Consider the following 143,379-nt stretch of genomic DNA (forward strand, 5'->3'; position numbering starts at 1 on the left):
CCCCAACTTACACATTTTTGGACACCATGGGGCAATTTAGCATGGCCAATTCCCCCTAACTTACACATCTTTGAACATGAAGGGACAATTTAGCATGGCTAATCCCTCTAACCTACACATCTTTGGACAATAAGAGGCAATTTAGCATGGCCAATCCACCTAACCTGCACATCTTTGGCGATTAAGGGGCAATTTAGCATGGCCAATCCCCCTAACCTGCACATCTTTGGCGATTAAGGGGCAATTTAGCATGGCCAATCCCCTTAACCACCCTTCTTTGGACACTAAGGTACAATTTAGCATGGCAATCCATCTAGCCGACACATCTTTGGACACTAAGGGACAATTTAGGTGGATTGGTCATACTAAACTGTCCCTTAGTGTCCAAAGATGGGTAGGTTAGGTGGATTGGCCATGATAAATTATTTTTAAATTCATTTGTGGGACATGGGCGTCGTTAGCTGACCAGCATTTATTGCCCATCCCTAGTTGCCCCTTGAGAAGGTGGTGGTGAGCTGCCTTCTTGAATCGCTGCAGTCCATGTGCTGTGGGTTGACCCACAGCGCCGTTAGGGAGGGAATTCCAGGATTTTGACCCAGCGACTGCGAAATAACAGCGATATATTTCCAAGTCAGGATGATGAGTGGCTTGGAGGGGAACTTGCAGGTGGTGGTGTTCCCCATGTATCTGCTGCCCTTGTCCTTCTAGATGGAAGTGGTCGTGGGTTTGGAAGGTGCTGTCTAAGGATCTTTGGTAAGTTGCTGCAGTGCATCTTGTAGATGGTACACACTGCTGCTACTGAGCGTCGGTGGTGGAGGGAGTGGATGTTTGTGGATGGGGTGCCAATCAAGCGGGGCTGCTTTCTCTTGGATGGTGTCGAGCTTCTTGAGTGTTGTTGGAGCTGCACCCATCCAGGCAAGTGGGGAGTATTCCATCACACTCCTGACTTGTGCCTTGTAGATGGTGGACAGGCTTTGGGGAGTCAGGAGGTGAGTTACTCGCTGCAGTATTCCCAGCCTCTGACCTGCTCTTGTAGCCACTGTGTTTATGTGGTGAGTCCAGTTGAGTTTCTGGTCAATGGTAACCCCAAGGATGTTGACAGTGGGGGATTCAGTGATGGTTACACCATTGAATGTTAAAGGATGGCAGTGGTTAGAACGTCCCTTATTGGTGATGGTCATTGCCTGCCATTTGTGAGGCGCGAATGTTACTTGTCACTTGTCAGCCCAAGCCTGGATATTGTCCAGATCTTGTTGCATTTGAACATGGATTGCTTCAGTATCTGAGGAGTCGCGAATGGTGCTGAACATTGTGCAATCATCGGCAAACATCGCCAATTCTGACCTTATAACGGAGGGAAGGTCATTGATGAAGCAGCTGAAGATGGTTGGGCCTAGGACACTACCCTGAGGGACTCCTGCAGAGATGTCCTGGAGCTGAGATGACTGACCCTCCACAACCACAACCATCTTCCTATGTACCAGGTATGACTCCAACCAGCGGAGAGTTTGCCCCCTGATACCCATTGATTCCAGTTTCACTAGGGCTCCTTGATGCCACACTTGGTGGAACGCAGCCTTGATGCCAAGGGCTGTCACTCTCACCTCACCCCTTGCCCATGCTAAATTGCCCCTTACTGTCCAAAGATCTGCATGTTAGGGAGATTGGCCACACATTCACAAAACACCTTCAACGTATTAACATGTCCCAAGCACTATCACAGTTAAATGGACATCCCAAAGTGTTCCAAAGGAGCATTGGAAAACAAAATTTGACATTGAACCGCACACGGACATATTTGGGGTAGGTCAGAGGTGATTCTTAAAGGGGGCAAACAAGGTATAGAAAAGCAATGGGTGCAGGCAAGGTATTTCAGAGCCTTTGGCCTAAATTTAAATTAAATGTATTTATTTATCAGTGTCACAAGTAGGTTTACATTAACACTGCAATGAAGTTACTGTGAAAATCCCCTTGTCGCCACACTCCGGCGCCTGTTCGGGTTACACTGAGGGAGAATTTAGCACGGCCAATGCACCCTAACCAGCACGTCTTCCGGACTGTGGGAGGGAGCCGGAGCACCCGGAGGAAACCCAGGCAGACACGGGGAGAACGTGCAGTCTCCGCACAGACAGTGACCCGAGCCGGGAATCAAACCCGGATCCCTGGCGCTGTGAGGCAGCAGCGCTAACCCACTGTGCCATCGTGTGGCCCCCAGTGGTGAAAGCAGCGGCGCTGTGGTATACCATATTCCGTTGAGAATCAGGCTCGGAATTCGGGATGTATTTGTGAGGCAGCAGTGCTAACCACTGTGCCGCCCCGTGGGCCAAGTCAACATTGGTGGAACAATTGGGGCGTTCTTCCCTGCAAACACTGACTCGAACTGGAGTCTGAGTCTCACTGTTTACCCGATGAGGTCTACTATCTTAGACGTCCTTCTCCTGTCCAATTAATGAAGGAGCCCCACCAAATCTTAACATTCAGACACTTGGCAGCAGGGTTTGACGGAGTTAATGTTGTCTCCACCCTAGCCCGGGGGTTACTGAGGCCAATCAATTAGTTGCCAGCTTTGCCACATGAAGGAGCTCAAATCTACACCTTAGCTGAATGTTGATGGACATGGCAGGGCTGCGAGGGAGGACGGTTAACCCAAGCGTGCCTGTTAAGATGCCCTGGGTAATTTGCGTATTCGATTTGCAAATTATGTATGGATTTGGGTTTCAGAGTTACAAGCGGCTGTTGTTCATTACAATGATTTAGTATGTGGTTCAGTGCCAATTGGTGTCAAGTTCTCCCCTAAGGCTTCCATTACTGGTAATGGCTCATTCCCCAGGTATGACACACCGTGGATGCGGTCACTTTCTCAGCTTATTTCCTTTAGGTGGAAACAAGTCACGCAGAAGTTCAAACTGCGTTCAATTTGCCCTTCCTCGTCATGTCAAAGACTTTGGAGACCTCATTGGAGGACCTCTGAGGATGATCAGGAAGGGGCTAAGTCCATGATTATGGGGTCAAGATGGGTAGGTTGGGGACCATCTCCAATATCAATGATCCCAGTCTGTAGACGAGGAAAAAAAGAATTTCCCCACCACTAATGGGGAAATGTGTAGGGTCCCCGCTGGCATCTAAAGTAAAGTTTATTTATTTATTAGTCACAAGTAAGGTTTACATTAACACTGCAATGAAGTTACTGTGAAATTCCCCTAGTCGCCACACTCCATCGCCTGTTCGGATCAATGCACCCTAACCAGCACGTCTTTCAGAATGTGGGAGGAAACCGAAGCACCCGGAGGAAACCCACGCAGACACGGGGAGAACATGCAAACTCCACACAGACAGTGACCCAAGCCGAGGATCGAACAGGGGTCTCTGTGCTATGAGGTAGCAGTGCTAACCACTGTGCCACCGTGCCGCCCCTCAACTGGTCTGTCCCCAAAACATGCCCATGCTCAGGTGATTTGGCATGCCCACTACGACTGTCACCAATCTTTGCAGATGCACCGTAGAAAGCAACCTTTCCGGATGTATCACAGCTTGGTATGGCTCTTGCTCTGCCCAAGACCGCAAAAAACTACAAAGGGTCGTGAATGTAGCCCAATCCATCACTCCCATCCATTGACTCTGTCTACACTTCCTGCTGTCTCTGGAGAACAGCCAGCATAATCAAGGACCCCCCGGACATTCTCTCTTCCACCTTCTTCCATTAGGAAAAAGATACAAAAGTCTGAGATCACGTACCAACCGACTCAAGAACAACTTCTTCCCTGCTGCCATCAGACTTTTGAATGGTCCTACCTTGCGTTAAGTTGATCTTTCTCTACACCCTAGCTATGACTGTAACACTACATCCTGCACTCTCTCCTTTCCTTCTCCCCTATGTATTCTATGAACGGTATGTTTTGTCTGCATAGCACGCAGGAAACAATACTTTTCACTGTATCCCAATACATGTGACCATAATAAGTCAAATCAAAACCACCTGCAAGGCACAAGTCAGGGATGTAAAGGAACATTCTCCACTTGTGTGGATGGGTGCAGTTCCAACACTTAAAAAGCTCGACACCATCCAGAACAATTGCTTGATTGGCAATTTAGCATGGCCAATCCACCTAACCTGCACATCTTTGGACACGAAGGGGCAATTTAGCATGACCAATCCACCTAACCTGCACATCTTTGGACACTAAGGGGCAATTTAGCATGTCAATCCACCTAACCTGCACATCTTGGGACACTAAGGGGCAATTTAGCATGGCCAATCCACCTAACCTGCACATCTTGGGACACTAAGGGGCAATTTAGCATGGCCAATCCACCTAACCTGCACATCTTTGGACACTAAGGAGCAATTTAGCCTGGCCAATCCACCCAACCTGCTCATCTTTGGACACTAAGGGGCATTTTAGCATGGCCAATCCACCTAACCTGCACATCTTTGGACACTAAGGGACAATTTAGCATGGCCAATCCACCTAACCTGCACATCTTGGGACACTAAGGGGCAATTTAGCATGGCCAATCCACCTAACTGACACATCTTTGGTCACTTAGGGGCAATTTAGCATGGCCAAGCCACCTAACCTGCACATCTTTGGACACTAAGGGGCAATTTAGCATGGCCAATCCACCTAATTTACACATCTTTGGACACTTAGGGACAATTTAGCATGGCCAATCCACCTAACCTGCACATCTTCGGAGTGTGGGAGGAAACCGGGGCACCCAGAGGAAACCCACGCAGACACGGGGAGAATGTGCAGACTCCGCACTGACACTGACCCAAGGACGGTAATCGAACCCGGGTCCTTGGCGCTGTGAGATAGCGGTGCTAACCACTGAGCCACCGTGCCGCCCATTAGTGAACCAGATGGATTTTTACAGCAGTCGACAATGGTCATCATTAAAGTTTAAATTCCAGATTTGTATTGAATTTAAATTTCACCAGCTGCTATGGTGGGATTCGAACCCGGGTCCCTGGAACATTACCCTGGGTCTACTGGATTGCTAGTCTGGTGATAACACCACTACGCCACTGATATAATGCTTTATCCAAGTCTCAGATATCATATTCCCTATTAATACCACACCCTCACAATGGAACTATCAGTTACAACATTCAGTTATATAAGTGCTGAATGTGGAGGCCTGATTTTCCATGTTGCATGTTATGGTGCGTGATGCAACATTCACTGCCGTTCACTTGTTAAAACATGTCACATTGTTGACTGTCACCGGGAGAATGAGGTGCGGATTGCATGTGAATGCCGGCAGCCTCATATCGACACAGAAACATAATTAAACCATCTCTATTAGCTTTCATACAATGTGCTCTCTGTCAAAACATGCTTTGCAACAAAGTTAGTATCAAATTCAAATCTAATCGACCTCGGACAGTCTCACGGTAAATTGCAACACTCCCAATCTACGCTGCCTTCATCTGCAGCGTCTCGGGTGGGATTTTCCAGCCCCAAAACTGGAAACCTTGCCCGAGGTCAACGGTGGTGTGCCCTCCTGTCCGCGACGATTCCCGTGGCGGGCGGGACGGGAAAATGGGGACAAAGTAGAAATGGTCAAGAGCTTCGTGTTTCTTGGTGCTCAAATCACCAGCACCCAGTCCTGGTCCCTCCACACCGACACAATATTTAAGAAAGCCCCACCAACGCCTCGACTTTCTCAGCAGACTAAGGAAATTTGGCATGTCAGCTACGAATGTCACCAATTTTTACAGATGCACCATAGAAAGCATTCTTTCTGGTTGTATCACAGCTTGGTATGGGCTCCTGCTCTGCCCAAGACCGCAGGAAACTACAAAGGGTCGTGAATGAAGCCCAATCCATCACGCAAACCAACCTCCCATCCATTGCCTCTGTCTACACTTCCCGTTGCCTCGGCAAAGCAGCCAGCATAATCAAGGACCCCACACACCCCGGACATTCTCTCTTCCACCTTCTTCCATTGGGAAAAAGATACAGAAGTCTGAGGTTATGCACATCTTTGGACAGGGCAGCACAGTGACACAGTGGTTAGCACTGCTGCCTCACAGCACCAGGGACCCGGGTTCGATTCCCAGCTTGGGTCACTGTCGGTGTGGAGTTTGCACATTCTCCCCGTGTCTACATGGGTTTCCTCCGGGTGCTCCGGTTTCCTCCCACAGTCCAAAGATGTGTGGACTAGGTGCATTGGCCATGCTAAATTCTCCCTCAGTGTACCTGAATAGGCGCCAGAGTGTGCCAACTCGGGGATTTTCACAGTAACTTCATTGCAGTGTTAATGTTAGCCTTACTTGTGATACTAATAAATAAACAAACTTTACTTTTACTTTACTAAGAGGCAATTTAATCAAAGATGTGCGGGTTAGGTGGATTGGCCATGCTAAATTTCCCCTTAGTGTCCAAAGATGTGCAGGTCAGGTGGACTGGCCATGCTAAATTGCCCCTTTGTGTCCAAAGATGTGTGGGTTAAGTTGATGCTAAATTGCCCCTAAATGTCAGGGGGACTAGCAGGGTAAATGCATGGATTTTCACAGTAACTTCATTGCAGTGTTAATGTAAGTCTATTTGTGACACTAATAAAACTTTTTAAAAAAAGATTAGGTGGATTTGCCATGCTAAATTGCCCCTTAATGTCAGATGCTGTCAAACCTGCTGAGATTTTCCAGGGTGGCATGGTGGCACAGTGGTTAGCACTGCTGCCTCACAGCACCAGGGCCCCGGGTTCAAGTCGCATCCACTGTCCTCTCCACCCTTTGCCTCTACCACCCAGCCTGGAGGCACTGAGGTCAACACTGGCCACAGTCTAGATCGCCGTGAAAATACTGGTGTTTAAGAAATGAATCCTCACCCAATCGAATAGACAAAGAACAAAGAACAAAGAACAGTACAGCACAGGAAACAGGCCCTTCGGCCCTCCAAGCCTGTGCCGCTCCTTGGTCCAACTAGACCAATCGTTTGTATCCCTCCATTCCCAGGCTGCTCATGTGACTATCCAGGTAAGTCTTAAACGATGTCAGCGTGCCTGCCTCCACCACCCTACTTGGCAGCGCATTCCAGGCCCCCACCACCCTCTGTGTAAAAAACATCCCTCTAATATCTGAGTTATACTTCGCCCCTCTCACCTTGAGCCCGTGACCCCTCGTGAACGTCACTTCTGATCTGGGAAAAAACTTCCCACCGTTCACCCTATCTATCCCCTTCATAATCTTGTACACCTCTATTAGATCTCCCCTCATTCTCCGTCTTTCCAGGGAGAACAACCCCAGTTTACCCAATCTCTCCTCATAGCTAAGACCCTCCATACCAGGCAACATCCTAGTAAACCTTCTCTGCACTCTCTCTAACGCCTCCACGTCCTTCTGGTAGTGCGGCGACCAGAACTGGACGCAGTACTCCAAATGTGGCCTAACCAGCTGCATCATCAGACTCCAGCTTTTATACTCTATACCCCGTCCTATAAAGGCAAGCATACCATATGCCTTCTTCACCACCTTCTCCACCTATGTTGCCACCTTCAAAGATTTGTGGACTTGCACACCTAGGTCCCTCTGTGTTACAAAGAACAAAGAACAAAGAACAGTACAGCACAGGAAACAGGCCCTTCGGCCCTCCAAGCCTGTGCCGCTCCTTGGTCCAACTAGACCAATCGTTTGTATCCCTCCATTCCCAGGCTGCTCATGTGACTATCCAGGTAAGTCTTAAACGATGTCAGCGTGCCTGTCTCCACCACCCTACTTGGCAGCGCATTCCAGGCCCCCACCACCCTCTGTGTAAAAAACGTCCCTCTGATATCCGAGTTATACTTCGCCCCTCTCAGCTTGAGCCCGTGACCCCTCGTGATCGTCACCTCCGACCTGGAAAAAAGCTTCCCACTGTTCACCCTATCTATCCCCTTCATAATCTTGTACACCTCTATTAGATCTCCCCTCATTCTCCGTCTTTCCAGGGAGAACAACCCCAGTTTACCCAATCTCTCCTCATAGCTAAGACCCTCCATACCAGGCAACATCCTAGTAAACCTTCTCTGCACTCTCTCTAACGCCTCCACGTCCTTCTGGTAGTGCGGCGACCAGAACTGGACGCAGTACTCCAAATGTGGCCTAACCAGCTGCATCATCAGACTCCAGCTTTTATACTCTATACCCCGTCCTATAAAGGCAAGCATACCATATGCCTTCTTCACCACCTTCTCCACCTATGTTGCCACCTTCAAAGATTTGTGGACTTGCACACCTAGGTCCCTCTGTGTTACAAAGAACAAAGAACAAAGAACAGTACAGCACAGGAAACAGGCCCTTCGGCCCTCCAAGCCTGTGCCGCTCCTTGGTCCAACTAGACCAATCGTTTGTATCCCTCCATTCCCAGGCTGCTCATGTGACTATCCAGGTAAGTCTTAAACGATGTCAGCGTGCCTGTCTCCACCACCCTACTTGGCAGCGCATTCCAGGCCCCCACCACCCTCTGTGTAAAAAACGTCCCTCTGATATCCGAGTTATACTTCGCCCCTCTCAGCTTGAGCCCGTGACCCCTCGTGATCGTCACCTCCGACCTGGAAAAAAGCTTCCCACTGTTCACCCTATCTATCCCCTTCATAATCTTGTACACCTCTATTAGATCTCCCCTCATTCTCCGTCTTTCCAAGGAGGACAACCCCAGTCTACCCAATCTCTCCTCATAGCTAAGACCCTCCATACCAGGCAACATCCTGGTAAACCTTCTCTGCACTCTCTCTAACGCCTCCACGTCCTTCTGGTAGTGCGGCGACCAGAACTGGACGCAGTACTCCAAATGTGGCCTAACCAGCGTTCTATACAGCTGCATCATCAGACTTCAGCTTTTATACTCTATACCCCGTCCTATAAAGGCAAGCATACCATATGCCTTCTTCACCACCTTCTCCACCTGTGTTGCCACCTTCAAGGATTTGTGGACTTGCACACCTAGGTCCCTCTGTGTTTCTATACTCCTGATGACTCTGCCATTTATTGTATAACTCCTCCCTACATTATTTCTTCCAAAATGCATCACTTCGCATTTATCCGGATTAAACTCCATCTGCCACCTCTCCGCCCAATTTTCCAGCCTATCTATATCCTGCTGTATTGCCCGACAAAGCTCTTCGCTATCCGCAAGTCCAGCCATCTTTGTGTCATCCGCAAACTTGCTGATTACACCAGTTACACCTTCTTCCAAATCATTTATATATATCACAAATAGCAGAGGTCCCAGTACAGAGCCCTGCGGAACACCACTGGTCACAGACCTCCAGCCGGAAAAAGACCCTTCGACCACTACCCTCTGTCTCCGATGGCCAAGCCAGTTCTCCACCCATCTAGCCACTTCTCCTTGTATCCCATGAGCCTTAACCTTCTTAACCAACCTGCCATGTGGGACTTTGTCAAATGCCTTACTGAAATCCATATAGACGACATCCACGGCCCTTCCTTCATCAACCGTTTTTGTCACTTCCTCAAAAAACTCCACCAAATTTGTAAGGCACGACCTCCCTCTTACAAAACCATGCTGTCAGTCACTAATGAGATTGTTCCGTTCTAAATGCACATACATCCTGTCTCTAAGAATCCTCTCCAACAACTTCCCTACCACGGACGTCAAGCTCACCGGCCTATAATTTCCTGGGTTATCCCTGCTACCCTTCTTAAACAACGGGACCACATTCGCTATCCTCCCAATCCTCAGGGACCTCACCCTGTCCAAAGAAGTGACAAAGATTTCTGTAATCTCTTTTAAGAAACTCTTCCAAGATACTTTAACTCCTTAATATGTTTAGTGAGCACTGGTGTCTCCTGGCCAACATTCATCCCGCAACCAAGGTCATCACAAACAGATTATCATGTTGGATCTTTGTGGGATCTTGCTGTGCGTAAATTGGTTACCGCCTTTCCTTCATTACCACGGTGAGGACACTTCAACCAGTACTTCATTTGTTGTGACGCTCATCTGGGGGTTGTCCAGGGGTGGTATAAGGGGCTACAAAAAATTGTAAAGCATTCTTCTTTCAAAGCTCTTACCCCGCGATGCAAGTTCCATCCGGCGAGTGACCCTGATGGACGTACTGACCTGCGGTCGCCCCCCCCCCTCCCTTCCCCCCACCCCCGGACCGTAGGACCGTGACATTAAAACTGAGACACGGGGCAGAAGATTCAGCAAGGCAGAGCCTAGGGAACGGGCATCTCCCCAGGAAGTGGGACAACCAGTGTGAGTCGCTCAGTTGGTGCTATCAGCGGCATCTGATCCTTCCCTCCCCCCTCCACCACCACCCCCATTGCCCCCAGCCCTGCTGCCCGATTAGACAGTGCAGTGTGTGGGCACAACCGTTCCAGCACAGGCAGAGGCCATTCGGCCCATCATGGCTCTCTGCAAGCTCTCTGCATGAAAAAATGTCCAATTAGCCCCGAAACCTACCCCTTTCCAGATCTGTATCCGATTCCTTCCTAGAAGCTACTGTTCATCGTGGAGTCATCGGGTGGGCTGTTCCATACAGCTGCCACATGTTTCGTGGAGGCTGCCCGCCATTGATCACAAGACCATAAGACATAGGAGCAGAATTAGGCCACTCGGCCCATCGAGTCTGCTCCGCCATTCAATCATGGTTGATATTTTTCTCATCCCCATTCTCCTGCCTTTTCCCCATAACCCCTGATCCCCTTATTAATCAAGAACCTATCTGTCTCTGTCTTAAAGACACTCAATAACCTGACCTCCACAGCCTTTGCGGCAAAGAGTTCCACTGATTCACCACTCTCTGGCTGAAGAAATTCCTCCTCATCTCTGTTTTAAAGGATCGTCCCTTTAGCCTGAGGTTGTGCCCTCTGGTTCTAGTTTTTCCTACTAGTGGAAACATCCTCTCCATGTCCACTCTATCCAGGCCTCGCAGCATCCTGTAAGTCTCAATAAGATCCCCCCCTCATCCTTCTAAACTCCAATGAGTACAGACCCAGAGTCCTCAACCGTTCCTCATACGACAAGCTCTTCATTCCAGGGATCATTCTTGTGAACCTCCTCTGGACCCTTTCCAAGGCCGGCACATCCTTCCTTAGATACGGGGTGCAAAACTGTTCATAATACTCCAAATGGGGTCTAACCAGAGTCTTATACAGCCTCAGAAGTACATCCCTGCTCTTGTATTCTAGCCCTCTCGACATGAACGCTAACATTCATTGGTTGGCAGTGAGGTCCTCTTGGTCCCGCCATTGCCAACAGGGTTTCCCATCGAATGCACCCTCGTTGCCAGAAAGCCAGTGATGGGGGATGGGGGAAGGGGGGGGGGGGTTATTCATTCAGGGGACATGGGCGTCGCCGGCTGGGCCAGCATTTATTGCCCATCCCTAGTTGCCCGAGGACAGTTGAGAGTCAACCACATCTGGAGTCACATGTAGACCAGACCAGGGCTGTGCCATTGGCAGGACCAGAAAAATCCACCGGCGTGAATGGTTGGCAAAGTGTGGCCATAGATTTTACAGCACAGAAAGAGGCCCTTCAGCCCATCATACCTGTGCTGGCCATCAAGCACCTATCTATTCTAATCCCATTTTTCCAGCACTTGGTCCGGTAGCTTTGTGTGCTAGGGCATTTCAAGTACTCATCTAAGTGCTTCTTCAATGTTGTGAGGGTTCCTGCCTCCGCTACCCTTTCAGGCAGCGAGCTCCTGATTCCCACCACCCTCTGGGTGAAAAGCTTTTTCCTCAAATCCTCTCTAAATCCCCTGCCCCTTACCTTAAATCTCTGCCCCCCCCCCCCCCCCCCGGTTATTGATCCCTCCACTAAGGGGAAAAGTTTCTTCCTATCTACTCTATCGATATCCCTCAGAATTTTGTACACCTCAATCAGCTCCCCCCCCACCGCCCAGCCTTTTCTGCTCTATGGAAAAAAACAGTGGTTAGCACTGCTGCCTCACAGTGCCAGGGACCCGGGTTCGATTCCCGGCTCGGGTCACTGTCTGTGTGGAGTTTGCACGTTCTCCCCGTGTCTGCGTGGGTTTCCTCCGGGTGCTCCGGTTTCCTCTCACAGTCCAAAAGATGTGCAGGTTAGGTAGATTGGCCATGCTAAATTGCCCCTTAGTGTCCAAAGATGTGCAGGTTAGGTGGATTGGCCATGCTAAATTGCCCCTTCGTGTCCAAAAATGTGCAGGTTAGGTGGATTGGCCATGCTAAATTGCCTCTTAGTGTCCAAAGATGTGCAGGTTAGTTGGATTGGCCACGCTAAATTGCCCCTTCGTGTCCAAAGATGTGCAGGTTAGGTAGATTGGCCATGCTAAATTGCCCCTTAGTTTCCAAAGATGTGCAGGTTAGGTGGATTGGCCATGTTAAATTGCCCCTTAGTGTCCACAGATGTGCAGGTTAGGTGGATTGGCCATGCTAAATTGCCCCTTCGTGTCCAAAGATGTGCCGGTTAGGTGGATCAGCCATGTTAAATTCAGGAGCCAGAGTGTGGCGACTAGGGGGATTTCACAATAACTTCATTGCATTGTTAATGTGAGCCTTACTTGTGACTAATAAATAGACTTTAACTTTAAAATAGTTTAAAGTTTTATAGTTTATTTATTAGTGTCACAATTCGGCTTACATTAACACTGCAATGAAATTACTGTGAAATTCCCCTAGTCGCCACACTCCGGCGCCTGTTCGGGTCAATGCACCCTAACCAGCACGTCTTTCAGACTGTAGGAGGAAATCGGAGCACCCGGAGGAAACAACCGCAGCTTAACTAGCCTCTCCACATAGCTGCAACACTCCAGCTCAGGTAAACATCCTGGTGAATCCCCTCTGCACCCTCTCCAGTGCAATCACATCCTTCCTGTGGTGAGGTGACCAGAACTGCACACAGTACTGTAGCTGTGGCCTAACCAGCGTTTTATACAGCTCCATCATAACCTCCCTGTTCTTATATTCTATGCCTCGGCTAATAAAGGCAAATGTCCCCATGTGCCTCCTTAACCACCTTCTCTACCTGTCCTGCTGCCTTCAGGGATCTTTGGACATGTACCCCAAGGTCTGTCTGCACTTCCGAGCATCCTGCCATTCATTGTGTATTCCCTTACCTTGTTAGTCCTCCCAAAATGCAGCACTTTGGCCGGAATCCTCCCATCCCACTCGCCACTGGGATTTTAGCGGGCGGGTTGCGGACAATGTGAAACCCCATGGACAGTCGGGAGGGAATTTCCACCTTTTAGACCAGCGCAGCCGAAGGTGGCACAGTGGGTTAGCACTGCTGCCTCACAGCGCCAGGGACCCGGGTTCGATTCCCGGCTCGGGTCACTGTCTGTGTGGATTCTGCACGTACTCCCCGTGTCTGCCTGGGTTTCCTCCGGTTTCCTCCCACAGTCGGAAAGACGTGCTGGTTAGGGGTGCATTGGCCGTGCTAAATTCTCCCTCAGTGTTACCCGAACAGGCGCCGGAGTGTGGGATTTTCACAGTAACTTCATTGCAGTGTTAATGTAAGCCTACTTGTGACACTCATGAGTCTGTTTCCACTGCTTTGTCAGACAGTGCGTTCCAGATGGGCCAAATGATGGGGGGGATGGGCGGGGGGATGGGGGGGATGGGCGGGGGGATGGGGGGGATGGGCGGGGGGGGGAATGGGGGTGGGGGGGTCACTTAACAGGGATAGAATGGCAAAGTCTTATCAATACAAGAAAGATTCAGAAACAAGTAACCCCTCGCTGTGTGCAGTAAAGCTGTGTTAGCTGCATTCCCTCGCATTGTTAATTTAAGAAAAGGCTTAGAGTCATAGAGGTTTACAGCATGGAAACAGGCCCTTCAGCCCAACTTGTCCATGCCGCCTTTTTTTTTAAAACCCCTAAGCTAATCCCAATTGCCCATGTTTGGCCCATATCCCTCTATACCCATCGTACCCATGTAACTGTCTAAATGCTTTTTAAAAGATAAAATTGTACCCGCCTCTACTACCACTTCTGGCAGCTCGTTCCAGACACTCACCACCCTCTGTGTGAAAACAATTGCCCCTCTGGACCCTTTTGTATCTCACCCCTCTCACGTTAAACCTACGCCCTCTAGTTTTAGACTCCCCTACCTTTGGGAAAAGATATTGACTATCTAGCTGCTCTGTGCCCCTCTATTTTATAGACCTCTATAAGATCACCCCTCAGCCTCCTACGCTCCAGAGAAAAAAGTTCCAGTCTATTCAGCCTCATAACTCGATCCATCAAGTCCCGGTAGCATCCTAGTAAATCTTTTCTGCACTCTTTCTAGTTTAATAATATCCTTTCTATAATAGGGTGACCAGAATTGCACACAGTATTCCAAGTGTGGCCTTACCAATGTCTTGTACAACTTCAACTAGACGTCCCAACTCCTGTATTCAATGTCCTGACCAATGAAACCAAGTATGCCGGATGCCTTCTTCACCACTCTGTCCACCTGTGACTCCACTTTCAAGGAGCTATGAACATGTACCCCTAGAATCATAGAATCCCTACAGTGCAGAAGGAGGCCATTCGGCCCATCGAGTCTGCACCGACCACAATCCCACCCAGGCCCTACCCCCACATATTTACCCGCTAATCCCTCTAACCTATGCATCTCAGGACTCTAAGGGGCAATTTTTAACCTGGCCAATCAACCTAACCCGCACATCTTTGGACTGTGGGAGGAAACCGGAGCACCCGGAGGAAACCCACGCAGACACGAGGAGAATGTGCAAACTCCACACAGACAGTGACCCGAGCCGGGAATTGAACCCGGGACCCTGGAGCTGTGAGGCAGCGGTGCTAACCACTGTGCTACCGTGCCGCCCATAACCACTGTGCTACCGTGCCGCCCATAACCACTGTGCTACCGTGCCGCCCATAACCACTGTGCTACCGTGCCGCTAGATCTCTTTGTTCTATAACCCTCCCCAACAATTAACTGAGTAAGTCCTGCCCTGGTTCAATCTATCAAAATGCATCACCTCGCATTTGTCTAAATTAAATTCCATCTGCCATTCGTCAGCCCACTGGCCCAATTGATCAAGATCCCGTTGCAATTGGAGATAACTTTCTTCACTGTCCACTATGCCACCAATCTTGGTGTCATCTGCAAACTTACTAACCATTTACATTACACTTTACAGCTAATTTAGTGTTTTTGAATTGTACTCACCGTTTCCGTTCGAGAAGCGGGCACAGAAAAATCTCACAATCAGCAATAGGAAAGATGTGATCGCACTGGAGAGTGTGCAGAGGAGTTTTGATCAAGAAACTACAAAGGGTCGTGAATGTAGCCCAATCCATCAAACAAACCAGCCTCCCATCCATCGACTCAACTCGAGTCCATGGAGTGGACTCGATGGGCCGAATGGCCTTACTTCCGCTCCTATGTCTTATGGACTCCAACTACGCTTCCCGCAGCCTCGGAAAAGCAGCCAGCAAAATTAAGGACCCCACGCACCCCGGTCATTCTCTCTTCCACCTTCTTCCGTCGGGAAAAAGATACAAAAGTCTGGGGTCACGTACCAACCGACTCAAGAACAGCTTCTTCCCTGCTGCCGTCAGACTTTTGAATGGACCGACCTCGCATTAAGTTGACCTTTCTCCACACCCTAGCTATGACTGTAACACTACATTCTGCACTCTCTGCTTTCCTTCTCTATGAACGGTATGCTTTGACTGTATAGCACCCAAGACTGTTATACTTTTTACTGTATATTAATACATGTGACAATAAAGTAAAGTTTATTTATTAGTCATAAGTAGCCTTATATTAACACTGCAATGAAGTTACTGTGAAATTTCCCTAGTCGCCACACTCTGGCGCCTGTTCGGGTACACTGAGGGAGAATTTGGCATGGCCAATTCACCTAACCTGCACATCTTTGGACCGTGGGAGGAAACCGGAGGAAACCCACGCAGACACGGGGAGAATGTGCAAACTCCACACAGACAGTGACCCCAAGCCGGGAATCGAACCCAGGTCCCTGGTGCTGTGAGGCAGCAGCGCTAACCACTGAGCCGCCCCATAATAAATCAAATCAAATGTCCTTTCCCTGTCCGTCTTATGATTTGGTTATTTTTAAAGACCTCGACTAATACATGTGACAATAATAAATCAAACCAAATCAAACCAAAATCAAATCAAATGTTGCCTGGGCTGGAGCGTTGCAGTGATGAAGGTTAGGCTGGGATCGTTTTCCTCCGAGCAGAGGAGGCTGAGGGGAGACCTGATTGAGGTGTACAAAATTCTGAGTGATATACATAGATAGGAAGAAACTTTCCCCCTCAGTAGAGGGGTCAATAACCAGGGGGCAGGAGATTTAGGGTAAGGGGCAGGCGATTTAGAGGGAATTTGAGGAAAAGGTTTTTCACCCAGAGGGTGGTGGGAGTCAGGGACTCACTGCCTGAAAGGGTGGTCGAGGCGGGAACCCTCACAACATTGAAGAAACATTCAGATGAGCAGTTGAAACACCGTCTCGGACAAGGATACGGGACCAAGTGCTGTTGGAAAATGGGATTAGAATAAGACAGGTGGCTGATGGCCGGTGCTGACACGATGGGCCGAAGGGCCTCCTTGTGCGCTGTGAGACTCTAGGGCTGGAATTTTACCGTCCCGCCTGCCACGGGAATCGGAGCGGGCGAGGGGTGGAAAGGTCGGTTGACCTCGGGCGGAATTGTATGGTTCCCGGACGAGCAGAGGTCACTCTTAAAACCCCATGAGCTACAACTTACAAACCCCACCAACGACTACGGACAAATGAATAAGTTCTGTCCGAGGGTTATGTAGATTCGAAACAACGAACTCTCTTTCCCTCCTCGTGGACGTTACCAGACCTCCTTGACTTTATCAAACATTTTATGTTTTTATTTAAATTCAAACCTTGCAAACATTCCCGACAAACTCAACGCTGTTTTAAGACGATAGTTTAATCCCAATATTTTTTTAAAAACAATAACATTGCCACACAATCTCATTCCATTTAATTTTCGATGTGTAAAAGATTATCTCGCCCAGAGAGAGAGCATAAAATGGTGGGAATACTGATTTGATACAGATATCTCTTTTTAAAATAATTTATTCTAAACCTTTCTCCAAAAAAAAGACACACACACACACACACACATGTAACATATTAAGTAAATTTTGATTTATAATCTGCTATTCACAAAATAAATAACCAGATCCAGCGTTTCTCTATAGGATAAAGGGTGATTCCACGTTCTGCGTTGGGAAGTAAAGCCCGGGGAACGTCGCAGGAGACCCTCTCCGGAATTCTCTGCTCTTCAGAAGCGGCGGGGCTATTCCACTGAGGGGGGCGGCGCCGGGGCCAGTCAGCTGCGAGAAGAGGTAGGTGGTCTGGCCAGCCAGGAGGTTGAGGGGGCACGGGTTGCAGGAGGTGGAGGAGGAGAAGGAGGAGGCAGACGAGGAGGACAGTCCGTAGGGCAGCGAGGCAGCCAGGGCAGCCGCGGTGAGCTGCTGGGAGGCGCCGTAGGGCACCTCGGGCAAGGCGGCGCCCGGCTGGTGGGCACCGGCCTGGGCGCAGAGCATGGACACGGCGTAAGGGGGGGCCGGGTAAGGCGAGGGGGGGCTGTAGCTGAGGGGGTGGACGCCCGGGGAGCGGGGCAGGGTCAGGAGCGGGGACACGGGCCAGTAGATGGAGCTGGCCAATGCCAATCCCGTGGAAGTCAACCTCGCCCCCCTCTTGTATGCCAACTTTGCCCGGGCGGGGGTGGACCTCCTCCTTAATTTGCCCGTGGCCCCTCCGATGAAGACATCGTCGCTGGAGGGGTCCAGCATCCAGTAGTTGCCCTTCCCGGGGTCATCGTAGTGTCTGGGCACCTTGACAAAGCACTTGTTGAGACTGAGGTTGTGTCTGATGGAGTTTTGCCAACCTTGCTTGTTCTCCTTGTAATAAGGGAAGTTCTGCACAATGAACTCATAGATGCCACTGAGAGTCAGCCTCTTCCCGGGACTCTGACGAATGGCCATCATAATCAGGGCGTTGTAGCTAAAAGGAGGCTTCTCCAACTTGCCCTTCTCTCCGTCCTCCCGCTGCGCGCCCGGAAAATCCGCCTCCGGCTCCGCCGCTGCTGCGCTCTCCGGCTCCTCCGCCCCTCCACTCTGCACTGGCTCAGGCAAGAGGCTCTGGATGCTGAAGGATCTTTTGGGGACCCTTGCCACCTCTTTGAGATCTGCCATCATCCCCCCGCCCTCCTCCACACACACACCTCCACAATAAATCTGCAGTTGCCCTCCCAGTGTGATCCCATTGAGAAATCTGTACAAATACTTCAACCCAAGCACCTCCCCCCAGTCACCCAGAGCCAATAATCTCCCAATTCACAGCTACTGGAACCAACCAGCCCTTTCCCCATTCACATTTCCCCCACCCACTTCCAGCCTCCCAGATAATATATTTACAAGTATTCCTTTTAAGATTGTCCTGCCCCAGAGAAAAGGCAGCGAAAGTTGCCAGTTCAGTCCCAATCGCTCACCCCACCCACTGCTCACTGTCCCGATTCTTATCCTGTTTGGAGTTTCAGACAAGTAATACTTTCCCCCCTCTGGCTGCCAGAACACAGACTGAAATACACACTGACAAATCACTGGCTTCCAGAAAAAAACACACGTGGATACAGCCAGCCTGAAACACTAACATAAACACTTAACTGGAACACACACACACGCTAAGAAATAGTCTTAAAACACACACTCACACACAAAACACACACACACACACTCACACACAAAACACACACACACACACAAAACACACACACACTCAAAACACACACACAAACTCACACTCACGCACACTCACACACACTCATACAAAACACACACACTCACTCACACTCTCAAACACACACCCACACTCACTCACACACACACACTCACTCACACACACTTACACACACACTCACAAAACACACACACACACTCATACACACACAAAACACACGCACACACTCACTCACTCTCAAACACACACTCACTCACTCTCACACACACACTCACTCATACACACACAAACTCACACACACTCATGCACACACTCACTCACTCAAACACACACACACTCTCACATGCACTCACACTCACACACACACACACATTCAAATAGACACACAAGGTGTGATATCACCGCCCATTCACGGTGACACAGTGGTTAGCATTGCTGCCTCACAGCGCCAGGGACCCGGGTTCGATTCCGGCCTCGAGTCACTGTCTGTGTGGAGTTTGCACGTTCTCCCCGTGTCTGCATGAGTTTCCTCCGGGTGCTCTGGTTTCCTCCCACCACGGGAATCGGACTGGGCGAGGGGCGGACCATGGAAGAATCCGTTGACTTCAGGCAGGATTCTCTGGTTTCGGGGTGAGCAAGGCTGGAAAATCCCACCCATGGAAACAGAAACACAAACACGTCCAATGTCAGAACACAAGGGGTGGGATTTTCCGGCCAAGTTCGCCCCAAAACCCGGAAAATCCTGCCCGAGGTCAATGGACCTTTGCATGGTTCCTCCCCCTCCCCGCTCGCTACAATTCCCATGATGGGCGGGACGGGAAAATTCCCCACAGGAACTAGGGAACAGGAGTAGGCCACTCGGCCCCTCGGGCTTATATCGCCACTCGATGAGATTGTGGCCTCAACTCCACTTTCTTATCTGCCCCCCCCCCCCCTTTACCCCTCCTCACCACCAGCTTGTCGGTGAAAAGTCTTGACGATATTCAGTGACCCCCCCCCGTCTCCTCTGCTTCCTGAGGAGGAGGATTCCACACAGACTAACCAGCCCTCCGATGAAAGGGAAAAAAATAATCCTCATCTGACTCCAAACAGACACAAAATACAGACGTGCAATGTGTTTATAACATCCTCGTTCTCACTGAAACTTGGATGGCCATGATCGAACCCATTCACAGATGACACATGAAAGCACATTGATCAAGTTTTGACACAACAGAGATCACATTTCCGTACTCCGATACAACAGCCGTCCATTGTGATACTATGGATTCTGAAGGAGACTCAAATGTGACACCAAACTTTAACCGTTCCTCTTTAATGTGATCCATTCTTTAATGTGTTTTTTTTTATTAGTTCACAGTTTCTGCATCAACTATATTCATAAAAATTGCGTTGAAAAAACACTTCTCGAATTTTGCTTTCCTATTACATTGTTCATTTTATACTTCCATATCATGTTAGTTTTTAATTTCATATTCTATTATTTAACAGTTTCATATTACATTTGTTTGATAATTTTGTGCGATATTATTTGTAGTTTCATATTACATAATAGCTTCAAACAACATTTATCTTTGTAGTGTCATATCATAACATCTTATAGTTCACTTTACATTCATTGCTTTTTATGGTTTCACGTTCTATTATTCCATAGTTTCATATTGTATCACTTTATAGATCCATAGTATATTATTTGGTTTCATATTCGATTATTTTACAGAGTGATATATTATTTAGTTTCACATTACATTACTTTATAGTTTCATTTTATAATACTTTATAGATTTGGATTATATTATTTAGTTTTATATTACAATACTTTATAGATTTGGATGCTACTATTTAGCTTTATATTATAATACTTTATAGATTTGGATTATGTTATTTAGTTTTATATTATAATACTTTATAGATTTGGATTATGTTATTTAGTTTTATATTATAATACTTTATAGATTTGGATTATATTATTTAGTTTTATATTACAATACTTTATAGATTTGGATTCTATTATTTAGCTTTATATTATAATACTTTATAGATTTGGATTCTATTATTTAGTTTTATTTTACAATACTTTATAGATTTGGATTCTATTATTTAGTTTTATATTACAATACTTTATAGATTTGGATTATATTATTTGGTTTCATTTTATGTTATTTTACAGATTCATATGTTATTTAGTCCATATTATTTTATTTAGTTTCACGTTACATTATTCTATAGATTTGTAATATATTACTAAGTTTCATATAATATTATTTCCTGGATCCACATTATATTATTCAGTTTAATATTATATTAGTTTATAGTTCACATTATGTTATTTAGTTTAATATTATATTAGTCTATAGTTCACATTATATTAGTTTAATATTATATTAGTTTATAGTTCACATTATATTATTTGGTTTCATATTATATTTATCGTTTTATAGTTTCATAATATTTTATTTTCTGTTTCATTTTCCATCGATCGTTTTATATTTTCACATTATCTTCATTCAACGTTACATTTATTATCTGATGGTTTCATATCCTATTATTTTATCGTTTTATATCACATTTATTGTTTTCTTTTATCAATATCCAAACTGCCAGAGATTTAATTTTTTTGTAACAATGAGAAAAGGAGGGGAGTTTAAACAACATTTGCTAACATTTATTAAGTTATTTCCATCACTCTGTGATAACTCCGTCCTGATGTGGAGATGCCGGCGTTGGACTGGGGTAAACACAGTAAGGAGTCTAACAACACCAGGTTAAAGTCCAACAGGTTTATTTGGTAGCAAACGCCACCCCTGTTGGACGTTAACCTGGTGTTGTTAGACTCCTTACTGTAATTGCGTCCTAACAGGGAGTCCAGCAACGATTCCATCCGTTTTGCTTTTTAAAAGCAGGATTTAAGCGCTGTTCTGTTTGCAGGTTACTGCATCCTGTCCAGAACTGTCTTCTTATTTCGCTGGGTTCCAATTCGATGCAAATGCATCGATAAACTTGGATTCCCCACCCCACCAAGGTTCAGCAGGAGTGAATCATGCCTCGATTGGTGTTTACCTGTTGCCTCAATCCAAAGGTTCCTGCGAAATGCTGAAATATTTCTGAATGAAACAACCCTCTCCCTGGAAACGCAACACACGAATAAACATGGTTCTGAGGCAGCTAAACACCAGCATTTTATTAACCCAAACCCTCTTGCCTGATACCCCCCACCCCCTCCCCGAGCACTCCCACCACCTCATTTCAGGAAAATACTTTTTTAAAAATCACAATTTAAAATCGACTTCTGCCAGATTTCTATTGTTGTTACTGGGCTTGCTGTTTGAGTGAGCACCCAGCACCTCTCTGTTTTGAAACAAACTCTACCCAAACGTCAAGGGAAATTTCATAATTTCACATTTCACATTTTTTTTCTCTTTCTGGGACATATTTTTCTTGCAACCAGATGTTGGTGTCTATTTCACCCTGGAAACATACCCACCTGAAATCCCGCCTTGTTGTTCTGCTTAAGGGCAAAATGTTGGACAGTTTAGACTCACCTCTGTCTGGCTTCACTCAGTTATAAGGTGGGGGGATATGTTGAAGATTATAAGGTTGCACCAATAAAGAAAGTTATAGCTGAGAACACTTTCCATTCTATTCCAACATTGGACACATATTCATCCAGCAGAAAATAATGGATATTGTGGCCAGTTCTTTTTTCTGCTTCTATTCAATACAGTTTATCTTCTAGATTTAATTTAAATAGCGGCTTAATATCTATTTTAAAACACTTTACCGAGACATTAGTTTTTAATAAATTTGTCTGGTTTGATTTTAAAGTCATCCTAGTTTAAGTCCATTCAATGTTTTTACTTTCATTCCATATTTATAATTTCATTTGCTAATTTAAATTCCATTTGAAATTTTTACTTTCATTTCATGTTTTCAATTTCATTTACTAATTTGAAGTTATTTGCAAATTAAAACTTTTCATTCGATAATTTAAATTTCAATTGTTTTTTTACTTACATTTTTTATTTTTTATTTCATTTGATAATTTAAATTTTCATTTGAGAATTTAAATTTCATTTGATATTTTTAATTTGCTTTGGTAATTTTAATCTCATTCAATATTTTTAATATAATTCAATAATTTTAACTTCATTTGATACTTTTACCTTCATTCAATATTTTTCATTTTATCTGGTATTGTAATTTAATTTAAATTTCATTCAGTAATTTAAATTTCATTCGATATATTTAATTTCATTCAATGTGATTTATTTAATTTCTTCATTTAAATTTCATTCATTATTTTTACTTTTGTTTGATAGTTTCAATTTCCTTTGGTAATTAAAATTTCATTTGATATTTTTAATTTCATTCAGTAATTTTAATTTCATTTGGTAATTTAAATTACATCTGATATTTTTAATTTCATTCAGTAATTTTAATTAAATGTGGTCATTTAAATTTCATTCAATATTTTTACTTTCATTTGATAGTTTTAATTTCATTTGATATTTTAAATTTAATTCAATAATTTAAATTCCATTCAATATTTTAAATTTCATTTGATATTTTTACTTACATTTGACATTTTAATTCCATTTGATATTTTTAATTTCATTTGATATTTTTAATTTAATTCAATAATTTAAATTCCATTTGATATTTTTAATTTCGTTTGATATTTTAAATTTGATAATTTAAATTCCATTCGATATTTTCAATTTCATTTGATACTTTTATTTGCATTTGACATTTTAATTCCATTTGATATTTTTAAGATCAGTTCATATTTTTAATTTCATTCTATATTTTCTAAGCTTTCAATGGTTCAAATACCCAAGCAACATTTAGCAGAAAAATATGTTATTGTTCAATTTTAATTGCACATCAAATAATCTCATGGAGTTAAGTGTTCTTTTTCTGTGAAGGCCTGTGGTTTTGAGGTTTATTTCGCCCCATTGCAACAACGCAAGGCGGGTGATGGATATATTCGGAGTTGTAATGAATCTGTGGGAGTGCTCCTGTGTCTGAAGGATGCTTCATAAAGTTCTGCTCAGGGTCCCTGAAGGGTGGGCCGATCGATTTTATTGTCTGCCATTCCCAAAAGGGACGGTGAAGCAGACTGGAATCCCATGAATTATGGGCTGGGATTCTCCGATCTCGTTCGCTCCCTCCGCTGTTGCCAGCGAGATCGGAGAATTTGACAAAATAAAAGCAAATTACTGCGGATGCTGGAATCTGAAACCAAAAGAGAAAAGGCTGGAAAATCTCAGCAGGTCTGGCAGCATCTGTAAGGGGAGGAACGAGCCGACGTTTCGAGTCCAGGTGACCCTTTGTCAAAGCTGTATATCCTGGCAGTACCTGTGATCCCGGAGGTTACATGCGGGGTGGAATTTCTCTTTCCTCCCCTCACAGGTGCTGCCAGACCTGCTGAGATTTTCCAGCGTTTTCTCTTTTGGATGGAGAATTTGACACTCAGATCTCCGTTCATAGCAGCGGGACTGGAGAATCCCAGCAGCCGGGCGAGGTCAGAGAATTCCAGCCTACGTATTGTTTTTTAAAATTACAAACACACTCACAGCTCTGGAGCCCCCCCTCGCCCCCCCCCCCCCCCCCCCCCCCCCCGTGTTAGCGCTCTGTCCTCCCGCTCCTCCACCACCACCACCCTGGGTTTATTGGGGTCTTTATTCCACTTGGGCAGTGAAATGGCTCAACCCTTCTACATTTTTTTCAAAACTGGGAGATCACTAAACAGCTGGAAGGGTTAGTAACCAGGTGTCTACCAATGAAGATAATGGCTAAAGTATTGTGGGGAGGGGGAGGGGGAGGGGGGGTTAAGATTTTTATGTTTTAAAAGTACAACCTAGCCTGGGGTTGGAAATCTCCTTGCCTTGTCCTCAGGCTGTGAGAATCCTTGCATTCAATAAGGTCGGGACAGTTTAAGTTTATTTCCCAATGGGTATGAGCGTCTGTTGACTCAAATTCAGGGGATTTACTCACACGGGAGTGGTCACAGGTTTACTGGGAATGGATGAGAGGTTAGAGGTTAGAGGAGTGCCCCCCCCCCCCCCCCCCCGCATTGTTCAAAGACAGCCCTTTTGCACCAATTACTGCCGGCATGATATTATATCCCTTTTTATTTATTTATTTATCCCAGGATCACCTCCTCACACAAATGCAGTTTGAGTCTGTAGATGGGTGCTGAAAAGAGAGGCATGCTGCGGAAGTTTTTCCTCTGGCACTCATCAGGACAAAGACCAGAAAAACAAATTTCAAACAGTCACAATTTACACTACAGGATTGGCTGATGAATCGACTCTGATCAGCCTAGGGAGTTGTCATGGAGAACTGTACGCTCCCTATCCTTATGGGTAATTTTTTAAAAAATGGCGTTAATTAAATTACGAAATGAAATTAAAATATCGAATGAAATTTAAAAGACCACATTAAATTAAACTTATTGAATGAAATTAACATCAAATTAAATTTAAATTACCAAATGAAATTTAAATTACCAAATTAAATTTAAATTACTGAATGAAATTAAAGATATCAAATTTAAATTATCAAATTGAATTTAAATTACTGAATTTAAAAATATCAAATTAAAATTAAATTACCAAATTAAATTTAAATTACTGAATCAAACTAAAAATATCAAATGTAATTTAAATGACCAAACTAAATGAAAATTACTGAATGAAATAAAAAATATCAAATTAAATTTAAATTACCAAATTAAATTTAAATTACCAAATGAAAATTAAATTACTGAATGAAATTAAAGATATCAAATTTAAATTACCAAATTGAATTTAAATTACTGAAATTAAAAATATCAAATTAAAATTAAATGACCAAATTAAATTTAAATTACTGAACCAAATTAAAAATATCAAATGTAATTTAAATGACCAAATTAAATGTAAATTAGTGAACGAAATTAAAAATATCAAATTAAATTTAAATCACCAAATTAAATTTAAATTACTGAATGAAATTTAAAATATCAAATTTAAATGACCAAATTACAATTACTGAACAAAATTAAAAATATCAAATTAAATTTAAATTACCAAATTACATTTAAATTACAGAATGAAATTAGAAATATCAAATTAAATTTAAATGATCAAATCTTGGACCAGTCACCACCCCTTTTCTCGTGTAGTACAAATTGTTCAGAGCATTTGAAACTCATCATTCTTGCATTTGTCCTGGTGAGAGTGGGACGCGGATGGGTAAAGACAGTTGTGTTGCTGGGGTCCAGTTCCCTTCGTCCAAAGCTCCCAAGTGCCTCTCAGCCCTGGTGTTAATGTTGGCAACATCTGGCGCCTGCTTACGCAGGATAAGGGGTCAGGCTTAATGGGCAGCAGCGTTCTGTGTTTGTGTCGTGGGACGTGGGGAGTTAGGGCTAGGGCTTTAACTGCCCCGTAACTGATCTTGGGGTTCATATCCACAGATCTCTAAAGGTTGCCACTCAAGTAGATAGAGCTGCGAAGAAGGCCGATAGTGTGTTAGCTTTTATTAACAGGGGGTTGGAGTTTAAGAGCCGTGGGGTCATGCTGCAACTGTACAGGACCTTGGTGAGACCACATTTGGAATATTGTGTGCAGTTCTGGTCACCTCACTATAAGAAGGATGTGGAAGCGCTGGAAAGAGTGCAGAGGAGATTTACCAGGATGCTGCCTGGTTTGGAGGGTGGGTCTTATGAGGAAAGGTTGAGGGAGCTAGGGCTGTTCTCTCTGGAGCGGAGGAGGCTGAGGGGAGACTTAATAGAGGTTTATAAAATGATGAAGGGGATAGATAGAGTGAACGTTCAAAGACTATTTCCTCGGGTGGATGGAGCTATTACAAGGGGGCATAACTATAGGGTTCGTGGTGGGAGATACAGGAAGGATATCAGAGGTAGGTTCTTTACGCAGAGAGTGGTTGGGGTGTGGAATGGACTGCCTGCAGTGATAGTGGAGTCAGACACTTTAGGAACATTTAAGCGGTTATTGGATAGGCACATGGAGCACACCAGGATGATAGGGAGTGGGGTAGCTTGATCTTGGTTTCAGATAAAGCTCAGCACAACATCGTGGGCCGAAGGGCCTGTTCTGTGCTCTACTGTTCTATGTTCTATGTAACTGCTTTCCCTGTGGCTACGATCCTTCGAGACTCTCAGCAAGTTCGCTCTGGGGATGTGGGCACGGCCTTTACTTTGGAACACCGTTGCCCTCCAGTGGACAGTGCTGGGCTAGCAGTGAAGAGAGCTTCACCTTTGATGTTGCACGCATAGGTAGGCTGTTTGGTCCAACCAGCCTTTGGTCAGCATTTAGCCTCTCGCCGGCAAATGATTCTAATAACATTTTACACGCCCAGTTCCCCACATTTATCTATTTTTAAATAAGGGGTCTCCCACTTAAAATGGAGATGAGCAGAGATGTTTTTCTCTTAAGAGGACTGCAAATCTTTGGAATCAAATGATGTGCCAGGCTTCATCTGAGGGACGTTAGTCAACCACATTGAATCAGTACAGTGCAGGAGGCCATTCAGCCCATCAGGCCTGCACCAACCATAATCCCAGCAAAGCCCTATCTCCATAACCCTACCCTATTAATCCTCCTGACACTAAGGGGCAATTTAGCATGGCCAATCCACCTAGCCTACACATCTTTGGACACTAAGGGGCAATTTAGCATGGCCAATCCACCTAACCTGCACATCTTTGGACACTAAGGGGCAATTTAGCATGGCCAATCCACCTAACCTGCACATCTTTAAACACTAAGGGGCAATTTAGCATGGCCAATCCGCCTAACATGCAGATCTTTGGACACTGAGGGGCAATTTAGCTTGGCCAAACCACCTAACCTGTGCATCTTTGGACACTAAGGGGCAATTTAGCATGGCCAATCCACCTAACCTGCACATCTTTGGACACTAAGGGGCAATTTAGCATGGCCAATCCACCTAACCTGCACATCTTTAAACACTAAGGGGCAATTTAGCATGGCCAATCCACCTAACCTGCACATCTTTGGACTGTGGGAGGAAACCGGACCACCCGGAGGAAACCCACACAGACACGGAGGGAATGTGCAAACTCCACACAGTCAGTGACCCAAGCCGGGATTTGAACCCGGGTCCCTGGTGCTGTGAGGCAGTGGTGCTAACCACTGTGCCGCCGTGCTCACTTGCAGTGGCCCCAAGCCTGCAATGCCTTGACTTTTTAAAAACTCTCAACCTTGTTTTCAATTCCCGCCATGACCTCGCTCCTCCTGATCCCTGTGTAACCTCCTCCAGCCCCCACAACCCTCTGCAATCTCTGTGCTCCTCCAATCCCGGCCTCGAGTGTTTCCCGCTTTTAATCGCTCCACCCTGGGCTCCTTCTGGAATTCCCTCCCCAAAGCTCTCCCGAGGCCATCCCTTACAATTCTACCACTTTTGGGAATAGCATTTGGGTCACTGCTCCACCGTCCCTTGCGCGACCTGGTATCAATTTTGTATTCCTTCCTTATATCCCTCCGTGAATGTTCGCTTGTGTCAAAGGTGCTACGTAATGAAGGTTGTTGTTGCAAAGCACATCAGTGAGGCGGTTGTGGTGACAACAGTCCAACTTCTTTTTAAAAAATTGATATTTTAATTAGCAGATTTCATTCTCAATCTCCCCAGGGTGGGATTTGAACCCACGACTCGTGAAATCCGGATTACGGACCCTGCAAACATCACCAGTGCAGTTGCTGCTGCACCTTTGGAACACCATCGCCCTCCAGTGGACAGTGCTGGACTAGCAGTAAAGAGAGAACCTCACCTGCAAATGTCAACGCACACAGACCTCCCAACTAGGCCGCTTGGTCCAACAAGGCTTTGGTCAGTGTTTCGGTTCTCGCAAGCAAATCACTCTACTAACATTTTACAGGCCCTGTTCCCACATCCTTCCAGCTCATTTAAAAATAAGGGATCTCCCACTTCAGAAGATGAAAAACAGATTCAAAAGGGGCATCACGGTGGCACAGTGGGTTAGCACTGCTGCCTCACAGCGCCACGGACCCGGGTTCGATTCCCAGCTCGGGTCACTATCTGTATGGAGTCTGCACGTTCTCCCCGTGTCTGCGTGGGTTTCCTCCGGGTGCTCCGGTTTCCCCCCACAGTCCGAAAGACGTGCTGGTTAGGGGTGCATTGGCCATGCTAAATTCTCCCTCAGTGTTACCCGAACAGGCGCCGGAGTGTGGCGACTAGGGGATTTTCACAGTAACTTCATTGCAGTGTTAATGTAAGCTTACTTGTGACACTAAAAAATAAACTTAAGGTGGATTGGCCGTGCTAAATTGTCCCTTAGTGTCAGGGGGATTAACAGGGTAAATACGTGGGGTCACAGAGATAGGGCCTGGGGTGGGATTGTTGTCGGTCCAGGCTCGATGGGCTGAATGGCCCCCTGTAGGGATTCTGTGAAAAGGCGTCTGTACAGAGGGATCTGGGTGTCCTTGTGCATGAGTCTCAGAAAGTGGGTACGCAGGTTCAGAATGTTATAAGGAAGGCAGATGGAATCTTGGCATTTATTGCAAAGGGTCTGGCGTATAGAAGTGTTGTTACAATTGTATAAGGCATTGGTGAGGCCACACTTGGAGTATTGTGTTCAGTTTTGGTCACCTTCTTTGAGGGGGGGGGGGGATGTGGTGGCACTGGAGACGGTTCAGAAGAGGTTCACCAGATTGATTCTTGGTCTGAAGGAGCTGTCGTATGAGGCCCGGTTGAGTAGCTTGGGCTTGTACTCGCTGGAGTGCAGAACGAGGGGGGATTTGATTGAGATATATAATCAACTGGATCGAGAAAGTAAATGTTAACCTCATGTTGCCCCTTCTAGAACAGTCTAGGACCAGAGGCCATAGTTGTTGAGTGAGAGGGGGGAGGTTCAAGACAGAGATAAGGAGCAGCTACTTCTCACAGAGGGTTGTGACTCTATGGAACTCACTGCCCCAGCGTGCAGTGGATGCAGAATCAATGGATTCAAGAAAGAGACAGATGATCAAAAACGGGATAAAGGGGCTATGGGGAAAAGGCAGGGAAGTGGAGTCAGGATGAGTTGGAGATCAGCCATGATCATATAGGATAGCAGAGTGAGCTGGAAGGGCTGAACTGCCTCCTCTCGCTCCTAGTTCCTGTGCCATAAAACAATTTAAAGTTTATTTATTAGTCACAGGTAAGGCTTACATTAACACTGCAATGAAGTTACTGTGAAAATCCCTTAGTTGCCACACTCCGGCGCCTGCTCGGGTCAATGCACCCTAACCAGCACGTCTTTGGACTGTGGGAGGAAACCGGAGCACCCGGAGGAAACCCACGCAGATATGAGGAGAATGTGCAGACTCCGCACAGACAGTGACCCAAGCTGGGGATCGAACCCGGGTCTCTGGCGCTGTGAGGCAGCAGCGCTAACCACCGTGCCACCAAAATCCTATGTTCGGCCTACATGTGACTCCAGAGCCACAGCAATGGGGTTGACTCTCAACTGCCCTCGGACAACTAGGAATGGGCAATAAATGCTGGGCCCAGCCGGCGACGCCCGTGTCCCATGAATGAAAATAATTTTTAAAATTGGGTTTTGGGAGACAGTGAGCAGTGATCGGGTTGGCGAGCAGAGTGAATTGAAGTTTATTAGTCACCAGTAGGCTTACATTAACGCTGCAATGAAGTTACTGTGAAATTCCCCTAGTCGCCACACTCCAGCGTAGAGACTCACATTTGTATAACGTACCCCGGGGCTATCCTGCATCTGAACGCACCTTACAGCCAATGAGGTACTTTACGAACCGCGCTCACTGTTGTAAGTGTAGGAAACACGGCAGTCCCGATTTGTGCACAGGAAGATCCCATACACAATGTGATAACGAGCGGGTAATCCGGTTTTATTTCTGTTGGTTGGAGAGGTGAGTCAGAGCACTGGCGAGAACCTCCCCTGCTCTGTTTCCGAAATTAGTCCCCGTGGGAGCCGCTCACGCCCACTCGAACACTCGCTTTAATGTCCCACCAAGAGACGGCATCTCTGACAGTGCGGCACTCCCTCAGCACCGCAGCCCCGAGCTCTGTGCTCAGTCCTGGAGCGGGGCCTCAGCCTGGGGACTCAGAGATACCAACAGAACAACACTGGCACACGGCCGATAGGGGCGGGGGGAACAAACGTGGCAAGAGCTGGAAGGACCGTTCATGAGGTGGGGAGGGGGAAGAGAGAAAGAGAGAGAGAGGGGGGAGAGAGGGGAGAGTGAGAGAGAGAGAGAGAGAGGAGAGAGAGAGAGAGGGAGAGAGAAGGGGAGAGAGAGGAGGAGAGGAGAGGAGAGAGAGAGGGAGAGAGAAAGAGAGAGAGAGGGGGAGAGAGAGAGAGAGAGAGAGGGGGAGAGTGAGAGAGAGAGAGAGGAGAGAGAGAGAGAGGGAGAGAGAGAGAGGGAGAGAGAAGGGGAGAGAGAGAGAAGGGGAGAGAGAGGGAGAGAGAGAGGGAGAGAGAGGGAGAGAGAGGGGAGAGTGAGAGAGAGAGAGAGAGGGGGAGAGAGAGAGGGGGGGAGAGAGAGAGGGGGGAGAGAGAGGGGAGAGAGAGAGGGGGAGAGAGAGAGAGGGGGAGAGAGAGAGAGGGAGAGAGAGAGAGAGAGAGAGAGAAAGGGGAGAGAGAGAGAGAAGGGGAGAGTGAGAGAGAGAGAGAGAGAGGGGAGAGAGAGAGGGGGGGAGAGAGAAGGGGGGGGAGAGAGAGAGGGGGAGAAGAGAGGGGGTGAGAGAGAGGGGGGAGAGAGAGAGAGGGGGAGAGAGAGAGGGGGGAGAGAGAGAGGGGGAGAGAGAGAGGGAGGGGAGAGAGAGAGGGGGGGAGAGAGAGAGGGGGGGAGTGAGAGATGGGGGGAGAGAGAGAGGGAGGGAGAGAGAGAGGGAGGGGAGAGAGAGAGGGGGGGAGAGAGAGAGAGGGGGGGGAGAGAGAGGGGGGGGAGAGAGAGGGGGGGGGAGAGAGAGGGGGGGGAGAGAGAGGGGGGGGAGAGAGAGAGAGAGAGAGACAGTACACAAAGTGAGACAGTGTGAGAGAGATGGACAGAGATTTCGAGTAACAGACACACTAAGAGGGAGTGGAAATGGTTAACACAACCATCGACACAAGACACACGCACTCACACTCACACAGCACCATCACCAGTAGTGACCATAGACAGATCGAGGAATCCTGATCACCATTCGGAGAATCTTCACACCGTCGTCAAGTATTGGGTTTGGCTGAAACCTTCCCCTTCGAGTGCGGGGTTATCGCTTTCCCCAGGCCGGCTCGCATGTCCATCGCGAGCCCCGTGGCGTCGCTCACACCGCCTCGCGCCCACTGCCTCGCCCGCTGTCACAACCCCAGGTACTCTGCGAGGAACACGCTCAGAATCTTGCAGAGGTTCTCGATGGTGGGGGGGTGCAAATTCTCCGCCGTGTCCTCCATGGTGTGCCAGACGTGGGGAAAAGGGGTGGAAATCAGGTGCAGGATCGGGACCCCTGTGGGCCAAACAGGGGAGACGTCACAAAACGGGAAAACTGTTCTCAGGGCAGCTCTCTATCTGTGCGATTAAAAATATATCGCGTGCACTTATCAAATCTTTCAACCAATTTCCATAACCATATTGATAATGGGAAGCGCCTATGTAAACATGTCACGGTGTAATTCCGCTCTCCCGCCAGCGGAGGGGGTGCAGCGCTACAACAGATGAGAAATTGTACAAACAGCACCGCCACCTGGAGAAAGGTGGAATGACAACACAACCACACAAGCGATTGGATCCACACAACCAGTGGATTTATGGGATTGTCCCAGACTCCCCCACCCACAACTTCCAGCCAGAGGTCGATGCGAATCGCTCCCCCCCGATCTTCATCCCACCGTATCCCGCTTTACCTTTCCTCAGAAAAGGAACGTGGTCATCCTCGATGGGGCCGTAGTAGGTGTCTCCGTTGAAGTATGTCACCTCCAGAGGATGCATTTGCAACAGGCCCAGCTTGTGAAGCCTCTTCTCTGAGGTAGGGGGAAGAGAGAGAGAGAGAGAGACTAACGTGAGTTTATGCACACGCGCACACAACCAGAAGCAGTAGACCATTAGTGTCACAAGTAAGGCTTACATTAACACTGCAGTGAAGTTACCCTAGTCGCTACACTCCGGCGCCTGTTCGGGTGCACTGATTTTCAAGTCTGCTGATGTCACCACCGTAGTGGGTCGGATCTCAAACAATGACGAGACAGAGTACAGGAATGAGATTGAGAATCTGGTGAACTGGTGCAGCAACAATAATCTCTCCCTCAATGTCAACAAAATGAAGGAGATTGTCATCGACTTCAGGAAGCGTAAAGGAGAACATGCTCCTGTCTACATCAACGGGGATGAAGTAGAAAGGGTCGAGAGCTTCATGTTTTTAGGTGTCCAGATCACCAACAACCTGTCCTGCTCCCCCCCATGCCGACACTATAGTTAAGAAAGCCCACCAACGCCTCTACTTTCTCAGAAGACTAAGGAAATTTGGCATGTCTGCTACGACTCTCACCAACTTTTACAGATGCACCATAGAAAGCATTCTTTCTGGTTGTATCACAGCTTGGTATGGGCTCCTGCTCTGCCCAAAACCGCAAGAAACTACAAAAGGTCGTGAATGTAGCCGAATCCATCACGCAAACCAGCCTCCCATCCATTGACTCTGTCTACACTTCCCGCTGCCTCGGAAAAGCAGCCAGCATAATCAAGGACCCCACGCACCCCGGACATTCTCTCTTCCACCTTCTTCCGTCGGGAAAAATATACAAAAGTCTGAGGTCACGGACCAACCGACTCAAGAACAGCTTCTTCCCTGCTGCCGTCAGACTTTTGAATGGACCTGCCTCGCATTAAATTGATCTTTCTCTACACCCTAGCTATGACTGTAACACTACATTCTGCACTCTCTCCTTTCCTTCTCTATGAACGGTATGCTTTGTACAGCACAAGAAACAATACTTTTCACTGTATGTTAATACATGTGACAATAATAAATCAAATCAAACTGAGGGAGAATTTAGCATGGCCAATCCACCTAACCCGCACATCTTTCAGACTGTGGGAGGAAACCGGAGCACCCGGAGGAAACCCACACAGACACAGGGAGAATGTGCAAACTCCACACAGACAGTGACCCAAGCCAGGAATCGAACCCGGGTCTCTTGTGCCGTGAGGCAGCAGTGCTAACCACTGTGCCACCGCGCTGTATTTGACTATGTACGTGAGATCTTTTGGGAGTGGTTCGATCGCTCCATTCTCAGACCTACTTAACCCTTTGAGAGTCTCCGGTCGGTCGTATGTTATTGTTTGTTCTGTGTTTTGTTTCTAAAATTAATTTGTTAAGTCTTTGCACAGAGATATTTGCGTTGTGGGTTCTGAATTGTCCAAGTTAAGACACAATTGGCCACCTTCAAATTTCCCCATCACAAGGGCGAGAAAGAGTGCGATATTGTTGGATAAATTAAGGGTTGGCTCCTGTCCTTGTTTCTCTCATTAAACTGGAATGATTGGAAGGTGTTTGGAGAAAACACATCATCCTCTGGGATCCCTCCCGGTGTCTGCACCACCTAGGGGATGGGAGAAGGTTCGCAGGACAAATTGCCACGCGTCTTGCCACCCAGGTTAAAGGCTTCTTACCGATTCCAACCAGCCGGTTGTACCAACGAGCTGTATCCTTGAAGTGATTCAGGAAGACTGGCTTGGCCACACCAAGAAGGTCCAGGAGCACAAACATGTCCTAAAATAGATGGATTATTTATCAAGGGATCCCAAGGTTTCCAGGCAACAACATCCATCCCCACACTGAAGATACACAGTTCACTAACACTCAAACACTCCCAGGACAGGTACAGCACGGGGTTAGATACAGAGTAAAGCTCCCTCTATACGGTCCCCATCAAACACTCCCAGGACAGATACAGCACGGGGTTAGATACAGAGTAAAGCTCCCTCTACACTGTCCCCATCAGACACTCCCAGGACAGGTACAGCACGGAGTTAGATACAGACTAAAGCTGCCTCTACACTGTCCCCCATCAAACACTGCCAGGACAGATACAGCACGGAGTTAGATACAGAGCAAAGCTCCCTCTACACTGTCCCCCATCAAACGCTCCCCAAGACAGGTGCAGCATGGGGTTAGATACAGAGTAAAGCTCTCTCTACACTGTCCCCATCAAACACTACCTAGGACAGGTGCAGCACAGGGTTAGATACAGAGTAAAGATCCCTGTATACTGTCCCCATCAAACACTCCCAGGACAGGTACAGTACGGGGTTAGATACAGAGTAAAGCTCCCTCTACACTGTTCCCCCATCAAACACTCCCAGGACAGGTACAGCACGGGGTTAGATACAGAGTAAAGCTCCCTCTACACTGTCCCCCATCAAACACTCCCAGGACAGGTACAGCATGGGGTTAGATACAGAGTAAAGCTCCCTCTACACTGTCCCCATCAAACACTCCCAGGACAGGGGCAGCACGGGGTTAGCTACAGAATAAAGCTCCCTTGGTGCTGTTCCAAAGACATAGGAATACCATCAAGTCCTCCGAGCCACTCACCATCCTGACTTGGAAATATATTGGCCGTTCCTTCACTGTTGACGGGTCCTGGAACTCCCTCTCTAACAGCACTGTGGGTGCACCCCTCCATCATCTCAAGGACAGCCAGCCAACCACAACACCCTCCCCCCCTTGCCCCTCAATAAATGAAAACTCACCATCGAGTCGATCAGCGTGGTGCTCGCAGCGTTCCCAGGGTGCTTGGTTCTAGCCATGCGCTCGGCCAAGTGGCGGGAGCCGTACAGAGAGTCCGAGGGGCTCCATTTAACTAGCGCCTCCTCCCCATCGAGGAACAGCATCTGGAGTGTGAGGTCCAGTCTCTGCACAAGAAGAAGGGAAAAGCCGATCGGTGAATAGCACTCTCGTCTCTCGAGCTCAGAAGGCATGTGTTGAAGACATACTCCAGGTCCCAGCCGCATGGGCGGAGATTCCCATTGCAGTGCTGCGGGTCTGTGGACTTTCAATTGAAGCCTTAAACCCCCTGGAGTTGGGCGTGAAAGATCCTAAGGCAGCGTTCCAAAGATAAATATGGATGTTCCCCAAGGTTTACACCAACCTGAATCAACATCTCAGTTAATGGTAGGGTGTTGGGGAGAGTTACAGAACAAAGAGATCTCGGGTACGGGTTCATAGCTCCTTGAAAGTGGAGTCACAGGTGGACAGAGTGGTGAAGAAGGCATTCGACATGCTTGGTTTCATCGGTCAGAACATTGAATACAGGAATTGGGACGTCTTGTTGAAGTTGTACAAGACATTGGTAAGGCCACACTTGGAATACTGTGCGCAATTCTGGTCACCCTATTATAGAAAGGATACTATTAAATTAGAAAGAGTGCAGAAGAGATTTACTAGGATGCTACCGGGACTTGATGGTTTGAGTTATAAGGAGAGGCTGGACAGACTGGGACTTTTTTCTCTGGAGCGTAGAAGGCTGAGGGGTTATGGAGGTCTATAAAATAATGAGGGGCACAGATCAGCTAGATAGTCAATATCTTTTCCCAAAGGTAGGGGATTCTAAAACCAGAGGGCATAGGTTTAAGGTGAGAGGGGAGAGAAACAAAAGGGTCCAGAGGGGCAATTTTTTCCACACGGCGGGTGGTGAGTGTCTGGAACGAGCTGCCAGAGGCAGTAGTAGAGGCGGGTACAATTTTGTCTTTTAAAAAGCGTTTACACAGTTACATGGGTAAGATGGGTACAGAGGGATATGAGCAATTGGGACTAGCTTAGGGGTTTAAATTAAAAGGGCGGCATGGACAAGTTGGGCCGAAGGGCCTGTTTCCATGCTGTAAACCTCTATGACTCTAACTCAAACCTGTTCATTATAGAAAAAAAGATAGGAGCAGTTGGAGGCCATTCGGCCCTTCGAGCCTGCTCCGCCATTCATCACGATCATGGCTGATCGTCCAACTCAATAGCCTCATCCTGCTTTCTCCCCATAACCTTTGATCCCATTCGCCCCAAGTGCTATATCCAGCCGCCTCTTGAATACATTCAATGTTTTGGCATCAACTCCTTCCTGTGGTAATGAATGTTGCTTCGGAAGGAACTCTTCAAATGCAGACAATAAAAATATAACAAAACTCACTCCAACTTATAAATCAAAGAAAGGGTTTAACAAAGAAACTTCATTACTCCAAACTTGGGGCCTCGCCCTGGGCCACTCCAAGCTCCCTACAATTCTACACAGGTTCTTATTTATAGTGACTCAGCTAACTATGACATCATTCTGTCATTGGTGCCATGGTTTACTGGGTCAGCTGACCCTTACATCTTGTTACCATTGGTCACATTACATCCAATACAACGTTGTCACCGGTTACGTTCTAACAATGAATTCCACAGGCTCACCACTCTTTGGGTGAAGAAATGTCTCCTCACCTCCATCCTAAATGGTCTACCCCGAATCCTCAGACTGTTACCCCTGGTTCTGGACTCCCCCCACCATCGGGGACATCCTCCCTGCATCTACCCTGTCTAGTCCTGTTAGAATTTTATAAATCTCTGAGATCCCCCCCCCCCATTCGCCTGAACTCCAGCAAAATCAATCCTAACCGAGTCAATCTCTCCTCATACATCAGTCCCGCCATCCCTGGAATTAGCCTGGTAAACCTTCGCTGCACTCCCTCGAGAGCAAGAACATCCTTTCTCAGAAAAGGAGACCAAAACTGCACACAATACTCTAGGTGTGGCCTCACCAAGGCCCTGTATAATTGCAACAACACATCCCTGCTCCTGTACTCGAAACCTCTCGCAATGAAACACCGATGCTAAACCCAAAACAAAACGTCAACTGTTAGATGCGATTCCTACGATTGGGCAGCACTCACTGAACAGTCCTGAGTGTGCTAACGGTTACACTAACTACCAAGATAAATCATTCCCGGCCGGTAATGGGATTCATTCACCGGAAGTGAGACACATTCATACACAGGGAGCCATCCTCTGCAAACAAGAGGAATCTGTTCAAGCCTTGCGACATTTTTGAATTACTGGGGAACTTTTTAAAATATTTGTTCATGGGGTGTGGGCCTCGCTGGCTGGGCTAGTATTTATTGCCCATCCCTGAGGGCATTTAAGAGTCAACCACATTGCTGTGGATCTGGAGTCACATATAGGCTCCCCAATAACTCCCCAAAGCCTGTCCACCATCTACAAGGCACAAGTCAGGAGTGTGATGGAATACTCCCCACTTGCCTGGATGGGTGCAGCTCCCAACAACACGCAAGAAGCTCAACACCATCCAGGGCAATGCAGCCGCTTTATTGACACCTCATCTACAAACATCCACTCCCTCCACCACCGACGCTCAGTAGCAGCAGTGTGTACCATCTACAAGATGCACTGCAGCAACTCACCAAAGATCCTTAGGCAGCACCTTCCAAACCCACCACCACTTCCATCTAGAAGGACAAGGGCAGCAGATACATGGGGAACACCCCCACCTGCAAGTTCCCCTCCGAGCCACTCACCATCCTGACTTGGAAATATATCGGCCGTTCCTTCGCAGTCACTGGGTCAAAATCCTGGAATTCCCTCCCTAACGGCATTGTGGGTCAACCCACGAAACATGGACTGCAGCGATTCAAGAAGGCAGCTCACCACCACCTTCTCAAAGGCAACTAGGGATGGGCAATAAATGCTGGCCCAACCAGCGACGCCCATGTCCCACGAATGAATTTTTTAAAAAGGCCAGACCAGGTAAGGACAGCAGATTTCCTTCCCTAAAGGGACATTAGTGAACCAGAGAAGTGTGGTTGCAGTTGTATAATGTTGGTGAGGCCACATCTGCAGCAGGGTGAGGACACATCTGGAGCAGGGTGAGGACACATCTGGAGTATTGTGTCCCGTTTTGGTCTCCTTATTTGGGAATGTGAAACTAAGGGGCAATTTAGCATGGCCAATCAACCTAACCTGCACACCTTTGGACTGCAGGAGGAAACTGGAGCACTCGGAGGAAACCCACGCAGACATGGGGAGAATGTGCAAACTCCACACAGGCAGTCACCCGAGGCCGGAATTGAACCCGGGTCCCTGGCGCTGTGAGGCAGCAGTGCCAACCACTGTGCTGCCTCTGAAATTGAATATATATATTATATATACTCATTAAGGGTTACACATTATCATGATTGTTTGTTCTTTGTTTGTAATTGATAAAAGTTCTCACTAATTTTCTTATTATACATGTTAACCATATTCTTAAATAAACTTTGTTTAATAAAGGCTCCCGAGTGGGTCACTTGAATCATACCTCAGGTGAAACATCTCATGCTTATGGTGAGGCCGCAGCTGGAATACTGTGTGCCGTTTTGGTCCCCTTATTTGCGAAAGGATATATTGGCCTTGGAGGGAGTGCAGAGAAGGTTCACCAGGTTGATACCGGAGATGAGGGGTGTAGCTTATGAGGAGAGATTGAACAGATTGGGTCTGTACTCGTTGGAGTTTAGAAGGATGAGGGGTGATCTTATAGAGACATATAAGATAATGAAGGGGCTGGATAGGGTAGAGGTGGAGAGATTCTTTCCACTTAGAAGGGAAACCAGAACTAGAGGGCACAGCCTCAAAATAAGTGGGGGCCAGTTCAGAACAGAGTTGAGGAGGAACTTCTTCTCTCAGAGGGTAGTGAATCTCTGGAATTCTCTGCCCATTGAAGTGGTGGAGGCTACCTCGTTGAATATGTTTAAATCACAGGTAGATAGATTCCTGATCAGTAAGGGAATTAAGGGATATGGGGAGCAGGCGGGTAAGTGGAACTGATTCGCTTCAGATCAGCCATGATCTTGTTGAATGGCGGGGCAGGCTCGAGGGGCAAGATGGCCTACTCCTGCTCCTATTTCTTATGTTCTTATGTTCTTACCCTAGCTTTGAAGATTCCAAACCGAACCATACATGGTCATCAGTAGATTCTTAATTCCAAATTTTTTTTACTGAATTCAAATTCCACCATCTGCCGTGGTGGGATTCGAACCCAGGTCTCCCAGAGCCTGACCCTGGGTCTCTGGATTAATAGTCCAGTCACAATACCATTAGCCCACCACCTCCCCTGTAGCACCCTGTGGCAATGTTTCAACTTGATATGTAGAGGGACAGGTAGTATTGAGGAAGCAGGGGGGCTGCAGAAGGACTTGGACAGGTTGGGAGAGTGGACAAAGAAGTGGCAGATGGAATACAATGTGGAAAAGTGTGAGGTTATACACTTTGGAAGGAGGAATGGAGGCAGAGGCTATTTTCTAAATGGGAAAATGCAGAGGAAATCAGAAACACAAAGGGACTTGGAAGTCATTGTTCAAGATCCTCTTAAGGTTAGAGTGCAGGTTCAGTCGGCAGTTAGGAAGGCAAATGCAATGTTAGCATTCATGTCGAGAGGGCTAGAATACAAGAGCAGGGATGTACTTCTGAGGCTGTATAAGGCTCTGGTCAGACCCCATTTGGAGTATTGTGAGCAGTTTTGGGCCCCGTATCTAAGGAAGGATGTGCCGGCCTTGGAAAGGGTCCAGAGGAGGTTCACAAGAATGATCCCTGGAATGAAGAGCTTGTTGTATGAGGAACGGTTGAGGACTCTGGGTCTGTACTCGTTGGAGTTTAGAAGGATGAGGGGGGGATCTTATTGAAACTTACAGGATACTGCGAGGTCTGGATAGAGTGGACGTGGAGAGGATGTTTCCGCTAGTAGGAAAAACTAGAACCAGAGGGCACAACCTCAGGCTTAAGGGACGATCCTTTAAAACAGAGATGAGGAGGAATTTCTTCAGCCAGAGAGTGGTGAATCTGTGGAACTCTTTGCCGCAGAAGATTGTGGAGGCCAGGTCATTGAGTGTCTTTCAGACAGAGATAGATAGCTTCTTGATTAATAAGGGGATCAGGGGTTATGGGGAAAAGGCAGGAGAATGGGGATGAGAAAAATATCAGCCATGATTGAATGGCGGAGCAGACACGATGGGCCGAGTGGCCTCATTCTGCTCCTATGTCTTATGGGCTCGGCAATCAATCAGCACTCTTTTCTCCTGGAATATAAATTGTTGAGATGGTTTGAAATTTGGCATTCTGGTGTTTGTCTGGATGGGTGCAAGCTGACCGCCACCTTCTCAAGGGCAATTAAGGATGGGCAATAAATGCTGGCCTTGCCCATGTCCTGTAAATTAATAAACATCTAAAAAAAAAGGCCTCCAGTTCCAACGTTCCTCTTCCCTGGCTGAGAGTTTTTACCTTGTCCTTGAGTTTGCCCAGCTCCTTGTCCAGCGAGCGTGCCAACTCCAGCATCATAGAACATGGCACAGCCGAGTCAGTGGCGCCCACGTAGACCCGCCCGCGGTCATCGTGCGGGAAGTACTTGGAGTCATAGTGACAGGCCAGGACCAGGCGACGCCTGGCAGAGGGGTCGAGTGTGGCCACGATGTTGGAGAACACCCGGGGGCCGTGGGGAGTGCTGTCCTCAAATGTGTCCAGTTCCACCGTCCACTGGGCGAGCAATGAGCTGACCTGCCCCTTGATGTGCTGAGGGAGAGATAAACACAACATTTCCGTTACGCCAACTCGAACCACGTAAAGACACACTTACTGACACTGGTAGTGGCTTGTGGAGTTTGGGGCTGTACATTGCAATGTCATCTTTACCATAGCCTTCATGGTGTCATTGACATCATCTTCATCTTAGAATCCCTACAGTGCAGAAGAGGCCACTCGGCCCATCCAGTTTCCACCAACTCTCTCTGACAGAGTTTCTTACCTTGCCCTATCCTCATAACCCCACACATTTATCATGGTTAATCCCACCAAAACTACACATCTTTGGAAATTAATGGGCAATTTAGCATGGCCAATCCACCTAACCTGCACATCTTTGGAAATTAATGGGCAATTTAGCATGTCCAATCCACCTAACCTGCACATCTTTGGACACTAAGGGACAACTTAGCATGGCCAATCCACCTCACCTGCACATCTTTGGACACTAAGGGGCAATTTCGCATGGCCAATCCACCTAACCTGCACATCTTTGGACACTAAGGGGCAATTTAGCATGGCCAATCCACCTAACCTGCACATCTTTGGACACTAAGGGGCAATTTAGCATGGCCAATCCACCTAACCTGCACATCTTTGGACACTAAGGGGCAATTTAGCATGGCCAATCCACCTAACCTGCACATCTTTGGAGTGTGGGAGGAAACCGGAGCACCCGGAGGAAACCCACGCAGACACGGGGAGAAGGTGGCACAGTGGTTAGCACTGCTGCATCACAGCTCCAGGGACTCGGGTTTGATTCCCGGCTTGGGTCACTGTCTGCGTGGAGTTTGCACATTCTCCCCGTGTCTGCGTGGCTTTCCTCCGGGTGCTCCGGTTTCCTCCCACATTCTGAAAGACGTGCTGGTTAGGGTGCATTGACCTGAACAGGCACCAGAGTGTGACGACTGGGGGAACTTCACAGTAACTTCATTGCAGTGTTAATGTAAGCCTTACTTGTGACGCTAATAAATAAATTTAAACTTAAAAAAGGCACAAACTTCACACAGACACTGACTCACTTTTGACGAATAAATAGACTTTACTTAGCGACTGTAGGGGATGTTTTTCCAGCTTCCCTGCTGATGCTTTTGGACTTCCAGAAACTACAGAAGTCACCAGTCGCACCCATTTCCGGGGAGAATCTAACCTTGACTTCCTTGCTGCAATGTCAGTTCAGTTCAGTTTATTTATTAGTGTCACAAGTGGGCTGACATTAACACTGCAATGAAGTTACTGTGAAAATCCCCGAGTCGCCACACTCCAGCGCCTTGACTTGTAATTGAGGAAAGGTTGACTTCTAACCTCCTCCTTCACTGATTGGCTGCAAGAGAACATCTTTCAATTCGCCAAACTTAGAGACAGTGCATAAAAATTACCAAATATCCCCAACATTCATTCACTGATTCACTCATTCGTGGGACCTGGGTATGGCTGTCAGTCCAGCATTTATTACCCATCCCTATTTGCCCTTGGAGGGCAGTTGAGAGTCAACCGGGAGGGGGGGGCAGTGGGGGGTGATCTTTTAGGACTGAGGTCATAGAGTCATAGAGGTTCACAGCATGGAAACAGGCCCTTCGGCCTAACTTGTCCATGCTGTCCTTTGTTTAAATCTCTAAGGTAGTCCCAATTGCCCACATTTGGCCCATATCCCTCTATACCCATCTTACCCATGTCTAAAAGCTTTTTAAAAGACAAAATTGTACCCGCCTCTACTACTTCCTCTGGCAGCTTGTCCCAGACACTCACCACCCTCTGAGTGAAACAATTGACCCTCTGGACACTTTTGTATCTCTCCCCTCTCACCTTAAACATATGCCCTCTAGGTGAGGAGAACTCTCTTCCCCCAGAGGGTGGTGAATGTGTGGAATTCACTCCCACAGAAAGTAGTTGAAGCCAAAACGTTGTCTGATTTCGAGAAGAAATTAGATATAGCTCTTGGGGCTAAAGGGATATGGGGGGGGGGAAGAATCAGGATATTGAATTTGATGATCAACCATGATCAAGATGAATGGCCTACTCCTGCTTCTAGTTTCTTTGTTTCTAACATTGCTGTGGCTCTGGAGTCACATGTAGGCCAGACCAGGTAAGGACGGCAGATTTCCTTCCCTAAAGGGACATTGGTGAATCAGATGGGTTTTTCTGACAATCAACAGTTCTGGAGTCACATGTAGGCCAGACCAGGTAAGGACAGCGGATTTCCTTCCCCAAAGGACATCAGTGAACCAAATGAGTTTTTCCGATAATGATCAGTAGATTTTTAATTCCAGATGTTTTAATTTGAATTTAAATTTCACCATCTGCCGTGGTGGGATTCGAACCCGGGTCCCCAGAACACGAGCTGAGTTTAAGGAATTAACACAGCACCATCACCTCCCCAATGGGTGGGATGTTCTCACATGGTCTTTCTACGTTCATTGCTCACAGAACAAACATGTTCTGAAGAAACGACTCAAAACGTTAACTCTGATTCTTCCTCCTCAGGTACTGCCATCCCTGCGGAGCTTTTCCAGCACTTTCTTTTCTTATTTCCTTAAGAAACCTGCGCATTAGGCTGGTTAGCAGAGCAGGGGGTAAACTCCGTCACTGCCTTATTGGTTTCTCTTTAAAGGCGGAAACAGCAACATTACCAAGACCTGTATCTCTTATGTTTATCCATGGTAATAATTTTGTTTGCTTCTGTATAATTTTATTCCTGACCGTAAATTCAATTTACTGGTTTAGCCTGAATCATACAACAACTTACGCTTGTATAGCCCCTAACATATGAAAACATACACAACAGTGTCTGTCAGTGCATTGTTGTGCTATCTCAGTTAAGAGTGGAACATGATACAGCGGTAAGGGAAAATGGTAGCAACTCCTCTCACCTCCACTTGACTCGAGACCCAACTGTCGTCTCTTTTGGGAGACCCTGTGAAAATTCCGATTCCGAAACATTAACAACAAAAAAAAGAGAAATATTTCAGCAGCAAACGCACCTCCCGGACAAACTCGATGCCCTTTGACCCCGGATATCGCTCGATCAACATTGGCACCAAGAAAACATTCCATAAGCGTTGGAAATCGATGAGTGAGGTGAGGCGTCTCACCTGACTTGACATGACACTCTTTGGTTTGTGGTCGAACTGTTTTTTAAAAAAAAAGAAAATTACACTCGGAGAACTTAGTTTTCATTTAATCCAAACACAGGAAGCGGAGATTACAACTTGCATTTATGTAGCACCTTTACCATTGCAAAGTCCCAAGGCACTTCATGGGAGAGTTATCAGACAAAACTTAACACTGAGCCGCGTACGGAGATGTCCAGGCATGCAGCGGGACAAAGGGATTGGGCTTTTAACCGGTTTTGGGGAGGCAATTCCAGATCCTGGGGTCCACACAGCTGAAGGGAGGCATGGTGAAGAGGTGAAAATTTTTTTTTAAAGACGCATACAAATAAGGTCAGAGTTGGAAAAACAAAGACCGTTTGACCCATTGAGCCCAGGCTGACTTTCTGTCGGGCCATCCAATCAGATCCAGCCAGCCCCAAGCCCAGTACAAGTCCCAGCCCCCATCCAGGTATCAACAACCTGTCCTGGTCCCTCCACGCTGATGCTATAGTTAAGAAAGCCCACCAACTTTCTCAGGAGGCTAAGGAAATTTGGCATGTCCGCTACGACTCTGACCAACTTTTACTGACGCACCATAGAAAGTATCCTTTCTGGTTGTATCACAGCTTGGTATGGCTCCTGCTCTGCCCAAGACCGCAAGAATGTCCAGAGTGCCTGGGGTCCTTGATTATGCTGGCTGCTTTGCTGAGGCAGAGGGAAGTGTAGACAGAGTCAATGGATGGGAGGCTGGTTTGTGTGATGGATTGGCTCCTGCTCTGCCCAAGATCGCAAGAAGCTACAAAGGGTCATGAATGTAGCCCAATCCATCACGCAAACCAGCCTCCCATCCATTGACTCTGTCTACACTTCCCGCTGCCTCGGCAAAGTAGCCAGCATAATCAAGGACCCCAGGCACCCCGGACATTCTCTCTTCCACCTTCTTCCATCGGGAAAAAAATACAAAAGTCTGAAAACATGTACCAACTAACACAAGACTGTGAGTGGTTTTTTTTCCATCTGACATGGGCATCCCTGGCAAGGCCAGCATTTGTTGCTCGTCCCTAATTGCCCCTTTAACTGTGTCTCGCTTGGCCATCTCAGAGGGGCAGTTAAGAGTCAACCACAATCAAGTACCAACAGACTCAAGAACAGCTTCTTCCCTGCTGCCATCAGATTTTTGAATGGCCCTATCATATATTAAAATGATCTTTCTCTACACCCTAGCTATGACTGTAACACTACATTCTGCACCCCCTCCTTTCCTTCTCTCCTATGTACTCTACGAACGGTATAGCGCGCAAGAAACAATACTTTTCACTGTATCCCAATACATGTGACAATAATAAATAAAATCAAATCAAAAAGAAGCTAAGACACTCACAAGTACAGGCTCATACTTTCATATCAGACAGCATTGTTACACTCTGTGCCCCGACTGTCTGATTGACTGTCCCGATATCCTGTTTCAAGTGTGTCACTCAGAACTGGACAGGTCAGCTATAGTCACACCAGTTGGCAAGGTTCCCTATGTTACAACACTGCCTGAACTTACAAGAGGCACTTCTTTGGTTGTAAATCACTTCTGGGAAGTCCTGAAGCACGGTGGTGCAGTGGTTAGCACTGCTGCCTCACAGCGCCAGGGACCCGGGTTCAATTCCAGCCTCGGGTCACTGTCTGTGTGGAGTTTGCACCTTCTCCCCGTGTCCGCGGGGGGTTTCCTCCGGGTGCTCCGGTTTCCTCCCACAGTCCAAAGATGTGCGGGTTAGGTGGATTGGCTATGCTAAATTGCCCCTTAATGTCGAAAGATGTACAGGTTAGGTGGATTGGCCATGCTAAATTGCCCCCGAGTGTCCAAAGATGTGCAGGTTAGGTGGATTGGCGATGATAAATTGCCCCTTAGTGTCCAAAGATGTGCAGGTTAGGTGGATTGACCATGCTAAATTGCCCCTTAGTGTCCAAAGATGTGCGGGTTAGGTGGATTGGCCATGCTAAATTGCCCCTTAGTGTCCAAGGATGTGCAGGTTAGGTGGATTAGCCATGTTAATTTCTACTTAGCGTTAGGATGATTATCAGGCTAAATACATGGGATTACGGGAATAGGGCCTGGGTGGGATTGTGGTTGGTGCAGACTCGATGGGCCGAATGGCCTCCTTCTGCACTGTCGGGATTCTAGGATTATATGAAATAAATTCAAGTCTTCAATTAATTTCTGGTTATTCCTAAAGTTTCAGAAAGATTCGCGAGTGGACCTCAACATTTACAGCTCTCTTATCATTAAAACCTGGTACACCATTCGGTTTTTATTTTAAATGGTTATACTGACTTGAGAGGTTTTGATTTGATTTATTATTGTCACATGTATTAACATAGTGAAAAGTATTGTTTCTTGCGCGCTATACAGACAAAACATACTGTTCATAGAGAAGGAAAGGAGAGAGTGCAGAATGTAGTGTTACAGTCATAGCTAGGGTATAAAGATCAACTTAATGCGAGGTAGGTCCATTCAAAAGTCTGACAGCAGCAGGGAAGAAGCTGTTCCTGAGTCGGTTGGTACGTGACCTCAGACTTTTGTATCTTTTTCCCGATGGGAGAGAGAATGTCCGGGGTGCGTGGGGTCCTTGATTACGCTGGCTGCTTTGCCGAGGCAGCAGTTACAACTCATTGACACCCAGGACCCTCTGCGTTGGCCATTCAACCCCTCAAACCTGTCGCACCCTTATCTCAATCTTCACCCATCCTTCCACCAAAGTACAAGTTACGATTCGGGTGGCACAGTGGCTAACACTGCTGCCTCGCAGCGCCAAGGACCTGGGTTTGATTCCCGGCTTGGGTCACTGTCTGTGTGGAGTTTGCACGTCCTCTTCATGTCTGCGTGGGTTTCCTCCGGGTGCTCCAGTTTCCTCCCACACGCCAAAGATGTGTGGGTTAGGTGGATTGGCTATGCTAAAGTGCCTCTTAGTGTCAAAAGATGTGTAGGTTAGGGGGATTGGCCATGCTAAAGTGCCTCTTAGTGTCAAAAGATGTGTAGGTTAGGGGGATTGGCCATGCTAAAGTGCCTCTTAGTGTCAAAAGATGTGTAGGTTAGGGGGATTGGCCATGCTAAATTGCCCCTTAGTGTCCAAAGATGTGCAGGTTAGGTGGATTGGCCAGGCTAAATTGCCCCTTAGTGTCCAAAGATGCGCAGATTAGGTGGATTGGCCATGCTAAATTGCCCCTTAGTGTCCAAAGATGTGCAGGTTAGGTGGATTGGCCATGCTAAATTGCCCCTTAGTGTAAAATGTGCGGGTTAAGGGGGGAGGATTAGTGGGGCAAATGTGTGGGGTTACGGGGATAAGGTAAAATGGCCTTTGGGAGAGTTAGTACAGTACTAGTTGGGCCGAATGGCCTCTTCTGCACTCTCGGGATTCTATGAGAATTTGGGACGGCGCTATTTCACTTACAGAAGGAACCACAACATCTGTTACAACAGAATTGTGCCAATTCTTTAAAAAAAAGTATAATCTGAATTGATATCAGCGAAATCAGATTTTTAAAAAGCTCTTTAGATTAGAGTTTAAAGTTAGAATTGAATCCATAGCGATATTAATTAAAGGAGCGAGTTAACTTGTGACAGTTGTAGAATTACTTTGTTACAGTTTCATGTTGCAATCTCTCTGTGGGAGCCACGTACCTTCCGGCGGAGCCAGTCCTCCTGTGGTTCCCCTGGCTGCTGGGCTGTGAGATGAAGCCCCCAGAACATGTACAAGACGGCCAGGGCGAAGGAAGCCGAGAGCAAGAGCACAACCCGGGGCATCTTGATCAGATAGGGGCGCTTGTCGGTGCGGGGGGCGCGCTGGTTCCGCGCTGACTTGGACATGACGGGCGGAAAGACCAAGTGAGCGGGACCAAGCCGTCAATTTATAATTAATAAATAAATGTACATTTGCACCCTCCCCATTAATGCAAGCTCGATATGGTTCAGGGTGATTCCCAAACGTCAGCTCCTGCTTGTTGGTTTCATGTCAATTTCTGTGCCTGAAATCCCCTCTCTTTACTGAACATCCTCTCTCCCACATTCACACTGGCAACTGTTCAAAGGAAGGACGCACAATGATGACATTTTAGTGTGGGTGTTGTCTACTCTGAATAAGGCACCACCTCCCCTTCCAAGGCTGTGTACTGACTGCCTCCAAGGCTGCACTGAAACGGAGCATTCTGATCCCACAGGGACTGGTGCTGGGGCCTCAACTATTTACCATATACATAGACGACCTGGAGGAGGGGACCGAGTGTAGGGTAACAAAGTTTGCGGATGACACAAAGATGAGTGGGAAAGCAAATTGCGTGGAGGACGCAGAGAGTCTGCAGAGAGATTTGGATAGGCTAAGTGAGTGGGCAAGGATCTGGCAGATGGAGTATAACGTTGGTAAGTGTGAGGTTATCCACTTTGGAAGGAATAATAGTAAAATGGACTATTATTTAAACGGTGAAAAATTACAACATGCTACTGTGCAGAGGGACCTGGGGGTCCTTGTGCATGAATCGCAAAAACTCAGTTTGCAGGTGATCAAGAAGGCAAATGGAATGTTGGCCTTTATCGCGAGAGGGATGGAGTATAAAAGCAGGGAGGTCTTGCTGCAACTGTACAGGGTACTGGTGAGGCTGCACCTAGAGTACTGTGTACAATTTTGGTCCCCTTATTTAAGAAAGGATATATCAGCTTTGGAGGGGTTCACCAGGTTGATTCCGGAGATGAGGGGGTTAGCTTATGAGGAGAGATTGAGTAGACTGGGCCTGTACTCATTGGAGTTTAGAAGGTTGAGGGGAGACCTTATAGAGACATATAAGATAATGAAGGGGCTAGACAGGGTAGAAGCAGCGAGGTTATTTCCACTTACAGTGGAAACAAGAACTAGGGGGCATAGCCTCAAAATACGGGGGAGTCAATTTAGAACAGAGTTGAGGAGGAACTTCTTCTCCCAGAGGGTAGTGAACCTTTGGAATTCTCTGCCCAATGAAGCAGTAGAGGCTACCTCGTTAAATGTGTTTAAGTCACAGCTAGATAGATTTTTAACCATTAAGGGAATTAAGGGTTATGGGGAGCGGGCGGGTAAGTGGAACTGAACCCACTATCAGATCAGCCATGATCTTATTGAATGGCGGAGAAGGCTTGAGGGGCTAGATGGCCTACTTCTGCTCCTATTTCTTATGTTCTTATGACACTCCTAAACCCAGCGGCTAAAAGATGTGCAGGTTAGTGGATTGGCTATGCTAAATTATTGCTTAGTGTCCAAAGATATGCAGGTTAGGTGGATTGGCCATGCTAAATTATCGCTTAGTGTCCAAAGATATGCAGGTTAGGTGGATTGGCCATGCTAAATTGCCCCTTAGTGTCCAAAGATGTGCAGGTTAAGTGGATTTGCCATGCTAAATTATCGCTTAGTGTCCAAAGATATGCAGGTTAGGTGGATTGGCCGTGCTAAATTGCCCCTTAGTGTCCAAAGATGTGTAGGTTAGGTGGATTGGCCATGCTAAATTGCCCCTCAGTGTCCAAAGAAGTGTAGGTTACGTGGATTGGCTGTGCTAAATTGTCCCTTAGTGTCCAAAGATGTGTAGGTTACGTGGATTGACCATGCTAAATTGCCCCTTAGTGTCCAAAGATGTGCAGGTTAGGTGGATTGGCCATGCTAAATTGCCCCTTAGTGTCCAAAGATGTGTAGGTTACGTGGATTGGCCATGCTAAATTGCCCCTTAATGTCGAAAGATGTGCAGGTTAGGTGGATTGGCCAGGCTAAATTGCCCCTTAGTGTCCAAAGATGTGCAGGTTAGGTGGATTGGCCATGCTAAATTGCCCCTTAAGTGTCCAAAGATGAGGTGAGGCCACAGCTAGAGTACTGTGTGCAGTTCTGATCACCACATTATAGGAAGGATGTGATTGCACTGGAAGAGGTGCAGAGGAGATTCACCAGGATGCTGCCTGGGACGGAACATTTAAGTTATGAAGAGAGGTTGGATAGGCTTGGGTTTTTTCGTTGGAGCAGAAAAGACTGAGGGGCGACCTGGTCGAGGTGTACAAGATTATGAGGGGCATGGACAGAGTGGATAAGGAGCAGCTGTTCCCCTTGGTTGAAGGGTCACTCACAGAGAAATCCATGACACACAGGAAGGTGGGGTTTTTTTTATTCATTCGTGGGTCATGGGCGTCGCTGGCGGGGCCAACATTTGTTGCCCATCCCTAGTTGCCCTTGAAGGGCAGTTGAGAGTCAACCACATTGCTGTGGCTCTGGAGTCACATGTAGGCCAGACCGGGTAAGGATGGCAGATTTCCTTCCCTAAAGGGACATTAGTGAACCAGATGGGTTTTTCCGACAATGGTTTCATGGTCATCAGTAGTTTCTTAATTCCAGATATTCTTTATTGAATTCAAATTCCACCATCTGCCGCGGCGGGATTCGAACCCGTGTCCCCTAGAACATTAGCAGGGTTTCTGGATTAATAGTCTAGCCATGACACCACGATGCAGCGGGGACGAGGACAGGGGCGGGGTCCAGGTGGAGTGAGAATTCTGAAGTTGGGAGAAATATTCGGCTGTTCTGCGGGGGAAAGGAGCCCTGGCCAAGGAAGGATCTGTTGAGGTTTCAGAGGTGGGCCGTGGAGTGACACTGAGCCCTTTCTGGAGACTCGGGGATGGTCACTGGGAAAGGCAAAGTCTTGTTTCCCAATCCATCGGAAAGGCGACTCACCAACAGCACCGTGATCATTAAGACAATCAACACAGGAGCTATTCCGACCAGGCATAACACAGAATAGAATCTCTGCAGTGCAGAAGGAGGCCATTTGGCCCATCGAGGCTGCACCGATTCTCTGACAGAGCATCTTACCCAGGCTCAGGCCCCTGCCCTATCCCAGTAACCCCACTAATATTTACCCCACTAATCACCATGACCTGCACACCCTTGGACACTAAGGAGCAATTTAGCATGGCCAATCCACCTAACCTGCACATCTTTGGATGCTAAGGATTATTCAGCATAGCCAATCCACCTAACCTGCACATCTTTGGACACTAAGGGACAATTTAGCACGGCCAATCCACCTAACCTGCACATCTTTGGATACTAAGGATTATTCAGCAGAGCCAATCGACCTAACTTGCACATCTTTGGACACTAAGGGACAATTTAGCACGGCCAATCCACCTAACCTGCACATCTTTGGATACTAAGGATTATTCAGCAGAGCCAATCAACCTAACCTGCACATCTTTGAACACAAAGGAGCAATTTAGTTTGGCAAATCCCCCTAACCTGCACATCTTTGGACACTAAGGGGCAATTTACCATAGCCAATCCATCGAACCTGCACTTCTTTGGACACTAAGAGACAATTTAGCATAGCCAATCCACCTAACTTACACATCTTTGGAGTGTGGGAGAAATCCGGAGCACCCAGAAGAAACCCACGCAGGCACAGGTGAGAACGTGCAAACGCCACACACACACAGTCGCCCTAGGCTGGAATCAAACTCGGGTCCCTGGCACAGTGAGGTGCTAAGATCAATTAAATTATCGCAACATCCTGACATTTATGACAAAGGGTTTGATGTGACTCCGAATCACTCAGCACTGTGCCCGTGGCTACGTACCTGTCCGTTTACCTTTATCCATTCTTGGATTGGGGGACCGTTGGCATGGATTGCCCATCCCTCATTGCCCCTCGAGAAGGTGGTGGCGAGCTGCCTTCTTGATCCACTGCAGTCACTGTGGGTGTAGGTACACCTGTTTGAGAGCAGATTTCCACTCCATTTGACGAAGGAGCAGCGCTCCGAAAGCTAATGGCATTTGCTACCAAATAAACCTGTTGGACTTTAACCTGGTGTTGTTAAAACTCTTACTGTGTAGGTACACCCACAGTGCTGTTAGGGAGCGATAGATATCATACAGCAGGGGAGGTGCGCATTCATGCATGTGCTGCCTCCTTCAAAGATCCATTCGCCCTTTCCCGTAGCCTTGTAAACATTATCTTTTTCGAATGTCTTTTGAAAATGATATTTTACCTGCTTCTGCCCTCTTGGGTGGTGCAGTCCAGACCAACAAAACTTGTTGTATTAAATTATTTCTCTACTCAACCACCCTGTCCTCACTGGAGATTTTTTTTGTCAATTAACCTTAAATCATTTGTTCCCTAGTCCATTAGAAAGGCGCTGGGAGGAATTTCAGGATTTTGACCCAACAACACTGATACCGTTCCAAGTCAGGTTTGATACAATCGAGTTGGTACTGGACATCTTGGGATGACGTGAGGGGGCAGCCACTTCGCGTTCCCCGCTGCCCTGGATGGCGGACTTTGCCTCTTGCAGTGTACAATTCCAGGAGGCCGTCCCCGCTGCTAATCCTCTCCGAGCAAGATCCGAGATGGAGTCGACCATGGGTGGCGTCGCAGTCAAACCCAAGGCCAAACCTAAGCTGGGAGCATTAGTCAAGGGTGGGGAGAATGTTGAACACGCTAACATGTGGCTAGTTGAGGCCAATAGTATAGAATAATTGAATCCCTGTGCAGTAGGAAGCCACTCGGCCCATCGAGTCTGTACTGACTTTTACCCAGGTTTATGCTGTAACCCCACATATGTACCCCACTAATCCCCTTAACCTATACATTTTGGGATACCAAAGGGCAATGTAGCATGGCCAGTCCACCTAACCTGCACATCTTTGGACACGAAGGGGCAATTTAGCATGGCCAATCCACCTAACCACATCTTTGGACACTAAGGGGCAATTTAGCATAGCCAATCCACCTAACCTGCACATCTTTGGACACTAAGGGTCAACTTAACATAGCCAATCCACTTAACCTGAACATCTTTGGACACTAAGGGGCAATTTAGCATGGCCAATCCACCTAATCTACACATCTTTGGACACCGAGGGGCAATTATAGCATAGCCAATCCACCTAACCTGCACATATTTGGACACTAAGGGGCAATTTAGCATGGCCAATCCACCTAACCTGCACATATTTGGACACTAAGGGGCAATTTAGCCTGGCCAATCCACCTAACCTGCACATATTTGGACACCAAGGGACAATTTAGCATGGCCAATCCATCTAACCTGCACATCTTTGGACTGTGGGAGGAAACTGGAGCACCCAGAGGAAACCCACGCAGACACAGGGGGAACATGCAGACTCCGCACAGACAGTCACCCGAAGCTCAAATCGTACCCGGGTCCCTGGCACTGTGAGGCAGCAGCGCTAACCACTGTGCCACCATGTCACCCTATGGAGGGGGAGAGGAATAGAACGATATGCTGATAGAGCGAGATGAAGCAACAGGAAATCTGGTGTGAACCAGCATGGGTTACTTTTCCTTATTCATTCCTGGGAAGTGGGTAGCGCTGACAAGGCCCAGCATTTGTTGTCCATCCCTAATTGCCTCTTGATCAAGTGTCTTGCCACCCAGAAGGGAAAAGGAAGGACCCATATTCTTATTTGCCCATTTTACGGGTTTTCCATTTTAAAGTATACAAGACCAATGTTCTTATTCCCCATTTTACTGTTTCTTCTTTGTGGGAAGGCCGTTTCAGAGGAGCATTTAAGAATCGACTACATTGCTGTGGTTCTGGAGTCACATGTCGGCCAGACCGGGTAAGGACGGCAGATTTCCTTCCCTAAAGGACATTAGTGAACCAGGTGGGTTTTTCCAACAATCGATGATAGTTTCATGGTCACCGTTACTGAGACCAAAGACGTGCATCTATCCACCTTTGTACTAATCATTTAAACAATCACAAAAAACATCTAGCAATCTCAGTTTTGACATCCTCAATTGAGGGGATTAAATACAGAGTAAAGCTCCCTCGACACTGCCCCCAGCAAACACTCCCAGGACCAGTACAGCACGGGGTTAGATACAGAGTAAAGCTCCCTCTACAATGTCCCCATCAAACACTCCCAGGACAGGTACAGCATGGGGTTAGATACAGAGTAAAGCTCCCTCTACACTGTGCCCATCAAACACTCCCAGGACAGGTACAGCATGGGGTTAGATACAGAGTAAAGCTCCCTCTACACTGTCCCCATCAAACACTCCCAGGACAAGTACAGCATGGGGTTAGATACAGAGTAAAGCTCCCTCTACACTGCCCCCAGCAAACACTCCCAGGACAGGGACAGCATGGGGTTAGATACAGAGTAAAGCTCCCTCTACACTGTCCCCATCAAACACTCCCAGGGCAGGGACAGCACGGGGTTAGATACAGAGTAAAGCTCCCTCTACACTGTGCCCATCAAACACTCCCAGGACAGGGACAGCACGGGGTTAGATACAGAGTAAAGCTCCCTCTACACTGTGCCCATCAAACACTCCCAGGACAGGTACAGCATGGGGTTAGATACAGAGTAAAGCTCCCTCTACACTGTCCCCATCAAACACTCCCAGGACAGGGACAGCATGGGGTTAGATACAGAGTAAAGCTCCCTCTACACTGTCCCCATCAAACACTCCCAGGGCAGGGACAGCACGGGGTTAGATACAGAGTAAAGCTCCCTCTACACTGTCCCCATCAAACACTCCCAGGACAGGGACAGCACGGGGTTAGATATAGAATAAAGCTCCATTTACACTGTCCCCATCAAACACCACCAGAACAGGTACAGCACGGGGTTAGATACAGAGTAAAGTGTTTGATGGGGACAGTGTAGAGGGAGCATTACTCTGTATCTAACTCCGTGCTTTACCTGTCCTGGGCGTGTTTGATGGGGACAGTGTAGAGAGATCTTTACTCTGTATCTAACCCCATGCTGCACCTGTCCTGGGAGTATTTGATCGAGACAGTGTAGAGGGAGCTTTGTTCTGTATCTAACCCCGTGCTTTACCTGTCCTGAGAGTGTTTGATGGGAGACAGTGTAGAGGGAGCTTTACTCTGTATCTAACCCCATGCTGTAGCTGTCCTGGGAGTGTTTGATTAGGGACAGTGTAGAGGGAGCTTTACTCTGTATCTCACCCTGTGCTTACCTGTCCTGCGGGTGTTTCATGGGGGACAGTGTAGAGGGAGCTTTACTCTGTATCTAACCCCGCGCTGGACCTGTCCTGGGAGTATTTGATCGAGACAGTGTAGAGGGATCTTTGTTCTGTATCTAACCCTGTGCTTTACCTGTCCTGGGAGTGTTTGATGGGAGACAGTGTAGAGGGAGCTTTACTCTGTATCTAACCCCGTGCTGTACCTGTCCTGGGAGTGTTTGATGGGAGACAGTGGAGAGAGAGCTTTACTCTGTATCTAACCCTGTGCTGTATGGGGGCAGCACGGTGGCACAGTGGTTAGCACTGCTGCTTCACAGCGCCAGGGACCCGGGTTCGATTCCCATGTCGGGTCACTGTCTGTGTGGAGTTTGCACATTCTCCCCGTGTCTGCATGGGTTTCCTCCGGGTGCTCCGGTTTCCTCCCACAGTCTGAAAGACGTGCTGGTTAGGGTGCATTGACCCAAACAGGCGACTAGGGGAATTTCACAGTAACTTCATTGCAGTGTTAATGTAAGCCTCACTTGTGACTAATAAATAAACTTTATCTGTGGAATGCCTGGAAGTTAAGTGTTACAGAATCTCTTACCCGAAAGGTAACACTGACTTTTGGAATTTTACCACCCCACCCCCCATGGCAATCGGAGCGGGCGAGGGGCGGACCATGGGAAGATCCATTGACCTCGAGCAGGATTTGGGACAAGCGAGCCTGTAAATCCCCGCCTCTGGTGTGTGTGAAATATGGAACTGGAAGAGGAAGTTCCAAACAGTTGTAAGGCTAGAGTTTTTCACACAAATTGTTTGGTGTCACATAGAATGTACAGCACGGAAAAACAGGCCATTCTGCCCGATTTGTGCATGCTAGTTTTTATGTTTCGAACAAACCACCTCCTGCCCTACCTCATCTCACTCGATCAGCATTCCCGCTATTCCTTCCCCCCGCTCCCACTCATGTTTATCTGGCTTTTCTCCATAAATACTATCCACCTCAACAAGTTCCACTGAGTTAAAGATGTTTTTTTCTCTTTTTCATTCATTCATGGGACATGGGCGTCACGAGTTGAGCCAACATTTGTTGCCCATCCCTAGTTGCCCTTGAAACTGAGTGGCTGGTTAGGCCATTTCAGAGGGCAGTTGAGAGTCAACCACATTGCTGTGGCTCTGGAGTCACATGTAGGCCAGGCTGGGTAAGGACGGCAGATTTCCTTCCCTAAAGGGGGACATTAGTGACCCAGATGGTTTCCCCCTTCTGCCACAATGAGGAGGACTCAGGATGGGGATTTGGAATAATTGTGGTGAACTCTTAACCCATTGCCACATCATTTGAGGTCAGTACAACATGGTATTAATCTGGGGGGTGTGGCTATCCCTCCCCCCTATCGCCCGCGTTCCTTATCTTGGCCTTGTCATAGAATCCCAGCAGTGCAGAAGAAGGCCATTCGGCCCATCGGGTCTGCACAACAATCCCACCCAGGCCCTATCCATGTAACCTCATGCATTTACCCTAGCTAGTTCCCCCGACACTAAGAGGCAATTTATCATGGTCAATCCACCTAACCCGCACATTTTTAGACTGCGGGGGAAAACCAGAGCACCCGGAGGAAACCCACGCAGACATCGGGGGGGTGGGGGGGGGGGGGGAGAACGTGCAGACTCCGCACAGACAGCGACCCGAAGCCGGAATTGAACCCGGGGCACTGTGAGGCAGCGGTGCTAACCACCGTGCCGCCGTGGAGACCCGGGGAAACAGCCACCGGGTTGGGAAGAAATCTGATGGCCGTTCGCTGACGTTCCCAGCTGAAAATAGTTTGGAGAACCTGGAAAAATGGATCCCGAAACAGGAATTTGAAAAACATAATTGAACATTTGCAATTAGATTGCATCTTAACCTCAGTCAGCTAAAGTGCTGTAACTGTCGTGTCACCAAACCAGGCAACCACACAGTGCACAGCAAGATCCCACAAGCAGTGAGAAAATAGATGGGCGGATCCACTGTTTCTTTGGTGACATTGGTTGGTTGAGGGAGGAATGTTGGCCAGGACACTGGGAGAACTCCCCCCCCCCCCCCACAACCTGCTCAGTCGACCAATTTTTTGTTTTATTTCTCATTGGCTCGGCGAAACATTTATTGCCCATCCCTAATTGCCTCTCGAAGGTGGTGGGTGAGCCGCCATCTTGAACCCACTGCAGCCCTGTCTGGTGCAGGTACACCCACAGTGCTGTTAGGGAGGGAGTTCCAGGGTTTTGGCCCAGCAACAGTGAAGGAACGGCCGATATATTTCCAAGTGGTATTATTATCGCTCGACTATTAATCCAGAAACTCAGCCAATGTTCTGGGGACCCCGGGTTCGAATCCCGCCACGGCAGATGGTGGAATTTGAATTTGGTTAAAAATATCTGGAATTAAGAATCTACTGATGACCCTGAAACCATTGTCGGAAAAACCCACTAATGTCATTTAGGGAAGGAAATCTGCCTTCCTTAACTGGTCTGGCCTACATGTGACTCCAGAGCCACAGCAATGTGGTTGACTCTCAACTGCCCTCAGAAACGAGAGAGACAGCCAATCGCTCAAGAAGGCATGTCGTCACCACCTCTTCAAGGGCAACTAGGGATGGGCAATAAATGCTGGCCAGCCAACGACACCCGTGTCCCACGAATTAATTTTTTTTTTAAAAGTCAAGATGGTTTGGAGGAGAACTTTCAGGTGGTGGTGTTCCCATGTATCTGCTGTCCCTTGTCCTTCCAGGGTGGGTGTTTTTCGTTCGCTTGAGAGGGGCAGCTGAGCCCCTTGATTTGATATCTCATCCAACAGGTCAGCACCCCTGACGATGCAGCACTCCCTTGAGACTGATGCTGGGAGTGTCAGCCAAGGTCCCTGGAGTGGAGGAGGGGGAACGCACCAACCCACAACCGTCAAGTGGTCTATGATCAACATCCTTAGCTGAAGGGAGGTATTGGCGCACTCTCCCTCTGCTATTGAACTGCAGTGTCCGTCTAGATAACCTGGTCGAGCGCCCTGAACAATACAACCGTTACATCATTGCAAAAACAAAATAAGTTTATTACCGGATATGGTTTTTTTTTAAAAAAAACATTCAGGGAATTTTTAACTTCCCAGTGACAGGTCACTCACTCAAACCCTGGTTCTGATAATGTGCCAAACCAGGGAATTGAAATATCTGGGCGTAACACTTGAGATGTGACTGACAAACTGGTCGATCCAACTCCCATTATCAATCCCCACCTGGGGGTTCATGACCCTCGAGAGATAATATTCCGTCAGAAAGGTTTAAGATCGGAATCGTGGGTACTGTTTTAGGGTGAGGTGGATTAGGGTCACAGGGATAAGTGTTTAAGGGTCAGTTTGCTGGATTCTGAGTTCTCCGCCATTTGGTGTCTATGCCCTGGGCTGCCTAGATCCTGGGGTTCCCTCCCTGAAGCTCCCCATCTCCCTTGTCCCCATCAAGACACTTCATAAACCCAACCCCTTTGACTAATCTTTTGGTCCTCCTCTGGTGGCGCGGTGTCACTTTTCAATTCGTAGTGGTTGTAGTGAATCATAGAATCCCTACAGTGCAGAATAAGGCCACTCGACCCAACAAGCCTGCACCCACAACAATCCCACCCAGGCCCTATCCCCGTAACCCCACATATTGACCCTGCTAGTCCCCCTGACACGAGGGGGAAATTTAGCATTGGCCAGTCCATCTAACCCGCACGTCTTTGGAGTGTGGGAGGAAACCCACGCAGACACGGGGGAGAACGTGAAAACTCCACACAGACAGTGACCCGAGGCCGGGAATCGGACCCGGGTCCCTGGCGCTGTGAGGCGGCAGTGCCAACCACCGTATCACCCAGTGGTGAGGTAAATGTTGTGTTGACGCCTATTGGGTGGCATGAAAGGGTTTGGAGAGGGCACGCTCACCAATCTGGTGGCAAAAGCTCTGTCACCTCCCCCCCCCCTCCACACACACACCCACCCACCACCCCCCACAAACAGACCACAGGGCTCGAGTTTCAACCTTGGGCCTGTGGACAGGGCCTAAAGTCCAGCCAATGGGTAAACCACAGGGCAGATGAGGACAGGGGGAATGGGCTAGTCAGTTAAAGCACCCCCCTCCCCCCTTCCTACCCCCAGACGCTGGCGAGAGGTGGCAAAAGACCGCTGACAATCTTCCCCCACCCCCCCTTCCCAATGTGGAATCGTTAACCAGTGCAAGTTGGTGATGAGGGGAATGAAGTGTTTTTGTAAACAAGTACGTCGGTCAAAGATTCCCATCTGGAAAAGTTCCGTTTCGTTTCTGGTCGACTGAGCAACCTGTTAAATAATTTTTTTTTTTTGGAGCATCCCATTGGGCCCAACTTTCCCAAAATGGCCGACCTCTGTGAGCAAGGTGATTTGGATGCAACAAGTGTTTGTGATTTGTGTCTCGTGCCGGCTGCTATTTCGCTTCAAATCAATTATGAAAATAAATACTAACACGTCGCTGAGGTGAAGCTATCAATTCTTTCCAGATTCTTCTCCCCTCTCCTTTTCCCGGATGTTCCGTATGCTGAAGTTGCTTCTCTTGTTGTTGGGGCAAGGGGGATGGGGGGGGGGGGGGGGGAGGGTGGGAGAGGGGGAGGGTTTCTAATGTTGCGCTTCCTCCATTGCCTCCTCCATCACCAATCTCTCCCCACAAAGTAGTGTGCGTAAATCAATTTGCGTCAGCCCGCTACCCCGGCTGAGATCAGATTTGATCGATTCATATCTCCACGCGGATAATTCTTGAAAGAGGAACGTGCTGCCGAAGCTTTCCGCCCCGCACTCATCAGGACAAAATGCAAGAATGCCAAATTTCAAAACTCTCGCCACAATTCACACTGCAGGAGACTGCAGTGATCCTTTGAAAGTTGCCACCTGTCCTGATGGGCGCAAGACGGAAAGATTCATCGACTTGTCCCTCTTTCCAACACGGTTCGAGTTCTGGACGACCGAGTGATGATTATGAGGCCCATCGTTGGCATCTCTCCGTGGCCAGTGACTCCTGGAGTGGGACTGGAACCCGGGGAGTGGGGGGGGGGGCTGCCGACTCGGGGTGGCGGGTGGGGGGGGGAGACGAATTGCCCAGCGCGCTGCGCCATGGGACTTCCGCCGAGCGTAGGCCTCAGGCCTTCGCACTCTGAAAGGCTTACGGGTCACAGGTCATGCATGCCGAGCCCTGGGTGAGGTGAGGCGGGAAGGGGGGAGGGGGGGGGGGGGGGAGGGAGATCACTGGAGGCAGGGACATATTCGCTAATTTTGTTGCTTGCGCGCACGCGAGTCGTGGCTGACGGTGACAGGGGAACCAAGATGGGGGACGGGTAGAACGGTCAAGTGGGGTGCTAAAGGAAAATTTGCCCCGGGGTAAAGGGGCGGAGGGGGGATGGTGATCTGGATGAATGAAGCTGCACTTCCATTGACCTTAAATTACGGTTCAATGTATTTGGATAATAAGAGAAGAGAAGAGGGGAAAATAAAAACACATTCTTTATCATGCTCTCTGCAGTTAATCTCATACCATACGGACACCCCCCCTCCCCCACCCCCGCAACCAACCACCCCCTTCGAACAGAAACAAAATCAAATATTAAATAGGTCTAGCACGCGGGAAGCCAGAGTGTTCAGTCACAGGACGGATGGGGAGAAAGGGAAGGGAAGCATTTTTTTAAAAAGTTTTTCCTCGGTTGTCCGTTTTGGAAAGGGTGACATTTTACCTCCCCTCCTCCCTCTTTAGTGTGTCACTGGGCTGTACCCAGTTATTGTCATGGAGTCCGATGCGGCAGCCTGGTGTGTCCCTGTCTTTTCGCCGGCAACACATCCAGTAGGAACGTCCGTAAGGCAGGTCGTGGTGATAAGGTTTGGGATGCCAGCGGCACAGCGAGACATCACCCCTTTCGTAGCGTTTCTTACACTGCTTGCAGGGGTCGTCGCGGTACAGGGGGTCCCGGTTCCAGCGCGAGTCGGTGGCCCGGACCCCGTAGGCCTCGATGACGGCCTTGAAGTGGTGGCAGACGCACTTGAGGGCGGCCAGGGCCCGGGTGGGGAGGTAGCTAAGGATCTTCAGGGTGACGTGGTCGGGGAGAAGGAGCAGATACTGCTGGGGTTCCAGCAGCCGCTGGATCTTGAAGCGGATCTCCAGGAAGTCGTGCGAGACGTGGCGGTAGAGGCAGTAGAGCGGGGCATCCTGCGGGTCCGACTCGGGGCTCAGGAGGACGGTCTTTTCCTGGGCCTCCGGGAGGCCCGGCCTGACGGGGGAGGGTTTCCGGTCTGAGGGCTGGTCCCCCGCTGTGTCAACTTCAGGACTCTGGGCCAGCGAGTGCAGGAAGAAGAGCTGGCCGGGGGGCGGGTCCTCACAGGCCAGACACTTGGCGTCCTGGCCGGGGCCGCTGACCGTCACGCAGACCGTGTCCTCCTTGTCGCCGGGGGCGCCCTCCCGCCCGAAGAAGACGCACTGATCCACGCCGCCCGTCACCACCACCTCCACGTGGAAGCCATTGAGGCAGTCCCGGGCGGTGCTCTTCTCCGAGGAGAGGGGTAGGCCGGCGGCACCCTCGGGGGGGCCGTCCTTCTGCGGCTCTTCAACTGGGTCAGGCGTCGCCATCTCCACATCCGACCGGGAGCGGGCCAGGGTGCCGTGGTGGTTGTTGCCGCCGCCTCCGCTCCCGGGAGGGAAGTCAGGGGCGGAAGCGGAGGAGGAGGAGGAGGGGCTGACGATGTGGTAGAGGTCGCAGGTTATCTTCTCCATGGCCCCTCCGCAGACAGTGTGGTTGCAGCTCATGAAGATGCAGCCAGGCCCCGCCCCAGCGCTCTGAGCCTCCGTCGTCGAGCGCCCGTCGCCGCTGGCAACCCGGAAGGCGATGCGCACCTCGCCGGCGGAGCAGGGGGCCCTCTCCCCCGCCACCATTGGCCCCCCGCCGCCGGCCCCCTCGCCGCCCTTGGCCAGCCCGTTCCGCCGGCCCCCACCCTCCTCGCCCACCCGCTGGGCCGACTCGATGCGGGCGATGGCCTCGGCCACCCGCCGGGTGTCGGCGGTCCCTTCCTCCCGCCCCCGGCCGGATTCCTGCTCCTCGGGGACCGCCACGGGCGGGGGCAGGGGGTTGCCGGCCGGCGGCAGGGTGGGGGGCCGGGCCTGCCCCCGGGGGGCCGCAATCGCCCGCTGCTCCACCCGGGCCACCATCTCCGCCACCGAAATCAGGTCCTTCTCGCAGGGCGGCTCGACGGGGTCCGAGCACACGCACAGCCTCTCCGTCACCCGGCACGGCTCCCGCCTCGCCGGGCAGCCCTTGGCCGGGTCGTGCGACTTGCGCCGTCTCTTGGGCTTGGTCCCGTCCGTGCTCCAGTTGCCCTTGACCTTCACCGCGTTGCTACGGTTGCCGCCACCTCCGCACTGGTGCGCCACGAAGAAGGCGATCTTCTCCTTGGTGTTGCCCGGTTTGATGACGTACCAGGTGTCCAGCATGACCCGCCCCTCCTCCCCGTCCCCTGGGGCGGTGCCCCCCCCGGGGCTAGCGGGGACGGGGGGCAAGTTCTCCGAGCAGGCCGCCTCGTTCTCCTTGGACCTGGCGTCGCCCAAGGTCTTCTTGACACTAATGCAGCATTGCTTGTTCTGGGAGTAGGTGCCCAGCGGCCGGGGGCACCAGAGTCTTATGCGAGAGAAAGTGTTCTGTTCCATCCTGTGGGCCCGCCAAGCCCCCAGCTCTCTCACGCTCCGCTGTCCCACTCCAGTCTCATTCACTTCCCAGGAGATCCTTCCAATTTTCTCCTCATCTGCAAGGCGAAAGAGAGAGAGTGAGAGAGAGAGACGTTGAGACACAGGAAGAATATTAACCTCCTTCTTCACCCCCCTACCCGCCATCCCCCTCAGCCCGCCACGCATGTACATCCATGATGGGCGGCACGCTGGCACAGTGGTTAGCACGGCTGCCTCAGGGACCCCGGGTTCAGTTCCCAGCTTGGGTCACTGTTTGTGTGGAGTTTGCACGTTCTCCCCGTGTCTGCGTGGGTTTCTTCCGGGTGCTCCGGTTTCCTCCCACAGTCCAAAGATGTGTATGCTACGTGGATTGTCCATGGCAAATTGTCCCTTAGCAACCAAAGATGTGCAGGTTAGGTGGATTGGCCGTGCTAAGTTACCCCCGAGTATCCAAAAATGACTGGGTTAGGTGGATTGGCCATGCTAAATTGCCCCTTAGTGTCCAAAGATGTGTAGGTTAGTGGATTGGCCATGCTAAATTGCCCTTTGTGTCCAAAGATGTGTAGGTTAGTGGATTGGCCATGCTAAATTGTCCAAAGATGTGCAGGCTAGGTGGATTGGCCATGCTAAGTCCAAAGATGTGCAGGTTAGGTGGATTGGCCATGCTAAATTGTCCCTTAGTGTCCAAAGATGTGCAGGTTAGGTGGATTGGCCATGCTAAATTGCCCCTTAGTGTCCAAAGATGTGTAGGTTAGTGGATTGGCCATGCTAAATACTCCAAAGATGTGCAGGCTAGGTGGATTGGCCATGCTAAGTCGCACCTTAGTGTCAAAAGATGTGCAGATTAGGTGGATTGGCCATGCTAAGTCACACCTTAGTGTCCAAAGATGTGCAGGTTAGGGGGATTGGCCATGCTAAATTGCCCGTTAGTGTCCAAAGATGTGCAGGTTGGGTGGATTGGCCATGCTAAATTGCCCGTTAGTGTCCAAAGGTGTGCAGGTTGGGTGGATTGGCCATGCTAAATTGCCCCTTAGTGTCCAAAGATGAGCAGGTTAGATGGATTAGCCATGCTAAATTTCCGCTTTGTGTTTGGATGATTATCAGGCTAAATACCTGGGATTATGGGGAAAGGGCCTGGGTGGGATTGTTGCCAGTGCAGACTCGATGGGCCGAAAGGCCTCCTCCTGCACTGTAGGGATTCTATGATCCTATCTATGATACTGGCTCCCCCGCTCTGCAAGTGGTGCCCGGGGACTTGGTTTGAACGCCCATGTCAGAGGGCAGACGGGACCCAGGTTTGCCACTGCGAGTGTCAGCCGAGGTATTATATTATTTTATTGAATTCTTTCACGGGATGTTTATTTGCCCTGGATCTATAATTGCCTCTTGCGATCAAGTCTCTGGAGTGAGGGCTGAACCCACAAGCTTGCGACTGAGGTGGAAGGGGTGTGAGTGGGCTACCCACTGGGTGACGGCTGTCAGCCCTGGACCCTCCCCCCCCCCCCTCAGCAGGCCCTCCAGGCGTCAGCAGCTCTTTGACTCAGGTCAGATTGTCCCTGGGCCTAATAATCGACCAATCGCCATGTGTACCTCCCGCACTTCCCCATTCGGAGAGGCCAATCAGAGACCCCACTCCTGTCTCTGGTCAGCTGACTCGGAACAGCCCATGGTGCCAATCTCAGCTCCGGACCTCAGTGACACGCTGAGCGGAGCATTCACACAGTGAGCCACACAAAGGGGTTAACTTTACAGGTGTGGAATTCTAAAACTCATCCCCTCACACTCCCCACCACCCCCCCACAGACACACACACATGCACGCACACACACATACAAGCATGCACATATGCACACACACACATCACCAGATCACCAACAACCTCCCCTGGTCCCACCACGCTGACGCTATAGTTAAGAAAGCCCCACCAACGCCTCTACTTTCTCAGGAGGCTAAGAAAATTAGGCATGTCAGCTACGTCTCTCACCAATTTTTACAGATACACCATCTTTTCCGGATGTATCACAGCTTGGTATGGCTCCTGCTCTGCCCAAGACCGCAAGAAACTGCCAAGGGTTGTGAACGTAGCCTGGTACATCACGCAAACCAGCCTCCCATCCATTGATTCCGCTTACACTTCCCGCTGCCTCGGAAAAGCAGCCAGCATAATCAAGGACCCCACGCACCCCGGACATACTCTCTTCCACCTTCTTCCGTCGGGAAAAAGATATAAAAGTCTGAGGTCACGTACCAACCGACTCAAGAACAGCTTCTTCCCTGCTGCCATCAGACTTTCGAATGGACCTACCTCACATTAGTTGATCTTTCTCTACACCCTAGCTATGACTGCAACACTACATTCTGCACCCTCTCCTTTGCTTTTCCCCTCTGTACTCTATGAACAGTATGCTTTGTATGACGTGCAAGAAACAACACTTTTCACAGTATGCCAATACATGTGACAATAATAAATCAAATCAACACATGCGCGTACACTCACAGCTCCAGGGACCCGGGTTCGATTCCCGGCTTGGGTCACTGTCTGTGTGGAGTTTGCACGTTCTCCCCGTGTCTGCGTGGGTTTCCTCCGGTTTCCTCCCCCATTCTGAAAGACCAATCCAGATAAATGCGAAGTGATGCATTTTAGTAGAACTAACGTACGGGGGAGCTATACGATAAATAGCAGAACCATAAAGGGTGTAGATACGCAGAGGGACCTGGGTGTGCAAGTCCACAGATCCTTGAAGGTGACGTCACAGGTGGAGAAGGTAGTGAATAAGGCATATGGCATGCTTGCCTTTATAGGACGGGGCATAGAGTATAAAAGTTGGGGTCTGATGTTGCGGTTGTATAGAACGTTGGTTCGGCCGCATTTGGAATACTGCGTCCAGTTCTGGTCGCCGCACTACCAGAAGGATGTGGAGGCTTTAGAGAGAGTGCAGAGGAGGTTTACCAGGATGTTGCCTGGTATGGAAGGGCTTAGTTATGAGGAGAGATTGGGCAAACTGGGGTTGTTCTCACTGGAAAGACGGAGGATGAGGGGTGACCTAATAGAGGTGTATAGGTAAACTTGCAGGTTGAGTCCGTAATTAAGAAAGCAAATGTAATGTTGTCATTTATCTCAAGAGGCTTGGAATACAAAAGCAGGGATGTACTTCTGAGGCTTTATAAAGCACTGGTTAGGCCCCATTTGGAGTACTGTGAGCAATTTTGGGCCCCACACCTCAGGAAGGACATACTGGCACTGGAGCGGGTCCAGCGGAGATTCACACGGATGATCCCAGGAATGGTAGGCCTGACATACGATGAACGTCTGAGGATCGTGGGATTATATTCATTGGAGTTTAGGAGGTTGAGGGGAGATCTGATAGAAACTTACAAGATAATGAACGGCTTAGATAGGATGGACGTAGGGAAGTTGTTTCCATTAACAGGGGAGACTAGGACGCGGGGGCACAGCCTTAGAATAAAAGGGAGTCACTTTAGAACAGAGATGAGGAGAAATTTCTTCAGCCAGAGAGTGGTGGGTCTGTGGAATTCATTGCCACAGAGGGCTGTGGAGGCCGAGACGTTGAGCGTCTTCAAGACAGAAATTGATAAATTCTTGATTTCTCGAGGAATTAAGGGCTATGGGGAGAGAGCGGGTAAATGGAGTTGAAATCAACCATGATTGAATGGTGGAGTGGACTCGATGGGCCGAATGGCCTTACTTCCGCTCCTATGTCTTATGGTCTTATGGTCTTATAAAATTATGAAAGGCATAGATAGGGTGAACGCTGGGAAGCTTTTTCCCAGGTCGGTGGTGACGTTCACGAGGGGTCATAGGTTCAAGGTGAGGGCGGGGGAGGTTTAACATGTGATGCGCGATAAATCACACGGGAGGCTAGATTGTACCCGGGAAATAAAGGCTTTTATTACCAACAATAACGGAGCTACTATATACAGTATACAATCCCAGACTAAAGGGTCACCAGACAGAGCAGTGGCCTTTATACATCTCCAGGAAGGCGGAGCCAACTGGAGTGTACCATAGGACAATATTAACAGGTAGAACAGCCCAACCCTAACCCCAACAGTAACATATCTACAAACCCATAGTGCTGGCCAACCATGGCTCAGCACTCCTGGTGGTAACCAACAATGGTTCACCACAACATGGATATCAGAGGACGTATTTTACACAGAGGGTGGTGGGGGCCTGGAATGCGCTGCCGGGCAAGGTGGTGGAGGCGGACACACTGGGAACGTTTAAGACTTATCTAGATAGCCACATGAACGGAGTGGGAATGGAGGGATACAAAAGAATGGTCTAGTTTGGACCAGGGAGCGGCGCGGGCTTGGAGGGCCGAAGGGCCTGTTCCTGTGCTGTATTGTTCTTTGTTCTTTGTGCTGGTTAGGGTGCATTGGCCCGAACGGGCGCTGGACTGTGGCGACTGGGGGGAATTTCACAGGAACTTCATTGCAGTGTTAATGTAAGCCTGACTTGTGACTAACAAATAATTAGGGCGGCACGGTAGCACAGTGGTTAGCACTGCTGCTTCACAGCTCCAGGGTCCCGGGTTCGATTCCCGGCTCGGGTCACTGTCTGTGTGGAGTTTGCACATTCTCCTCGTGTCTGCGTGGGTTTCCTCCGGGTGCTCCGGTTTCCTCCCACAGTCCAAAGATGTGCGGGTTAGGTTGATTGGCCAGGTTAAAAAAATTGCCCCTTAGAGTCCTGGGGTGCATAGGTTAGAGGGATTAGCGGGTAAAATATGTGGGGGTAGGGCCTGGGTGGGATTGTGGTCGGTGCAGACTCGATGGGCCGAATGGCCTCCTTCTGCACTGCAGGGTTTCTATGATTTCTATGATTTCTATGAAACTTTACACAAATACACACACATGCACGCGCACACAAACATGCACTCAAATACACACACGCACGCACACATGTACGCATGCACACACACCAATGCTACATTCTCCACAGAATAAATTAGTAGTTTGAACAACAACAGCTGGTGTTTATACAGCACGTTTAACATAGTAAAGCGTCGCAATCTGCTTCACAGCAGAGTAATCAAACACATGTCTGACACTGAGCTGGGTAAGAATGTATTCAGGCAGATAGCTTGATTAAAAAAAGACACATTTCAAATACAGTCAATAAAATGCTTCATGACCTGTAGATCTAATACCAGGAAATGTAGCAGCCGATTTGTACACAGCAAGATCCCACAAACAGCGATGTGTTATTGACAATAAAGGGAGCACCTTAGACAGGGGCCAATGAATGTTCACGAGACTGAATTTCTTTTTCACCCAGAGGGCCGTGAGCCTTGGAAATTCTCGACCCCAGAGGCTCAGTTGTTGAGGCAACAAGGCAGAGATCGACAGCTTTCAGGATACAGGCAGCCTGCGACTTCGCAGCGGCACAGTGGTTAGCACTGCTCCCTCACAGCGCCAGGGACCCGGTCTCGGGTCACTGTCTGTGCGGAGTCTGCACGTTCTCCCTGTGTCTGCGTGGGCTTCCTCCGGGCGCTCCGGTTTCCTCCCGCAATCCGAAGATGCGCAGTTTAGGTGGATTGGACAGTATTATTGGACACAACAATTTAGCAAGGCCAAAAATATACAAATTAGGTGGATTGGCCATGGTAAATTGCCCTTTAGTGTCCAAAGATGTACAAGTTACATGGCTTGGCCATGCTAATGGCCCCTTAGTGTCCAAAGATGTACAAATTTGGTGGATTGGCCATGATAAATTGCCCCTTAGTGTCCAAAGATGTCCAAGTTAGGTGGATTGGCCATGCTAAATTGCCCCTTAGTGTCCAAAGATGTGCAGGTTAGGTGGATTGGCCATGTTAAATTGCCCCTTAGTGTCCAAAGGTGTACAGGTTAGGTGGATTGGCCATGTTAAATTGCCCCTTAGTGTCCAAAGATGTGCAAGTTAGGTGGATTGGCCATGCTAAATTGCCCCTTAGTGTCCAAAGATGTGCAGGTTGGATGATTGGCCATGTTAAATTGCCCCTTAGTGTCCAAAGATGTCCAAGTTAGGTGGATTGGCCATGCTAAATTGCCCCTTAGTGTCCAGAGATGTGCAGGTTAGGTGGATTGGCCATGCTAAATTGCCCCTTAGTGTCCAAAGATGTGCAGGTTAGGTGGATTGGCCATGCTAAATTGCCCCTTAGTGTCCAAAGATGTGCAGGTTAGGTGGATTGGCCATGGGAAAATATGCAGGGTTATGGGATAGGGCAGAGGGGAGGACCTGGGTGGGATGCTCTTTTAAAGAGTTGGCACAGACTCAATGCGCTAAATGGCTTCCTTCTGCACTGTAGAGATTAGATGTCTCACAACATTTGAGTTACGACGAACAAGCGGCACTTCCAACCTTTATAAGTATACACCCTGGGTGCAATTTTCCCATCCTGCCCACCACGGGAACCGCAGCGGGCGGGAGGCGGACTATGCAAAGATCCGTTGACCTTGGGCGGGATTTTTTGGGTATTGTGGCGAGCGTGACTGGAAAATCCCGCATCCCCCATTTTGACTTTACGACACCGAGCCATACGTTCATACGCGTGCACTGACGTTCCGATGTTTGTAAATTGGAAATGAGTGTTTTATTCTGTTAAATTCTTTTAACACGACCCTTGTGACTTTAATGCGTTTACACGCTTTTGTTGTATTTACTAAGTGCTCAGACTCGTAGAATTGAAGATTAAACAGATAGTGATCAATAGTGATGTTTGTGATATCTTTCGCACTAACCGAGGAACTTGCGCTAAGGTGCGCAGACCTCAACAATCACCTCAGCAACTTGATGGGCCAAGAGTTGAGGGTATTTAACATCCCCGGACTTCCCATGAGTGATTTCCGACCTTGGTTCAGGAACCAGTTTGTACCATTGTCCCTCTGGGAAAACGGGTACCCACAAAGGACATTTCGACTTACGACGCGATTGTAATTTGCGAACCATTTAGACCCTAAGGCATAGGAGCAGAAGTAGGCCATCCGGCCCATTGAATTGTGCCGTAGGTCCGAGGATTGCCTGTAATAAAGGGATCAAGGTATTTGGCGATAGTGCCAGAAGCTATCCCCGAGGTAGATCAGCCATGATCTCAATGAATGGCCGAGCAGGCTTGAAGGGCTGAATGGCCTCCTCCTGCTTGTTTCTCATGTTCTTAAGGCTGGATAATCTGTTTTTGGTGTTTTAAAAAATTTGTTCATGGGATCATAGAATCCCTACAGTGCAGAAGGAGGCCATTCGGCCCATCGAGTCGGCACCAACCACAATCCCACCCAGGCCCTATCCCCATAACCCCATGCATTTACCCTAGCTAGTCCCCCTGATACGAAGGGGCAATTTAGCGCGGCCAATCCACCTAACCCGCACATCTTTGGACTGTGGGAGGAAACCGGAGCACCTGGAGGAAACCCACGCAGACACGGGGAGAATGTGCAAATTCCGCAGAGACACTGACCCAAGCCAGGAATGGAACCTGAGACCCTGGCGCTGTGAGGCAGCAGTGCTAACCACTGTGCCACCGTGCCGTCCCAAATGTGGGATGTGGGTATCACTGGCTAGTCCAACATTTATTGCCCATCCCTGAGGACAGTTGAGAGTCAACCACATTGCTGTGGCTCTGGAGTCACATGTAGGCCAGACCGGGTAAGGATGGCAGATTTCCTTCCCTAAAGGACATTAGTGAATGATCGGTTTTTACAACAATCGACAATGGTTTCATGGTCAACATTACTAGACTCCTGTAATAAATAATAAATAGACTCCTATTTATTGACAACAGCTCAGCCTTCAACACCATTATTCCTACGAAACTCATCTCCAAACTCCGTGGCCTGGGCCTTGGCTCCTCTCTCTGCAACTCAAGTCTAGACTTCCTAACTCACAGACCACAATCAGTAAGGATAGGCAACAACACCTTCTCCACGATCATCCTCACCACCAGTGCCCCACAAGGCTGTGTTCTCAGCCCCCTACTATACCCCTTATACACCTCTGACTGTGTGGCCAAATTCTCCTCCAATTCAATGTTCAAGTTTGCTGATGACACCACCATAGTGGGTCGGATCTCAAACAATGACGAGACAGAGTACAGGAATGAGATAGAGAATCTGGTGAACCGGTGCGGCGACAATAATCTCTCCCTCAATGTCAACAAAATGAAGGAGATTGTCATCGACTTCAGGAAGCGTAGTGGAGAACATGCCCCTGTCTACATCAATGGGGATGAAGTGGAAAGGGTCGAGAGCTTCAGGTTTCTAGGTGTCCAGATCATCAACAACCTGTCCTGGTCCCCCCCATGCCAACACTATAGTTAAGAAAGCCCACCAACGCCTCTACTTTCTCAGAAGACTAAGGAAATTTGGCATGTCTGCTACGACTCTCACCTACATTTACAGATGCACCATAGAAAGCATTCTTTCTGGTTGTATCACAGCTTGGTATGGGCTCCTGCTCTGCCCAAAACTACAAAAAAAACTACAAAGGGTTGTGAACGTATCCCAGTCCATCTTATCCTAGTCCATCACGCAAACCAGCCTCCCATCCATTGACTCTGTCTACACTTCCCGCTGCCTCGGAAAAGCAGCCAGCATAATTAAGGACCCCACGCACCCCGGACATTCTCTCTTCCACCTTCTTCCGTCGGGAAAAAGATACAAAAGTCTGTGGTCACGTACCAACCGACTCAAGAACAGCTTCTTCCCTCCTGCCATCAGGCTTTTGAATGGACTACCTTATATTAAACTGATCTTTCTCTACACCCTAGCTATGACTGTAAAACTACATTCTGCACTCTCTCCTTTCCTTCTCCCCTATGTACCCTATGAACAGTATGCTTTGTCTGTATAGCCCGCAAGAAACAATACTTTTCACTGTATCCCAATACATGTGACAATAATAAATCAAATCAAATCAAATCAGACTCTTAATTCCAGAACGAGATTGCTCTGTTTAAAAAGAAAACTAACAGGAATAAAAATAACCGGGTGAATTAAAAAGCAGTGTGAAGAGTTGTTAAATATTCATCGAATCTTGGTTAGAATATGTGTAACCAAAAGAGAAAATGCTGGAAAATCTCAGCAGGTCTGGCAGCATCTGTAAGGAGAGAAAAGAGTTGACGTTTCGAGTCCAGATGACCCTTTGTCAAAGTCCTTTGTTAGACCCTTTGTTAGAATAGTTCTGGTTGCCAGGAAGGATTCAGAGGCACTTTGAGAAGGTGCAAATATGATGTACGAGGGTGCCAGCAGGACTGAGAGGTTACAACTATTATGAAAGATTGAAATCAGCAATACTTCATTCCTCCTGGGAAGAGAAGGTCGGAGATAACGTGAAAGATTACAATGGGGTGGACATGGAGGAGATATGATTGGCCTTGGAGGGAGTGCAGAGAAGGTTCACCAGGTTGATACCGGAGATGAGGGGTGTAGATTATGAGGAGAGATTGAGCAGATTAGGTTTGTACTCGGGAGTTTAGAAGGCTGAGGGGGAATCTTATAGAGGCATATAAGATAATGAAGGGGCTGGATAGGGTAGAAGTGGAGAGATTCTTTCCACTTAGAAAGGAAACCAGAACTAGAGGGCACAGCCTCAAAATAAAGGGGGGTCAGTTTAGGACAGAGTTGAGGAGGAACTTCTTCTCTCAGAGGGTGGTGAATCTCTGGAATTCTCTGCCCACTGAAGTGGTGGAGGCTACCTCGTAGAATATATTTAAGTCACGGATAGATGGATTTCTGATCGGTAAGGGAATTAGGGGTTATGGGGAGCGGGCGGGTAAGTGGGACTGATTCACTTCAGATCAGCCATAATCTTATTGAATGGCGGGGCACGAGGGGCTAGATGGCCTACTCCTGCTCCTATTTCTTATGTTCTTATGAGGGCTTTGCGGGTAGGGTCATCCTGACTTTTTTTTATTCATTTGTGGGACGTCGCTGGCTGGGCCAGTATTTATTATGATGTGGAGATGCCGGCGTTGGACTGGTATCCAACAAATACTTCTTCCAGTATTTATTACCCATCCCCTAGCTGCCTCTTGAACCGAGTGCCTCACTCGACCATTTCAGAGGGCAGTTGAGAGTCAACACATTGTTGTGGCTCTGGAGTCACATGTAGGCCAGTAAGGACGGCAGATTTCCTTCCCTAAAGGGGTAACGAGTGAACCAGATGGGTTTTTCCGACAATGGTTTCATGGTCATCAGTAGATTCTTAATTCATAGATATTTTTAATTGAATTCAAATTCCACCATCTGCCGTGGCGGGATTCGAACCCGGGTCCCCCAGAACATTAGCTGAGTTTCTGGATTAATAGTGTAGCAATAAGACCACTGGGTCATTGCCTCCCCTAGGACTAAGATAGTCACTGATGGAACTTAAGGGAAATTTCTTCATCCAGAGAATAGGATAGTGAAGAAGGCAAATGGGACACTTGCTTTTATCAGCCATGGTTTTGAGTGTAAGAGCTAGGAGATAATGTCGTAGAGTACAGAGCGTTGGTTAGGCCACAGCTGGAGTACGGTGTGCAGTTCTGGTCACCTCACAATAGGAAGGAAATGATAGCACTAGATGGGTACAGAGGAGATTCACCAGGATGTTGCCTGGGATGGAGCGTTTGAGCTATAAGGAGAGACCGGATAGGCTTGGATTGTTTTCTCTAGAGCAGAGAAAGCTGAGGGGGGACATGATTGAGGTGTGTAAGATTATGAGGGTTAAGGACTGAGAAATATCAGAACATTCAAGGATATGGGACAAGTGCTGGAAAATGATGATTAGTGCGTGCGACTATAGTGGTAGTTATCGTCGGGGGAGATTCGATGGGCCAAATGGCCTTTTCTGCACTGTACGACTGTGACTGCACGAGAGTGGTTTTAACGTGGATCTCATGACCAAAGGGGGTGGTTGAGGTGAGGCATTTCAGGGGAAGAATCATAGAATCCTTACAGTACAGAAAGAGGCCATTCGGCCCATCGGGTCTGCACCAACGAAAGAGCATCCCACCCAAACCTTCCTCCGTAATCCCATGCAGTTCCCCATTAATTCCCCTAACCTGCTCATTTTGGGACACTAAGGGGCAATTTAGCGTGGCCAATCCACCCAACCTGCTCATCTTTGGACACTAAGGGGCAATTTAGCATGACCAATCCATCTAACCTGCACATCTTTGGACACTAAGGGGCAATTTAGCATGACCAATCCATCTAACCTGCACATCTTTGGACACTAAGGGGCAATTTAGCATGGCCAATCCACCTAACCTGCACATCTTTGGACACTAAGGGGCAATTTAGCATGGCCAATCCACCTAACCTGCACATCTTTGGACACTAAGGGGCAATTTAGCATGGCCAATCCACCTAACCTGCACATCTTTGGACACTAAGGGGCAATTTAGCATGGCCAATCCACCGAACCCGCACATCTGTGGACACTAAGGGGCAATTTAGCATGGCCAATCCACCTAACCTGCACATCTTTGGACTGTGGGAGGAAACCGGAGCACCCGGTGGAAACCCACGCAGACACGGGGAGAATGTGCAAACTCCACACAGACAGTGACCCAAGGCCGGAATCGAACCTGAGTCCCTGGTGCTGTGAGGCAGCGGTGCTAACCACTGTGCGGTCCATAAAGCTAGATACACACACGAAAGGGGGAGAATGGAATCGAAGAACATGGTGATAGGATGAGATAAATACGTGGGAGGAGGCCCTTGTGGACCACAAACATCAACACAAACCAGCACTTTTCTTTATATAGAATCCCTACAGGGCAGAAGGAGGCCATTCGGCCCATCGAGTCTGCACCGACCATTTGTTACACAATCCAGATTGCACTGAGAATTACATCGACAACCGGTTTAAGAATATATGTCGGGTTATCAGTGTGGCTCACTCACACTTGCAAGAAGCTACATAAATTCACTCTCGGGGCCCCTGTCCCGGGCAGACAGAAGGAGCAGATCCGCACATTGCACCTTTCCCCAACTAAACAGAAGCTTGGGGGTGCAGCCATTCTTTGGTTCATTCCTCAGGATAATGACTCGACTCATTGATGTAGTGGCATTGGAGGCAGTTCAGAGGAGGTTAACCAGCTTGGTTCTGGAGATGAAAGGGTTGACGTTTGATGAGAGATTTGGGCTTATGCTGGCTGGAGTTTAGAAGGACGAGAGGGGATGCGATCGAGGTATATGAAATTCTAAAAGGGATTGATAGAGTAAAGGTAGACCAAATGTTTCCTCTCATGGGGCAATCCTGAACAAGAGGTCACAGGTATAGGTCGAGAGGCGGTAGATTTAAAACTGAGATGAGGAGGAACTACTTCTCGCAGAGGGTTGGTGAATTTGTGGAACTCGCTGCCCCATCGCGCGGTGGAGTCTGAATCACTGAATGGTTTCAAGAGGAAGATTAGATATATTTCGAATAAAAAAAGGGATATGGGGAACAGATGGGGAGATGGATTTGAGACCAGGGAGAGATCAGCCATGATCTGATTGAATGGTGGATCAGTCGGCAAATGAGGTTGGCCTGGTAGAGTATGAACTCCCTGATTGAGTCCGAATTGCTGGCCCACTCAGGGAGCCCAATGTTCTATATTTAAACCGGGGTGTCAGCCTCTCTGCCTCCTGGATCCCGGTAGCACACTGGGTGCATGCTGATGTATAGTAAGATCTTGTAAATAAAGGAACTTTTGGTGACGGGACTTTCGCCTCCGTGGACTTATTACAGCAGAGCAGGCTCAAAGGGCTGAATTTGCCTACTTCTGCTCCTAATTCCTATGTTCCATCAGCACCAAGCGGCCTGATTTGAATTTAAACAACAGCTTGGCAGTTAACTGTTCCCTGATGCATTCTCCATATCAACACCTCTACCAATCGGAGTCCACTTGCTAACCAAGCAGTGCTCTCTTTTCTCATGCAGTACAAATTGATGTTCCCTTTGAGATTTGGCATTGTTGAGAACCTGATGAGTGCAGGAGAAAAAACTTTGTTAGCCCGTATCTTCTTCATTTCAGCAACGCTCAGGGTTCTACCCCACTGAACGATTGTTTATATTCGGAAACATACGGATTATAAAATAAGATATTCGCAACAGATGTAAGGCATTTCTTTAGGCGGGGAGAGGTGGTGAGGCTTTGGAGGGGAAGGGGGAGGGCTGGGTGGGGGGAAGCTCCAGAACCTGAGGCCCACCAATACTGGATTGATGAACATCTCTGATTTACGAGGGGTCAGAGTTGGAGGAGCGCGGAGATTCTCCGAGAGTTGTAGGGCTGGCGGATGGTCCAGAGAGAGGGAGCCGGAGCACCCGGAGGAAACTCACGCAGACACTGGGGGAGAACGTGCAGATTCTGCACAGACAGTGACGCAAGCCGGGGATCGAACCCAGGTCCCTGGCGCTGTGAGGCAGCAGTGCTAACCACTGTGGCACCCTCTAAACCTTAAGACACTCTTGGCAGGTATGACGGGGTTATATTTTCCAAGAGCAGTTGCTGCCATTGTCGAACTCGCTTCTTCCACATCGATTGAGGCTACTGCTGTTTTACTGACCTGAGGATCATACAGAAGGGAGGCCATTCTGCCCATTGCATCTGTGCCAGCCTTTTGAAAGAGCCATGCATTTTGCTCCCACCTCCCTGCTATTTCCACAAAGCCTTAATGTTCCAGTAAATCTTCCATTTCTCTCTCAGGCAGTATCAAATCTCTTTCTACCACCCTTTCAGGCAGTGAATGTGAGATCCTCACCTCCCTGTGTAAAGATTCTCCCCCCTGGGATATTCGACAATTATCTTACATCTGTCTCCCCTGGTTACCGAGCTTCCTGTCAGTGGAAACATGCTTCTCCCAATTGCACTAATCAGAATCTCTCATGATTCTGAGAGTGATTAGCACTGCTGCCTCACAGCGCCAGGGACCCGGGTTCCATTCCCGGCTTGGGTCACTGTCTGTGCGGAGTCTGCACGTTCTCCCCGTGTCTGCGTGGGTTTCCTCCGGGTGCTCTGGTTTCTTCCCACAGTTCAAAGATGTGCAGGTTAGGTGGATTGGCCATGTTAAATTGCCCTTTAGTGTCCAAAGATGTGACGGTTAAGTGGATTGGCCATGCTAAATTGTCCCTTAGTGTCCCAAGATACACAGGTTAGGTGGATTGGCTGTGCTAAATTGCCCCTTAGTATCCAAAGATGTGCAGGTTAGGTAGAATGGCCATGCTAAGTTGCCCCTTAGTGTCCCAAGATATGCAGGTTAGGTGGATTGGCCGTGCTAAATTGCCCCTTAGTGTCCAAAGATGTGCAAGTTAGATGGATTGGCCATGCTAAATTGCCTCTTAGCGTCCAAAGATATATAGCTTAGGAGGATTAGCGAGGTAAATGCGTGGGGTTACGGGATAAGCCTGGGTAAATTGCCCCCTAGTGTTCCAAGATACACAAGTTAGGTGGATTGGGCGTGCTAAGTTGCTCCCTAGTGTCCAAAGATGTGCAGGTTAGGTGGATTGGCCATGCTAAATTGCCCCTTAGTGTCCAAAGATGTGCAGGTTAGGTGGATTGGCCATGCTAAATTGCCCCTTAGTGTCCAAAGATGTGCAAGTTAGATGGATTGGCCATGCTAAATTGCCCCTTAGTGTCCAAAGATGTGCAGGTTAGGGGGATTGGCCATGCTAAATTGCCCCTTAGTGTCCAAAGATGTGCAGGTTAGGGGGATTGGCCATGCTAAATTGCCCCTTAGTGTCCAAAGATATATAGCTTCGGAGGATTAGCAAAGTAAATGCGTGGGGTTACGGGATAAACCTGGGTAAGAGTTGATGGGCCGAATGGCTTCCTTCTGCACTGTAGGGATTCTATGAAACCACACCCATGAGAAGAGGAGGGAAGCGATTCGGTGCGGGAAAAGAAAACTAAAATTGTTTTGATTCCAAGGCCCTGTTTACATGGCCTCCTGATTGGCCCTGCAGGATCGACCTAGCGGGTAGCTGAGGGCTGGGAGCTCGTGGTCCGCATCACTGTCTGTCCTGAGATAGCTGGTCATAGCTGGGCTGCGGATAGGGAGTGCTAGAATTAGAGCTTGGTGTCTCAGGGATAGGGAGGGGAACGTCAGCTGGGGTTGAAGGGAATGTTATGTGAGGAGCGGTTGAGGAATCTGGGCCTATACTCGATGGAGTTTAGAAGGATGACGGGGGGGGATCTAATTGGAACTGAGAGGCCTAGATAGAGTTGGCGTGGAGAGGATGTTTCCACTCGTGGGAGAGACTAGAACTCGAGGGCAGTGGGGGCAAGTTGCATGGCTCATTCAAAAGGCCGGCACGGATGCAATGGGCAGAATGGCCCCTCCTTCTGTACGATTCTCAGGTCAGTAAAACAGCAGTAGCCTCACTCGATGTGGAAGAAGCGAGTTCGGCAATGGCAGCAACCACACTTGGAAAACATAACCCCGTCAGACCAGCTGAGGGTGTCTTAAAGTTTAGGGTGGCACAGTGGCTAGCACTACTGTTTATTCAATCCCCTTCTCTTACTGATCATGCCCGGGGTTTGGTTCCACTGGGTGACACCTCGCCTGGGAAGCAAGATCGACACGAGCAAGGCCGGGCATTGAGCTATTTGATTATGGCGGGGGGGGGGGCATCGCAATCGAGGCCTGATTTCCCCTTGTCTCTCTCTCTAAGGTAGAGTGGGTCAAGGGGATAGCGCTCTGGAAGGGGCTCTGGCTGTGGCTCAGTGGGTGACACACTCACCTCTGAAACACAAGGGTCCGTGACCCACTCTAGGACAGTGCAGCGCCGAGGGGAGTGCCACACTGTCAGAGGTGCTGCCTTCCAGATGAAATACACCTTGGACGAGACGTTGAACTGATGCCCTGACTGCCTGGGCGGCTGGATGAAGGAAGATCCCATGGTGCCATTTTGAAGATAGGATGGGGGCGGGAGGGGTGCTATATAAATGCAGATGTTTCTTCTTGTTGATTTCGGAGCGAGAATGCATGGCGGGAGTTGTGACTGCCGCCACCACTGACTCAGTACAGACCTGGTAACGGAATGGGCACAATGGGCCATCGGGTCTTTGTGTGGGTGCAGGTACGCAGACCCCTGTCTATCTCCCGCCACTAAAACTGCGACTTTGCCAGGGTGGGATACGGGCCACAAAGGGGTCAGTATTTGAAGTAAGCCGAGGGGTGGGTTGGGGAGGGGGTTGTATGAGAGTTAAAAGAAATCTCATTCCTCCCCACAACACAATTTGACATTCGCCGCTTCTATTGATTCCCACCAGGTCAACAGGTCCTTGCTGAATACTCGGCTTTGAGTTGAGTCAGAGCCTCCGACACAGGCTCACGGGCCTGGGAACATCAATGACTGTAATTCTGTGTTACGCCATATTTATTCCCCCCCCCCCCCCTCACCTTCGTCACTCATGCCTGAACTGCATCGAGTTATACCTCCCCAGGGCCTTAGCTTGATGATGACGACTCTCTCAGTAACCCCCCCCCCCATCCCCAATGTTCCCTCTCACCACCAAAGAAACTCAAACTTGGCATGAGTTAATTGCGGCCTTCAATCCCCAGGCTTGCCCCTTCACAGAGCCATAGAATCCCTACAGTGCAGAAGGAGGCCATTTGACCCGTCAAGTCTGCACCGACTCTCAGACCCAGTATCTTACCCAGGCCCTTTCCCCAACACTAGCCCCGTAATCCCACACATTTACCATTGGGCACTTAAGGGGCAATTTAGAATGGCCAATCCACCTAACACACACATCTACGGGGTGGCATGGTGGCACGGTGGTTAGCACTGCTGCCTCACAGTGCCAGGATCCCGGGATCGATTCCGGCTTTGGGTGACTGTCTGTGTGGAGTTTGTACGTTCTCCCCGTGTCTGCGTGGGTTTCCTCTGGGTGCTCTGGTTTCCTCCCATAGTCCAAAGATGTGCAGATATGCGGACTGGCCATGCTAAAGTGCCCCTTAGTGTCAGGATGATTACCAGGGTAAATACATGGGGTTACAGGGATCGGCCCTGGGTTGGATCGTTGTCGGTGCAGGCTCGATGGGCCAAATGGTTTCTTGATGCACTAAAGGGATTCTATGATCCTACGATCTTTGTACACTAAGGGGCAAGTTATTACATCTGCACATTTTCAGATACTAAGGGGCAATTTAGCACGGCCAATCCACCTAACCTACACATCTATGGGGCGGCATAGTGGTTAGCACTGCTGCCTCACAGTGCCAGGCACCCGGGTTCGATTTCCAGCCTTGAGTCACTGTCTGTGTGGAGTTTGCACGTTCTCCCCATGTCTGCGTGGGTTTCCTCCGGGTGCTCCGGTTTCCTCCCACAGTCTGAAGATGTGCGGATTAGGTGGATTGGCCGTGCTAAATTGCCCTTTAGTGTCAGGGGCACTAGTTAGGGTAAATGTATGGGGATAGGGCCTGGGTGAGATTGTGGTCGGTGCAGACTCGATGGGCCGAATGGCCTCCTTCTGCACTGTAGGGATTCTGTGATCATGGCCTATCCACCTAACCTGCACATCTTTAGATGCATTCAGAATGCATTGGGAAGACATTGGCCGTGCTAAATTCTCCCTCAGTGTACCTGAACAGGCGCCGGAGTGTGGCGACTGGGGGATTTTCACAGTAACTTCATTGCAGTGTTAATGTAAGCCGACTTGTGACAATGGTAACTAATAAATAAATCGTTTGTTTGCCTCTTCGATGCAAGTGCTTGAGAAAGAGCAACAGTGAACCAACATTGCATCGAATAATTCCAATCTGTGTGCGCGCACGGGTTTTATCTGCCTGTTGGAAGTGATTTAGGGCCTGTTTTGGGCACTTTTTCCCCGTTGGGGAAGTGGGGGGTCGTTTTGGGCTAACCTCCCTACCTCCAGCAAGTCTGACTGCGGTCTCTCTCTGCTGCCTGGAGTCATACCTCGCCCTGCCTGGAAAAGCAGACATGGTGCACGCCACCATATCCGACAGCGACCCTGACTGACTGACGGACTGAGGCCGGAGGGAGAGGTGCCAACGCCGCGGTGTGTGTGTGTGTGTGTGTGTGTTTGTGTCTGTGTGCGTTTGTGTGTGTGTGTGTGTTTGTGTCTGTGTGCGTTTGTGTGTGTGTGTTTGTATGGGGGGGCTGGTGGTGCAGTCAAAAGTCAGGAAAATCACACATAGCTAAGGTAGGAGACACGTCGAAAATAAGTGACATTCTCTCTGGGGGGGGTGGGGACAGAATTCACGCAAAGATGAAAGGGGAGACACACGACAGGTCGGGGAAGGGGGACCGGAGTGAAGGGCATCTGGTTTTGGGGCCGAGTCACCGTAGCTAGTGGCAACAAGAGTTGTAAATTCGGGGCGTACCGTGAGCTACCTGATTTTAACTTGCAAGTTATTTAGATGGACTTCCACCGCCTCCCCACACCCCCACACTGATACTCCCCTTCTTACCTTCATCACACAGAAGTAGGTAGCAGAGTGCGGTGACTCCTCTCCAGGGTTGCTGCTAATCTAGGCCCCTGCTTTGCCATCTGCTGCAGGCCACAAGTGGGAAGGTCTTTAGCACACACATATGCGCGCACACACACACTCACACAGATTAGCAAGGGGTTGGGGGCGGGGTGGGGGTTAAGGAGACTGAAATGGCTCAAATTCTCCCACCGGCTCCTTCCCGTAACGTCTCCCCCGGGGCCACAAATCCGTCCCCCCTCCCCTCAACTGCTCCAAGGTGAGAGTGAGCAGGCAGGCCCCAGCGTTTGGGAGGCCGGAGATACCCCTGCTCGGTTAAAGGATATCTGCAAAGCTGAGGGGAGGTAGGCCATTTGTTGATGGACACTTGCGAGGCACCGAGAGCCTATCATGAGGCAGGATTCAGGGCATGTCTATATATGGACGGTAGAGTTAGTCGGATCTGCCAGGGCTTGTTAGGGAGAATGAAAAGCCCCAACATAGCGACAGAACGTGGAGTCAGAAACACTCGTGGTGAGAGTGTTAACCCATTCCTACCTCTTAACCACAGGGTAGGCTGTGGCAACACAATGCCAAGAAGAGCAGGAGGCCATTCGGCCCCCTCCAGCCCAGTTCCGTCATCGCAGGATACTTACCGCACAGAAAGGGGGCCACTCGGCCCCTCAAGCCTAGCTCTGTCATTCGCAGAATGGTTGCAGCATGCACAGGAGGAGGCCATTCATCCCTTGAGCCTGTAAGCCAGTCACAGCCTGGTTACCACACAGGAGGAGGCCATTCAGCCCCTCGAGGCTGTATGCCATTCACAGACTAGTTACTGCACAGAAGGAGGCCATTCGGCCCTCTAGCCTAGCTCTGTCATTCGCAGAATGGTTGCAGCGTGCACAGATGAAGGCCATTCAGCCCCTCAAACCTGTTTGCTATTCAGAGACTGGTTACCGCACAGAAGGAGGACATTTGACCCCTCCAGCCTAGTTCTGTCATTCACAGAATGGTTACAGCATGCACAGAAGGAGGCCATTCAGCCCCTCAAGCCTGTTTGCTATTCAGAGACTGGTTACCGCACAGAAGGAGGCCATTCAGCCCCTCAAGCCTGTTTGCTATTCAGAGACTGGTTACCGCACAGAAGGAGGCCATTCTGCCCCTCGAGCCTGTTCGCTATTCAGAGACTAGTTACCACACAGAAGGAGGCCATTTGGCCCTTTGAGCCTGTTTGCCAGTCAGAGATATGTTACTGCACAGAAGGAGGCCATTCGGCCCCTCACACCTGTTCACCATTCGCAGACTGGTGACTACATGGGAGGAGGTCATCTGGCCACCCGAGCGAAGTTCTGTCATCACAGACTGGTTACCACACAGAAGGAGGCCATTCTGCCCCTCCAGCCTAGTTCTGTCATCACAGACTAGTTACCGCACAAAAGGAGGCCATTCAGCCCCTCAAGCCTGTTCGCTATTCAGACACTAGTTACCGCACTGAAGGAGGCCATTCAGCCCCTCAAGCCTGTTTGCTATTCAGAGACTGGTTACCACACAGAAGGAGGCCATTCAGCCCCTCAAGTCTGTTCACTATTCAGAGACTGGTTACCGCACTGAAGAAAGCCATTCGGCCCCTCAAGCTGGTTCTATCATTTGCAGATTGGATACCGCTCAGCAGGCGGCCATTTGGCCCCTCAAGCCTGTTCTGTCAGTCACAGAATGGTTATAGCTCGCACAGAAGGAGGCCAGTCAGCCAAAAGTGCAATTCATCTCCTTCACTCCCCACACCCCGCCAGTCTTCAACCCCTAGCCCTGCACATTCTTCCTTTTCAGATAATGATCCAATTCCCATTTGGAAAGCATTGACTGAATCTGCCTCCACCACAATCTCAGGCAGCGCGTTCCAGATCCTAACCACTCGCTGAGTGAGGAAATCTCTCCACGTGTCCCCATTATTACCCAGCAGAGCATGGCTGATCTCATTTCTACCCTAAATCCACTCACCCGCCTTAATTGGCCCGACCTTCTCTTCAATGCCCTCACCCAGTAAAAAAAACCTCTCCTCTCAAATCTAAACCTCATTAGAGGTAAATTGCTTTTTGCGGGAGGAAGTTCCAGGCAAGCACTTACTGCCCTAATATCTCCGACTTTAAGGTGAGTGCCTCACTGCCCCCCACCCACCCCACCCCACCCTGCACCGAGCCCCAACCCCACTTGTGGAAGAATCAGACAATTGTATTTTTAATGCAGAAAGACTTATATTTATAACTTTAGACACTAAAGGGCAATTTAGTATGGCCAATCCATCTAACCTGCACATCCTTGGACACTAAGGGGCAATTTAGTATGGCCAATCCATCTAACCTGCACATCCTTGTACACTAAGGGGCAATTTAGTATGGCCAATCTACCTAACTTGCAAATCCTTGGACACTGAGGGGCAACTTAGCACGGCCAATCCACCTAAACTGCACATATTTTGTCTGTGGGAAGAAACTGGAGCACCCGGAGGAAACCCACGCAGACACGGGGAGAATGTGCAAACTCCACACAGGCAGTGACCCAAGGCTGGAATTGAACCCGGGTCCCTGGCGCTGTGGGGCAGCAGTGCTAATCACTGTGCCGCCGTGCTTTCTGGTAAACCTTCATCGGCAACCATATCCTTTCTGATGTGTTGGACAGCTGAGGGGGCTGGCTTGGTTGGCTGGGCATGTTCCATTGGCACCTGGTTCAATCCAACCAGGGTGCCCGCTTTTCACGTGTGAATCCTTTCGGCAAACTTCAGCTGACTGTTTGAACATGTGGTGGGTGGGGTGAAGAGGGGTGGGCGGGGGGAACGGGGGTGGGTGGAGGGACGGAGGGCAACACTAACCACAACCGCATATGGAGCGGATGAGGAGAAACATCCCAGACCAATCTGTCCTGAGGATTTGCAGATTCTTTTTTCCAGGGGTGGCCGGATCTTCTGGTCCGCACCCCAGAGACCTGAGTGAAAATCCCAGGCTGACGCTCCCAGTGCGGTACTGAGGGAGTGCTGCACTGTCCGAGGTATCGTCTCTCGAATGCAAAACCGAGGCCCCTCAAGTTGGTACAGGCAGAGTTTTAGTCTCTCGGGGAACTAAGGGATTATGGGCAGTGGGGCGGGGAGGGGGGGGTGGGGGGAAATGGATTTCAAGGCCAAACTGAATAGCAGAGCAGACTCGATGGGCCAAATGGTCTACTCCTGGCTCCTATTTCTTGAGTTCAAGAGGAGCTAAGGCCACAGTCAGATGAACCGCGATATTATTGAATGGTGGAGCAGACGCGATGGGCTGAATGGCCTATCCTGGCTCCTATTTTCTCCTGAACTCCCTGTCAGAGCAGGTTCGATGGGCCGAGTGGCGTACTCCAGCTCCTATATTTCCTGTTCAAAAGGAGTTAAGGCCACAATCAGACGGGTTACGACCTTACAAAATGGCAGAGTAAGCTTGATGGGCCGAATGGCCTACCTGGCTCCTATTTTCTCCTGATCTCCCTCTCAGAGAAGGCTCAACGGGCCGAATGGCCTACCTGGCTCCCATTTGCTTCGTGATCTCCCTCTCAGAGCAGGCTCGATGGGCCGAATGGTCTACTCCTGTTCCTATTTCTTGGGTCCAAGAGTGGTTAAGTCCACAGTCAGATGAACCGCGATCTGATTGAATGGCGGGGCAGAGCTGATGGGCCGAATGGCCTATTCTGGCTCCTATCTGCCCCCTCTCGGTTGGATGTGAAGGATTCTGTGGCTCTATTCTCTGGAACAGAAAGGGGGCAGTTCTCCCCGGGGCCCCAGGTCAATGTTTGTCCCTCAGCCAACAACACGAAAACAGGTCAGCTGCTGTGGGATCTTGCTGTGGACAAATTAGCTCCAGAGTTTCCTGCCTGGTGACAGTGACCTGGCTTCCAAAGAACTCCATTGGGTGTGAAGACTTTGGAACGTTTCCAAGGTTACAAAAGGACCCGTAGGACGGCTGGTTACTGGAGTTGTTGTTAAATATTGGATACATATTGAGAGCAAGGTCAGCTCTGAATCTTGAACATTAGGAGTCGGAGGTTGGCAAGGGCACTGGTTATCTCTGAATCTGTTCATGTACAGTCCGTCCAACTCAAGAATCTTGAGCAGGCTACACTTTTTGTTTTTGCAAATCTGTACGGCGGATTTCTCCCATGGTTCCAGAGTTCAAACATCTCTAAGGGCCCTGCACCATTGGTCTCTGGGACCAGACGGTGTGTTATTCCTCTTTGGGAGGCATCACCGTTGAACCCAATGCTGCACTTACCCAGTGTGCCCCTGCACGCGCACATTCCAGCCCAAGGCTATTGGAGAGGCATTGGAATCACCCACCACCCCGTGTGGTGCTAGGCGGCAGGGTGGCACAGTGGTTAGCACCACTGCCTCACAGCATCAGGGACCCGGGTTCGATTCCTGGCTTGGGTCACTGTCTGTGTGGAGTTTGCACATTCTCCCTGTGTCTGCGTGGGTTTCCTCCGGGTGCTCCGGTTTCCTCCCACAGTCTGAAAGACGTGCTGGTTAGGTGCATTGGCCGTGCAAAATTCTCCCTCAGTGTACCCGAACAGGCGCCGGAGTGTGGCAACGAGGGGATTTTCACAGTAACTCCATTGCAGTGTTAATGTAAGCCTACTTGTGACACTAATAAATAAACTTAAACTATGTCTACTCACCTTTGGAGAGGAGGAGATAAGAACATAAGAACATAAGAACATAAGAAATAGGAGCAGGAGTAGGCCATCTAGCCCCTCGAGCCTGCCCCGCCATTCAATAAGATCATGGCTGATCTGACGTGGATCAGTACCACTTACCCGCCTGATCCCCATAACCCTTAATTCCCTTACCGATCAGGAATCCATCCATCCGCGCTTTAAACATATTCAGCGAGGTAGCCTCCACCACCTCAGTGGGCAGAGAATTCCAGAGATTCACCACCCTCTGGGAGAAGAAGTTCCTCCTCAACTCTGTCTTAAACCGACCCCCCTTTATTTTGAGGCTGTGTCCTCTAGTTTTAACTTCCTTACTAAGTGGAAAGAATCTCTCCGCCTCCACCCTATCCAGCCCCCGCATTATCTTATAAGTCTCCATAAGATCCCCCCTCATCCTTCTAAACTCCAACGAGTACAAACCCAATCTCCTCAGCCTCTCCTCATAATCCAAACCCCTCATCTCCGGTATCAACCTGGTGAACCTTCTCTGCACTCCCTCCAATGCCAATATATCCTTCCTCATATAAGGGGACCAATACTGCACACAGTATTCCAGCTGCGGCCTCACCAATGCCCTGTACAGGTGCATCAAGACATCCCTGCTTTTATATTCTATCCCCCTCGCGATATAGGCCAACATCCCATTTGCCTTCTTGATCACCTGTTGTACCTGCAGACTGGGCTTTTGCGTCTCATGCACAAGGACCCCCAGGTCCCTTTGCACGGTAGCATGTTTTAATTTGTTTCCATTGAGATAGTAATCCCATTTGTTATTATTTCCTCCAAAGTGTATAACCTTGCATTTATCAACATTATACTCCATTTGCCATATCCTCGCCCACTCACTCAGCCTGTCCAAATCTCTCTGCAGATCTTCTCCGTCCTCCACACGATTCACTTTTCCACTTATCTTTGTGTCGTCTGCAAACTTCGTTACCCTACACTCCGTCCCCTCCTCCAGATCATCTATATAAATGGTAAATAGTTGCGGCCCGAGTACCGATCCCTGCGGCACGCCACTAGTTACCTTCCTCCAACCGGAAAAACACCCATTTATTCCGACTCTTTGCTTCCTGTCGGATAGCCAGTCCCCAATCCACTTTAACACACTACCCCCAACTCCGTGTGCCCTAATCTTCTTCAACAGCCTTTTATGGGGCACCTTATCAAACGCCTTTTGGAAATCCAAAAACACCGCATCCACCGGTTCTCCTCCATCAACCGCCCTAGTCACATCTTCATAAAAATCCAACATGTTCGTCAAGCACGACTTTCCCCTCATGAATCCATGCTGCGTCTGATTGATCGAACCATTTCTATCCAGATGCCCTGCTATCTCCTCTTTAATAATGGATTCCAGCATTTTCCCTACTACAGGCGTTAAGCTGACCGGCCTATAGTTACCCGCCTTTTGTCTCCTTCCTTTTTTAAACAGCGGCGTAACATTAGCCGTTTTCCAATCAACCGGCACTACCCCAGAATGCAACGAGTTTTGATAAATAATCACTAACGCATCCACTATTACCTCTGACATTTCTTTCAATACCCTGGGATGCATTCCATCCGGACCCGGGGACTTGTCCACCTTCAGTCCCATTAGTCTACCCAGCACTGCCTCTCTGGTAACATTAATTGTATTAAGTATTTCTCCTGCTGCCAACCCTCTATCATTAATATTTGGCAAACTATTTGTGTCCTCCACCGTGAAGACCGACACAAAAAACTTATTTAAAGACTCAGCCATATCCTCATTTCCCACTATTAACTCCCCCCTCTTGTCCTCCAAGGGTCCAACATTCACTCTAGCCACTCTATTCCTTTTTATATATTTATAAAAACTTTTACTATCATTTTTTATATTAATTGCTAGCCTAGCTTCATAGTCTATCCTTCCTTTCTTTATCGCTTTCTTAGTCTCTCTTTGTTGTTTCTTAAATTTTTCCCAATCACTTGTTTCTCCACTATTTTTGGCCACTCTGTACGCAGCTGTTTTTATTTTAATACTCTCCTTTATTTCCTTCGTTATCCACGGATGTTTTCTATTCTAGAATCTAATTCTATTTCTTACTCTATTCTTTCATTCGTAGAACCAATCCTTGTTCCTCATGAGGTACAATGCTGAGTAGACGCGATTCTCCATTTAAACCCCTCGATTAGATTCCAGTCTGTAACTCACTTCCGGGTATCTGTTATTCTGTATATAAACCACCCCGAACCCCTCGATCAGATTCCAGTCTGTAACTCACTTCCGGGTATCTGTTATTCTCTATATAAACCACCCCGAACCCCTCGATTAGATTCCAGTCTGTAACTCACTGCTGGGTATCTGTTATTCTATATATAAACCACCCTGAACCCTTTGATTAGATTCCAGTCTGTAACTCACTCCCAGTTATCTGATATTCTATAGATAAACCAACCAGAACTCCTCGATTAGATTCCAGTCTGTAACTCACTCCTGGATATCTGTTATTCTATATATAAACCACCCTGAACCCTTTGATTAGATTCCAGTCTGTAACTCACTCCCAGTTATCTGATATTCTATAGATAAACCAACCAGAACTCCTCGATTAGATTCCAGTCTGTAACTCACTCCCGGTATCTGTTATTCTACATATAAACCACCCCGAACCCCTCGATTAGATTCCAGTCTGTAACTCACTCCCGGGTATCTGTTATTCTATATATAAAACACCCCGAACCCCTCGATTAAATTCCAGTCTGTAACTCACTCTCGGGTATCCATTATTCTACATATAAACCACCCCGAACCCCTCGATTAGATTCCAGTCTGTAACTCACTCCCGGGTATCTGTTATTCTATATATAAACCACCCCAAACCCCCTCGATTAGATTCCAGTCTGTAACTCACTCCCGGGTATCTGTTATTCTATATATAAACCACCCCAAACCCCCTCGATTAGATTCCAGTCTGTAACTCACTCCCGCGTACCTATTATTCTGTATATAAACCACCCTGAATCTCTCGGCTAGATTCCAGTCTGTATCTCACTCCCGGGTATCGGTTATTCTATATATAAACCACCCCGAGCCCCTCGGTTAGATTCCAGTCTGTAACTTAGGCCCAGGCATTTGTTATTCTAAATTTAAACGCCTTGATTAGTTTCCAGCCTGTTATTTTAATTACTGAGGATATACTTACAATGGAGATGGTATAGTGGAGACTGACTAAATTGGTCCCTGGAATCAGTGGGAATGTCTCGGATGCAAAGCTGAGGAAAATAAGGCCTACATCTTCTGGAGTTTAGAAGAATGATAAGAGATCTAACAGAAAGGGTTTGATAGGATGGACGCTGAGAGATTGTTTCCCCTGACTAAGAAATCTAAAACTCATGTTTACAGTCTGAGGATAAGGGGGCAGCCATTTTGGACAGCGACGAAGAGAAATGTCTTCACTCAAAGGGTTGTGAATCTCTGGAATTCTCTCGCCCAGAGGGTTGTGGGTGCTCCATTGTTAAATATATTTAAGGCGGTGAGGTAGACAGGGCTTTGGTCTCTCAGGGAATTATGGGATATAGGAAGCAGGCGGGAAAGTAGAGTCGAAGCCCAAGATCAGCCGCGATGGGATTGAATGGCAGAACAGGCTTGATGGGCCGAATGGTCTACACCTGCTCCTATTTCTTGTGTTTTATCCATTTCTCTTCATGACTAATCTGGGCAATTTGGGCAAATAACCTCCTTCGACTAGATTTATTGCTACTGTACCTCTCGTTTGTACACTTACCAGACACTAGACAGGTCTGTGGTCTTAAAGGTATCCTTATTCTAGTCCGAAATGTGCATGTATCTAACCTCCCAAGTCCTGTGACATCCTCTCACTCCCATTCCAATCCCTCAGTCCCAGTCCCTCACTCCCAGTCTCCCTCTCTCTCACTCCCAGTTCAATCCCTCATTCCCAGTCTCTCTCTCTCACTCCCAGACTCTTTCACTACCAATCTCTCTTACTCCCAATCTCTCTCTCTCTCAGTCCCAGTCTCTCTCTCTCACTCCCAGTTCAATCCCTCATTCCCAGTCTCTCTCTCACTTCTGGTCTCTCTCTCTCACTCCCAATCTCTCTCTCTCATTCCCAGTCTCTCTCTCACTCCCAGTCTCTCTCTCACTCCCAGTCTCTCTCTCTCACTCCCAGTCTCTCTCTCACTCCCAATCTCTCTCTCTCACTTCCAGTCTCTCTCTCACTCCCAGTCCAATCCCTCACTCCCAGTCTCTTTCACTCCCAGTCTCTCTCTCACTCCCAATCTCTCTCTCTCATTCCCAGTTTCTCTCTCTCTCACTCCCAATCTCTCACTCCCAATCTCTCTCTCTCACTCCCAGTCTCTCTCTCTCACTCCCAGTCTCTCTCTCTCTCTCACTCCCTCACTCCCAGTCTCTCTCTCACTCCCAGTCTCTCTCTCTCACTCACTCCCTCACTCCTTGTCTCTCACCCCCTCACTCCCAGTCTCTCTCTCTCTCTCTCTCACTCCCTCACTCCTTGTCTCTCTCTCACTCCCAGTCTCTCTCTCTCACTCACCCCCTCACTCCGAGTCTCTCTCTCTCACTCTCTCACTCCTTGTCTCTCTCTCTCACCCCCTCACTCCCAGTCTCTCTCTCTCACTCCCTCACTCCCAGTCTCTTTCTCTCACTCCCTCACTCCCAGTCTCTCTCACTCCCAGTCTCTCTCTCTCTCTTACTCCCTCACTCCCAGTCCCAGTCTCTCATTCCCAGTCCCAGTCTCTCACTCCCAGGCCAGTCTGTCCCTCCCAGTCCTGCCGCCTGAGCTCTCACCTGATATCGCCTGATAGCCAAGTTCCGCACACACGAGGACAGCCTCAACCGGGATATTGGGTTCATGTCACACTATTTGTAACCCCCACAGTTGCCTAGAACTGCAGAGTTTCACTGGCTGTCTTGTCTGGAGACAATACACATCTTTTTAGCCTGTCTTGATGCTCTCTCCACTCACATTGTTTTGTTTCTTAAAGACTTGATTCGTTGTAAGTATTCGCATTCCAACCATTATTCATGTAAATTGAGTTTGTGTCTTTATAAGCTCTGTTTGTGAACAGAATTCCCACTCACCTGAAGAAGGGGCTTAGAGCTCCGAAAGCTTGTGTGGCTTTTGCTACCAAATAAACCTGTTGGACTTTAACCTGGTGTTGTTAAACTTCTTACTGTGCCTGAGCTCTGTCCAGAGATAGCCAATCTCCCCCACCCTCTGAATCTTGTTCCATTAGCTCAGGTTGCCCCCCTCACCTTCCCCCTTCCTCCCCCCACACCACACATCACAAGCTCCCACGTCTCCATCACCATTAGCCTTCTCTACTCACGATCCGACCCTGCGCCCATGATCCAACGCCCGTTACTAGTTGACACCACAGCGCTGAACGACAGGGGTAACGAAGAAACGGGTCAAACGGCCTAATTCTGCTCCGAGATCTTCTGGACTCGAATCACAATCGCAAAGCTCAGAACAAGGATTTCACCGACTGGGAATCATGTCGCCTCCCTGAGTCCAAGGCAGGTGCTCCAGGGGGCTGAGAGCCCCCATACTCATTGTTCTGCCTCTGCTTTTACCCTCACAGCAGCACACAAACCCACACACTGCTCTGCCAGTGCCGACTCTACTCAATTCCTCAAGGGAACTCGCTTGTCTTGGAGGTTAGGACGGGCCAGTGGGAGCATTCCCCAAGATTGTCAGTATTTACGGGGGTCCGGAAGAATGTGTCAGTATTTACAGGGGGTCCCCGGGGAGTGTGTCAGTATTTACAGGGGGTCCCCGAGGATTGTGTCAGTATTTACAGGAAGTCCCTGGGGAGTATGTCAGTATTTACAGGGGGTCCCTGAGGAGTGTGTCAGTATTTACAGGGGGTCCCCGAGGATTGTGTCAGTATTTACAGGGAGTCCCTGGGGAGTGTGTCAGTATTTACAGGGGGTCCCTGAGGAGTGTGTCAGTATTTACAGGGGGTTCCCCGGGGAGTGTGTCAGTATTTACAGGGGGTCCCTGAGGAGTGTGTCAGTATTTACAGGAGGTCCCTGAGGAGTGTGTCAGTATTTACAGGGGGTCCCTGAGGAGTGTGTCAGTATTTACAGGGGGTCCCCGGGGAGGGTGTCAGTATTTACAGGGGTTCCCCAGGGAGTGTGTCAGTATTTACGGGAGGTCCCCGCGGAGTGTGTCAGTATTTACAGGAGGTCCCCGCGGAGTGTGTCAGTATTTACAGGGGGTCCCTGAGGAGTGTGTCAGTATTTACAGGGGGTCCCTGAGGAGTGTGTCAGTATTTACAGGGGTTCCCCAGGGAGTGTGTCAGTATTTACAGGAGGTCCCCGCGGAGTGTGTCAGTATTTACAGGGGGTCCCCGGGGAGTGTGTCAGTATTTACAGGGGGTCCCCGGGGAGTGTGTCAGTATTTACAGGGGATCCCCAGGGAGTGTGTCAGTATTTACAGGGGGTCCCCAGGGAGTGTGTCAGTATTTACAGGGGGTCCCCGCGGAGTGTGTCAGTATTTACAGGGGGTCCCCGCGGAGTGTGTCAGTATTTACAGGGGGTCCCTGAGGTGTGTGTCAGTATTTACAGGGGGTCCCTGAGGAGTGTGTCAGTATTTACAGGGGTTCCCCAGGGAGTGTGTCAGTATTTACAGAGGGTCCCCGCGGAGTGTGTCAGTATTTACAGGGGGTCCCCAGGGAGTGTGTCAGTATTTACAGGAGGTCCCCGCGGAGTGTGTCAGTATTTACAGGGGGTCCCCGGGGAGTGTGTCAGTATTTACAGGAGGTCCCCGCGGAGTGTGTCAGTATTTACAGGGGGTCCCCAGGGAGTGTGTCAGTATTTACAGGGGGTCCCCAGGGAGTGTGTCAGTATTTACAGGGGGTCCCCGCGGAGTGTGTCAGTATTTACAGGGGGTCCCCGCGGAGTGTGTCAGTATTTACAGGGGGTCCCTGAGGTGTGAGTCAGTATTTACAGGGGGTCCCCGCGGAGTGTGTCAGTATTTACAGGGGGTCCCCGCGGAGTGTGTCAGTATTTACAGGGGGTCCCTGAGGAGTGTGTCAGTATTTACAGGAGGTCCCTGAGGAGTGTGTCAGTATTTACAGGGGGTCCCCGCGGAGTGTGTCAGTATTTACAGGGGGGTCCCCAGGGAGTGTGTCAGTATTTACAGGGGGTCCCCAGGGAGTATGTCAGTATTTACAGGAGGTCCCCGGGGGGTGTGCCAGTATTTACAGGGGGTCCCCGGGGAGTGTGTCAGTATTTACAGGGGTTCCCCAGGGAGTGTGTCAGTATTTACAGGGGGTCCCCGGGGAGTGTGTCAGTATTTACAGGGGGTCCCCGGGGAGTGTGTCAGTATTTACAGCAGGTCCCTGGGGAGTGTGTCAGTATTTACAGGGGTTCCCCAGGGAGTGTGTCAGTATTTACAGGGGGTCCCCGGGCAGTGTGTCAGTATTTACAGGGGTTCCCCAGGGAGTGTGTCAGTATTTACAGGGGGGTCCCCAGGGAGTGTGTCAGTATTTACAGGAGTTACCCGGGGAGTGTGTCAGTATTTACAGCAGGTCCCCGGGGAGTGTATCAGTATTTACAGGAGGTCCCCGGGGAGTGTGTCAGTATTTACAGGGGGGTCCCCAGGGAGTGTGTCAGTATTTAGAGGGGGTACCTGGGGGGTGTGTCAGTATTTACAGGGGGTCCCCGGGGGGGTCAGTTTTTACAGCATGGGGTCTCAGGGAGTGTGTCAGTATTTACAGGGGTTCCCGGACGGTGTGTCAGTATTTACAGGGGGGCCCCGGGGAATGTGTCAGTATTTACCGGAGGTCCCCGGGGAGTGTGTCAGTATTTACACGGGGTCCCCGGGGAGTGTGTCAGTATTTACACGGGGTCCCCGGGGAGTGTGTCAGTATTTACAGGGGGGTCCCCGGGGAGTGTGTCAGTATTTACAGGGGGTCCCCGGGGAGTGTGTCAGTATTTACAGGGGGTCCCCAGGGATAGTGTCAGTATTAACAGAGGGCTCCCGGGGGGTCAGCATTTACAGCATGGGGTCTCAGGGAGTGTGTCAGTACTTACAGGGGGTCCCCGGTGAGTGTGTTAGTATTTACAGGGGGTCCCCGGGGAGTGTGTCAGTATTTACAGGGGGTCCCCGGGGAGTGTGTCAGTATTTACAGGGCGTCCCCGGGGAGTGTGTCAGTATTTACAGGGGGTCCCTGAGGAGTGTGTCAGTATTTACAGGGGGTCCCCAGGGAGTATGTCAGTATTTACAGGAGGTCCCCGGGGGGTGTGCCAGTATTTACAGGGGGTCCCCGGGGAGTGTGTCAGTATTTACAGGAGGTCCCCGGGGAGTGTGTCAGTATTTACAGGAGGTCCCCGGGGAGTGTGTCAGTATTTACAGGAGGTCCCCGGGGAGTGTGTCTGTATTTACAGGGGTTCCCCGGGGAGTGTGTCAGTATTTACAGGGGTTCCCCGGGGAGTGTGTCAGTATTTAGAGGAGGTCCCTGGGGAGTTTCTCAGTATTTACAGGGGGACCCCGGGGAATGTGTCAGTATTTACAGGAGGTCCCCGGGGAGTGTGTCAGTATTTACAGGGGGTCCCCGGGGAGTGTGTCAGTATTTACAGGGGTTCCCCGGGGAGTGTGTCAGTATTTACAGGGGTTCCCCGGGGAGTGTGTCAGTATTTACAGGGGTTCCCCGGGGAGTGTGTCAGTATTTACAGGGGTTCCCCGGGGAGTGTGTCAGTATTTACAGGGGGTCCCCGCGGAGTGTGTCAGTATTTACAGGGGGTCCCCGCGGAGTGTGTCAGTATTTACAGGGGGTCCCTGAGGTGTGTGTCAGTATTTACAGGGGGTCCCTGAGGAGTGTGTCAGTATTTACAGGGGTTCCCCAGGGAGTGTGTCAGTATTTACAGAGGGTCCCCGCGGAGTGTGTCAGTATTTACAGGGGGTCCCCAGGGAGTGTGTCAGTATTTACAGGAGGTCCCCGCGGAGTGTGTCAGTATTTACAGGGGGTCCCCGGGGAGTGTGTCAGTATTTACAGGAGGTCCCCGCGGAGTGTGTCAGTATTTACAGGGGGTCCCCAGGGAGTGTGTCAGTATTTACAGGGGGTCCCCAGGGAGTGTGTCAGTATTTACAGGGGGTCCCCGCGGAGTGTGTCAGTATTTACAGGGGGTCCCCGCGGAGTGTGTCAGTATTTACAGGGGGTCCCTGAGGTGTGAGTCAGTATTTACAGGGGGTCCCCGCGGAGTGTGTCAGTATTTACAGGGGGTCCCCGCGGAGTGTGTCAGTATTTACAGGGGGTCCCTGAGGAGTGTGTCAGTATTTACAGGAGGTCCCTGAGGAGTGTGTCAGTATTTACAGGGGGTCCCCGGGCAGTGTGTCAGTATTTACAGGGGTTCCCCAGGGAGTGTGTCAGTATTTACAGGGGGGTCCCCAGGGAGTGTGTCAGTATTTACAGGAGTTACCCGGGGAGTGTGTCAGTATTTACAGCAGGTCCCCGGGGAGTGTATCAGTATTTACAGGAGGTCCCCGGGGAGTGTGTCAGTATTTACATGGGGGTCCCCGGTGAGTGTGTCAGTATTTACAGGGGGTCCCCGGGGAGTGTGTCAGTATTTACAGGGGGTCCCCGGGGAGTGTGTCAGTATTTACAGGGCGTCCCCGGGGAGTGTGTCAGTATTTACAGGGGGTCCCTGAGGAGTGTGTCAGTATTTACAGGGGGTCCCCAGGGAGTATGTCAGTATTTACAGGAGGTCCCCGGGGGGTGTGCCAGTATTTACAGGGGGTCCCCGGGGAGTGTGTCAGTATTTACAGGAGGTCCCCGGGGAGTGTGTCAGTATTTACAGGAGGTCCCCGGGGAGTGTGTCAGTATTTACAGGAGGTCCCCGGGGAGTGTGTCTGTATTTACAGGGGTTCCCCGGGGAGTGTGTCAGTATTTACAGGGGTTCCCCGGGGAGTGTGTCAGTATTTAGAGGAGGTCCCTGGGGAGTTTCTCAGTATTTACAGGGGGACCCCGGGGAATGTGTCAGTATTTACAGGAGGTCCCCGGGGAGTGTGTCAGTATTTACAGGGGGTCCCCGGGGAGTGTGTCAGTATTTACAGGGGTTCCCCGGGGAGTGTGTCAGTATTTACAGGGGTTCCCCGGGGAGTGTGTCAGTATTTACAGGGGTTCCCCGGGGAGTGTGTCAGTATTTACAGGGGTTCCCCGGGGAGTGTGTCAGTATTTACAGGGGGTCCCCGCGGAGTGTGTCAGTATTTACAGGGGGTCCCCGCGGAGTGTGTCAGTATTTACAGGGGGTCCCTGAGGTGTGTGTCAGTATTTACAGGGGGTCCCTGAGGAGTGTGTCAGTATTTACAGGGGTTCCCCAGGGAGTGTGTCAGTATTTACAGAGGGTCCCCGCGGAGTGTGTCAGTATTTACAGGGGGTCCCCAGGGAGTGTGTCAGTATTTACAGGAGGTCCCCGCGGAGTGTGTCAGTATTTACAGGGGGTCCCCGGGGAGTGTGTCAGTATTTACAGGAGGTCCCCGCGGAGTGTGTCAGTATTTACAGGGGGTCCCCAGGGAGTGTGTCAGTATTTACAGGGGGTCCCCAGGGAGTGTGTCAGTATTTCCAGGGGGTCCCCGCGGAGTGTGTCAGTATTTACAGGGGGTCCCCGCGGAGTGTGTCAGTATTTACAGGGGGTCCCTGAGGTGTGAGTCAGTATTTACAGGGGGTCCCCGCGGAGTGTGTCAGTATTTACAGGGGGTCCCCGCGGAGTGTGTCAGTATTTACAGGGGGTCCCTGAGGAGTGTGTCAGTATTTACAGGAGGTCCCTGAGGAGTGTGTCAGTATTTACAGGGGGTCCCCGCGGAGTGTGTCAGTATTTACAGGGGGGTCCCCAGGGAGTGTGTCAGTATTTACAGGGGGTCCCCAGGGAGTATGTCAGTATTTACAGGAGGTCCCCGGGGGGTGTGCCAGTATTTACAGGGGGTCCCCGGGGAGTGTGTCAGTATTTACAGGGGTTCCCCAGGGAGTGTGTCAGTATTTACAGGGGGTCCCCGGGGAGTGTGTCAGTATTTACAGGGGGTCCCCGGGGAGTGTGTCAGTATTTACAGCAGGTCCCTGGGGAGTGTGTCAGTATTTACAGGGGTTCCCCAGGGAGTGTGTCAGTATTTACAGGGGGTCCCCGGGCAGTGTGTCAGTATTTACAGGGGTTCCCCAGGGAGTGTGTCAGTATTTACAGGGGGGTCCCCAGGGAGTGTGTCAGTATTTACAGGAGTTACCCGGGGAGTGTGTCAGTATTTACAGCAGGTCCCCGGGGAGTGTATCAGTATTTACGGAGGTCCCCGGGGAGTGTGTCAGTATTTACAGGGGGGTCCCCAGGGAGTGTGTCAGTATTTAGAGGGGGTACCTGGGGGGTGTGTCAGTATTTACAGGGGGTCCCCGGGGGGGTCAGTTTTTACAGCATGGGGTCTCAGGGAGTGTGTCAGTATTTACAGGGGTTCCCGGACGGTGTGTCAGTATTTACAGGGGGGCCCCGGGGAATGTGTCAGTATTTACCGGAGGTCCCCGGGGAGTGTGTCAGTATTTACACGGGGTCCCCGGGGAGTGTGTCAGTATTTACACGGGGTCCCCGGGGAGTGTGTCAGTATTTACAGGGGGGTCCCCGGGGAGTGTGTCAGTATTTACAGGGGGTCCCCGGGGAGTGTGTCAGTATTTACAGGGGGTCCCCAGGGATAGTGTCAGTATTAACAGAGGGCTCCCGGGGGGTCAGCATTTACAGCATGGGGTCTCAGGGAGTGTGTCAGTACTTACAGGGGGTCCCCGGTGAGTGTGTCAGTATTTACAGGGGGTCCCCGGGGAGTGTGTCAGTATTTACAGGGGGTCCCCGGGGAGTGTGTCAGTATTTACAGGGCGTCCCCGGGGAGTGTGTCAGTATTTACAGGGGGTCCCTGAGGAGTGTGTCAGTATTTACAGGGGGTCCCCAGGGAGTATGTCAGTATTTACAGGAGGTCCCCGGGGGGTGTGCCAGTATTTACAGGGGGTCCCCGGGGAGTGTGTCAGTATTTACAGGAGGTCCCCGGGGAGTGTGTCAGTATTTACAGGAGGTCCCCGGGGAGTGTGTCAGTATTTACAGGAGGTCCCCGGGGAGTGTGTCTGTATTTACAGGGGTTCCCCGGGGAGTGTGTCAGTATTTACAGGGGTTCCCCGGGGAGTGTGTCAGTATTTAGAGGAGGTCCCTGGGGAGTTTCTCAGTATTTACAGGGGGACCCCGGGGAATGTGTCAGTATTTACAGGAGGTCCCCGGGGAGTGTGTCAGTATTTACAGGGGGTCCCCGGGGAGTGTGTCAGTATTTACAGGGGTTCCCCGGGGAGTGTGTCAGTATTTACAGGGGTTCCCCGGGGAGTGTGTCAGTATTTACAGGGGTTCCCCGGGGAGTGTGTCAGTATTTACAGGGGTTCCCCGGGGAGTGTGTCAGTATTTACAGGGGTTCCCCGGGGAGTGTGTCAGTATTTACAGGGGTTCCCCGGGGAGTGTGTCAGTATTTACAGGGGTTCCCCGGGGAGTGTGTCAGTATTTACAGGGGTTCCCCGGGGAGTGTGTCAGTATTTACCGGAGGTCCCCGCGGAGTGTGTCAGTATTTACAGGATGTCACTGGGGAATGCTTACATATTTAAAGGGGGTTTCCAGGAGTGTGCCAGTATTTATAGGGTCCTTACCCATATGTCATTATTTCAGTAGTCACAGGGGTCCAAGGGCATGGGTCAGCACAGACAGGGTCCCCCAGATGTGTGTTGTTATTTATATGGGATTCCCAGGAGTGTATTGACAGCACCTTGAAGTGGAACAGAGGAGTCTCCACAGTGCACTGGCAAACAATCGACCCTTTTCAATTTAATTTGGTTTGATTTGATTTATTATTGTCACATGGATTGGGATGCAATAAAACATATTGTTTCTTGCATGTTATATAGACAAAGCATACTGTTCATAGAGTACATGGGGAGAGGGAAAGGAGAAGGTGCAGAATATAGTGTAACAGTTATTGCTAGGGAAAGATCAGCTCAATATAAGGTAGGCCTATTAAAAAGTCTGACAGCAGCAGGAAAGAAGCTGTTCTTGAGTCAGGTTGGTACGTGACCTCAGACTCTTGTATCTTTTTCCCGACGGAAGAAGGTGGAAGAGAGAATGTCCGGGGTGCGTGGGGTCCTTAATTATGCTGGCTGCTTTTCCGAGGCAGCGGGAAGCGTAGACGGAGTCAATGGATGGGAGGCTGGTTTGCGTGATGGATTGGGCTACATTCACAAACCTTTGTAGCTTCTTACGGTCTTGGGCAGAGCAGGAGCCATACCAAGCTGTGATACATCTGGAAAGAAAGCTTTTGATGGAGCATCTGTAAAGGTTGCAGAGAGTCGTAGATAGGGTTTTTACAACAATCAACAATGGTCATCATTCGACTTTTAATTCCAGATTTTAAAAAAAATTGAATTCAAATGTCACCATCTGCCGTGGCGGGATTCGAACCCTTGTGTGACTGTTAGAAATAGGGCTCAGCATTCAACATTTTGTCTCCTCTGTATCATAGAAACCCTACAGTGCAGAAAGAGGGCATCTGGCCCATTGAGTCTGCCCCGACCACAATCCCACCCAGGCCCTACCCCCATATTCCTACACATTTACCCACTAACCTACGCATCTCAGGACACTAAGGGGCAATTTTTTTAGCATGGCCAATCAACCTAGCCTGCACATCTTTGGAAAGTGAGAGGAAACCGGAGCACCCGGAGGAAACCCACGCAGACACGAGGAGACAGTGACCCAAGCCGGGAATCGAACCCAGGTCCCTGGAGCTGTGAAGCAGCAGTGCTAACCACTGTGCTACCGTGCCTTCCCGTGTAGACCCTGGTTAGAAATGATCAACTTGAGCGTGCAGGTAACATCCCAGGGAACTCAGGAAACGGGGGACGGATCTTTCCAACAGAAGGCCTTGTGGCAGTTGATTCTTGTACATGTCCAGAGGGGAGGAGGGTGAATGTGTTCCTCACTCGTACGGGGTATCGACAGGACAAATCAGAGTCAAATTTTAAAAAAAAACTTTTCCAATTCAATCAAATCAAATCCAATTCAGAGTCTCAACAAGTTGAGACATTTCAGATCCAGGCTGACAAGACAGGGCGAGCGACCAAACCACCCTGTCCTGGGCCTGATCTACATGAGCCAAGCTGATTGGAGAAGGGGGAGGTTCCTCCTCCAAGACTTGAGCTCATTTGCATCTTAGCCAAAAGGCCGAGATGCCGCTTTAAAAAATTGCTTCATATGAAACATATGAAGCTTCAGTGTAACCTAATGACCTCAATCAAGTGCGGCCGACAATGGGCTGCCGACCATACACTTGATCTTAGCCAAAAGGCCGAGAAGCGATCAGAGTCGAATTTTTTATTTATTTCAAAAATATACTTTATTCACAAAACAAAACTCTCCAATAAAACATTGCAAAATGACAGATCCAAAAGTCATAAACAGTGCAAAAAAAGAATCATTTTTACAGTACAATACAGTGCTTATTTACAAAAACATTACATTTCGTTACATTCCATTTCTTAAAACTATATACATGTGTCAGAGTTTACTGTGTGCCGTTATTTTTCAGGTTGGCACACAGTTACGCAGGCCGAGGGTATTCTGCAGTTACCCGGCCCTCGGTCTGCCTCGGTTGAGGACGCTTTACACGGTGGCCTTTCCCCATTGTGCCTTGGCGGCGGCGGCTGCCCCAAGCTTGAGCGCGTCCCTGAGCACGTAGTCCTGGACCTTGGAATGTGCCAGTCTGCAACACTCGGTCGAGGACAATTCTTTCAGCTGGAAGATCAGCAAGTTTCGGGCGGACCAAAGCGCGTCCTTCACCGAGTTGATGACCCTCCAGCAGCAGTTGATATTTGTCTCAGTGTGCGTTCCCGGAAACAGCCCGTAGAGCACAGAGTCCTGCGTCACCGAGCTGCCCGGGACGAACCGCGACAAATACCACTGCATCTCACTCCAGACCTCCTTTGCAAAGGCACATTCCACAAGGAGGTGTGCGACCGTCTCATCAGCCCCGCAGCCGCTTCGAGGGCAGCGTGCGGTGAGGTTGAGACCTCGGGCGTGCATAAAGGATCTGACGGGGAGTGCCCTTCTCACCTCCAGCCAAGCCGGGTCTTGGTGCTTGTTTGTGAGTTCTGGTGATGAGGCATTCTGCCAAATGACATTGACAGTCCGTTCAGGGAACCATCCGACAGGATCTGCCGTCTCCTTTTCTCTCAGGGCCTCAAGGACATTACGTGCTGACCACTGCTTGATAGCCATGTGGTCAAAGGTGTGTTTCCAGAAGAATTTCTCCATGAAGGACAGGTGCTGCGGTACGGTCCAACTACTTGGAGCGTTCCACGGCAATGTGGCCAGACCCATCCTCCGCAACACTTGGGACAGGTAGAACCTCAAAAAATAGGGGCACTTGTTGTTAGTGTACCGAGGATCTACACACAGCTTGATGCAGCCGCACGCAAAGGTGGCCATCAGGATGAGGGCGGCGTTGGGAACGTTTTTCCCTCCGTTCTCTGGAGATTTGTGCATCGCCTCCCTGCGGACACGATCCATCTTTGATCTCCAGATGAACTTGAAGATGGCCCGGGTCACTGCTGCTGCGCAGGACTTGGGGAGAGGCCACACCTGCGCCACGTACAACAACACGGACAGAACTTCGCATCGGATCACAAGGTTCTTCCCAGTAATGGAGAGGGAGCGTTGCTCCCACAATCCCAATTTTTGTCTGGCTTTGGCGATGCGCTCCTCCCAGTTTTTGGCGCATGCCCCTGCCGCTCCGAACCATATCCCCAGCACCTTGAGGTAGTCTACCCTGACGGTGAAGGGGACAAAGGGTGTGTCAGGCCAGTTCCCAAAGAACATGGCCTCACTCTTACCCTGGTTGACTTTGGCCCCCGAGGCCAGCTCGAACTGCTCACACACTCGAAGAAGCCTGCGTACAGACGAGGGGTCCGAGCAGAAAACAGCCACGTCATCCATGTAGAGGGAGGCTTTGACTTGCGTCCCTCCGCTGCCTGGGATTGTAACCCCTTTGATGCCTGGGTCGCTTCTGAGGGCCTCGGCAAAGGGTTCAATGCAACACACAAAAAGGATGGAGGAGAGAGGGCAGCCCTGCCTGACTCCAGACCTGATTTGCAAATCAGAGTCAAATGTAACAGCTCAAAAGCAACACAGTGCATTTGGCACGAAAATACTCCATGTTTTTTGCGTAGCCAGGGTAATGATACACTTTAATGTCACAGTGTGTCTTCTTCCCTAGATCCTTGTTTGGAAAAAATGGTTTTGGATTGCAGCAGGATTAGGTAATGGTGACGTATTCTGTCCTGAGTGCCCCAGTGAGACATCATGTTCACTTATCGGAGATAATGAGAGAATGTGAACACTGCAGAGCTGGAGCGGTACATAACCTGCTGGGTCTGAAAGAGAAAGACTCTGGGGGTGGCACAGTGGTTAGCGCTGCTGCCTCACAGCGCCGGGGACCCGGGTTCGGGTCTGGGTCACTGTCTGTGCGGGGTCTGCACATTCTCCCCCGTGTCTGCGTGGGTTTCCTCCGGGTGCTCCGGTTTCCTCCCACACTCCAAAGATGTGCAGGCAAGGCCAATCCACCTAACCTGCACATCACGGTGGCACAGAGGTTAGCTCTAATGCCTCGCGGCGCCAGGGACCCGGGTTCGATTCCCGGCTTGGGTCACTGTCTGTGTGGAGTTTGCACGTTCTCCCCCGTGTCTGCGTGGGTTTCCTCCGGGTGCTCCGGTTTCCTCCCACATTCTGACAGACGTGCTGGTTAGGGTGCATTGACCCGAGCAGGCGCCGGCGTGTGGCGACCAGGGGAATTTCACAGTAACTTCATTGCAGTGCCAGGGACCCAGGTTCAATTTGGTCTCAGGTGACTGTGTGGAGTCTGCACGTTCTCCCCTTGTCTGCATGGGTTTGCCCCGAATGCTCCTGTTTCCTCCCACAGTCCAAAAATGTGTAGGTTCGGTGGATTGGCTATGCTAAATTGTCCCTTACTGTCCAAAGATGTGCAGGTTAGGTGGATTGGCCATGCTAAATTGCCCCTTAGTGTCCAAAGATGTGCAGGTTAGATGGATTGGCCATGCTAAATTGCCCCTTAGTGTCCAAAGATGTGCAGGTTAGGTGGATTGGCTATGCTAAATTGTCCCTTACTGTCCAAAGATGTGCAGGTTAGGTGGATTGGCCATGCTAAATTGCCCCTTAGTGTCCAAAGATGTGCAGGTTAGGTGATTGGTCATGCTAAATTGCCTCTAAGTGTCCACAGATGTGTAGGTTAGTGTCCAAAGAGTTTAAAGTTTATTTATTAGTGTCACAAATAAGGCTTACATTAACACTGCAATGAAGTTACTGTGAAAATCCCCTAGTCGCCACACTCCGGCGCCTGTTCGGGGCCACTGAGGGAGAATTCAGCACGGCCAGTGCACCCTAACCAGCAAATCTTTTGGACTGTGGGAGGAAAGCGGAGCACCCGGAGGAAACCCACGCAGACACGGGGAGAACGTGCAGACTCCACGCAGACAGTGACCCAAGCTGGGAATCGAACCCGGGTCCCTTCATTAGCTGTGGCAGTAGTGCTAACCACTGTGCCACCGTGCTAAAATTGCCCCTTGGCAGAATTAACAGGGCAAATACGTGGCGTTGCGGGGGTAGGGCCTGGGTAGGATTGTTGTCGGGGCAGGCTCGATGGGCCGAATGGCCTCTTCCTGCACTGTGGGAATTCAAATGTCTGCACCCCCCTGTCAAATTCGAAATTGTGCGTCACATTTTTAAAAACCGGCTTAATTGCAAAATTCATTTTAAATTTTCTCTGACTCCCCCCACCTCACCAAAACCCTGCTCTGCTCAGATTATTAGAGAATTGAAATGTCTCTGGTGCAAAAAATGAGAGAAAGGTTTTGTTAAAAAAAAATAAAAGTGTTGGGAGCGCAACAATGTATGGAGTGCCTCTCCAGGGTGAAACTTGGTGGAGCCACCAAGTCTGCAGGTTTTCACTGACCTCTCTTCTCCTGCACTGAATACAATTTAACCTTTCAATGAACTAATCTGGTTCCATTAGACCCCTGAATCCCCAGTTTAACCTTAAAGGGGCCCCCACCTCTATCTTATCAGGCAGCATTGTTTCTGGAACAATAGCATGGACTTAAAGCTCGACAGGGAAACGTTCCCACCTCTGACTCCTGATCCCACAGGCAAGACTCTCCCCAGTGCAGCACTGAGGGAGTGCAGAGGTGCCGTCTTTCAGATAAGATGTTAAAGGAAGCCCTCTTATTTTTGCCCTATTTTATTATTTATTAGTGTCACCAGTTGCCCTACGTTAACACTGCTACTGTGAAAATCCCCGAGTCGCCACGTTCCGGCGCCTGTTCGGGTAACACTGAGGGAGAATTCAGCACGGTCAGTGCACCCTAACCAGCAAATCTTTTGGACTGTGGGAGGAAAGCGGAGCACCCGGAGGAAACCCACGCAGACACGGGGAGAACGTGCAGACTCCACACAGACAGTGACCCAAGCCAGGAATCCAACCCAGGTCCCTGGCGCTGTGAGGCAGCAGTGCTAACCCACTGTGCCACCATGCCGCCCCCTTGGTCATAATGCTCTGATGAAGTGCCGACAGGGATTTTTCATCCCACGACAAAGGCGCTATATAAATATAAGTTGTTGTTATCACATTACCGTTTGTGGGAACTTGCCAGATGCAAAAGCTGCTGTGTTTCCCTGCTGTGACGGAGAGAACACACTTTACAAAATGGTCACTGCATGCAACAACATTTTACAAAATGGCTGCTGCCCTCAGTGACGCACTTACAAAATGGCTGCCACGTTCCCTGCATCAACAGTGAGTATACTTTATTGGATGCAAAAATGCATTGGGATGTCGTGAAAGGCGATATCCAAAGGTAAGAAATTTTCTCCTTTAGAAAATGGCAACGAGCAACAGAGATTAGCTATTTCTTGCATAGATCCATCCTGGACCACCCGAAAACACTGCAGTTTGGCTGAATTCTAAAGGGAAGAAAAGCCAGTGGTTTCATGCTGGCTTTTGCGACTGTAACGGCCTCAGCACTAAGAGAGAAGCCCGACCGACGTTCATGAGCAGTCACCAGCTACGCGGTCAAACCCAGCTCAGGAATTGGCCTCAGGATGTTCCAAAGATCTCTACCGCAGCCTTAAAAGAACAAGGCCAGGTTTGGGGGTGGCACAGTGGTTAGCACTGCTGCCTCACAGCGTCAGGGACCCGGGTTCAATTCCGTACTCGGGACACTGTCTGTGTGGAGGTTGTGGGTTTCCTCCGCGTGCTCCGCTTTCCTCCCACAGTCCGAAAGACGTGCTGGTTAGGTGGATTGGCCATGCTAAATTCTCCCTCAGTGTACCCGAACAGGCGCCAGAGTGTGGCAACTAGGGATTTTCACAGCAATTTCATTGCAGTGTGAATGTAAGTCTACTTGTGACACTAATAAATAAACTTAAAACTTAAGCTGATCTTTCTCTACACCCTAGCTGTGACTGTAACACTACATTCTGCATTCTCTCGTTTCCTTCCCTATGAACGGTATGCTTTGTCTGTATAGCACGCAAGAAACAATACTTTTCACTGTATCCCAATACATGTGACAACAATAAATCAAATCAAAATCAAATCCTCCCACCCCTGATCATCCAATTCTATCCACATATCCTTCTATTCCTTTCTCCCTTATGATGTGGAGATGCCGGCGTTGGATTGGGATAAGCACAGTAAAAAGTCTCACAACACCAGGTTAAAGTCCAACAGGTTTATTTGGAATCATGAGCTTTTGGAGCGATGCTCACTCACCTGAGGAAGAAGCAGCGCTCCGAAAGCTTGTGATTCCAAATAAACCTGGTTGGACTTCAACCTGGTGTTGTGAGGTTGCTCTCCCATGTTCTTGCCTGCGTCCCCTTAAATACACCCATCCTACTCACCTCAACGTCCCTTTGTGGTAGAGCCTCCCAGTCTAGTTTTTCCTGAATTCCATATTGAACATACTGGCCCTCTGATCTCAATGGCCCTTAGTTTTCACCTCCTGGTGTTGTCCAATGGTTGTCGCCAGCTCTCCTTCGATTCGAGGATGAAGATCTAGGCTGGCAAGTTTCCGCATGGGTCTTGGTGTGACTGATTCCTCCTCCGCCTTGTATCCTCAGCCCCGTCCTTCAACCCACATCACCGGGAAAAAGGACGTTTTCTGGCTGGGATCGCGTCGCTGCTTGTGGGATCTTGCTGCGTGCAAATTGGCATTTACGCCCTGACAACGTTTCATGATCACTCCACTGCCTTTGGGGGAGGCGATGGCCTAGTGGTATTATCGCGAGACTATTAACCCAGAAACTCAGCTAATGTTATGGGGGACCTGGGTTCGAATCCCGCCACGGCAGATGGTGGAATCTGAATTCAATAAAAAATATCTGGAATTAAAAACCTACTGAAGACCATGAAACCATCGTCGATTGTCGGAAAGAATCCATCTGATTCACTAATATCCTTCAGGGAAGGAAATCTGCCGTCCTTACCCGGTCTGGCCTACATGTGACTCATAGAATCTTACAGTGCAGAAGGAGGCCATTTGGCCCATCGAGTCTGCACCGACCACAATCCCACCCAGGCCATTTCCCCATAAACGTCTGAGGTCACGCACCAACTGACTCAAGAACAGCTTCTTCCCTGCTGCCATCAGACTTTTGAATGGACCTGCCTTGCATTAAGTTGATCTTTCTCTACACCCTAGCTATGACTGTAACACTACATTCTGCACCCTCTCCTTCCCGATGAACAGTATGCTCTGTCTGTATAGCACGCAAGAAACAATATTTTTCACTGTATACAAATACATATGACAATAATAAGTCACATCAAATCAAATAATCTACTTATTTACCCTACTAACCTCCTAACACTAAGGGGCAATTTATCAGGCGCTAGGGCAGTACAGTGGCACAGTGATTAGCACATAGCTCCAGGGACCTGGGTTCGATTCCCGGCTTGGGCCACTATCTGTGTGGAGTTTACACATTCTCCCCGGGTCTGCGTGGGTTTCCCCCGGATGTTCCGGTTTCCTCCCACAGTCCAAAGATGTGCGGGTTAGGTGCATTGGCTATGCTAAATTTTCCTTTAGTGTTGGAATGCGTAGGTCAGAGGGATTAGCGGGGTAAATATGTGGGATTACGGGGTTAGGGCCTGGGTGGGATTGTGGTCGGTGCAGACTCGATGGGCTGAATGACCTCCTTCTGCACTGTAGGGATTCTATGATTGTGGCCAATCCACCTAACCCTCACATCTTTGGACTGTGGGAGGAAACCGGAGCACCCGGAGGAAACCCACGCAGACACGGGGCGAATGTGCAAACTCCAAACCGACAGTGACCCAAGCCGGGAATTGAACCCGGGCCCCTGGCTCTGTGAGGCAGCTGTGCTAACCACTGTGCCAGCATGCTGCCCAGAGCCACAGCAATGTGGTTGACTCTCAATTGCCCTCCAAGGGCAACTGGGGATGGGCAATAAATGCTGGCCCAGCCAGCGACACCCGCCGCGTCCCACAAATGAATTTTAAAAAGTAGTGGGCCGGCGGCAATGGCACCGTATTTTTGTGGCTCGGTACGGAGCAGGCTTTGCTTTATTTTCGGGAGGTGTTAAGTCCCAACAGGGAGCTTTGTGCTTGCGGAGTTTATTGGGATAGTGAAGGGATTACATTGTTTACTGCTTTCCCTTCCTGCCTCCTATCTCTCCCCCTGCCCCACCCCCCCCCCCCTGGCCAAACACCCCACCCTCTCCCAACACACACCAAGTGCAAGCCCTGCAGACTTAAGGTCTGCTCTGCAGATTTAAGTGCAAGTCGTTGCACGTGGATCTTGCTGTTGACTTTTCCATTCTGCATTCACCCAATGGAGAAATGCAATGAAACAAGGCAATTCTGTTCAATTTAATTAATGTATTGGTTTGACACACAGGTCAGGGGGGTGTGTAGAGAGAGAGCAGACCTATCTGTCGACCTGTCATCTGTCTGGGATCCTGGGACTGGAAGATACAACAAACTGGGCTTTAAATTTAAAATACTCTTGGGCACAGCCCCCTCCCTTGTTATTTCAGTGCTTCAACCCCTCCCTTTTTACCTTTAATGATTTGTGTTGGAGAACTCAAGTGCCTGAAGCTTGAGGTGGTGATGGAGAGATTCAGCAAGAACTGCCCTCCTGGAGACCAGGACTTCGATATATGGAAGGACTACCTCCAGCTGTCGATGAGGGTCGAGGAGATCTGGCGGCCCGCACCGGGCGGGCAGGAGCACGGACAGGCAAGCCCGCCCGCTGAAGGCGCCTTCCGCCCACTGCTGGTGGGCCAGGACCCCTCCTCGGATGCGAGCAGCGCGGGGCCCGAGCATCCACCGAGGAAGGCGGGCGCCATCTGCACCTTCTGCAAGCACAACGGCGAGTCGCGCAAGGTCTACGCCTCGCACGCGTTGAAGACGGAGGGCGGCAAGGTGCTGTGCCCCATCTTGCGGAACTACGTCTGCCCCCTCTGCCGGGCCACGGGTGACGCCGCCCACACTCTGAAATACTGCGGCTTCAACCCGGAGAAGCAGTCGCTGTACCGTAACAACGGGCGGAACTCAGTGGGCAAGAGAGCGAGGCGTTAAATGCGGAGTGAGACTTCTGGAGGACAAAAAGGAAAGACTTTTGGCTAAATGTACAGCTGTAAAATAATAATGCGACATACCTGTAGATCTGAAAGACGTGCTGGTTAGGTGCATTGAACAGACACCGGACTGCGGCGAATTTCACAGTAACTTCATTGCAGTCATAGAGGTTTCCAGCATGGAAACAGGCCCTTCGGCCCAACTTGTCCATGCCGCCCCCTTTTTTTTAAAGCCCTAAGCTAGTGCCTGCATTTGGCCCATATCCCCCTATACCCATCTTACCCATGTAACTGTCTAAATGCTTTTTAAAAGACAAAATTGTACCCGCCTCTACTACTACCTCTGGCAGCTCGTTCCAGACACACCACCCTCTGTGTGAAAAAATTACGATAAGCCTTACTTGCGACTAATAAATAAATTTTATTTTACTGTAGATAGCAATGGCAATAATAATAATGTTTATAATAGGGACAGCTTTCTGAGGGATATCTCCCACAGAACAGGGGGATAGTTTTATATTTATATTGAAGTCAGTGGTCTATCCAAGATTTTATTTGGACAGCTGAAGGTAGCTGGATACAAAGCTATCAAGAAAATGGCTTCTTAAAAAATTACCCTCAGAAACATCGTTGTATAATAAAGCTTGCATTTCTTTGTGAAGTCTTGCTACTTTTCCTTGGATTTCTTTGCACCGTGTTCCGTCAGGATAGCCGTCAAAATAAAGGGGGGTCAGTTTAGGACAGAGTTGAGGAGGAACTTCTTCTCTCAGAGGGTGGTGAATCTCTGGAATTCTCTGCCCACTGAAGTGGCGGAGGCTACCTCGTTGAATATGTTTAAATCACGGATAGATGGATTCCTGATCGGTAAGGGAATTAGGGGTTATGGGGATCAGGCGGGTAAGTGGAACTGATCCACTTCAGATCAGCCATGATCTTATTGAGTGGCGGGGCAGGCTCGAGGGGCGAGATGGCCTACTCCTGCTCCTATTCTTGTGTTCTTATGACAATGAGTGTGTGGGTAGTTTTAAATTCGTTCACAGGATGTTGGACGTCGCTGGCTGGGCCCAGTATTTATTGCCCATTTCTAGTTGCCCCTTGAGAAGGTGGCGGGTGAGCCGCCATCTTGAACCCGCTGCAGTCCCTGTGGTGTAGGTACACCCACAGTGCTGTTAGGGAGGGAGTTCCAGGATTTTGACCCAGCGACAGTGAAGGAACGGCTGATACATTTCCCAGTCAGGATGGTGAGTGACTCGGAGGGGGAACTTGCAGGTGGTGGTGGTGTCCCCCAAGTATCTGCTGCCCTTGTTCTTCTAGATGGAAGTGGTCGTGGGTTTGGAAGGTGCTGTCGAAGGAGCCTTGGTGAGTTGCTGCAATGCACCTTGCAGATGGCACACACGGCTGCCACTGTGCGTCGGTGGTGGGGATTGTGGATGCTTAAGGTTGGGGATGTGGTGCCAATCAAGGGGGGCTGCTTTTCCTGGATGGTGTTGAGCTTCTTGAGTATTGTTGGAGCCGCACCCATCCAGGCAAGTGGGGAGTATAGTGGGGCGGCACGTTGGCACAGTGGGTTAGCACTGCTGCCTCACAGCGCCAGGGACCCGGGTTCGATTCCCGGCTTGGGTCACTGACTGTGCGGAGTCTGCACGTTCCTCCTCGTGTCTGCGTGGGTTTCCTCCGGGTTCTCCAGTTTCCTCCCACAGTCCGAAAGACGTGCTGGTTAGGGTGCATTGAACCGAACAGGTGCCGAAGTGTGGTGACTAGGGGAATTTCACAGTAACTTCATTGCAGTGTTAATGTAAGCCTTACTTGTGACTAATAAATAAACTTTAACTTTATTCCATCACACTCCTGACTGTGCCTTGCAGATGGTGGGCAGGTTTTGGGGAGTCAGGATTTTGATTTGATTTTGACTTGATTTATTATTGTCACATTTATTTACAGGGAAAAGTATTGTTTCTTGCGCGCGATACAGACAAAGCATACCGTTCATAGAGAAGGAAAGGAGAGAGTGCAGAATGTAGTGTTGCAGATATAGCTGGGGTGTAGAGAAAGATCAACTTAATGCGCGGTAGGTCCATTCAAAAGTCTGACAGCAGCAGAGAAGAAGCTGTTCTTGAGTCGGTTGGTACGTGACCTCAGACTTTTGTATCTTTTTCCCGAAGGAATAAGGTGGAAGAGAGAATGTCCGGGGTGCGTGGGGTCCTTAATTATGCTGGTTGCTTTTCTGAGGCAGTGGGAAGTGTAGACAGAGTCAATGGATGGGAGGCTGGTTTGCGTGATGGATTGGGCTACATTCACAAGGTGAGTTACTGTAGGATTCCCAACCTCTGACCTGTCCTGGTAGCCACAGTATTTATATGATTACCCCAGTTAGTTTTTTGGGCATTCTGGTAAAACAGAAAGAGTGTCTGAAAACTGGCAACCTCACGACAGCCCAGCAGGAAGGAAACAGTAAAAGTGGGGAATAAGAATACCAGTCCAAACCACCTTTTCCCACTGCGTGAGTCCATGCCAGAATTTGGATCATGCCAGCATTGGGAAAAACACAAGACCTTAACTCAATAAATGGGGCATAGGAAATCAAAAGAATAAGTTCCTTTAGAATACACATTGGAGTGTTTTTATCCATCTGAACTTTGAGCCTTTCTAGAAGAACAGGTTTCCTCCGGGTGCTTTGGTTTCCTCCCACAGTCCAAAGATGTGCAGGTTAGGTGGATTGGCCATGCTAAATTGCCCCTTAGTGCCCATAGATGCGCAGTTTAGGTGGATTGGCCATGATAAATTGCCCCTTAGTGTCCAAAGATGAGCAGGTTAGGTGGATTGGCCATGCTAAATTGCCCCTTAGTGTCAGGGGCAATTGAGAGTCAACCACATTGCTGTCTCCGCCTCCACCCTATCCAGCCCCCGCATTATCTTATAAGTCTCCATAAGATCCCCCCTCATCCTTCTAAACTCCAACGAGTACAAACCCAATCTCCTCAGCCTCTCCTCATAATCCAAACCCCTCATCTCCGGTATCAACCTGGTGAACCTTCTCTGCACTCCCTCCAATGCCAATATATCCTTCCTCATATAAGGGGACCAATACTGCACACAGTATTCCAGCTGCGGCCTCACCAATGCCCTGTACAGGTGCATCAAGACATCCCTGCTTTTATATTCTATCCCCCTCGCAATATAGGCCAACATCCCATTTGCCTTCTTGATCACCTGTTGTACCTGCAGACTGGGCTTTTGCGTCTCATGCACAAGGACCCCCAGGTTCCTTTGCACGGTAGCATGTTTTAATTTGTTTCCATTGAGATAGTAATCCCATTTGTTATTATTTCCTCCAAAGTGAATAACCTCGCATTTCTCAACGTTATACTCCATTTGCCATATCCTCGCCCACTCACTCAGCCTGTCCAAATCTCTCTGCAGATCTTCTCCGTCCTCCACACGATTCACTTTTCCACTTATCTTTGTGTCGTCTGCAAACTTCGTTACCCTACACTCCGTCCCCTCCTCCAGATCATCTATATAAATGGTAAACAGTTGCGGCCCGAGTACCGATCCCTGCGGCACGCCACTAGTTACCTTCCTCCAACCAGAAAAACACCCATTTATTCCGACTCTTTGCTTCCTGTCGGATAGCCAGTCCCCAATCCACTTTAACACACTACCCCCAACTCCGTGTGCCCTAATCTTCTTCAGCAGCCTTTTATGGGGCACCTTATCAAACGCCTTTTGGAAATCCAAAAACACCGCATCCACCGGTTCTCCTCCATCAACCGCCCTCGTCACATCTTCATAAAAATCCAACATGTTCGTCAAGCACGACTTTCCCCTCATGAATCCATGCTGCGTCTGATTGATCGAACCATTTCTATCCAGATGCCCTGCTATCTCCTCTTTAATAATGGATTCCAGCATTTTCCCTACTACAGACGTTAAGCTGACCGGCCTATAGTTACCCGCCTTTTGTCTCCTTCCTTTTTTAAACAGCGGCGTAACATTAGCCGTTTTCCAATCAACCGGCATTACCCCAGAATGCAACGAGTTTTGATAAATAATCACTAACGCATCCACTATTACCTCTGACATTTCTTTCAATACCCTGGGATGCATTCCATCCGGACCCGGGGACTTGTCCACCTTCAGTCCCATTAGTCTACCCAGCACTGCCTCTCTGGTAACATTAATTGTATTAAGTATTTCTCCTGCTGCCAACCCTCTATCGTTAATATTTGGCAAACTATTTGTGTCCTCCACCGTGAAGACCGACACAAAAAACTTATTTAAAGACTCAGCCATATCCTCATTTCCCACTATTATCTCCCCCCTCTCGTCCTCCAAGGGTCCAACATTCACTATAGCCACTCTATTCCTTTTTATATATTTATAAAAACTTTTACTATCATTTTTTATATTAATTGCTAGCCTAGCTTCATAGTCTATCCTTCCTTTCTTTATCGCTTTCTTAGTCTCTCTTTGTTGTTTCTTAAATTTTTCCCAATCACTTGTTTCTCCACTATTTTTGGCCACTCTGTACGCAGCTGTTTTTATTTTAATACTCTCCTTTATTTCCTTCGTTATCCACGGCTGGTTCTCCCTTTTCTTACAATCCTTGTTTTTTGCTGGAGTATATTTACTTCATAGAGAAGGAAAGGAGAGAGTGCAGAATAAAGAGTTACAGTCATAGCTAAGGTGTAGAGAAAGGTCAGTTTAATATAAGGTAGGTCCATTCAAAGGTCTGATGGCAGCAGGGAAGAAGCTGTACTTGAGTCGGTTGGCACAGTAAGAAGTCTCACAACACCAGGTTAAAGTCCAACAGGTTTATTTGGTATCACGAGTTTTTGGCTCCTTTATCAGGTGAGTGGAGAGTTGGGTTCACAAACAGGGCATATGTAGACACAAACTCAATTACAAGACGATGGTTGGAATGCGAGCCTTTACAGGTAATCAAGTCTTTACAGGTACAGACAATGTGAGTGGAGAGAGGGTTAAAGCACAAGTTAAAGAGATGTGAATTTTCTCCAGCCAGGACAGTTAGTGAGATTTTGCAAGCCCAGGCAAATCGTGGGGGTTACAGGCAGTGTGACATGAACCCAAGATCCCGGTTGAGGCTGTCCTCATGTGTGCGGAACTTGGCTATCAGTTTCTACTCGGCGATTCTGCGTTGTCGTGTGTCGTGAAGGCCGCCTTGGAGAACGCTTACCCGAAGATCAGAGGCTGAATGCCCGTGACTGCTGAAGTGTTCCCCAGAACAGACCATTGTTCGCAGCAAACTACCCAGCCTTCAGGAGAACAGCAACCACGACACCACACAACCCTGCCACAGCAACCTCTGCAAGACGTGCTGGATCATCGACACGGATGCCATCATCTCACGTGAGAACACCATCCACCAGGTACACGGTACATACTCATGAGACTCGGCCAACGTTGTCTACCTGATACGCTGGAGGGACAGATGTCCCGAGGCATGGTACATTGGGGAGACCATGCAGACGCTACGACAACGGATGAATGAACACCACTCGACAATCACCAGGCAGGAATATTCCCTTCCAGTCGGGAAACACTTCAGCAGTCAAGGGCATTCAGCCTCTGATCTTCGAGTAAACATTCTCCAAGGCGGCCTTCTAGACACATGACAACGCAGAATCACCGAGCAGAAACTGATAGCCAAGTTCTGCACGCATGAGGACAGCCTCAACCAGGATCTTCGGTTCATGTCACACTGCCTGTAACCCCCACGACTTGCCTGGGCTTGCAAAATCTCAATAACTGTCCTGGCTGGAGACAATACACATCTCTTTAACCTGTTAATAAACCTCTCTCCACTCACATTGTCTGTCCCTGTAAAGACTTGATTACCTGTTAAGAACAAAAGAACAAAGAACAATACAGCACAGGAACAGGCCCTTCGGCCCTCCAAGCCCGTGCTGCTCCCTGGTCCAAACTAGACCATTCTTTTGTATCCCTCCATTCCCACTCCGTTCATATGGCTATCTAGATAAGTCTTAAACGTTCCCAGTGTGTCCGCCTCCACCACCTTGCCTGGCAGCGCATTCCAGGCCCCCACCACCCTCTGTGTAAAATATGTCCGTCTGATATCTGTGTTAAACCTCCCCCCCTTCACCTTGAACCTATGACCCCTCGTGAACGTCACCACCGACCTGGGGAAAAGCTTTCCACCGTTCACCCTATCTATGCCTTTCATAATTTTATACACCTCTATTAAGTCTCCCCTCATCCTCCGTCTTTCCAGGGAGAACAACCCCAGTTTACCCAATCTCTCCTCATAACTAAGCCCCTCCATACCAGGCAACATCCTGGTAAACCTCCTCTGTACTCTCTCCAAAGCCGCCACGTCCTTCTGGTAGTGTGGCGACCAGAACTGGACGCAGTATTCCAAATGCGGCCGAACCAACGTTCTATACATCTGCAACATCAGACCCCAACTTTTATACTCTATGCCCCGTCCTATAAAGGCAAGCATGCCACATGCCTTCTTCACCACCTTCTCCACCTGTGACGTCACCTTCAAGGATCTGTGGACTTGCACACCCAGGTCTCTCTGTGTATCTACACCCTTTATGGTTCTGCCATTTATCGTTTCGCTCTTCCCTACATTATTTCTACCAAAATGCATCACTTCGCATTTATCAGGATTGAACTCCATCTGCCATTTCTTTGCCCAGATTTCCAGCCTATCTATATCCTTCTGTAGCTTCTGACAATGCTCCTCACTATCTGCAAGTCCTGCCAATTTTGTGTCATCCGCAAACTTACTGATCACCCCAGTTACACCTTCTTCCAGATCGTTTATATAAATCACAAACAGCAGAGGTCCCAATACAGAGCCCTGCGGAACACCACTAGTCACAGGCCTCCAGCCGGAAAAATACCCTTCCACTACCACCCTCTGTCTTCTGTGACCAAGCCAGTTCTCCATCCATCTAGCCACCTCCCCCTTTATCCCATGAGATCCAACTTTTTTCACCAGCCTACCATGAGGGACTTTGTCAAACGCTTTACTAAAGTCCATATAGACAGCCCTTCCCTCGTCAACCATTCTGGTCACTTCTTCAAAAAAACTCCACCAGGTTAGTGAGGCATGACCTCCCTCTCACAAAACCATGCTGACTATCGTTAATGTGTTTATTCCTTTCTAAATGCGCATACATCCTATCTCTAAGAATCTTCTCCAACAACTTCCCCACCACGGACGTCAAGCTCACCGGCCTATAATTACCCGGGTTATCCTTCCTACCCTTCTTAAATAACGGGACCACATTAGCTATCCTCCAATCCTCTGGGACCTCACCTGCGTCCAGTGACGAGACAAAGATTTGCGTTAGAGACCCAGCGATTTCATCTCTCGTCTCCCTGAGCAGCCTTGGATAGATTCCATCAGGCCCTGGGGATTTGTCAGTCTTTATATTCTCTAACAAACCTAACACTTCCTCCCTTGTAATGGAGATTTTCTCCAACGGTTCAACACTCCCCTCCGAGACACTCCCAGTCAACACATCCCTCTCCTTTGTGATTACCGACGCAAAGTATTCATTTAGGATCTCCCCTACTTCTTTGGGCTCCAAGCATAATTCCCCACTTTTGTCCCTGAGAGGTCCAATTTTTTCCCTGACAACTCTTTTGTTCCTAACGTATGAATAAAATGCCTTGGGATTCTCCTTAATCCTGTCTGCCAAGGACATTTCGTGACCCCTTTTTGCCCTTCTAATTCCCCGTTTGAGTTCTTTCCTACTTTCTTTGTACTCCTCCAGAGCTCTCTCCGTTTTTAGCTGCCTGGACCTAAAATACGCCTCTCTTTTCTTTTTGACCAGTCCCTCAATTTCCCTGGTTATCCACGGTTCTCGAATCCTACCCTTCCTATCCTTCTTTTTTACAGGCACATGCCTGTCCTGTAGCCCTAACAACTGTTCCTTAAAAGACTCCCACATGCCAGATGTGGATTTACCCTCAAAAAGCCTCTCCCAATCAAGAGCTGCCAATTTCTGCCTAATCCCACTAAAGTTAGCCTTCCCCCAATCCAACACCTTACCCTTGGGACACCACTCATCCTTTTCCATCACTATCCTAAAGCTAACAGAATTGTGGTCACTATTTGCCACATGTTCCCCTACCGAAACTTTGAAGACCTGACTGGGCTCATTCCCCAGTACTAGGTCCAGTATAGCCCCCTCTCTAGTCGGGCTATCTACATATTGTTCCAAAGAACCCTCCTGTACGCATTTTACAAATTCCTCCCCATTCAGAGTCCCAGCTCTCAGCGATTTCCAGTCTATACCAGGGAAATTGAAGTCTCCCACTACAACAACCCTATTTTTCCTGCACCTATCCAGTATCTCCTGACATATCCATTCTTCCACTTCCCTTGGGCTGTTGGGGGGCCTGTAGTATACCCCCAACATAGTGACTGCGCCCTTCCTGTTTCTAAGCTCCACCCAGAGTGACTCGTTACACGACCCCTCTGAATTGTCCTCCCTCTGCACCGCTGTAATATGCTCTCCAACTAATACTGCTACTCCCCCACCTCTTTTGGCCCCTCCTCTGTCTCGCCTAAAACACTTGTACCCCGGAATATTCAGCTGCCAGTCCTGTCCCTCTTTCAACCAAGTCTCTGTCACCGCAACCACATCCAAATTCCTCGTGAGCATTAAGGCCCTAAGTTCGTCTGTCTTACCTGCTACGCTCCTTGCATTAAAGTATAAGCACTCCAGACCTCCAGGCCCAGTGAGGTCATCCTCCCCCAGAGTGCTCTTCTTCTTTGCCAGCCTTGTCCCAGCCCCAAGCTCATCCCCAGCCTCTACACTTGTAGACCTAATATTTTGATCCTCACCCCCCTGCCATACTAGTTTAAACCCCCCCGAACTGCACTAGCAAAACTCCCAGCCAGGATATTCGTGCCCTTCCAACTTAGTTGTGACCCGTCCTTCTTGTACAGGTGCCATCCTCTCCTGAAAACTTCCCATTGATCTAGGAAAATGAAGCCCTCCCTCCTGGACCAGTCCTTTAGCCAAGCATTCAATTGTACTAACTCCCTATTCTTAGCCTCACTGGCACGAGGCATTGGGAGCAGCCCAGAGATGGCCACCCTGGAGGCCCTACTTTTTAGTCTATTTCCCAACTCCCTGAATTGCTCTCGTAGGATCCCCCTGCTCTTCCTATCTACGTCATTTGCACCAATGTGTACAATGACATCCGTTTCTTTATCTTCCCCTTTTAAGATGCCTCCTATCTGCTCGGTGACATCCATTACCCCAGCACCAGGTAGGCAGACTACCATCCTGGAGTCCCGTTCGCACCCACAGAATCGCCTGTCCGTGCCTCTAACCGACGCGTCCCCCACCACTATTGCTCTCCTAACCCCTCTCTTTCCTTTCCGGGCCACAGAGACTGACTCTGTGCCAGTGACCTGGTCACTGTGGCTTACCCGTGGAGAGTCATTCTCCTCCACACTATCCAAAACAATATACTTGTTTTGGAGTGGGACAACCACAGGTGACCCCTCCACTAATTGCTCACTCCCCTCCCCTCTCACACCTGTCGCCGAGCCCTTCCTATTATGAGAGACAGCCACTGGAGTACTCTCTGGTACGTTACCCTTCTGACCTTTACTCCTCCTAACTGTGACCCACGTGTCTTCCTCCCGATGCCCCGGTGTAACTAGTTCCCTATAACACATGTCAATTATTCTCTCATTCTCCCTGACTAGACCAAGGTCAGCAATCTGCAGCTCCAGTTCCGTGACGCGGTCCCTCAGGAGCTGCAGTTCCACGCACCTGGCACAAATGTGGTCCTCCGGGAGGCTAGGTGTTTCCAGGAACTCCCACATCCCACACCGGAAGCACCGAACTGGCCTATCACTCATAGTTACCCTTATCCTATATAGGTTTGGATAAAAATAACTTACCTTGCCTCGCCCTTTCTGCCTAAGCCCTGTGAGCCAAAGCCCTGACAGCTTTCACTCAGCTTCCCACTCACTCCCCTGCCCGCTCCCGACGCTGCCCGCTGTATACTGCAGCCTACCTTTTATACTTCGCGCGCTTAAAAACCCTTCCCAGACTCCTTAGCAGCCCACTTCCGGTTTTCACTTTAAACTTAAGAAAAATACTACTACAAAAGTAAAGGCCAAAAAAAACCACACACTCACTGACTAATTAAATAAATAAATAATTCAATCAATCTCTCACCAGCACTCCTGCCTCCAATCACTCCCTCTCTGCTTGCTCCAGTGGAACAATGAGCTAAGACTCGCATTCCAACCATTATCTTGCAATTGAGTTTGTGTCTATATATGCTGTTTGTGAACTGAACTCCTCACTCACCTGATGAAGGAGCAGCGCTCCGAAAGCTTGTGCTACCAAATAAACCTGTTTGACCGTAACCTGATGTTGTGAGACTTCTTACTGTGCCCACCCCAGCCCAACGCCGGCATCTCCACATCTTGAGTCGGTTGGTAAGTGATCTCAGACTTTTGTATCTTTTTCCCGATGGAAGAAGGTGGAAGAGAGAATGTCCAGGGTGCGTGGGGTCATTGATTATGCTGGCTGCTTTTCCGAGGCAGCGGGAAGTGAAGACAGAGTCAATGGATGGGAGGCTGGTTTGCATGATGGACTGGGCTATGTTCACGACCCTTTGTACTTTCTTGGGCAGAGCAGGAGCCATACCAAGCTGTGATTCAATCGGATAGGATGCTTTCTATGGTGCATCTGTAAAAGATTGGTGAGAGTTGTAGCGGACATGCCAAATTTCCTTAGCCTCCTGAGAAAGTAGAGGTGTCGGATGTGCAGATTGACACATTCAACCTGTTTGGCCGCATTATGAAAGCATCTTCCTTGGCTATCAAGTCCTTTTAAGTTTAAAGTGTATTTATTAGTGTCACAAGTAGGCTTACATTAACACTGCAATGAAGTTGCTGTGAAACTCCCCTTGTTGCCACACTCCGGTGCCTGTTCAGCTACACTGAGGAAGAATTTAGCACGGCCAATGCACCGTAACCAGCACGTCTTTTGGACTGTGGGAGGAAACCGGAGCACCCGGAGGAAACCCACGCAGACACGGTGAGAATGTGCAGACTCCGCACAGACAGTGACCCACGGCGGGAATCGAACCCGGGTCCCTGGCGCCGTGAGGCAGTAATGCTAACCCACTGTGCCACCGTGCCATCCTGGGGTGGGCCTTAAAGGATGCTTTCTTTGGTGCATCTGTAAAAATTGGTGAGAGTCGTAACGGACATGCTGAGTTTCCTTAGCTTCCTGAGCCACTGAGGCTAACAAAGCTGGGTTGGAAGTTTGCTGGGATCTGCAAGTTCTTTGACATGATTTACGGTGGCACAATGATTAGCATTTCTGCTTCACAGTGCCAGGGACCCAATTCCCAGTTTGGGTAACTGTCTGTGTGGAGTTTGCACATTCTCCCCGTGTCTGCATGGGTTTCCTCCGGTTTCCTCCCACAGTCTGAAAGACGTGCTGGTTAGGGTGCATTGACCTGAACAGGCGTCGGAGTGTGGCGACATCGGGGATTTTCACAGTAACTTCATTGCAATGTTAATGTAAACCTTACTTGTGACTAATAAATAAACTTTTAGTTACTTTAACTTTTTTATTGCACTGCATGCTGTATCACTATCACCACCTGTATCAAGGTTTCTATTAGCCTGCACAGATTTACCTACTTTATTACCCAAATGGTCAGGGTGGGCGCTCCTATGGGGGTCAGGTGGATGGAGCCATGTTGGCTCAGGCCGAACTGGGTTGGGTGGGGTCAAAGGTCCACTCGGAGCATGTCCAATGTCAGACGCAGAAAGCAGATAACGACTGGACGCGCCATCGCACCAATGCAGCACCTTCGTGAAGACGCCGGTCAGTTCTTTCACTCGTTTAATAGGACTTAAAATTATTCAAAGGCCCACTTACAAATAAAAGCTCCGGATTCTGGAGTCTGCTGGTTATTGCTTTGCTGGGTTTGAGGTACTGTGTTCTGATACAGCCAATCAGAACACGGTTAAGGAGGTGGACACTGAAACCAATCCGCATTTCAGAATTCAAGCAGTGAGGCTGAGAAGGGACCTGACGGAGATGGTTAAAATTATGAGGGGCATAGATGATTTGATTTGATTTCATTTCATTTATTATTGTCAGGTGTATTAACAGACAGTGAAAAGTATTGTTTCTTGCGCGCTATACAGACAAAACGTACCGTTCATAGAGGGTGCAGAATGTAGTGTTACAGTCATAGCTGGGGGTAGCGAAACATCAACTTAGTGTGTGGTAGGTCCATTCAAAAGTCTGATGGCAGCAGGGAAGAAGCTGTTCTTGAGTCGGTTGGTACGTGTCCTCAGACTTTTGTATCTTTTTCCCGAAGGAAGAAGGTGGAAGAGAGAATCCAGGTTAGCTGGATTGGCCACGCTAAATTGCTCCTTAGTGTCCAATGATGTGCAGGTTACGTGGATTGGCCATGCTAAATTGTCCCTTAGGTCCAAAGATGTGCGGGTTTGGTGGATTAGCCATGCTAAATTGCCCCTTAGGTCCAAAGATGTGCGGGTTTGGTGGATTGGCCATGCTAAATTGCCCCTTAGGTCCAAAGATGTGCGGGTTTGGTGGATTGGCCATGCTAAATTGCCCCTTAGGTCCAAAGATGTGCGGGTTTGGTGGATTGGCCATGCTAAATTGCCCCTTAGGTCCAAAGATGTGCAGATTTGGTGGATTGGCCATGCTAAATTGCCCCTTAGGTCCAAAGATGTGCGGGTTTGGTGGATTGACCATGCTAAATTGCCCCTTAGGTCCAAAGATGTACGGGTTTGGAGGATTGGCCATGCTAAATTGCCCCTTAGGTCCAAAGATGTGCGGGTTTGGTGGATTGGCCAAGCTAAATTGCCCCTTAGGTCCAAAGATGTGCAGGTTTGGTGGATTGGCCATGCTAAATGCACTGGGTTAAGGGGAGTGGGTACAGAATCAATGGGCCAAAAGGCCTTCTTTTGCACTGTAGGGTTTCTATTTGCTATAGAGGTTTACAGCATGGAAACAGGCCCTTCGGCCCAACTTGTCCATGCCACCCTTGTTTTTTTTAAAAAACCCTCAAGCTAATCCCAATTGCCCACATTTGGCCCATATCCCTCTATACCCATCGTATCCATGTAACTATCTAAATGCTTTTTAAAAGATAAAATTGTACCTGCCTCTACTACTACCTCTGGCAGCTTGTTCCAGACACTCACCACCCTCTGTGTGAAAAAATTGCCCCTCTGGACACTTTTGTATCTCTCCCCTCTCACCTTAAATCTATGCCCTCTAGTTTTAGACTCCCCTACGTTAGAATCCTACAGTGCAGAAAGAGGCCATCCGGCCCATCGAGTCTGCACCAACCACAATCCCACCCAGGCCCTATCCACATATCCCTACATATTTACCCACTAACCTATGCATCCCGGGACACTAAGGGGCAATTTAGAATGGCCAATCAACCTAGCCCGCACATCTTTGGACTGTGGGAGGAAACCGGAGCACCCGGAGGAAACCCACGCAGACACAGGGAGAATGTGCAAACTCCACACAGACAGCGACCCGAGCCGAGATTCGGACCCAGGTCCCTGGAGCTGTGAAGCAGCAGTGCTAACCACTGTGCTACGTTTGGACAAGCTGACACATGACCTGCCCTTTATGAACCCATGCTGCGTCTTACCAATAGGACAATTTATATCCAAGGTCGGTCCATTCAAAAGTCTGATGGTAGCAGGGAAGCTGTTCTTGAGCCAGTTGGTACATGATCTCAGATTTTTGTATCTTTTTACCGACAGAAGAAGGTGGAAGAGAGAATGTCCAGGGTGCGTGGGGTCCTTGATTATGCTGGCTGCTTTTCTGAGGCAGCGGGAAGTGTAGACAGAGTCAATGAATAGGAGGCTGTTTGTGTGATGTGCTGGGCTTCGTTCACTACCCTTTGTAATTTGTTGCGGTCCTGGCTGGGGCAAGAGCCACACCAAGCTGCGACACATCCGGAAAGAATGCCCTCCATGGTGCACCCGCAAAAATTGCCGAGAGTCGCAGAGGACATGCCGAAATTCCCTAGCCTCCTGAGAAAGCAGTCGGTGAGCCCTCCCAACCACAGTGTCGGCATGGGGGGACCAGGACAAGTGGTCGGCGATCTGGGCACCCAGAAACCCGAAGCTCTCCACAACTTCCTCAACACCGGTGCCCCACAAGGCTGTGTTCTCAGCCCCCTACTATACTCCTTACACACCTATGACTGTGCGGCCACATTCCCCTCCAATTCCATTTTCAAGTTTGCTGACGACACTACTGTAATGGGTCGGATTTCAAACAACGGCGAGACAGAGTACAGGAATGAGATAGAGAATCTGGTGAACTGGCGCGGCAACAATAATCTCTCCCTCAATGTCAACAAAACGAAGGAGATTGTCATCGACTTCAGCAAGCGTAAAGGAGAACATGCCCCTGTCTACATCAACGGGGACGAAGTAGAAATGGTCGAGAGCTTCAAGTTTCTAGGTGTCCAGATCACCAACAACCTGTCCTGGTCCCCCCCATACCGACACCACAGCCAAGAAAGCCCACCAACGCCTCTACCCCCTAATGTTCTGGGCATATAAGAGGGGCATCAATAGGAGGGGGGGGGAGCACCCTTTGCATTGGCAGAGGGGGGGGGGGTCAGTAACCAGGGGGCAGAGACTGAAGAGGAGGAGGTATAGGAATTGTATGTGTGTGTGTGTGTGTGTGTATGGACAACTACAAGTCCCCTTGAGCAGAGAAACTACAACTCCCGGGGTGCAGCGCGGCCGCGCATGCGCCGGGGCAGAAGTGGGCGGGGCCAGTGCGGCTCGGGGAGCCGGAAGTGCCCGGAACGTTGGCCCAGCAGGAGCTGTCAATCACAGTGTAGCAATCTGCAGCCGCTGAGCCAGGCTGGAGCCAGGCTGGAGCCAGAAGGGGGGGGGGGAAAGAAAGAGGTGAGTTTCCGCGGGAGGGAACATGGATGTATCATCTTTACCGTGTGCTACGGAGAGATAGTAGCACCGGGGTGATGTTGCGAAAGATTCCAGCCTGCATGGAATTCACGTTCATATGAAACCCATGGCAGAAAGTAGCGTGGCTGGTTTTGTGAGGCTGGTGTTTGCACCCTGTGGATGGACCCGTTGGTAGTTTTGTTGGATAAAAGTGGATTTGGAGGGGTGCAGTTGGGCAAAGAGGGGAGAGGGAAAGGCTATTGCACCCCCCCCCTATTGTTCCCGTGGGGGGTGGCTATTTGTGGAGTTATGCCCTCTTCTCCTCTCCCCCCCACCCCCCCCCAATTCCAGGCCTGGTGGAGAGTGGGCCACAATATCCCCTTTGCAATCCACCCCCCGCCTCTGGCTTGGGTTCCATCAGTTGGGTTTCCGTAAATGGACGGCACGGTGGCAGGGACCCGGGTTCGATTCCCGGGTTTGGGTCACTGTCTGTGCGGAGTCTGCACGTTCTTCCCCCGTGTCTGCGTGGGTTTCCTCCGGGTGCTCCGGTTTCCTCCCACAGTCTGAAAGATGTGCTGGTTAGGTGCATTGACCATGCTAAATTCCATGGCCAATCAATGTAACCTGTGCGTCCTTGGACTGTGGGAGGAGCCCCGCGCAGACATGAGGAGAACGTGCAAACTCCACACAGACAGTAACGCGAGGCTGGAATCGAACCCGGATGCCTGACGCTGTGAGGCAGCAGTGCTAAGCACTGTGCCACCCAACTTGGCTGGGGACACCCAGGACCTTGGAAAAATACATTTGGGGGCAAAAAAGGTCCCTAATTCTGGCCCCTCGAACATCCCTGGAGTTGTTTCCAGCGACATTGAAAGAAATGTCAGAGGTAATAGTGGATGCGTTAGTGATTATTTATCAAAACTCGTTGCGTTCTGGGGTAGTGCCGGTTGATTGGAAAACGGCTAATGTTACGCCGCTGTTTAAAAAAGGAAGGAGACAAAAGGCGGGTAACTATAGGCCGGTCAGCTTAACGTCTGTAGTAGGGAAAATGCTGGAATCCATTATTAAAGAGGAGATAGCAGGGCATCTGGATAGAAATGGTTCGATCAATCAGATGCAGCATGGATTCATGAGGGGAAAGTCGTGCTTGACGAACATGTTGGATTTTTATGAAGATGTGACTAGGGCGGTTGATGGAGGAGAACCGGTGGATGCGGTGTTTTTGGATTTCCAAAAGGCGTTTGATAAGGTGCCCCATAAAAGGCTGCTGAAGAAGATTAGGGCACACGGAGTTGGGGGTAGTGTGTTAAAGTGGATTGGGGACTGGCTATCCGACAGGAAGCAAAGAGTCGGAATAAATGGGTGTTTTTCCAGTTGGAGGAAGGTAACTAGTGGCGTGCCGCAACTATTTACCATTTATATAGATGATCTGGAGGAGGGGACGGAGTGTAGGGTAACGAAGTTTGCAGACGACACAAAGATAAGTGGAAAAGTGAATCGTGTGGAGGACGGAGAAGATCTGCAGAGAGATTTGGACAGGCTGAGTGAGTGGGCGAGGATATGGCAAATGGAGTATAACGTTGATAAATGCGAGGTTATACACTTTGGAGGAAATAATAACAAATGGGATTACTATCTCAATGGAAACAAATTAAAACATGCTACCGTGCAAAGGGACCTGGGGGTCCTTGTGCATGAGACGCAAAAGCCCAGTCTGCAGGTACAACAGGTGATCAAGAAGGCAAATGGGATGTTGGCCTATATCGCGAGGGGGATAGAATATAAAAGCAGGGATGTCTTGATGCACCTGTACAGGGCATTGGTGAGGCCGCAGCTGGAATACTGTGTGCAGTATTGGTCCCCTTATATGAGGAAGGATATATTGGCATTGGAGGGAGTGCAGAGAAGGTTCACCAGGTTGATACCGGAGATGAGGGGTTTGGATTATGAGGAGAGGCTGAGGAGATTGGGTTTGTACTCGTTGGAGTTTAGAAGGATGAGGGGGGATCTTATGGAGACTTATAAGATAATGCGGGGGCTGGATAGGGTGGAGGCGGAGAGATTCTTTCCACTTAGTAAGGAAGTTAAAACTAGAGGACACAGCCTCAAAATAAAGGGGGGTCGGTTTAAGACAGAGTTGAGGAGGAACTTCTTCTCCCAGAGGGTGGTGAATCTCTGGAATTCTCTGCCCACTGAGGTGGTGGAGGCTACCTCGCTGAATATGTTTAAAGCGCGGATGGATGGATTTCTGATCGGTAAGGGAATTAAGGGTTATGGGGATCAGGCGGGTAAGTGGTACTGATCCACGTCAGATCAGCCATGATCTTATTGAATGGCGGGGCAGGCTCGAGGGGCTAGATGGCCTACTCCTGCTCCTATTTCTTATGTTCTTATGACATTGGCAGCAGGGCCTCAGTAGCTCTCCTGCTTGTTATATATGAATGATTTGAATGAGGGAACAAAATGTAATATCTCAAAGTTTGCAGATGATACCAAGTTAGGCAGGAGGGTGAACTGTGACGAGGATGCAGAGATCCTTCAGAATGATCTGGACAGGTTGGGTGAATGGGCAAATCAATGGCAGATGCAGTATAATTTGGATAAGTGTGAGGTTATTCACTTTGGAAGCAAAAACAAGGCGGCAGATTACTACCTGAATGGCTGTAAATTGGGAGAGGGGGAGTGTGCAGAGGGACCTGGGTGTCCTTGTGGGCCAGTCGCTGAAGGTAAGCATGCAGGTGCAGCAGGTGGTAAAGAAGGCAAAATGGTATGTTGGCCTTCATTGTGGGAGGTTTTAAGTACAGGAGCAGGGATGTGTTGTTGCAATTATACAGGGCCTTGGTGAGGCCACACCTAGAGTATCGTATGCAGTTTTGGTCTCCTTTTCTGAGGAAGGATGTTCTTGCTCTCGACGGAGCGCAGCGAAGGTTTGCCAGGCTGATTCCGGGGATGGCGGGACTGATGTATGAGGAGAGACTGACTAGGTTAGGATTGTTTTCACTGGAGTTCAGATGAATGAGGGGGGGGATCTCATAGAGATTTATAAAATTCTAACAGGACTAGACAGGGTGGATGCAGGGAGGATGTTCCTAATGGTGGGGAGTCTAGAACCACGGGTCACAGTCTGAGGATTTGGGGTAGACCATTTAGGACGGAGGTGAGGAGACATTTCTTCACCCAGAGAGTGGTGAGCCTGTGGAATTCATTACCACAGGAAGTAGTTGATGCCAAAACATTGAATGTATTCAAGAGGCGGCTTGATATAGCACTTGGGGCGAATGGGATCAAAGGTTATGGGGAGAAAGCAGGATTGGGCTATTGAGTTGGATGATCAGCCATGATCGTAATGAATGGGGGAGCAGGCTCGAAGGGCCAAATGGCCTCCTCCTGCTCCTATCTTCTATGTTGCAATATGCCATAAAACTCTACCTGTTTGGCCAAGCTTAGGTCACGTGTCCTAATATCTATTGTGTGGCTTGGTGCTACATTTTTGACTATCTTTGCTCTGTAGCACCTCGGGCTGTTTTATGCTTTATATATTTAAACACAAGTGTTTGCTTAGGCTCCAAAGGGATAATTTGGACTGCGCCCCCTTGCCTCTCTTCCTGCTGTCAAAAGCTTCTCGATCTTCACTGGAAGCGTTGGTATCAGAGGATGGATCGAAGTGGGTGGCACGGTGCTTAGCACTGCTGCTTCACAGCTTCAGGGACCCGGGTTCGATTCCGGCCTCAGGTGACTGACTGGAGTTTGCACATTCTCCCTGTGTCTACGTGGGTTTCCTCCGAGTGCTCCAGTTGCCTCCCACAGTTTGAAAGATTAGGTGTTAGGTGCATTGACCGTGCTAAATTCTCCCTTTTTGATTTGATTTATTATTGTCACATGTATTAACATACAGTGAAAAGTGTTGTTTCTTGCGCGCTATACAGACAAAACATACTGTTCATAGAGAAGGAAAGGAGAGAGCGCAGAATGTAGTGTTACAGTCATAGCTAGGGTATAGAGAAAGATCAACTTAATGTGAGGTAGGTCCATTCAAAAGTCTGACAGCAGCAGGGAAGAAGCTGTTCTTGAGTTGGTTGTTACGTGACCTCAGACTTTTGTATCTTTTTCCCGAAGGAAGAAGGTGGAAGAGAGAATGTCCGGGGTGCTTAATTAAGCTGGCTGCTTTGCTGAGGCAGCGGGAAGTGTAGACAGAGTCAATGGATTGGAGGCTGGTCTGTGTGATGGATTGGGCTACATTCACGACCTTTTGTAGTTCCTTGTGGTCTTGGGCAGAGCAGGAGCCCATACCAAGCTGTGATACAACCAGAAAGAATGCTTTCTATGGTGCATCTGTAAAGGTTCGTGAGAGTCGTAGTGGACGTGCTAAATTTCCTTAGCCTCCTGAGAAAGTAGAGGCGTTGGTGGGCTTTCTTAACTATAGTGTCGGCATGGGGGGCCAGGACGGGATGTTGGTGGTCTGGACACCTAAAAACCTGAAGCTCTCGACCCTTTCTACTTCGTCCCCGTTGATGTAGACAGGGGCATGTTCTCCTTTACGCTTCCTGAAGTCGATGACAGTCTCCTCCGTTTTGTTGACATTGAGGGAGAGATTATTGTTGCCGCACCAGTTCACCAGATTCTCTATCTCATTCCTGTACTCTGTCTCGTCATTGTTTGAGATCCGACCCACTACGGTGGTGTCGTCAGCAAACTTGAAAATAGAATTGGAGGGGAATTTGGCCGCACAGTCAGAGGTGTATAAGGAGTATAGTAGGAGGCTGAGAACACAGCCTTGTGGGGCACCGGTGTTGAGGATGATCGTGGAGGAGGTGTTGTTGCCTATCCTTACTGACTGTGGTCTGTGAGTTAGGAAGTTCAGGATCCAGGCGCTGGAGTGTGGCGACTTGGGGATTTTCACAGTAACTTCATTGCAGTGTTAATGTAAAACTACCTGTGACACTAATGAATAAACAAAAACTAAATTGCCCCTTAGTGTTCAAAGATGTGCAGGTTAGGTGGATTGGCCATGCTAGATTGTACCTTAATGTCCAAAGATGTGCAGGTAAGGTGGATTGGCTATGCTAAATTGCCGCCTCTTGTCCAAAGGTGTGCAGGTTAGGTGGATTAGCCATGCTAAATTGCCCCTTAATGTCCAAAGATGTGTAGGTTAGATGGATTGGCCAGGTTAAATTGCCCCTTAGTGTCCAAAGGTGTGCAGGTTAGGTGGATTGGCCATGCTAGATTGTCCCTTAATGTCCAAAGATGTGCAGGTAAGGTGGATTGGCTATGCTAAATTGCCTCTTCTTGTCCAAAGATGTGCAGGTTAGGTGGATTGGCCATGCTAAATTGTCCCTTAATGTCCAAAGATGTGTCGGTTAGGTGGATTGGCCATGCTAAATTGCCGCTTAGGGTGATTAGCAGGGTAAATGTGGGGGTAACGGGGATGGGGCCTGGGTGCAGGCTCGGTGGGCCACTCTCTATGCTGTTTCTAACCGTGGCGTTTTGGTCTGTTTCAGGTGACGGGACAGGATGCAGCCGGTTAGCCACAGTGAGCACGTGCTGCAGCAGCTCTGCTCCCAGCTGGAGTACGGCTTCCTGTGCGACTGCTCCATCACCGTGGGGGACGTCCACTTCCGGGCCCACCGGGTGGTGCTGGCGGCCTGCAGCTCCTACTTCCACAAGCTCTTTGTCAACCGGCCGGCCGAAGCCTCGCAGGTGGTGCTGAGCTCGCAGGCCGTCAGCCCTGACCACTTCGACCTGATCCTGCAGCTGATGTACACCGGCAGCCTGGTGTCCTCCCCTGCCGACCCCGAGCGATTCAGTGCCTCGCTCAACTTCCTCAAGCTCTACAACGCCGCGTGCTTTCCCGGCCCAGCAGCACAGCGGGAGAGGCAGAGCCAGGAGGGGGCCCGCCCCGACCCCGACAAGAACGACCCGCTCCAGTTCGGCGTGGAGTTGCGCCAGGACAAGTGCTCGCCCGTCGAGACTGAGGCGCCGCCGGCTCCGCAGCACTGCCGCGGACCGGTCTCCGTCAAGGCCGAGAGCCCGGAGGGCGCCCTGGAATCGCAGGCGCTGCTGTGCCACCACTGCGGCCTGGCCTTCGCGGGGCAGCAGGGCCTGAGCGAGCACCTGCAGCTCCACGCGGAGAAGCCCTTCAGCTGCCCGCTCTGCGGCCTGGCCTTCGAGTGCACCCAGCGGCTGCCCGCGCACGTCGCCAGCTGCCTGCGCCGTCGGCAAGAGGCGGAGGAGAGCCTTCGGCGAGAGACGGAGGACAGGTGGACCCTCGCCCCCGAGGTGAAGCGGGAGGCGGAGCCGCCCGAGAGGCTGGGGGGGGACGGCGGCCCGGACTGCTGCGGGGCTGCGGCCTACGAGGACCCGGGCCTGGCGAAGCCAAAGGTGGAAGACCCCACGGAGGAGCAGGGGCAGGAGCAGATTCCGTCCTCCCCCCTGGTGCTGGAACTCAGCGGCCTCACCGTGGTGCGGGTTGGTGGGGAGAGGGAGGCGTGTGGGGAGAGGGAGGTGTGCGCCTTGCCCCCCCAGCCCTTTGAGCAGGCCGAGGATTATGAGCTGGAGGAGGGCGAGGTGCGTTTTCCGGGTGATGATGACCTGGTGCTGGAGAACGCCTCGGACGGCAGCCTCTTCAGCAGCTCGGACAGCAGCCTGGACAGCGAGTCCTCGGGCCTGACGGAGCTGAGCGGCGATGAGGGCCCGCCCAGTGGCGCGGGCCCCACGGCATTCCCCGCGCCGCCCACCACCGGCCCGCCCGACTACCACACCTGCGACGTCTTTGGCACGGAGGAGCGCCAGGCCTCGCGGCGCCGGAGCAAAGCGAGGCGCTGCCAGGCATGCGATGGATGCCGCCCCTCTGAGAAGGCAGCCGGGGGCCAGCCGGGGGTGGGCGGCGGGGCTGGGCAGAAGAAGGCCGCCTTGCGGCGCTGGATGCCGGAGTGCAGCGGGCGGAACGGAGCCTGCCCCGAGCGCGGGCAGAGACCCGGCCTCCAGGGTCCGGGCTGGGAGCGGAGAGCTCAGGGCGCGCTGAGCGGCAGGGCCAAGGTACCAGCCAGTGGCGGCGCTGGTAAGAAGGGGGCAGAAGCGGCGCCCGGCAAGCTCCTCCGGACCCCTAACCCCAAGAAGGGCGCCAAGGCTGCAGAGGGGAAGCAGCGGCACCCGGGCAAAAAGGCAGCCCCGCCGCCGGCTGCCTCCAGGAAACGCAGCCGGCACCTCAAGCACTTCTGCGAGGTCTGCGGCAAACGCTTTGCCAAGCAGAGCCGCTTGGCCAATCACACGGCCACCCACCGCAAGCAGTTGACCTGCCAGGTGTGCGGGCAGGAGTTCCCGTGGGAACGTGACCTGCGACACCACCTGGCCCAGCACACCAACGAAGCCCGGTACGAGTGCCGGCTCTGCGGCCACCGAAATTACCGCAAGCACAGCCACCTCCGCCATATGACCTGCCACCTCACCCCGGGCCAGGCCCTGTGCCAGATCTGCTTTGAGATCCTCCAAAGCGAGGACTTGGAACGCCACATGGAAAGTCACCACCACCTCTGCGAGGGGTGTGGCGAGAAGTTTAAGCTGAAGAGGGACTTGGTGAAGCACTCGACTAGCTGCTGGTCCAAGAGGTTGCTGGACAGTGAACTGGACAAGGTTTCGGAATGTGCAAAGCACCAGGATTGACTGGAGAGCTTTACTTTATAGTCCTCACACAACTAAGCCGCGGTTATAGTGCAGAACTTTCCATTGCATGGTGGGCTGATGGAGTGAGCTCGACAGAGCAGGAAACTTTACTGGTTTGACACCTTGCCCCGGTTGGCGAATTAGCCTCTCTGGAACGAGGCAGTGGTAGACGGACAGGTAGGATTGGCAATGATTGCTTATCGCAACCGTGCTCCCACGGGTTAGGGAGGGCCGAATTCAGCCGGGGCTTTTCGCATTTCCCATGATTACTGTTCAAGGGGGCGGCACAGTGGCTTAGCATTGCTGCCTCACAGCGCCAGGAACCCAGGTTTAATTCCAGCCTTGGGTGACTCTCTGTGTGGACATTCTCCCCGTGTCTGCGTGGGTTTCCTCCGGGTGTCCCAGTTTCCTCCCACAGTCCAAAAATTGTACGTTAGGCGGATTGGGTCATACTAAATTGTCCCATAAGTGTCCAAAGATTTGCATGCTAGGTGGATTGGCCGTGCTAAATTGCACCGACCACAATCCCACCCAGGCCCTATCCCTATGCATTTACCCTAGCTAGTCCCCCTGACACTAAGGGGCAATTTAGCATGGCCAATCCACCTAACCCGCACATCTTTGGACACTAAGGAGCAATTTAGCATCCACCTAACCCGCACATCTTTGGACTGTGGGAGGAAACCGAAGCACTCGGAGGAAACCCACGCAGACACGGGGAGAACGTGCAAACTCCGCGCAGACGGTGACCCGAGCTGGGAATCGAACCCGGGTTCCTGGCGCTGTGAGGGCAGCCGTGCTAACCACTGTGCCACCGTGCCACTTTGGTCATCCAAACTGTGCCCTTTGTAGTCTCAATGTGTGGAGATTTGAATAACCCACAGTCGCGAGGCTTCAGACAGAATGTTGATTTACAGATTTACGTTTTGTTAATTGGAGGTTCCTGTGTTCCAATTAAAAACAAAACATTCTTGACGATAAATGCCTTTCTTTTGGTTCTTAAGCTTTGAGCAAAAATGTTGACTACTTTAGGAGTGACCTGGCCTGACCTTTGAACCACCGTGCTGACCTGTTGAGTGGCCCATTTCCTGGGTTACAACCTGACCAGCGAGCTCCCTCACACTGGGTTCATTGCCCCTTGCAAGTATGTAATTACTAACCTTACCTCTCTGCGCTGAGGGGTGACCTGATTGAGGTGTTCAAGATTATGAGGGGCATGGAGAGAGTGGATAGGGAGTAGCTGTTCCCCTTGGTTTGAAGGGTCCGTTACAAGGGGACGCAAGTTAAAAATGAGGGGTGGGAGGTTTAGGGGGGATTGGAGGAAAAACCCTTTTTACCCAGGAGGTGGTGAGGGTCTGGAATGCGCTGCCTGGGAGGGTGGTGGAGGCGGGATGCCTCACATCCTTTAAAAAGTACCTGGATGAGTACCTGGCACATCATAACATTCAAGGCTATGGGCCAAGTGGGATTGGGTGGACAGGTTGGGGTATTTCATGCATCGGTGCAGACTCGATGGGCCGATAGTATTGAGTGTAACTGTTTAGACAGCTACATTACCAGCTGCACACTATCACTGAGGGACATCTTGTCCCAGCCCTGTTCTTGACTATCTCGACCAGTTATTCCAGCTCACTCTCAGTCACTCAGTAATCTCTAGAATCCCTACAGTGCAGGAGACCATTTGGCGCATCAAGTCTGCACCGGCTGGAGAGAGCACTTGGGGCGAATGGGATCAAAGGTTATGGGGGGGAAAAAGCAGGATTAGGCTATTGAGTCGGACAATCAGCCATGATTGTAATGAATGGCAGAGCAGGCTCGAAGGGCCGAATGGCCTCCTGCTGCTCCTATCTTCTGTGTTTCTATGACTCTCTGACAGAGCATCTTACCCAGGCCTGAACCCCACATATTTACCCCACTAATCCAACTAACCTGCACATCTTGGGAGGAAACCGGAGCACCCGGAGGAATCCCACGCAGACATGGGGAGAATGTGCAAACTCCACAATCATGCAAAACCGGTATTGAACCCGGGTCCCTGGTCCTGTGAGGCAGCAGTGCTTGCTACCCCTTTGGAAAGTGTACAGTGCAGAAAGAGGCCATTTGGCCCATCAAGGTGGCACAGTGGTTAGCATTACTGCCTCACAGCACCAGGGACCCCGGGTTCGATTCCCACTTTGGGCCACTGTGTGGAGTTTGCACATTCTCCCTGTGTCTGCATGGGTTTCCTCGGGTACTCTGGTTCCCTCCCACAGTTAAAAGATGTGCAAGTTAGGTTGATTGGTCTCGCTAAACTATCCCCTTAGTGTCGGGGACTAGTTAGGGTAAATGCATGGGGTTATGGGGATAGGGCCTGGGTGGGACTGTGGTCGGTGCAGACTCGATGAGCCGATCGGCCGCCTTCTGCATTGTAGGGATTCTATGATTCTATGAAGTCTGCACCAATATCCGACAGAGCATCTTATCCAGGCCCACTCCCCGTAACCCCACATATTTGCCCTAATAATGACCCTAACCTACACATCTTGGGTCATTAAGAGGCTGTCTGATCGAAGACAGAGGGTGGTGGTGGATGGAACATTTTCGGATTGGAGGCAGGTTGCTAGCGGAGTGCCACAGGGATCAGTGCTTGGTCCTCTGCTCTTTGTAATTTTTATTAATGACTTAGAGGAGGGGGCTGAAGGGTGGATCAGTAAATTTGCTGATGACACCAAGATTGGTGGAGTAGTGGATGAGGTGGAGGGCTGTTGTAGGCTGCAAAGAGACATAGATAGGATGCAAAGCTGGGCTGAAAAATGGCAAATGGAGTTTAACCCTGATAAATGTGAGGTGATTCATTTTGGTAGGACTAATTTAAATGTGGATTACAGGGTCAAAGGTAGGGTTCTGAAGACTGTGGAGGAACAGAGAGATCTTGGGGTCCATATCCACAGATCTCTAAAAGTTACCACTCAAGTGGATAGAGCTGTGAAGAAGGCCTATAGTGTGTTAGCTTTTATTAACAGGGGGTTGGAATTTAAGAGCCGTGGGGTTATGCTGCAACTGGACAGGACCTTGGTGAGACCACATTTGGAATATTGTGTGCAGTTCTGGTCATCTCACTATAAGAAGGATGTGGAAGCGCTGGAAAGAGTGCAGAGATTTACCAGGATGCTGCCTGGTTTGGAGGGTAGGTCTTATGAGGAAAGGTTGAGGGAGCTAGGGCTGTTCTCTCTGGAGCGGAGGAGGCTGAGGGGAGACTTAATAAAGGTTTATAAAATGATGAAGGGGATAGATAGAGTGAACGTTCAAAGACTATTTCCTCGGGTGGATGGAGCTATTACAAGGGGGCATAACGATAGGGTTTGTGGTGGGAGATATAGGAAGGATATCAGAGGTAGGTTCTTTACGCAGAGAGTGGTTGGGGTGTGGAATGGACTGCCTGCAGTGATAGTGGAGTCAGACACTTTAGGAACATTTAAGCGGTTATTGGATAGGCACATGGAGCACACCAGGATGATAGGGAGTGGGATAGCTTGATCTTGGTTTCAGATAAAGCTCAGCACAACATCGTGGGCCGAAGGGCCTGTTCTGTGCTGTACTGTTCTATGTTCAATTTAGCACAGCGAATCCACCTAACCTACACATGTGGGAGGAAACCGGAACACCCGGAGGAAACCCACGCAGAGGACTTATAAACTCCACACAGACAGTGACCCAAGCCGGCAATTGAACCCGGGCCCCTGGTGCTGTGAGGCAGCGGTGCTAACCATTGTGCTACCGTGCCGCCTCGTAGGAGACACCAATGCAGAAAGAGGGCATTCGGCCCATCGAGTCTGCTCCAGCTCTCCCAAAACAGCATCTTACCCAGCCCCAACCTCACCCATCCCCATAACCCTAACGCCCTGTTTTACGGATTTGTACCCATTATCATCGTTAATCCAGCTCTCGGAGGGCAAGGGAGGAGGTCAGGTGACTGCCCCCTGACATCAAGGTAGCGTACCATCTCCGTTCCAGAACACCACTGCAGGAGTTTCTCCGGGTTGTGTCCCAGGCCCAACCATCTTCAGCTGCTGCAATGACTTTCCCTCCATCTTGAGCTCAGAAGTGGGGATGTTTGCTGATGATTCCACCACGTTCAGCACCATTTGCGACTCCCAAGATACTGGAGCAGTCCAAAGCCAAATGCAGCGAGACCTGGAGACTTTCTGATTTGGGCTGACAAGTGACATTCGTGACACACAAATGCCAGATAGTGACTAAGATTCCCTTCCGACGAAAGAGGATCCAACTATTGCTGCTTGACATTCAATGGAATTACCTTTCTGCACTGGGGGGGCGGGCGGTGCGGTGTACCATTGACCAGAAACTGAACTGGATTAGCCATTTAATATTATGGGTGGCGTAGTGGTTAGGACTGCTGCCCCACAGCGTCAGGGACCTGGGTTTCGATTCCAGCCTCAGGACACTGTCACAGAAACTAGATGTGGAGATGCCGGCGTTGGACTGGGATGAACACAGTAAGAAGTCTCACAACACCAGGTTAAAGTCCAACAGGTTTATTTGGTAGCAAATACCATAAGCTTTCGGAGCGCTGCTCCTTCGTCAGAGGGAGTGGAAATGTGCTCTCAAACAGTGCAAACAGACACAAAATCAAGTTGCAGAATACTGATTAGAATGCGAATCCCTACAGCCAGCCAGGTCTTAAAGGTACAGACAATGTGGGTGGAGGGAACATTAAACACAGCTTAAAGAGATTAGTATTGGACTCAACCGGGATGTTGGATTTATGTCACATTATCAGTAACCCGCACAGCTTGCCTCCTGGGCTTGCAGAATCTCACTAGCTGTTCTGTCTGGAGACAATACACATCTCTTTAACCTGTGTTTAATGTTCCCTCCACCCACATTGTCTGTACCTTTAAGACCTGGCTGGCTGTAGGATTCGCATTCTAATCAGTATTCTGCAACTTGATTTTGTGTCTCTGTGCCCTGTTTGAGAGCACATTTCCACTCCATCTGACGAAGGAGCAGTGCTCCGAAAGCTTATGGTATTTGCTACCAAATAAACCTGTTGGACTTTAACCTGGTGTTGTGAGACTTCTTACTTTAGAAACTAGAAGCAGGAGTAGACCACTCAGCCCCTTGAACCTGCGCCGCCATTCATTTTGATCATGGCTGATCATCAAATTCAATATCCTGATTTTTTTCTCCCCCTTTCCTCCCAGATCCCTTTAGCCCCAAGGGCTATATCTAATTTCTTCTTGAAATCAGACGTTTTGGCCTTAACTACATTCTGTGGTCGTGAATTCCACACATTCACCACCCTCTGGGTGAAGAAATTTCTCCTCACCTCAGTCCTAAAAGGTACTGATCCTCAAACTATAATTTCTAGTTCTGGACTCCCTCACCATTGGGAACATTCTTTCTGAATCTACCCTGCCTCCGGCACCCAGCACGGTAGCACAGTGGTTAGCACTGCTGCCTCACAGCGCCAGGGACCCGGGTTCAATTTCCGGCTTGGGTCACTGTGCAGAGTTTGCACATTTTCCTCCGGGTGCTCCGGTTTCCTCCCACAGTCTGAAAGACGTACTGGTTAGGTGGATTGACCTGAAGAGGTGCCGGAGTGTGGTGACTAGGGGAATTTCACAGTAACTTCATTGCAGTGTTAATGTAAGCCTTACTTTGACTCATAAATTTACTTTAACCCTGTTAGAATTTTACAAATTTCTATGAGATCCCCCTCTCACTCATCTAATCTCCAGTGAATATAACCCTAACCGACTTAGTCTCTCCTCATATGACCAGATCTCCACCTCAGGAATCAGCCTGGTAAACCTTCGCTGCGCTCCCTCTATTGCAAGGGCATCCTTCCTCAGATAAGGACACCAAAACTGCACACAATACTCCAGGTGTGGCCTCACCAACGCACTATACAATTGCAGCAAAACATCCCTATCCCTATACCCAAATCCTCTCGCTATGAAGGCCAACATACCAATTGTCTTTACTGCCTGCTGTACCTGCGCGCTTACTTTGTGACTGATTCACGAGGACTCCAAGGTCTCGTTGAGTATCCACCTCTCTCAATTTACACCCATTCAAGTAATCTGTCTTCCTATTATTGCTACCAAAGTAGATAACCTCACATTTATTCACATTGTACTGCACCTGCTGTGCGGATGCCGACACTCAGCCCGTTCAAATCACGCTGAAGCATCTCTGCATCCTCCTCACAGCTGTCTGTGCGGAGTTTCCATGTTCTCTGCGTGGGTTTCCTCCAGGTGCTCTGGTTTCCTCCCACAGTCCAAAGATGTACAGATCAGGTTGATTAGACATTTGGCCCTTTGTGTCAGGGAGGCTAGCAGGGTAAATACACAGGGTTGTGGGGATAGGACTTGGGTGGTGGTTGGTGTGGGCTTGATGGACAGAACTGCCCTGAACTGCTTTGGTTAGGTCTCCTGCACTGTATGGATCCTATGAAGAACAGGTCAGAGGTTGGGAATCCTACAGCGAATAACTCGCCCCCTGACTCCCCAAACCTTGTCCATCATTTACAAGGCACAAGTCAGGAGTCATAGAAATCATAGAAACCCTACAATGTAGAAAGAGGCCATTCGGCCCATCGAGTCTACACCGACCACAATCCCACCCAGGCTCTACCCCCATATCCCTACATATTTACCCGCTAATCCCTCTAACCTACCCATCTCAAGACACTAAGGGGCAATTTTTAGCACGGCCAATCAACCTAACCCGCACACCTTTGGACTGTGGGAGGAAACCGGAGCACCCGGAGTAAACCCACGCAGACACGAGGAGAATGTGCAAACTCCACACAGACAGTGACCCAAGCCAGGAATCGAACCCAGGTCCCTGGAGCTGTGAAGCAGCAGTGCTAACCACTGTGCTACCGTGCCGATGGAATACTCTCCATTTGTCTGGACGAGTGTAGCTCCAATGACAGGTAGGAAGCTCAACACCATCCAGGACAAAGCAGCCCCGCTTGATTGGCACCCTGAGGGTGGCACAGTGTTTTAGCACTGCTGCCAGGGACCCGGGTTCGATTCCCTTGGGTCACTGCGTGGGAATCTCCCCGTGTCTGCGTGGGTTTCCTCCGGGTGCTATGGTTCCCTCCCACAGTCTGAAAGACGTGCGAGTTAGGGTGCATTGGCTGTGCTAAATTCTCCCTCAGTGTTACCCGAACAGTGGGGGCGACGAGGGGATTTTCACAGTGACTTCATTGCAGTGTTAATGTATGCCTACTTGTGACACTAATAACTAAACTGAAACTTCCACAGCTGTGTGTACCTTTTACAAGATACACTGCGGCAACTCGCCAAGGCTCCTTAGACGGCATCTTCCAAACCCATGACCTCTTTCTCCTCTAAGAATAAGGGCAGCAGACACATGGAAACACTACCACCTGGAAGTTTCCCTCCAAGTCACTCACCATCCTGAATGTGGAAATATATCGGCCATTCATTCACTTTCCTGGGTTCAAAACCTGGAACACACTCCCTATCCGCACTGTGGGTGTACCTACACCACAGGAACTGCAGTGGGTTCAAGAAGGCAGCTCACCCACCACCTTCTTAAGGGGCAATTAGGGATGGGCAAATGAATGCCGGCATAGCCAGCGACGCCCACATCGCGTGAATGAATAAAAAAATGAATGCTGGTCTTGACAGCAATGCCCACATCCCATGAACAAATTTTTAAAATGGGAAAACACACAGGAGAAGGCCATTCAGCCCCTCGAGCCTACTCCATCTGTTCGATACGATCATGGCCGATCTAATTGTGGCCTTAACACCATTCTCCTGCCTGTCCCCTTAACCCTCGACTCCCTTGTCGATCAAAAATGACCCAGTCCCCACTGTTCTCTGGGGGAGAAGAAATTATCTCCACCTTAAATGGGAGGCCTCTTATTTTTAAATTGTGCCGCCGAGTTCTAGATTCCCCCACGAGGGGGACAGTCCTCTCAGCATTCACTCTGTCGAGCCCCTTCCTCAGAATCATTGTTTTAATAAGATCGCATCTCATTCTTCTGAACTCCCAATGTGTATATGCCCAACCTTTCAAAGAACATAGAAAATTACAGCACAGGAACAGGCCCTTTGGCCCTCCAAGCCTGCACCGACCATGCTGCCTGACTTAACTAAAACCCCCTACCCTTCCGGGGACCATATCCCTCTATTCCCATCCTATTCATGTATTTGTCAAGACGCCCCTTAAAAGTCACTACCGTATCCGCTTCCACTGCCTCCCCCAGCAACGAGTTCCAAGCACCCACCACTCTCTGTGTAAAAAAACTTGCCTCGTACATCTCCTTTAAACCTTGCCCCTCGCACCTTAAACCTGTGCCCCCTAGTAATTGACTCTTACACCCTGGGAAAAAGCTTCTGACTATCCATTCTGTCCATGCCTCTCATAATCTTGTAGACTTCTATCAGGTCTCCCCTCAACCTCTGTTGTCTTCCTCACAAGACAAAGCCCCTTTCATCCCAGGAATCTGTTTTCTAAAGTAAAGTTTATTTATCAGTGTCACAAGTAAGGCTTACATTAACACTGCAATGAAGTTACTGTGAATAGCCCCTCGTGATCACACTGCGGCGCCTGTTCGGGTCAGTGCACCCTAACCAGCACGTTTTTCAGACTGTGGGAGGAAACCCACGCAGACACGGGGGAGAACGAGCAGACTCCACACACCGACAGTGACCCAAGCTGGGAATCGAACCCGGATCCCTGGCACTGCAAGCCAGCAGTGCTAACCCACTGTGCCACCGTGCTCTGAACTGCTTCGGTTAGGTCTCGACTGATCTGTAACTTGACGCCCTTACCCCACCTTGGTCATATGGCTCAAGGAAATGGCCGAGATACTGAAGGCAGACTTGGTGGAATCAGAGAGAGAGAGAGTCCGGCTGCTCAGGGGTGACTGCCTGGATTTCCCATCACAGTAAGAGTCTTAACAACACCAGGTTAAAGTCCAACAGGTTTATTTGGATGCAAATGCCATTAGCTTTCGGAGCGCTGCTGCTTTGTCAGATGGAGTGGATATCTGCATATGGATATGGAGCGGATATCCACTCCATCTGACGAAGGAGCAGGGCTCCGAAAACTAATGGCATTTGCTACCAAATAAACCTGTTGGACTTTTGACCTGGTGTTGTTAAAACTCTTACTGTGTTTGTCCCAGTCCAACGCCGGCATCTCCACATCATGGATTTGCCATCCACAGCACAGCAACGCACGGTGAGAGTGTTACGTGGAAATATCTTAGCTATGTTGGAAGTTATGGGTTTTAGACAAACAAGCTGTGATTAGATTTAAACTAAGGTTTATTAAGATGTTCTCTGCACTGCACAGAGTACACACAAAATAAAACAGCAGCTTATGACAACACCACCAAACCATGTGATCAGCTCTTAAGGCAACCTGCAACCCTTTTAAATATATAACACACTGCAAGTTTTATTCTTTTTGAAAAAATACATGATAAACGTGAAGGTCTTCAGGTGTACAAAAGGATCACATTCTGGACAGGTGCAGCAGAAATCGAAGGAGGAACGTAGGTATTCGAGGAACACAGAGCTGGGTGGAGCTGCTGCACCCATGACTGGAGGATTCGCCTGGACGTGAAGTTGTGCAAGTATTGGGAATGAGAAAATATACATTCTGACAAAAAACCTGGAGGTGTTGAATGAGGGGGAAAAAACTCTAAAGTATACAGCAGTGAAGCTTCTACCGGCACAGCCCCATGTATCTCAGGCCTGATGGTCACTGTAACTATATGCTGCTGTAATATTTTTCAGCAGGTAACATCTCAACCATTAATGTTTATCCTTTTTCTTTTTCTTTTTGTGACCCAAGTCCACTTCACAAGGCACAGTCAGTGGAATCTCTGCGTCTTTCTCTTTGCTCCTTTTCTTCCGCTTTCTGCCCCTGAGCTCCTGTGATTCTGTATCGGAGCGTTCTGTTTGCTCCTGCTCACCGTGCCTCCTCTTCTTTCTCCGAGAGTCACCTGTGGCTTCGTGGTTAGGCTCCTGCCCGCTGATCGCCACCTTGTTCGCCCCCTTCCTCCTCTTGGCCACGGCCTCCCCGGCGCCACCGGGGTCCAGCGCTTTCCCACGGCGTTTCCTCGGGCGCCGCCAGGGCGTGTCTGCGCCGAAAGGCTGGAACCGCAGCTTCAAGCCCGGTGGGATGCTGGGTGCCGGACTGACGGGGATGGAGCGCGGCTCCTGGCTGCTGCCTGTATCCTCCCAGCTCTCGCCGATGGTGATGCATCCGGCAAAGGGTGGGCAGCTCTCCGTCTGGCCCGCTGTCTCCAAGGGGAAGACCAGGTTGACCCCTCCCGCTCCGCTGGACGTGCCAAAGACATTGTAAAGTTTGTCCCTGTACGTCTTTGACTTGAGTGTCTGAAAGCCGACCAGTGGGATCTTCCTTCCAGAGAAACTGAAATAGAGAATTAATAAAAACATACTGAACAATGAGACCCAAATGTAAATAGAAGTCTCTCTCTCTGCTTGCAGGCATCAGGTAACCCCAAAGAGCACTTAGTGCCTTTCAAATGGATCAGGACATTCCAAAATGCATTACAACAAAGAAAATTACAACACAGGAACAGGCCCTTCGGCCCTCCAAACCTGCACCGACCATGCTGCCCGACTGAGCTAAAACCGCCTACCCTTCCGGGGCACCATATCCCTCTATTCCCATCCTATTCATGTATTTGTCCAGACGCCCCTTAAAGTCACTATCGTATCCGCTTCCACTACTTCCCCCGGCAGCGATTTCGAGGCACCCACCACCCTCTTGTGTAAAAAACTTGCCTCGTACATCTCCTTTAAACCTTGCCCCTCGCACCTTAAACCTGTGCCCCCCTAGTAATTGACACTTCCACCCTGGGAAAAAGCTTCTGACTATCCACTCTGTCCGTGCCCCTCATAATCTTGTAGACTTCTATCAGGTTGCCCCTCAACCTCCGTCGTTCCAGTGAGAACAAACCAAGTTTCTCCAACCTCTCCTCATAGCTAATGCCCTCCATGCCAGGCAACATCCTGGTAAATCTTTTCTGTGGCCTCTCCAAAGCCTTCACTTTCTGGTAGTGCGGCGACCAGAATTGAACACTATATTCCAAGTGCGGCCGAACTAAGGTTCTATAAAGCTGCAACATGACTTGCCAATTTTTAAACTCAATGCCCTGGCCGATGTAGTAGTAAGAGTTTTAACAACACCAGGTTAAAGTCCCAAGAAGGTTTATTTGGTAGCAAATGCCATTAGCTTTCGGAGCACTGCTCCTTCATCAGGTGAGTGGCAATGAAGGCAAGCATACTGTATGCCTTAGTCAGTCAACAAAGTACTACTGAAGCGCAGCCGCTGTTGTAATGTACGAAATGTGGCAGCCAATTTGTACACAGCAAGATCCCACAAATAACTTGTTAAAAACCAGACAAATTTTTAAAAATGATGTTGATTGAGGGATAAATACTGACCAGGTCACTGGGGAGAGCTCGCTGCTCTTTGTGATTGTGTCACAGGTCCTTTTACCTTTACCTGAGATGGGGATTTTGGTTTAACAGTTATTTTTTAAAATTTCATTCACGGGGTGTGGGTGTCGCTGGCTAGGCCCAGGACTCATTGTCCATGGGGAGGCACGGTGGCACAGTGGTTAGCACTGCTGCCTCACAGTGCCAGGGACCCGGGTTCGATTCCCGGCTTGGGTCACTGTGTGTGTGTGTGTGTGTGAAGTTTGCACATTCTCCCCGTGTTTGCGGGGGTTTCCTCCCACAGTCTGAAAGACGGGCTGGTTAGGGTGCATTGACCCGAACAGTCGCCGGAGTGTGGTGAACTGGGGGAATTTCACAGTAACTTCATTACAGCGTTAATGTAAGCCTTACTTGTG

The 143,379-nt window shown here is 49.5% G+C and overlaps 6 protein-coding genes across 12 annotated transcripts in view; 2 read left to right on the forward strand and 4 right to left on the reverse strand.

Annotated features, from left to right (window-relative positions):
* Nucleotides 1-17,137: 17,137 nt before the first annotated feature.
* LOC144511501 (forkhead box protein G1-like) lies at nucleotides 17,138-18,145 on the reverse strand. The gene has a single exon (XM_078241887.1). It carries the CDS (start codon nucleotides 18,143-18,145, stop codon nucleotides 17,138-17,140), a length of 1,008 nt encoding a protein of 335 aa, XP_078098013.1.
* A 13,536-nt stretch (nucleotides 18,146-31,681) lies between these two features.
* LOC144511425 (glutaminyl-peptide cyclotransferase-like) lies at nucleotides 31,682-48,419 on the reverse strand. Its single transcript, XM_078241771.1, has 7 exons — nucleotides 48,027-48,419; nucleotides 44,246-44,392; nucleotides 40,968-41,255; nucleotides 35,423-35,584; nucleotides 34,340-34,439; nucleotides 32,575-32,691; nucleotides 31,682-32,177 (listed from the first exon to the last, which is right to left on the reverse strand). Exons 1-7 carry the CDS (start codon nucleotides 48,210-48,212, stop codon nucleotides 32,032-32,034), a joined length of 1,146 nt encoding a protein of 381 aa, XP_078097897.1. The 5' UTR covers nucleotides 48,213-48,419; the 3' UTR covers nucleotides 31,682-32,031.
* Nucleotides 48,420-58,400: 9,981 nt separating this feature from the next.
* fbxo46 (F-box protein 46) lies at nucleotides 58,401-81,829 on the reverse strand. Of its 4 annotated transcripts, none has more exons than XM_078241736.1 (2): nucleotides 81,472-81,829; nucleotides 58,401-63,149 (listed from the first exon to the last, which is right to left on the reverse strand). In XM_078241736.1, the coding sequence occupies exon 2, from the start codon at nucleotides 63,052-63,054 to the stop codon at nucleotides 61,093-61,095; it is 1,962 nt and encodes a 653-aa protein (XP_078097862.1). In that variant the 5' UTR covers nucleotides 63,055-63,149; nucleotides 81,472-81,829; the 3' UTR covers nucleotides 58,401-61,092. The 4 variants fall into 4 exon arrangements, with proteins under 4 accessions (XP_078097862.1, XP_078097864.1, XP_078097863.1 ...); XM_078241738.1 differs by lacking the exon at nucleotides 81,472-81,829 and adding an exon at nucleotides 65,570-65,650; XM_078241737.1 differs by lacking the exon at nucleotides 81,472-81,829 and adding an exon at nucleotides 65,564-65,586.
* Nucleotides 81,830-108,356: 26,527 nt separating this feature from the next.
* Nucleotides 108,357-108,872, forward strand: LOC144511502 (nanos homolog 2-like). Its single transcript, XM_078241888.1, has one exon. The coding sequence runs from the start codon at nucleotides 108,357-108,359 to the stop codon at nucleotides 108,870-108,872; it is 516 nt and encodes a 171-aa protein (XP_078098014.1).
* Nucleotides 108,873-122,565: 13,693 nt separating this feature from the next.
* LOC144511402 (uncharacterized) lies at nucleotides 122,566-132,480 on the forward strand. 4 transcript variants are annotated; one of them, XM_078241722.1, is made up of 2 exons: nucleotides 122,566-122,586; nucleotides 129,338-132,480. In XM_078241722.1, the coding sequence occupies exon 2, from the start codon at nucleotides 129,351-129,353 to the stop codon at nucleotides 131,496-131,498; it is 2,148 nt and encodes a 715-aa protein (XP_078097848.1). In that variant the 5' UTR covers nucleotides 122,566-122,586; nucleotides 129,338-129,350; the 3' UTR covers nucleotides 131,499-132,480. The 4 variants fall into 4 exon arrangements, with proteins under 4 accessions (XP_078097848.1, XP_078097847.1, XP_078097849.1 ...); XM_078241721.1 differs by lacking the exon at nucleotides 122,566-122,586 and adding an exon at nucleotides 123,776-123,842; XM_078241723.1 differs by lacking the exon at nucleotides 122,566-122,586 and adding an exon at nucleotides 127,551-127,571.
* Nucleotides 132,481-140,799: 8,319 nt separating this feature from the next.
* polr1g (RNA polymerase I subunit G) overlaps nucleotides 140,800-143,379 on the reverse strand; it is an 8,403-nt gene continuing 5,823 nt past the window's right edge. Inside the window, exon 3 of the mRNA XM_078241059.1 lies at nucleotides 140,800-141,929. Within this exon, the coding sequence (XP_078097185.1) occupies nucleotides 141,308-141,929 (622 nt within the window). The 3' untranslated portion in view covers nucleotides 140,800-141,307. The remainder of the gene's footprint in view (nucleotides 141,930-143,379) is intronic.

This window comes from Mustelus asterias, chromosome 24 (genome assembly GCF_964213995.1).
Source record: "Mustelus asterias chromosome 24, sMusAst1.hap1.1, whole genome shotgun sequence".
Classification (NCBI taxonomy): domain Eukaryota; kingdom Metazoa; phylum Chordata; class Chondrichthyes; order Carcharhiniformes; family Triakidae; genus Mustelus; species Mustelus asterias.

Coding starts and splice junctions, on each gene's coding strand:
- LOC144511501 (XM_078241887.1), bottom strand. CDS start 18,145: ATGATGGCAGATCTCAAAGAGGTGGCAAGGGTCCCCAAAAGATCCTTC.
- LOC144511425 (XM_078241771.1), bottom strand. CDS start 48,212: ATGTCCAAGTCAGCGCGGAACCAGCGCGCCCCCCGCACCGACAAGCGC. Junction 44,393..48,026: donor AGGACTGGCTCCGCCGGAAG/GTACGTGGCTCC, acceptor TTTAAAAAACAG/TTCGACCACAAACCAAAGAG. Junction 34,440..35,422: donor CCACGCTGATCGACTCGATG/GTGAGTTTTCAT, acceptor CATCTATTTTAG/GACATGTTTGTGCTCCTGGA.
- fbxo46 (XM_078241734.1), bottom strand. CDS start 65,264: ATGTCCGGGGTGCGTGGGGTCCTTGATTATGCTGGCTGCTTTTCCGAG. Junction 63,150..65,056: donor TGGTGTATCTGTAAAAATTG/GTGAGAGACGTA, acceptor TTCGCCTTGCAG/ATGAGGAGAAAATTGGAAGG.
- LOC144511502 (XM_078241888.1), top strand. CDS start 108,357: ATGATTTGTGTTGGAGAACTCAAGTGCCTGAAGCTTGAGGTGGTGATG.
- LOC144511402 (XM_078241722.1), top strand. CDS start 129,351: ATGCAGCCGGTTAGCCACAGTGAGCACGTGCTGCAGCAGCTCTGCTCC.